At 37.9% G+C, this 106,905-nt stretch overlaps 2 protein-coding genes across 2 annotated transcripts; one reads left to right on the top strand and one right to left on the bottom strand.

The window, feature by feature from the left end:
* Positions 1-30,792: 30,792 nt before the first annotated feature.
* ZCRB1 (zinc finger CCHC-type and RNA binding motif containing 1) lies at positions 30,793-41,378 on the bottom strand. Its single transcript, XM_033058104.2, has 8 exons — positions 41,276-41,378; positions 36,337-36,424; positions 36,163-36,191; positions 33,975-34,086; positions 33,785-33,892; positions 32,968-33,077; positions 32,786-32,861; positions 30,793-31,441 (listed from the first exon to the last, which is right to left on the bottom strand). Exons 2-8 carry the CDS (start codon positions 36,418-36,420, stop codon positions 31,310-31,312), a joined length of 651 nt encoding a protein of 216 aa, XP_032913995.1. The 5' UTR covers positions 36,421-36,424; positions 41,276-41,378; the 3' UTR covers positions 30,793-31,309.
* A 93-nt stretch (positions 41,379-41,471) lies between these two features.
* Positions 41,472-104,966, top strand: PPHLN1 (periphilin 1). The gene is given in 11 exon segments (XM_033058645.1): positions 41,472-41,540; positions 48,027-48,070; positions 49,151-49,242; positions 52,333-52,503; positions 52,968-53,023; positions 68,571-68,821; positions 72,392-72,471; positions 75,496-75,615; positions 77,011-77,151; positions 102,940-103,089; positions 103,091-104,966. Coding segments are annotated over 10 exon segments (1,173 nt in total). The 5' UTR covers positions 41,472-41,540; positions 48,027-48,069; the 3' UTR covers positions 103,202-104,966.
* Positions 104,967-106,905: the final 1,939 nt, after the last annotated feature.

Here is a 106,905-nt window from a genome sequence, read left to right as displayed (position 1 = left end):
AAAAACTCTCCATAAAGATGATTATTGTTATGTTGCAGATAAATCATATTTCAACCCATATTCATGAAAAGGAATATACATTAGTATAAAACTGTTTTAGAACAAATGCACGTTATTCCACTAGAGTGTATCTGTTTTGCCTGGGTTGAACTGATATAATAAAATTCATACAATTAAATCAATTAATGGGAATTTGACTGCAAAGGGTTTTTTGACATGTTACATATAATAATCCTGTCTGAGTTTCTGTGTGATACTGGGGGGGGGGGGCGGGGGGGTGGAATTAAAAATCAGAGGTAGTGAAAAGGGAAAGCTACTTGCAGGCTCTATAATAAAGACAATAAGATTGGTGACAGCGAGCACTGCCCCTCCAGTGTATGTTTGCTCAGCCTCAGGAGCAGCCCAAGCTATCAAAAGAAATATCAATGTCTCCTGACAGCTCGTGCTCCTCTTACCAGTGTGTGGAGGCAGGAGAGTGAAATTCTGCTTTAGAAAGGGCCAGAACAGAGAGGGACCACACCTAGAATACTTCATAACATCAGAGAGGCTAAAAGCTGTTTAAAAAGTTTTTGCTTCCTTGATGTACAAGCCTGACCTAATATTGTGTATTTTTTTAGGGAGCTATAGCACTTACGAGAGCAGGTTTCACACAGAGTGGCCCTGACATCAGCAGGACCCTTGTGTAATATGGTGGTAATTAAGTCCAGGAGTCTTTCTAGGGTCATAATTTGATTGTATGTTTATGCAAATTCGACTCCAAATTCATAAGACAGAGGATTGTACACAGAGTTCTTGCAGGTTACAGAACAGCAGCAGTAGCTTCTTGTGTAAGATCAATAAAAATCTGATCATAATGGGTTTTTTTATATTTGTCCTCTGTGAAATGGAATTAAATTATCAAACAACTTACTTTCAGGTACTTGGTAATTATCAGGTAATTATTTCAGTAACTGCTTACTTGTCATTCCCTCTCCTAGTTTGAGCCCAGCCCTTATCAGATTTTGCAGTGTATTTAGTTTCTTTAAATCCTCTGCTTCATCAAAGAAAACTCTTAAAGTAGAAGTTTCCCTACTTTTTCCATTTAGCCTCTCTCTGAGGTAATCGAAGATGAGAAGGATCACTGGTACGAATGAAAGAACATTCTCCACATTCACTAAATATTTCTGGTCCTTTTGCTAGGTTTTGGTGGCACACACTTCAGTCTTCTTTTAGACAGAAGAAAAAATATTTGGGATAGGTCAGATTGTTAATAAATAATACTGATACTTAATTCTATCATACTTCATACAGAAGAGGTTTGCAAAAAACTGTCTGTGAATGCTAAATTGAAGGTCTGCCAGGTGATTGCTTCAGACCCTGAAAAGGTGTTCACACCTTTTGTCTGGACTTGAGGAACCAGTGGAAGTTTTCAAATGTTGAAAGAACGGCTCCTCCAGGGCAAGTCTTTCAAAGTGGTAAAGCCGGATTTTGCTTTGAACTATCTGTAAAGGAAGCAGAGGGAGACAAGGCTCACTAGCATCTGTGGATTTGAATCTCCAGGGTTAAAGAAACTGTGCGAAGCTGCCCTTATCAACTATTTGAATTTGGGGATGAATCCTTCTCTGTCTGCTCCCATCAATGTGAACTGAGGTAGTGTCCCATGCACCCTGTGCCAAGGGGAAACTCATTTGGGCGAAGCCAGTTTCCTGAGGAGGAATAGATATATATGGCTCAGGCTCCTTTGAACAGAAAAATCTCTGCTGCCACTTCTTGCTGACGTCAGCATAAGATCTAGCTGGTTACAGGGGTGAACACACAGATACTTCAATTAGCAAGCCAAGCTCCCTTGTGGCTACAGGAGGGGAAAAAAAATCCCACTCTCAATGCTATCAGTTCATGTCTGCTCCTTGATTTTATCGTGTGCCTTGATTTCTCCTAATCTGCTCTCCCGTTTCTTTTCTGCTATGTGACTGCTATTTATCTTCCTGGTTGTGTTTTTTCTCCTCCCCTTTATGTATCCATTCATTCCCCTTCCTGTTTTCTTTATGTCTGAGATTTGTCTTCCTATCTGGTCTTCTGTATTACTAATTCTGCCTGCTCCATCCTTCAAGTTCCTTTTCTGTCATGTCTCACTCTTCTCTTGCTTGATTTTCAGTTTCACTGATGCTCTCCCTTTTAGAAGTTGTTTTAAAGTGTTAAAATTTGACAGGAGATTGAGTTTCCTATTTTTGTGTCATGCAGGTGGCAGGCTTCCCACGGAATTAGTGCCAAAGGAAGAACAGCAGCCCAAAGGAGATTTCACAGTTTACAGCAATATTTAAAGCATTCTGAATCTAATTAGAGAATATGGCTGAAAGTCCTACATAGCATTTTTTAAAGGCTGTTAAGGAAAGAAACGAAATACTGAACTGAAGCCTGTAAGCAAGCCAGTTCCATGCTTAGTTCAGTGCTCCAATATCATTTCAAGACAGCACACAAACACCTACTGCAATGGCAGGATTCACAAGTACCATAATCTGCTTTTGGATCAAAAGTGCTGCTCAATTTTTCTCACTGTAAATCTCAGATTTTAAGTTCCATCAGATTTACTCTGAGATCAGAATTTCACTTACAGACATTATCTTTGACTAATGATGGGAAAAGGGTGAAAGTGTCTGCAACGTGGAATCAGTAGGAAAAAAAGATACTGCGGATGTACTGATCTTTTTCACATGTAATAGAACTAATGAATGAACAAAATAACCTTCTGTCAGGAAAAAACACACAAAGATGATTAGTCCTTGAGAAGAATACCTTTTCTGTGTGTAGTGAAAAGCATATTTCACTGCTTATAATTATATATATACACATTCAAATACAGAGACACGGGTATTTAAACATCCAAAGAATTGTAACTTTTTCTTGAAAGGTATTCCATAATAGCTCACTTCATTTTCATTATGAAATATTCTGAGGTAAGAGATCTCCATGAGAAACCTCATGAGTCCCTTTTTTGCCCAATTTCCACATTATTCTAGGTAAGGAAGATAATGATGAATGTTACAGAAGAGCAACATGCAGGAGTGCTGGTAAGAGATGTCACTTTTCTTTTTTGGCTTGGAATTATTTGCTTGGTCTCAGTTTGCCAAAGCTTATTCCCTTCATGACATAATCTTTATCAGTATCTTCTGCCTCCATGTCCAGTGATACATTTCCATTTTTTGTTATTTTTCCTCCTACTTTTAATTAAATTGAATACAAAATATAGAATTAAAAAAAAAACAAAAAGGAAGAAAAAAATGAACAGAGATCAGATCCAGCCAATAGAACATGCCTGTGTGGATTCAGAATCAAGGCCAGGTGGGGAAGCCTCTTCCCTGAGGAGAAGACAATTTCCTTGCCACTGTGCTAAGGCATTGCCAATATCCCTAAATAACCATGCACTGCATCTTACTGCCCTTTTGTCCCTCTTCCCATTCTTTTGCTTGGACTTGTACTGTTGCCATGTGCAGGGCTGGACTGTGTAGAGTTAATATTGTATAAAAGTGTTTTGCACAGAGCTTCTTTATCAAAAGAAATTTGAAATACTAATTTCAAAATTAGTATATAAGTGAGAGAAAGACAGAAAAGTGAAGTTCTTTAATTAATGTGAAGTGTACCCTCAGGCTTTTCCTGTAGGTTTAGAGCACTGTTTACAGTGAACCTACTGCACTGACAGGTGGTCTAGGGCTGGAAGAAGCTGAAATCTCCCAGAGGAACCTGTCAGTTGACATGGATCAGTGTTGATTCCTCCTGTTAGGTAATTGCTCAAGTAGAAAATTCTCCAAATTGTCCAGAATTCAAGAAAAACATATAAAAATAAAAGACTATTGAACCTTGCAGTGCTGCTATTTTTAAGATGACTCGAACCTGTAAAAATGCTGTAGAAAAAAATACTGCAATTATCAAGATGATCATCACAGACCACCATCACTGGAAGCTGAGCACTGAGATGAGATGACTTCTCACAACGCAGCTACTCTATGGGGCTCGACTAGGGCTGCCAAGCCAGCAAATGACTGTGAGGCTGCCCTCTGGCTATTATTTAAAAAAAAAAAAAAAAAAAAAAAAAAAAAAGACACATAATTACACAAAAAGGTTGAAAAATGACAAGTTTTGTTACAAGTTGAATATGAGTCAACAGTGTGCCCTGGCAGCCAGGAGGGCCAACCATATTCTGAGATGCAGCATCACCAGCCACAGGACAAAGGAGGGCATTGTCTCGCTCTGCTCTGCACTGGGGGGGACCTCACCTTGAGTTATGGGGGCAGTGTTGGGTGCTACAATGCAAGGAAAATGTAAAGCTATTGGAACGTGTCCAAAGGAGGGCAACAGAGATCATGAAGGCCCTTGAGGGGAAGCCATTTGAGGAGTGGCTGTGGTCACTTGGACTGTTCAGCCTGGAGAAGACAGGGGAGACCTCACTGCAGTCTGCAACTTCCTTGAGAGGGGAAGATGAGGGGCAGGCTCTGATCTCTTCTCTCTCATGAATAGTGACTGGATCTGAGGGAATGGCCTGAAGGTGATTCAGGGGAGGTTTAAGTTGGATATAGGAAAAGGTTTCTCACCCAGAGGGTGGCTGGGAATTGGAACAGGCTCCCCAGTAAAGTGGTCACAGCATCAGCCTGACAGAGTTCAAGAAGTGTTTGGGCAACATTCTCAGACATCTGGTGTGATTCTTGGGACGTCCTGTGCAGGGCCAGGAGTTGGACTCAATCATCCTGATGGGTCCCTTACAAATCCTCATATTCTATGATTCTATGATTAATTCTGCATCGGAGTTATCATCATCTGTAGTTGTTACACACACTTGACTAACCCTCAGAATGCTCTCTTACAGTCCTACAAAGAAATCTTCAAAGAAACCCTGAGATCAAGGCAGTGTAAGCACAAGCTTTAAGTCAGCTTTGACTGACAGTTTCTGATTTATGTTTTCAAACATACCGACCAGATCTCTGTCTCAGTTTTTTCATTACCACTTGCAAAATAAATAAGGACATTCATTGCCTTAATGTATCTCTTCTAGAATAAAGCCTTTATACATAATCTTTTAAATTATATATTTCAGAGAAGAACTGCTTTGTCCTGAAGACTGGATTTATGGAAAGACTATCTAGAATCTTCCATTCTTAATTAATTGCAAATTCTGTAACACTCCAGACAACTCTAATGTCCAAATTTGTTCTCACCAAATCTATATAGCTACTACCATTTTCATATAAACCTTGATAAATATTGCTAAGAATGAAGTGTTGAATGTCCTTTTTATCATACCAGTAGAATATATTGTAAAGGCCTTTCCCTTATCCTTGAGGAAGTATACTTAAGCAGATAAAGTAATTACTAATGTGAGATACTAGCTCATACATCAACAACAGAATATTTGTTAGCTGCACATGCAAGAAGATTTAAACAAATCCAGGCATTTTAGATGTACTGGAATTGTTTGAAAGAAAAAAATCCTATAATTGGATTTATTTGTTGGAAAAAAGCTATTGCACAGTTAAGAAACTCTTTAGCCAGGTCTCTCATTAATGTGCAGTAGAACGCAGTGGATACTGTGCTTGGGTTAACCATCACAACCTTTATGGAAGCCATTCAAACTGTAGATAACTCCAGGTAAGAATCTGTCCCTATGTAACTAGAAGATAACTAAATGTATAGCAGACATAGGAAAGAAACAGTTCCACAATAAAGTGTCAGGAAAAAATGGATTGACTTTGTCTTCATTTGGTAACTTCAGGAGGTCAAATAGAAGAGAAGTTGTGAAGCTTCAAAGTCTAAAAATTGTGTATATTCTAAGAGCTGTTTGTTCTGTCTTCTTAGGAGTCTGTCTGGGACACTAGCCAGAATAGCACTGCAACAGCACCTGACAGATAAAATTAAAGCATGAATCATAATCTCTCTGGTCTGCCAAACTGAGCTTTATTCAATTTGTAGCTTTAAGATGGATTACAGTTTGATGCCATGTCCTGAAGCTAACTGTCTCTTAATTTCAAACAGTGTTGTGAGAAGGTTGTGTATTGGCACTGGGGTACAAACGTGGGTTTGTGTGATGAGAACTGAGTGAAGGGAGTTCAAACTGTAATGGTTTCTGTTGTGTAAATTTAAATGAAATACCAGCTGGATATTTGCCAGGATGGGATATCATTCTGACAGAGCAGAGCACTTAAGTGTATTGAGTGAACTCTTTGAACTAAAGAATAACAGAATAAAGGTCACTGTAACAGTTGAGGCAGAGAAAAAATGTGGAATGCTCCAAAAACAAGCTTTAAAAATAGCATTGATAATAAATTATTTAAATGGAATTTGGAATATGGAATTCTTGATGTTTGGAGCCTTTTTCTTAGGCGTGAGGAAGAAGGACAGCAGACTAGACATGGAAGAAAGTCCATTATGAGGCACGAGGGTACTCTTTTCATTAATGCTAACATTATTAATAACCCAATCTTCCAAAACAAATCTACATAATCTATGATCTTTGAAGCTATAAAATTGGTTGGGGTCTACAGTAGGTATCATCCTTATGATTTTTGTTTTAGACACTGTAGCAATCACAGGGTGATATAGCTTCAAAGAGTAATATGACATAGGCTGAAGTTCAATATAGCATGCTGGTAATGGACAAAGCACTGGAATTTTTAAGTTGGCTTGACTGGACAGGAGATGTACATACACAAATCTTCAATCATCAGATTACCATGATATGCCTGACTGAATATAAGCTTAGTTAAAATAAACAGTTTGTAATTGCCAACTAACTGCCTGCTTTATTTAGACCAATAAAAAAGACAAAAGTAATCTAAGAGGTTTTCAGATTTGTATATTTTAACAATTTTTTGTAATCCATTGATCAAAGGATAGTATAGAAATGTCTTGGTTTGCAATACAGGATGTGACCAAAAGTATCTATTGTATCACCATCTGTTGAGACTGGATGGGAGATATTCTGCTAACGGGCCATCAACTGAAACCAGTACGGCATTGTTCTTTATCTTTGCACTGCCCCCATCCTTCCTCTAGGGAGTTATCTTCTGCTAATGGCCCATTGAGTCCCACTGTGTGACTGATAAAATTGCTTCATCCCATTGGAAGTTTCTCCAGCCAGGGGGAAGAGCCCAACATTTCTTACCAAGAAATGTTTGGGTTTTGGGACACTAAGGGAGCCCCTTTCTCCACCGGATTCCAGATGAAAACTGGACTTCTCCACATCATTACTGGACCTTCAGAGGAAAACTGCACCCTTCTACAGGAGCACTGCTCCAACTGAGCCACATCTGTCACTGCAGGAGGATGCAGCCACCATTTAATGGGACTGCTACCAACACCCTGCCTGATGGGGTGTCAGGTTGTACTCTGACTTTGTCAGGGTTTGGAGTTTGTTTCTTTGTAGTACTGTATTTCTATTTTAATTTCCCTAGAAAAGAACTGTTATTCCTAATTCCCGTATCTTTGCCTGTGAGCCCCTTGATTTCAAAATTATAATAATTTGGAGGGAGGGGGTTTATATTCTCCATTTCAAAGAGAGGCTCCTGCCTTTCTTACAGACACCTGTCCTCTGAACTAGGACAAGAAACAAAGCAAGCTATTCAGTTTAGAATTCAAAGCATTCTTACATTTGAGATATCAACTCACAAAAATAAATTCTCTAGCAGACTTCAGTGCAAGAATATGCATTTATTTGTAGTCTCATTGGTAGTGTTCATTAAGAACCTGACATCCAGTTCACCAGTTGCAAATATGACCAAATCTGGTAAAAAGTGGAAACTGATTTTGAGAAGAGTACCCACTGGCTGCAGTTGGTATCTTTTCCAGGATTACTTTCAGTTAAATTAGTGACACAGATTCTTAATATTGACTCCAATTTAACATTGATTGTTGTCTGAGAATTTATTTTAAAAGTTTTTACCAGAAAGCCTGTGAGGAAACCCAGTAAGACACAGTAAAGGTACCACAATACCTCACAAAATCTAAAGATATAAATGCAGGGTCTTGGCTTGACTGAAAAACACCTGAAGCTTCTAGCCAGATTCATAAGTGGGCAGTGGTTCCTTTGTGCTGCTACATAGCAAGGCAAAGGGAGTTAGGCCATGTTTACTGATCAGCTGCTTTGCATTACTGGGTGAAGTAACACCAGTGAAAGAGACTGAACATCGATTGACCAGCTGGCAGGCACAGACATGCTTACAAGAGTGGCACTGGGGACCAGGTGGTGATTGTGTGCTGTCAGGGAAAGCTATTAACAGATGAGGCCACTGTCCCCAATTGCTTTTGCCCAGCTGAGCTGATCATGCAAATCAGTGAGTGAGGAAGCATGACACTTGACTTTTATGTCCGGGTGTAGGTGTGTAGATACATCTATATAGACATGCATTTATACACTAAGGTATAGATCTGCACCTGCTTATTGCTTATAGCAGCTTCTATAGCAGTTGTTAATACCATACTATCAATGTATGTCCATATGAAGCCTACAAGTGACGTTTCAGGAAATTTAACACTAAAGAAAGTTTGAATGTCTTTACATTATTGAACAAAATAATCAACAAAAAACTCTTCTGCATGCTCTAGAAAGGGTGTAGCAACCCACACAGAGCTCCACAAAAACATGCAGCCAGGTCTTAGGCTGCAGATGTTGTCTATCCAAACCTTTAATAAAGCCTTTGACACCATTTCCCATGGCATTCTCTTGAGGAAACTGGCTTCCCATGGTGTGGATAGGTGTTGGGTTAAAAACTGTCTGGATGGCTGGGCCCAGAGAGTGGTGGTGAATGGAGTTACATCCAGTTGGCAACTGGGCACTAGTGGGGTTCCTCAGGGATCAGTACTGGGGCCAGTCCTGTTTAATATCTTCAGTGATGATCTGAACGAGGGGATCACGTGCATTTTCAGTCAGTTTGCAGATAACACCAAGCTGGTGGGAGCGTTGATCTACTGGAGGGTAAGGAGGCCCTGCCACAGGATCAGGACAGGCTGGATCAGCAGGCCAAGGCCAGCTGGATAAGAATCAACAAGGCAAAGTGCTTGGTTCTATACTTGGGTCACAGCAACCTCATGCAGTACTACAAGCTGAGGGAAGAGTGGGTAGAAATCTGCTCATAGGAAGAGGACCTGGGGCTGCTGGTTGACAGCAGCTGAACATGAGCCAGGGTGTGCCCAGGTGGCCAAGAAGGCCAATGGCACCTGACCTGTATCAGCAATGGTGTGACCAGGGCAGGGATTGTCCCTGGTGAGGCCACACCTTGTGTGCTGTGTCCAGTTCTGGGCCCCTCACTACAAGAAGGACATTGAGGGGTTGGATCGTGTCCATGGAGCTGGTGAAGAGTCTGGAACTCAACTCAAATGAGAGCAGTTGAGGGAGGTAGGGGTGTTTATCCTGGAGAAAAGGAGGCTCAGTGGAAACCTTATCACTCTCTACAGCTGCCTGAAAGGAGGCTGTGGTGATATGGGGGGCTCAGCCTCTTCTCCCCTGCAAAAAGCAACAGAACAAGAGGAAGTGGCCTCAAGTTGCAACAGGGAAAGTTTAGAAGAGCTATTTGGATAAATTTCTTCATAGAAATGGTGCTCAAGCATTGGAACAGGCTGGCCAGGAAAGTAAATCACCTGAAAATTTTCAAAAAACCCATGTGGACACAGCTTTTGAAGATATGGGTTGGTAGTGAATTCGTTGTGGTGCTATGTGATGGCTAGACTTAATGATCTTGGAGGTCTTTTCCAACCTTAATGGTTGTATGATTCTAGCAGAAATGTGGCATAAAAGACTAGCAAGTGACAAATTTCTAAAGTGACTGATTCAGGTTTTTATGCTTTCTATTTTAAGTTAAAAATTAGTTAAAACATTTAATCAGTACATTGTCAGAAAAAGTGCTGTACTTGAAGGATAGGTGATGCAGCCTATGACACATCCTTGGTGATGCATCCTACAATCCGTACAAAAGGATCTTGAACTTTGATACGTACAAAGCAAAGAAGTTTTGAATCATTCTCTCAGATCTCTATATGAAGACACATACTAGAATCACACCAGTACTCTATGTTCCTTACAGTACATTGAAAGTCTGGACCTGGAGGAAAAAAATAATTCACCCGTGGTGATGATTTTACAGATTTTATCTAAGCTTTCTCTGAAGTTCAAAAGTTGTAAGAAAGGGTTGTCATAGTAGGCATAGTTAGGATGATCTCTAACAGCATGTTGCCATTTCAGGATGAAGTTCTCAGTAAAGAGCTTGGAAGAATTATTTCTGGCCAGTTGAATCACAGTGTCTTAGATGTGCTGATGAATGGTGTTGCTATACAAAACCTCTGAGTTCAGAAGCAACCTTAAAATGTCTGTTTCCAGTGTTATCAAAGATAGGAAGTATTGTAAAGCTAGTGTTACCCATATAAAGATGAATGGCAGGAACATCAGTGATCATATGAGCATGTCACAGCTGTACCTGGACAGTGGGAAAGCCAGGGAATTAAAAGCAAGAGAAAATAAGTTCCATAAGATGGTCTAGGTGAAACGTTACTTTTACTGTGTGGTATGTTTCATTTTTAATTAGCAAGGAAGAAGGTTCAGAGAGCCCCAGAGCCTACAGCTCCAGGGACATTGGGCCTGGAAAAGGCATGCCAAGGAGAACACAGCATTACAGAAATATTCCTTCTTCCTGAAGGAATCATTCTTACCTGGGTCACCCATGGAACCTGGAGTTTTCATACTAAACTCCAAGATTTAACCTAAATTATTAGGTTTAGGGTTTAGACAACCAGCAGGTATACAGCTCCACAGACACTGGAGCTTGAAAAGGGATCCCATGGTAAGCAGGGCACTGCACCTACACTGCTCCTTCCACATTCTCCAATCTGGGCCGTTCACAGTATCTGGTACATTGGCCTCAACCCCAAGCTGCCATCAGGGTCAAGGGGCAGGTTTAGGGTTCAGAGCACCACAAAGAAAAGTCCCAGGGACTCCAGGTCTGAAAAAGGTGAGGTAAGGAGAACATGCACTGCATCACCATTGCTCTCTCCACATCTTTCTGGTCTGGGCCAGCCATGGTACCTGAGATCTCAGTCTCAACCAAAAAACACAATTAGAGTTAGGATAAGGGTTCAGAGAACCACAAAGCCTGCCACAATAAGTACACTGAGGCTTGAAAAGGCATGCCAAGGAGAGCACAGGACGGCACAGACATTGACACTTCTTACATGTTTCTTAACTCAGTCATCCATGGTACGTGGGGTCTCAGTCTATACAAAAAAAAACCTGTTAGAGTCAAGGGGTAGAGTCTGGGTTCAAAGAACCACAAAGTTTACAGGTCTATGGACACTGAGGCTGTAAAAGGCATAGCAAGGGAAGCACAGCAATGAAACAACATTGGTCTCTCCACATCTTTTTTATGTCAGCCAGCCATGGTGCTGGGACCTCAGTTTCAACCCCAAGTCTGCCTTAAGTTTAGAGTTATGGGTTCATGCTAGTTCCAGGGATAGTGGGAGTGGAAAAGGCATACCAAGGAGAGCCCAGCACTGTGACAACATTGGTTACTTCACATCCTTGTAATCTCGTCCTCCTATAGCCCTGAAGGTCTCAGTTTCAGACCTCCTACACATGTTGGTATTACATGAGTCTTCCATAATCCAAGATATTTTATATACAAAGTGTATCAGTTTAGTTTTTTATTTTCTTGGAAAAAAAACTACCAGCTTCTGTATTCCTTTAGTAGATACTTAAGAAAACCCAAAAACCAAAAAAATTCCCCCAAAAATATTATACAGAGGGTAGCAACTGTATCTTCTTTCCTGTTGCACATGAAATATTTTATACAGGCAGATGAGATTTCAGCGTCATTCTCAGTGTTTGAAATCAAATAGACGTGGAAGAATCAGAACAGCTGTTAAAGTAGTAATGCACTAGGTGGTTTAAATTTTTTGTCGGCTGTCCTTGAAACATGTAAATTCCCAGAATCATGGCAACATTCTCCTTTACTCCAGCCTTGTTTGACACTCAACTAGGAGCTGATCACTGGACCTTAGTCTGCTATATTCCTTCAGTGAGCCAGTTAAGAACCCTTCCTTTGTTAGTTGACAGGGTCAAATGTACTGCCTGAATTGATTCACAGACTGTATTTCAAGACAGCATTATATGTATACACTGAAATAAACAGTGGGCACAAGTTCACTCTTCATTAAACTTACTTTGACACATGTTCCCAACTCAGTCCTGGAATTCTCTGAGTATTTGTCTGCCTGCCACTGTAAATCTTCAGTGGCTCTGCTTAAATCCAAGCATTCACTGAGGATTTTGAAGATATTTAAATGGATGCAGACTTGTCAGTTTTATCTTATTTGGGTTTCCTTTTCCACCTGAAATAAAGTAAGCAGATGGAATTTCAAGTCTTCTGAGAATAACTGCCGGGAAGTTGTTTTCCGTGGGTGTGCAAAAACAAGCTACAGGATAATTTGGAATTTATTGCTGCTGAGTCTGGAGTAATTGTGCCACTTCTGAGAAGCTTAAGGAGGCTGTGGGAAGCACATATTAACATGAAAACTTTGCTAGAAAAAAGATCCACATCAAACTGGTCAGTTTCCACAAAAATTGCTGATGTGGAAATAATAGAAAAATTGTTATCTTTCTGGATTATGTTAAATGATCTATGGATTAAGTTGTATCAAAACCTCCCAAATTTACAGCTCCTCTCTTTAGAAACTTGTGTTAATGGATATGAATACATAAATTAAGGGAGACTTGTTTATTGACAGCCAAAATATTCTGACATAATTATAGCACTCAGCAGTTTTCCATAATGGATAGTGTTAAATTTGGAGTCTATCTGTGTTAGAAATCACTCACTGTATTAATAGATGCCAGTTGTGAGATAAGCCTCTGACAGCTTCTTAAAAATACTGTTATTCAGTCACATTGACTTCATATGTAGCTAATCACTGCATTTGTTGCTGAAAGCTAAAAAGAAAACCACCACTTCACTTTACTATTGTAAATATTTAACTGGTGAAGCATAAAATATTCTCTGGCTTGGTTTTGTTCTCTGCCAAATGAAATAATATTTTAAAATAATCATTCTTTCCTGTTAAATTTGTTTGATGAAGAAATTATGATAGAGTGTCTTACTAGCTCTGCAGCTTCATAGGCAATTTCTCATAGAATATTTTTATGTGAAAATCACCTGAAGAAAAATATTAATGCAAGTACTTCTGAAGAGCAAATGGTACCTAATCATGCCATTTCACAATCCCTTTTTGCAAGCTAACTGTAGGCTGCTGCCCAAGGTAGCGCTCCCTTTCCCTGCCCAGTGGTTTGTTCCTGTCTCCCTCATGCATTGGCTGCCTTAGGGACAGGGAAGAGCATGAGCAGCTGGATCACCTTGCCAGGCTGACTGTAACCCCTCTGCTGGGTTTGCTGCAGAGTTCATTTTCTCTGCTCTGATTAGTGAGCTAGTCCAGCTCAGCTCACAGCTGTTTGATTGGAAACAGCAGGAGCTTGCAACCAGAGGCAAGGAGGAGAGAGCTGGTCTCTTCTTCCTAGGCTGCAGCAACTCAAGCTTCATTGCACACAAGTCAGCAACATAAATATAGGTAACCTCAGCAAAAGTATAGCATTGGAGGTTGCTCTGAAAATCAGTCAAAAACCACAAATTGTTCTAACAAAAAAAATGTATGAATCTGACCTATGATCAAAAGACAGAAAAGTCTCCAAACAGGCAACTTACTGGGAAGTGAAAAGCTCTTTGTAGTTTATCACTTATTTAATAGCAGAGACATAAGTGGGATTTCACAGACACATGACTTGATTCCTGGCACTCACAAGCTCTCAGCCTGTACATTGCAAGACACAGGCGCAGAGACCAGCTTACATCATGGGGTTGCAGTCCTAAAGGATCAGATGCTGTATTAAATAATTGAACATGATAATGGGAGAGCTGACCCAGACAGTGAGTAGAAGCATCTACGTTAATTTACAAGAATGAAACTGTACTATCTCACAGCTTGGTAATGCTAGAAGCTAAGGCCCTGCTATTGCAGGGGTTTTTTTTGGCTATGTGGCCCCCACCTTTCCCCATTTTTTTTTGCCTCTGTCACTGTCTGATCCATGGGTGAGCCTGGTCAACTCTTGAGGTGGTTTTCTAGCAGCTCAGCCAGCAGATCCCAAAAATTGTGGGATCATATAAGCAGTTCGAAGAAACAGAGACTAGCAGAGTGGAAACCATCCCTCTGTGAACAGCTAGGCATCCTATTGTCTCAGTTGTAATGGGAACCCTCCCCAAAGTCCCCCAAAGCACTAATTATTTGCATTAAATTGATAGTATTAGTGACAGCTATAACCAGCTACAGCTGGTTATTTTTTATATTAAAAAAAATAAAAATCACAGGATAATTCAAGTTAGAAGGATCTCAAGAGGTCTCTGGCCCAATCCCCTGATCAAAGCAGAGAATTCAGACTGGTTTGCTAAGGTTTTTGTTCTTTTTTTCCCCTCAAAAATCACTCTCTTTATTTGAGAAGATGCATAATTTATATAAAGTTTGTTGTATTTTCCAGGGAAAGGCCTTTCCTCTGTCACAAGAACATCTAATATAGCATTAGGGAGAGAATAAAATTTCCACTGTCCTTCTGTTTGAGCTACCCAGGTGTTGGCAGAAGAGCTCTCTGGAAACACCTCTTTGCAAACAGCGCACTGGCACACACTTATCCTCCTCTCTCAGCAGGAATCAGTTCACAGGTAGCGTTTCTCACGGTCTGATGAGAGAATTATGACCCCCCTGGGAAGCTTTACTTTTCTCTAACCATTTCAACCTGAATGAAGCAGGTAAATGAAGCCTCCTGCTCTAACCTGGAACAATTTCATTCCAGCCTTGGAGGTGAACAGCAGGCTCAGCCAGTGGATACCAGGAAGCAGGAATATTTCCTGAGGAAAATGTGGGTGACCGTGAACTGCAGCGAGAATAACTCTTCACCCCAGCACAGCTGGATCTGGAAAGGACACCTGTCTCTAATATGGGATGCACATACATGGTTGTATTTCCTTTATTTTTTTTTGTTTGTTTTAAAAGAAGCAAGAAACCTACTTAGAAAGTCTGTTACATAGGTAGCAAAGTCAGCCACCCAAAAATCCTGAGATGCCAGGTGACTACACGACCTTGACTCAGTCCCCTGTGCAAAGTGCATTATGCAGTATCAGCATGTACTGTTCCTCCATGGGATCTCCATCTGCTTCAGTACAGAATACAGATGAAAAAAGACTAACAAGGGGATCTTAAACTTGCTACTTTCTAACATTCAAAAGCTTCACCTTGGCCCTTATATCCTTATTAATATTCCTGTAATGCAGAGGGTAACATGCCGTACATGCATGATGTGTGGACACTCATGTATGCTTTGGAGAAACTTCTTACCCGAAAGAAAAGTGAAAATGTCTTGAAAAAGACAGAAAAAAAAAGATGAATTTTGACTTAATCTCTTTCTCTAATTCATGACTCTAGACTTACAAGGTCATCTTAAACAATTTATACAGAAAATAGTAAATCAGCTAATCATAGCAAATATAAAACAAACATAACCAAGCTTGGGTAGGACTGTGTAAACAGTCACATGGGGAGAAAATCTGGCAGCTGCCTTCAAATAACCATTACTGTCCCAAAGGTGAAGAAGTAAGAGAATGGCCCAAGGCCACTAAGAACCAGAACCTCTGCACTTCAGAAGATGCAACACTGAATAAACTGAGATGATGTGAAAAAGATGAGAGGCAAGCTCACATACAGTAGCATCTTTTGTTACTAATTCTGCCCTTTTCCAAACACTCTTAACTCCTTCAGGGCTTTTTTTGTTGTTGTTGTTTTCTTTGTTTGCTTTTTAAATTTTCCTTTGATTTTTTTTACCTTTTTCCAATGTCTGAAGTAAATTCCAGAAGGCACCATGTACATAATATCAGCTGCATTAAAATTTTTAATTGTTTAGGACTTGGACTTATTTTCAGATAAAATTTCTTATCCTCCTGTGATTCTTGTGAAATACCAAGACACGTCTAGAATGGACTCAAAGGTGGGAAATCTCTGCCACATATTGAGCTCAGCAACACTCTTGTCTAGCCTCTGTCTCTTTACTGTTTTGTGTTGCCTTTGTGAATGAGATATAGGGACTTGATATATTGGTTTTTATTTCATCCCCTAATTCCTATTAAGAAGATGAGGGAATTGCAACTATTTGGTAGCAACAGACATTGGGCAAAGAAGTACAGTGGGAAGGTGGACAGGATGTTTTCCATTGATTTCTTGTGATCAAGATTCACACTACTGTTTCAAAAAAAATACATCATTAATTTCTAAATACCCCTACAATTAAAGGACTAAAAGGTGTCTGCATTCAATCAGAAAAACACACACAAAAGAGAAACACTGTAAAATATGAAAGACCTTCTGACATAAATAAGATGTCTTTAAAAATACTATTTTAATTCAGATCAGGTGTTTGTCAATTAAGAGCATTAACTAGGGACACAGTCATCCTAACTGGCATGCATATGCATTCATCCATAGACATAGCCTGGAGGGGTGGTGATCAATTATTCAGCATGGCATTTTATGCTGCCTCCACCTTTCATAGCACATTATCTACCAGATTGTGATCAGTAGCAAACATCTGAACAGAAGCAAATGAGAAAACAATATTTTTTTTGGTTGAACCTGAGTGAGATTTTAATTTCTTCAGTAAAAACTCTCATCAGTCACTAGATAATGGAAGATACATGAGCCTGGTTCCTTCTATTCTTCAAAAAAAGCTGAGCTGGAGGTTTCCCATTCTCCAAATACCCCATATGCTTTAGCATTCAAACCTTTCAGAATTCTGCCTCTTCCATCACATTTACTGTCACCTCCTCCTCTCCCAAATCTTTACTGATGGTCCAGCAGCATACTGATAGAGAACAACTCTCCCTGTGTGCTCTTCCAGTCTTGCAGCTGCCTAAGAGTGCAGCCAAAAATGCTGCTCGAGCTAAGCTGATGGAAGCAGTGAGGTCACCCCCACATACTCACCAGTTTCTCCCCCATCCTCCCCACCTACCTCCAGCTCAGATCTCCTGGGCAACCCCAAAGCTAACTACCCCACTAAAAATCTGTTTATTTTCTGTTGGATCAGGGAAGCTGATTCAGCCTGAAGTTGCACAATCCCTTGATGTGAGGCAAGGAAAAGAACAGGGACACACATGGGAGTAGGGATATGGAGACAGACAGGCTGCCATCTTTGGTGGCAGCCCACATTTGTACAAGATTAAGAGCAGCATGAACCACTCCTGGAGAAGAATGTGTTGACCACAATTTCTCTACTGAAAGAAAATATGTTTTTGTAAGGTAACATAAGCTACTTCCTACTCTTTTTGATTTCTTTAGTTTGCTTTTCATTTCTCAGCTGGAGGTAGTCTATGCACTTGAGAAATGTAATACATGTGTGAATTCCTTAAAATTAAATGTGAATTTGTTTTGGTGGGATTTTAAATTTTTTTTCTTATACTGTCACAAACACATTCCTGAATGAAACTATAGAGGATTATTTTTGTACTTATTCTCTCACTACGAAGTATAAATAACTTCATACCCTTGCCTTTTAGCACAAGGTAGGCTTTAAAACATTTTTTTTGGTAGCAAATGGCTTTTTTCCCCTTATGACAGGAAAAATATACCAGAGATCATTATAAAACAATCAAGATCATTAATCCTACTCTTCTCCTGGGGGACCTGCCTTGCATTTCTGTTGCTCCAGGGCATTCATCACTCAGAAGTGCATATTCAGCATTTCCCCGTTTATTTCTTGTTGTCTTGGGGAATATCAGGTATGGAGCAGGACACCTGAGTGAAATTGCAGTATGTTTTAATCTTTCTCATTCTCTCCAAGGAGGTTAGGGATAAAAGTAACATTGTTTGGGAGGTAACATATTATCCAGTCTTTTTGTGGTTAATTGTTGTTATCTGTGTTGTTGGGTGCATTTGCTATCATCTGGAAAAGGCCTGGCAGATTCAAAACCGAGTTCAACATCTGAGAAAGAAAATGTGTTCCACCGTGAAATTAAAATGAACTGGTACCTCTCTAAGGAGTTCAGTAGCTCTGCAAGAGGTAAACTGTGCAGTTCTTGCTTTTGAGTTTATGATCATGCCTAAACCCAAATAAGTAAATCTATTAGGTAACTAAACCATGTTCTGGGTCAAATTAAACACACAACTAAGTAATTCACAAGAAAACATCTTGGCCATGAAGGTGCCTCAATATGCATAGTTTCTACTCCAAAGCAGTCACCTAATTTCTGATAAAGTCAAATATAAGTGATCATTGAAAACTGGAAAAAATGAGACCCGTCAACAAGCACTTCATCCCTTTTGGGAACACTTTACCTTCTGGAGGGACTGTCCAGCCTACCAGGGTGCTGTAGTATGTAGCTGCAACATTTTGTGGAGACCAAGGCATCCAAAAGCCTGGCCCTGTGCTTTGCCCAAAGCCCTTGCAGGACCAAGCCTTTGCATCTACTAGTGCAGGGCAGGAGCCACAGCTCTGCCTCTGCCCTGTACACCGCCCTTGGGTTTTCCTCCCTGTACCTTCCCCGATAAGAGCACTGCTGTGAAAGAGGGCTATTAAATAAATAAAAGCTGGCGGTGAACAGCCTGCTTTTGAGCAGGAAACCACGTGTCATCGGGTAATTTCATGCGTATAAGGCACACCCTTTTGACTAAAATTTTGGTCTGAACCCAGAGGTGCGCCTTATACCCCAGAGCGCCTTATACACGGACAAAGTTAGGCAATTTGCCAACTCGGAAGTGCGAGCCCGCAGCAGCCCCGAGCCAAGCCCACCCAGCCCTAAGCGGGGCCGAGCCCGTGGCAGCCCCAAGTGGGGCTGAGCCCGCCCGGCTCCGAGCCCAGCCAGTAAACCCCGCAATCGCGCAATTCCGTTACTAATTAGTTACTTTGTTGCGTGCAGATCCTCACTGCAAAAAAAGAGTGCGCCTTATATGCTGGTGCACCTTATATATGGACACAGTTCAGAAATTTGCCGACACCTGGAAGTGCGCCTTATAATCCGGTGCGCCTTATACTCATGAAATTACTGTAAATAAAAGCTGGCGGTGAACAGCCTGCTTTTGAGCAGGAAACCGTGTGTCATCGAGCTTCTCGTTTGTGTCAGAGAGGAGAGGAGCGAAGGAGAGGTGATAATGACAAGCGCTGCCTCCAGGCAGGCAGGCGAGACTGCACTGAAGGGGGTGGAGAGCTCGGATTGAGGCAAAGGGACAAAAGAGATACACTACAGTAAAATGATCACTGTGAAAATAAATAAAGGTCAAGCAAAAGAGGAAGTTACTAGAAGTGAAACAAAGCACTGGTACTTTCAGAGCTATAAAAATGAGGAAATGAGAAAAAGCATGAACACATTCTCCTCCAAATTTCTAAAATAGTCACAAATTAGTGCACTTAGGGAGAAAATACAACAGGGATGCTTCGCTCTTGTCTGTCTCTTTCTCTAATCTAGCCAGCAGTGTGCCCACGTTCCCATGCAACGTGACTATAATTATAAGCTGTGATCTATCAAAGCAGGACCTGGAAATTTTAATCTTATTTCTCTGCAAACACACGTTAAAGATTCGACTCTTCTCATCTTAGCACATTGTTATTTAGCACCATGATTCTGTACATAATGAGAGTGTCTGGGTTGCCAGTGAGTAGGGCTTGATAGTATCACACAATTAGATAAGAAATGTAATGAACACGTTCAACACTTCACCCAGGTTTACTGTCTCTTAGTATCTAATGGAAATTGCTTGCAGTTGCCTCCTCTTTAAAAGATGATCCCACATAAGATTCTTTCCAACTAAAGAGAAGTTTTGAAATGTAAGCACATACTTAAAGAGCCCCCCTCTTTTTTTTTTTCCCAGTTTTGTCACTTATTTGTGCTCAAGAGTCTGTTTCTCATTTTTTCTTTCCCCCACATGCTGATAAATTTCATGTTGGCAGATTGAAGGGGCCGAACACAAGCAAGCCCTGAAAGTATGCATTTCAGCTTTGGTATTTACTACACTGGCTACAGATGTCTCCCCCAACCACTTCACCAGAGCACCAGTGGTCTGCTGTAAAGGAGTATTAACACAGGCGAAGATAAGGTTGTCCTCAACCTAAAAACACTGAAGTGTTTTATAAATGTGGTACTTATAGTGATGGCAGGTTATTGATACTTAGTGGAGCATCACAGCTAAAGCATAATGGAACTCTTTTGGGGTTATGGGAAATAGTCTATTGGCCCCAGGCTTCAAAGCCTTGAAAGACAGAGGACAGTTACAACCTTTGAAGATCTTATAACTTGCCTCCAAGGAAAAGAGTCTTGTTTTGCTAGACAGGAGCCTTGAAGAAAAAACCGAACAAACCACAAACAAAACACTCCCCCCCAAACAACAGCCCCCCTCCACAAACCAGAGCAACTCACCCCACTCAGCTTTAAAGACTCACTTTCTAAAATGTTAAAGTGTTCATGAACCAAACATCAGTCCTACCATTCTCTGGGAAAGACATACAGAATCTACTGAACACTTAGATCACACAGGAAAAAATGGTCAGGTGTGTAAAACTAGATGTAGGGGTTTCAGTCTCATTTTTATCTGGAAACCTGTATTAAAATATTCTGTCTAGCTATCAATCATCTTGCTATTGTCCCCATAGGACAAAGACACAAGCATGGAAGAAGTACGGGCTGAGGAGAAGGTACTTGCAGAGGTCATCGGAGGTAACACATTAGCTCAGGAACAATCAGGAAAGGAAGAGCTATTCTTATGCCCATTCAATATTCAGCAGTATCAGATGAAAAGCCAAGACAGCTGGCGTCCTGTGATGCTCATTATCCACAAGTTTTCACAAGCATATTTTCCATTCCACCATCCAAGGTTCTAAAGAGACGATAGAACAGTATCTCATTCATAACAGATCTCTGCAAAAACCCCCTCTCAGTACATCTCACCACTCTCTGGGAAGTAATAAAAGCAATTTTCCCCCAAAATTTTCACTTGGGTTGCATTTATATTGTTACTATGTCACAATAACACAAATCTTAATGAAGTCAAGATAAATTACACCAACCACCTCTCTTTTACATGTAATCTTATACAGAAAGATGTTAGATTAATTAGAGTCTATATTTTGCTTTGCATCTCACATCTTTGCTTGATAATTTTGTTCCCAGATTTTTTTTAAACCATGAGTCTGAAATTCCTCAGCTCCCACTTTCCAAAACCAGAATCTGAGTGTATACTTGTAAATGCAAATTCTCAAAGACAGCTCCTGAAATTGTCAAGGTTCTCTGTGTAATCTGCAAGGCCCAACCTCTTCAACAACATCTAACCAACTGAAACATTCCCTACCCCTTTCTTCCCCAGCTGTAGCTTTCACTCTGATGGGTTGTTACTAGCATTGCAGCTGGCTTTGATACTGAGGGCCCACTCTGCCAAGGATGAAACACCTCAGCCTTTCCAGCTGCTGCACTGAAGACTCCCCCCAGCTGATGGGTGGATCAGCTTGCTCCCTGGTTTTACCTCATAAACATACTCCTTGCTTTGCAATCCTTATACAATACACATAATTATTTTCTTGTTTGATTAGCTGATCTTTTGATTTCGCCTCTGTATTCTTGTGCTAGTTACACTTAGCAAACTGGTCAAGGTTCTGCCCCTCTTTTTTTAACCATCATTCAAGATTTCATAAATTGTGCTCTTAGCTCACTCCTAATTTTATTCCACTTTGAAGTAATAATTAAAGGCAATAGTGCCTTTAGCACTGCTTTTTTAAAGAACGGCCTGTTTTGTTCTTGACCACTTCCCATGAGCTCCAACTTCTCATTTCTCACTGCTTCAGTTCTGTTGTGACTATTTGAAAATTAATGGTATCGATGACAATTTTAGTGACACATGAGCTACTTTTTCTGGATGAGACAAGTAGGCTGGGAAACCAGATGAGTGAATGACCAGCTATCTGGTATTTTTCCTCAGCAAGGTGGTTTCTTTGCTTTCTTTTGCTTCTACGCTTTTTTGTTTCTTAACAAACTACTCATGCCATGTAAATTATAAGAGTCTATTAAGGCTCCTCCGAGTCTCTCAGTTCCCTCCTGTATCTGAAATTTAAGTAGAAATGTGCTAGTAGTGCTAGTAAGAAATATGGTCATTTGGGAAACAGCCTTGCTATAGATCTATAGAGACATAAATCAAAATATGGAATAGCCTTCTGCTGGTTAGCTTGTTTTTACTAAAAGGGACATTGAGCTTATTTTTGTTTCTATGTGAATTGCAGTATGATAGATGAAAGGCATAAGCTTTAGACAGTATCTTTGAAGGCATGTTCAAATATTAGAGATTCTTCACCACACTGCTATTTTAGAAATGAAGATATGATTCTAAAGTATTTTCTGCCAAACATCAGCAGATTTCCACAATGAACTCTGAAACCCTTAAAAAGGAGGAGGGAAAAAAAGAAAGAAAGAAAAAAGGAACATCTAATAAGCCTTTTAAGATAGCAACATAAAAAATACTGCCTATTATAATACTGTGGCACAAAATACATATTTTAAAACTAGTTATGAATGAATAATGCACTTATCACTTAGACTGAAGGCATGTATGAAATTCATACTTGAGGATTCTCCAAAGGAATATGCCTACACATTTGAAATACAGTTTCTTGGCCCCTCTCATCAGCTGAAGCCCAGGTATGATATGTCTGTCAACAAATGTGGCAGCAAACATTAACCTGTGTGATTCATTGCTGGTTTTGCTACAATTCATTTAATAATGGCCATGTATGTTTTAATAATCTCAGTGAATTCAATTTAACTCATTCATACTATGTGAAGGAACTATACCAAATACATTGCAGGAAGAGAAACAGATGTCAGGAAAGTTCCCAGTCAGCAAATGTTGAAATTAAATTTTTGTGCCTTATTAATTATTAATACAAGTAACTTTAGAACAAAATATGAACTTTTTTATTAGTTATTCACTTCAGCTTGCTAGGGTTGTTTCCAGTTTTCTGATTAATTAAAAAATAGATGAGCTAAGTAAGACAGAAGATAACAGAACCACTCACATTACTAGCAGCTTACTGAAGGAAAAACATGAACAAGTAAAGTCTCCTTCAGTTGGAAACCTAGGCCTTTAATATTTAAACACTAAATTTAATCAATGACAATAAAAGTAGAAAAGCAATTGGACAGAGTAAATAAATGAAGGGCATAGCTGGAAAGCAATGTTGCTTTTTTTTTTTAGCATCTTGCACGTAAAGTATAGTTACAATGAGACCTCCTGAAGCTGGTCAGCAGACTGGAGATCACACAAAAAACTACAGAACAGAAATCTATACATCTGAGACTCAGAAATCTAGGGAGGAAATGTTCATTATTGGCAGAAGAACCAATAGCATGTTACGAAAAAGGAAAAAACCTTCAGCATAAATCATATCAGTGTGAAGATAGACAGAGGATTTTGTTATCCCAACAGCTGGAAAAATTGGAGAAAGCTCTGAATAGTACAATCCCATGGGGGAAGGAGAGACAGGACATCAGTGAAGTAAGTTTAAGAGCCACCAGCTTTCAGATACATAATTAGATTTTTTAAGTTAGTTATTGACTAAAGCACTCTTGAACAATAACTAGTGACACACAAGATAGACTGAGAAGTCATTTGTGACCTTATTTTTCAAAAAAAATGCTGAGCTGCATTCATGTTTATCATATTGCTGTGAAGTCTAGCACCTGAGTTCAGAGTTGAATGTGAAAAACAAACCTTCACTGCAATATGCAAAATCACTCATTTCCCACAAAGGTCTTCTTTAGGTAGAGGGGAATTAACGCTAGGTGACTGAAATGAAGTGTGCACAGTTGTACATATTACACCTATCTGCTCCAGACAACCACATAAATTTAATCCACATAAACTCTGATCTAAAGTACAGCAAAGAGAAGAATCTGTGAAATTACTGTAATTAGAGTCCATATTTTGTTTTGCATCTCACATCTTTGCTTGATAATTTTGTTCCCAGATTTTTTTTAAACCATGAGTCTGAAATTCCTCAGCTCCCACTTTTCAAAACCAGAATCTGAGTGTATACTTGTAAATGCAAATTCTCAAAGACAGTTCCTGAAATCGTCGAGGTTCTCTATGTACTCTGCAAGGCCCAACCTCTTCAACAACATCTAACCAACTGAAATATTCCCTACCCCTTTCTTCCCCAGCTGTAGCTTTCACTCTGATGATGTGAAAGACAAACCTTCACTGCGATATGCAAAATCACTCTTTTCCCACAAAGGCCTTCTTTAAGTAGAGGGGAATTAACACTACAGGCATGTATGTTTGTGTATTTTTGTCAACCTATTTTGCTCCCTTTTGTCCCTTATTCTGATGTTGAACTGTACTACACCAAAATTCTCAGCCTCACCTGCCATTTTTCTTACTTGTTTTCTTCTCACGTCTGAAGCTCTCCTTCCTTTCCTACCCAGATCAGATTCTCTTAATTTCCACAAGTCCACTGTGCTGTCTACATTCAAGTCTCTCATGTCAGAATCTACCTATATAGAAAGTTCACAAAAAATAGTTCTTCTAAAAGACAGGAAAAGCCAGTTAAAGCATGAAGACAACATGAAGATGTAGTGAACCACATTTACATTAACATAATACATGTTCTAGGTGACTGACATGAAGTGTGCACAGTTGTACATATTACACCTATCTGCTCCAGACAACCACATAAATTTAATCCACATAAACTCTGATCTAAAGTACAGCAAAGAGAAGAATCTGTGAAATTACTGTAATTAGAGTCCATATTTTGCTTTGCATCTCACATCTTTGCTTGATAATTTTGTTCCCAGATTTTTTTTAAACCATGAGTCTGAAATTCCTCAGCTCCCACTTTTCAAAACCAGAATCTGAGTGTATACTTGTAAATGCAAATTCTCAAAGACAGCTCTTGAAATTGTCAAGGTTCTCTATGTACTCTGCAAGGCCCAACCTTTTCAACAACATCTAACCAACTGAAATATTCCCTACCCCTTTCTTCCCCAGCTGTAGCTTTCACTCTGATGATGTGAAAGACAAACCTTCACTGCGATATGCAAAATCACTCTTTTCCCACAAAGGCCTTCTTTAAGTAGAGGGGAATTAACACTACAGGCATGTATGTTTGTGTATTTTTGTCAACCTATTTTACTTCCTTTTGTCCCTTATTCTGATGCTGAACTGTTCTACACCAAAATTCTCAGCCTCACCTGCCATTTTTCTCACTTGTTTTCTTCTCACATCTGAAACTCTCCTTCCTTTCCTATCCAGATTCTCTTAATTTCCACAAATCCACTGTGCTGTCTACATTCAAGTCTCTCATGTCAGAATCGACCTATGTAGAAAGTTCACAAAAAATAGTTCTTCTAAAAGACAGGAAAAGCCAGTTAAAGCATGAAGACAACATGAAGATGTAGTGAACCACACTTACATTAACATAATACGTGTTCTAGGTGACTGAAATGAAGTGTGCACAGTTGAACATATTACACCTATCTACTCCAGACAACCACACAAATTTAATCCACATAAACTCTGATCTAAAGTACAGCAAAGAGAAGAATCTGTGGAAGGAAACCTGAAAATGTTTAGTATAACTAACATACACTTATTCTGGGTGGATACTTGGCTTACTCATCCTTTGGCCTGCTTGCCTTCTTCCCTTCTCCACTGGCTATGAGCCCTTGAAAGCAGTGAAATTGCATCCAGACAAGGATGTTAGAATAATTACTCCTTGCCCCTTCATTAAAGGTGCAAAGCAATCTGTGTGCAGTGCTCCCACCGCATTCAGATCAAGAGAACTGAGCACCTTCCTGTCAACCAGTTTGCCACTTCAAAGGTGTGCAATACAGTACAAAATCCACCATCCTAGCACAAACAACGCAAGTGTAAAAAAAGGTGAAAGTTTTTCAAGGGCTACTTTGTCCTGAACTCAAGTACTTAATCATGGGCTTGACCTAAATTTTGCAGTGAATGAAGGGAATTCTGGACATTCTCCAGCAGCTTCAGCTAAATTAGATATGAACATGAAAAAGGCCCCGAGGCCCTGCATTCTCTGGGATGCCACAGGCATGGGACTCGCAGAGAATCCACCCTTGCTACAGAACTGTGTTCCAGATTTTAATTAACCAAGTCTTCTCAGTTAAGCTTTTCCTGTGAAAGCCTCCCACAGTAACAAAACTCTTTAAAAATGTTATGCTGCAGCAGATGAAAATAAACCTAGCTAACGAATTTTCAAAAACTTTCTTGGAAAGACATAATTTCAAGGACTACAATCATTCATTGCAGATACATGGTTCATGAACTCAAAAGAAGCGCATCCAAGTACTGCATGTTCTCATCTTTCCTAGCTGCCATATGCTGCTCAGTCGTTTCATTTTATATGCACCCTCATGGCTCCAGGCTTCGTGGGCAGATGGCTCTTTGCCACCTAATCAAATTCTCATATCAGATACGTCTCGGGTGAGGTCTTTTGTAGAACTGTATCCTCCTTTAATTTCTCTTCCCTTCTTGAGCATTTGAACATCAGTACAAACTTGTACTACCAAAAAGTTCATAATTTTCAGATATAAAACACTCATTCTTCAATTAAGCAAACATGGTACAAGCAGTTCTCTCCCACTCTAAAAATACAGTTCAGTGCCTTGGAACTTCACAGTATACCCACAGAGTCCTTAATATGCCTTTTGGTTCTATTTTGCATCTCTCCTTCCATAGCCACATCTGTTCTTTGAACAGAACACATCTACATCCTCTGCCTCCACACAAGCAGTTAAAATAATGTATCTTTACTCCTGCAACCAAGTGACACTTTTTTTGCTGTATTGCACTGAGCTTGATGCAGGATCTAAATTTAGATGCCTTCTAATTCTCTTTCACTGGATATTGATAAAACTGAATTTTCATGGATCAGTTCATCTTGATATAGGCTTATAGCTGTTACCTTTCATGAACTTAAAACCTCAGAGCTGCTTTTGATTCTCTGGAGCATCCTATTCATCAGACAGGAAACTTCTTATATTAGTAACTGTGGTATTTCTTTAAGCCAACATGACCTACATTCCCTAGTTGGGTTGGTTAAATGTTTCACACACTTTTATCACATTCTCCTGCCACAATTTCTGCAACTCTTTACTTGCTGCATTACCTGTCACATCCATTAAATGCCTGCATAAGCACACATCTTGTCTGTCTGAATGCACAGCAGGGTCAGCGTTAGCCTGAGAGTGATGGAATGTTGTTTCTCAAACCTGTACAGTTCTTCAACTTAAAAAATATTGCTTTCTTTACATGGACAATCTCCTCAGCTTATTCCTTCTAGGATATGTTTTACAGATACCAGCATAAATACAAGAAATAAGGATATCTACATTAAAAGTCATTAAATCCTCCACTTTACACCTTTTTCTGTAAAGGAGCAGTGTAGCAATTTTTTAATATTGCCTCTAACAGCTATGGGAAAAAACCCTCACCCTGTTAAGATCTGTAAGATAAACAAAGCTGCTGAGGATGAGCATTTTAAGGACACTTAAAAATGGTTATGTAATATATACTAAAAAGAAGCAACCAGCTATCTAATACCAGTTATTTTAAGATAGTACATTTGGAAGAATATGATTTGAAATATTTTTATAGGAGAGCAATAATGGAAGAGCGATAGAATATATCATCATATCGACCCTCCAGATGCAAAATAGAATAGAAACACTCACAGTAGCACTTATTAAACTGCTTAGAAAAGCTAGATGTAAACTGTGATATTTTAAAATGGCATTTATTATTTTTTATCTTAGAAGACTACAGCTGAACAGCCTGCACAGCTCACCTTCCCATGCTACAGTCATCTCTGCAGATTAAAGAAGGGCTATCCCAGAAAACAGTGACCAAGAAGCCAAAGTGTTTACATTTTCTTCCAGAAATCACCTATTTAGCTACATATAGTTCTTTATATTTACAGTCCTTTCTATTGCTCTGCTGAGAGTAGTAACCTGAATGTGCCAAAAACATAGTGGGAGCCTGTTAAATATGGACTGAAATTAGTCCTGTGTCTCATAGCTGTGATAGTTTTAACAAGTGCTGCACAGGCACAGTATGAGTAACACCATTTATAATCAATTAAGCTAATCGTCCTTATCCCACTTCCATATCCCTTCTCCCCCAAGGACAGATAAAAGGCATCTCCTGGTGATTTTCCAGACACTACTGTGTTAGCCATTTCAATAGATGAGGGGTCCTATGACCCAGAACACATTTTAACAATTTTCAAGCTGTTTTGAAAATACAAAAGACAAAATCTAGTAAGTGGATATTTGCAGAAAGACAGAAATTTTTGATGTTATTTTAAAAAAAAAAGTCTCCCACTTAGTGTAATTTTCTCTTTAATCAGAGCCACATTACTGATAGTCTAAAAACCAGAATTCAGCTTGCAAGCCTAAGGGAGGGTCTCAAAGTATTAAAAGAAAACCCAAACCAACATACAACTTGAACATGAACCTCTCAGAAGAAAACTGTGGTTTTTCTAACAATAACAGGAAGGTGTTCTACAAGTCATTTTCCATTCTTCTCTCTTTTGATAACAAGGCTACACAGTCTCACCTGTCTGGCCCAGAGCCATAGAACCACCAACATAATTTCTTACTTCCAGAATTGGTGTTTTACGATACCAAACTGATGAAAGCACCTCTTGTTCTTGAGCTTTGCACACTAATTGCACCCTCTTGGCCTATTCTAAATTAGGAGCCTTGTTAATGCTCTCCCTTGCTCCTCAGCACTGATGGGATTTAGGTGGAAATCTGAAGCCATGCTGATTAGAGTAGGTGAGGGTAGGCATGAACAGGAGCAAATCCCTCCGTGCTGAAAGTCATAGAGACTTTATTGATAAATTTTGGCCTTGTTTTCTTTTTCCAGAATGAGGCAACTGCATTGGGGGTGCTGTAGAAAACAACTTTGTATTCAAGCAAGCAGAACAGATACTTATGTTATCTAATGTAATGATTGTCTAGTGCTAGTGTTCTGAATTTCTCATCTAGAAAGCTACATACACTGCTGATCAACAGAAGCTCAGAATTAAGAAAACTGCTAAAGGAAGATGATTTAAGATAAAAGAATTCTAAATGCCAATTCTGAAGAATTGGTTCATTTTCATGTTCTTTTCCAATGTCACCTACCTCAAGTGACTTTATGCTTGGAACAAAAGAGCATGGAGGAACACTAGGTCAATTGTAATAGTCTGGACTGTGCTACTGCTTCATGCTGATAAAGACAAATGCTATGGGGAAAGCAGTGATATAGAAGCAGCAAACTAGAAAGATACATCAATGTGCTTCAGCCACTGGAAGTCTGGAAAAAGTACTGTATTAGGTCAGAACACTGGTCAGTTTTGTTTTTATTTGAGGATATTTCTGAGCAGAGACTAACATTTTAAAATACTGTGTTCCACATGTGTATCTAATCCTTTTGATGCCATAACCCTGAAAAAAGTCTCATGGCAGCGAATTCCACTACTACATTACATGGTGTAATGAAATAAAAATTTGAAGCTTGCTGTCTAATCACTTCATTGAAATCTTACAAGATATCAAACGTTTCCAAACCAAAGTGACGGACAAAGTCAAACTGGTCCTCTGTCACATTTTAGTTTTCTATATTTTTAACACCAGCATTGAATATAGTATTTGAGAAGACAAACTCTGATTTTACATAGTGGTTTTTCTCTTTTTTTTTTTTTTGGACTGCCATTGAGCCCTAACCCAACATTTGAAGAAAAGTATGATGGCAACATTACTTGCTTCCTTAGTAGAGTTTAGAACTCCTCAGGCTTCATTAATGCACATATGATGCAGAGTTATTTGCATTTATTAAAAATAAATTATGTCAGTTTAGCTCTCAGCTATTCAGTATTAAGAGATTTTCCTGAAATTCAATGAAGGAAGCTTCAGATTGAACGTACAGTGCTTCAAGTAAAAAGTCAAAGTCAGTCTTAAAAACATTCCTTGGATTACTGAGTCCAAGATCTCCCTGTCCTATTCTGCTGACTTGAGGAGCTTGCAGAGAAAAACCTTGTATTACATCATTCTTGTTTCCAAATTCTTTTGTTTAAGGAGCAATGGAAGGCTCTGAGGTTCTGATTGAGGATCTGAATGTCATGTCACTGCTTTATATTAGCTTAGAGGGGGGGTGTGCATGTTTCTTTGCTTTGCACTCAGTTACATATTTGAATGTAAATTGGTATTAATTAAGAATACATAATGGTATATTTAGATTTGCATTTTCTATATTTAGAAGAAAATCAGGTCCTGATGAGCAAACAGGGAGAACTAAAAATAGAAAGAGGCCAGTTCGTCTCTTCTTCCAAGTGTGAATTTCTGAATATTTTATATTGTGCTTCCTAAAAGTGAAGCATTTCGACTACACACCAATATAAAATGGGTACCACCATCATCACGGGTCTGTGGTTTTGGGAATGATAACAGCTACAGGAGAACATGCCTAGAACCCTAGAGAGATCTGGACAGAAAAAGTCTGAAAAGCTTTATGTGCAAAATATGCAGCAACACACTTTGCTAAGACACCATGACAGTTCCAAGTACATATGAAAGCGGTTTTTTAGCATGTAGGAAATTATGCCTTTGGATTTTGCCAACAGGTTCAGATTGCTGTGATGCAGGTGAGCTCCAAGTGTATTTAAAACCATGTGCATAACCCTAATTACTGTTAGGAACTCAAACCGCAGTCAGGAGATACAGTGTTGATGTGACAATAATTTATTATAGTACTGCATGAAGAGTAAAAGGACAATGTTTAAAGCTGAAATTCCACCCTATGCAGAGGAACTAATGCAAATTTCATATTGTACTTAAGTACTACTAAAGCACGGCTTCCAAACAGACCAACACATAAAGCGTCAGTGGTGTTAACAGTCATCCTAAGAGGAACTCCTCTTAGGAAAAAAGCATTGGGAAATTTTCTCATGAAACACTTCACTGCTAGGGCTTGGGTCTAGATGCTAACTGCAAGATGTATTCTCACAGATACTTCTTGGGATTTAAGCATATAATCACATCACTTTCTTAAAAAGTTGCCTTGAAAGGTACGGTTTTGAGACACAGATATAAAAAGATGGAAGAGTCAGGGGACAGAATAAAAAAACTCATGATTTTCAACACCAAGACAAACCTGTATTACAGATCACTTTGTATCATTTTACAAAATGTACACTATATATATATCTTATATATTCATTTAGAACAGTACTATTTCAGTCGCTAAGCTCTTCCTCATCACTGAAATAAGCACTTTTCTTAATCCGTGGACGTTTTGAATCATCTGAAACTGAAGACTCCCCTGCAGTCTGTGTCCATCTTTGTTGCTCCTCCTCAATTTTGGCTTGCTATAATTAAGAAAAGAGAAGTATTAGCTGAGATTAAGAAAAATTAACGTGCACTACAAATATAAAAATATACAAATAATAATGCTAACTATTAATATGCATTGAATTATTAAAAAAAAAGATAAAGAATTACAAGGGTTTATTTCCAGGTAAACTGTGTGCTCAAAGCACACGGAAACATTTTTGAAGTTCTCACATATAAGTGTCTTCTACAACACAGCAGCTGCCTGGACCATCCTGTATTTTCAAAAAGAGGAATTGTGCCCATGGCAAACTTCTAAAAATGTAGAGATCTAAAGCAAAACATCTAAGCAGATCTCTATAGCTGAGATCTAAAGAAGAAAATGCCTAATGTTTTAAATTGATGTTATTGATTCAGCTTTGTTCCACCAATAAGTCTTCTATCCATTGTCATTTGCAGTTGTTCATTCACATAATGAGTGCCTTTGGGGATTATTACTGAAGGTTATTCAACTAATAGTTTAAGTAGGAACTTCCCATTTTTTACCAATTAAAATCTTTGGATGGTGATAGAAACGAGAATGTTTCCAGGTTTTATAGGTTTTATTTCCAATCATGGAGCTTTTGGGGAAAGGGAGGAACATTGTGAATAATTGAATCACTTTTTTGGATTATGTCATGTAAAAGTCCTGCACTTATTACAGTCATATTCAGAACACGTCATTAACTTTTGAGGATTTTTTGTTTTTTGGGGGGGAAAGGCACATAGGCAACAATGTTGACCAGAGAGCCAAGAAATTTGAATATCATGTCAGGCTTGTTCTGTTTTGTGAAGCAAAAGGGTGTAGAGATAAAGAAGTAACAAAGACGGTAATACAGATGTTAGAAAATCTAGCTACATAAAAAAGTATGCATTCAATATGTTTTGGGAGATGAGGTGTATCAGAGAATGTGATGGTCTGTATTAGGCAAAGGACGTGTCCCTGTAATAAATGTTCAAGGACATTCCAGTGAGGACATGACTGTTCTTCTGTCTTCTCAGTTAACAAAGTAAAGAGGGATTTGTGGGCAAAAACCTAGCAGAGCATCACAGCAGGGATGACACAAGCAAATAGCAAAGGAGCTTGAAGGGAAAAAAAGGGTGTAACACACAAATACAGCAACAGGGAAAGAGCAAGAAACCCAAACATAATTCCACTGAACATGCCTGCAATGTAAAGAAGCCAACTATAGTTACCAACTACTGCTAGCAAACCAAAGGCTGATAAATGCTATAGAGCAGACAGACCTATGCATGTATATCAGAACTTCTGAAAAGCAGTTAAAGAAGGGAGTTGAACTAAAAAAATATAATAATAAATATGCCATGCTTCAATATTGTACCTGAAAAGCTATGGCTTGGCTGAGGCTATCTAGTGCAGGGTCTTCTCCTTCCTCTTCACTTTCTTCTTCCTCCTCACTTTATTGTGCAAAGAGAGAGAGAAAAAATATAGATCTTTAATTTAAGTGTTTAGTATGAAAAAGCTTCCTAAAAAAAGTAGTAACATGTAACTCAATATACGTACATTTCTTCTGGTTCCACTACTTTCTTTCTCTTCTTCTTTTCTTTTTTTTTCGGTGGTTCCCGCTCCCCTAGCATATTTTTAGGACAAGCATAACTTAAGTGTCCTGCTTCCTTGGAGAAAAAGAAATATTGCTTAACAGAAGCCATTACAAACAACTATACATTAAAACGTATCCTGAGGGAAGTTCGTGGGGGAAAAAATGGAAGCAATTAGTAAGAAAAATGGAATGCTGAATTAGCAGACAGAAGACAAACTCTTCTCTAGGCTTGCCATGGAAATGAAGAGATTGGTGGTGATATGCATGCTTAACTGCAAACTGAGAACAAGCTACGAGCACAGTAGATTTTTTGTCTGCTGCAATAACTGAATACACTACACATGGTTTGTATTTGAGACAAGATTGAGGTGACATTTTTGCTGTAAGAAGTGTTATAAATATAAATCAAGTTTGTATTGGACATTAAATACTATCCAAATATCACTGTCCTACATTACTGTGTTCAGGTAAAGTCAGGAATTAATTAAAACTTAACATTCACTTTTACATAAAACAGTTGTTTCCTGTATTTATTTTACTGCCAACTAAATAATGAACTTCTAAAGATATAGCAAAAGCAGACATTTTGAAGTAAAGAGTAGAAGGTTGTCAATGCAATGCTTTTCATGTGCATTACTTCTCTTTCTTGGGTTTTATTTCTCTTTTTTACTTTCATTACAATCTATTACTACTACTATTTAGTATGATTACAATTATTGAGTTGTTCTTATCTCAACCCACAACTTTTGTCCATTTCTCCACATTTTTGGTTTTACTCACCCCACATTCGTAACACTTAGACTTATCGAAGTAGTTACGCCTCCGAATGAATTCTGCTGCTCTTCCATTATCAATAGCAATACTTGCTTTTATTACTCTTCCAAACAGCTACAGAAAATTGGAAAGAAAAGGTGAATGTTTTGGGACTGAAACCCCAATCCTCCTGCCATAAAAACTTTCCACAACTTACCTGTTTGTTATTAAGTGCCCGAGAACAGTTTTGTGCAGATTCTTTATCCAAAAACAAAATAAAAGCAACTCCTTTGCTCTTTCTGGTGTCTTTGTCTTTCATAATGGTAACTCTGGAAATATATAACCATGTTATTGATTTTAGTGAACCACACTAAAATTACTTCAGAGATATTTTTTCCTTAAAGATCTCAATGGGCTCTTACATTTGTTATACAGCAAACGGATTAAAATATACTTAACAATAAAAATACTCATTAGGCAGAAATTCAAAGGAGCAGCTAACCTGGCCATGTACTTAGAGGTAGAGTGGAGATGATTTTTAAAAAGCATGTGGGGTCTTTCTGGGACCAGTATCACTTTTAATTCCTTTGGATGACTTGAAGAACAGAGAACATAATCTTTAGATTTACAAGCAACCTAACTGGAAGGATCTATGTATACTGGAGGTGAAAGGAAAATTTGTTGCTATTATTGATGAAAAGCACAGTGTGAACTGCCTCCAAACTGAGAAATCTATGTTTGTGTAGGACTAGTCAGCTAAACAGGTTCACAATGGAAAACACTAACTATATGCAGTACTGTTCTACAAATATCTCCAACTGAAATCCAAAGTCACGGATAAGTGTTATTTCACATACAAAGTTAAATCTTCAGTCTAATGTTGAAATCAACAGCTTCAATAGCACATTGAGAAGCTCACGAAAATCTAGAAACAGTAAAAACAAAACCTGAAGATAAAAATTTACAAGACAGGGACAAGTTGTGTATATGGCCAGAACCCATACAGTCTCAATTCTTTCAATCTTAATATCACTTGTATTTAGTCCTGAAAAAGACTTAACAAAACAACAACAGTGAGAACCAGAATGTCAGGCTGCATGTACGTAAAAATCAAAGAACATGTGAAAAGGTAGGGAATACACTCCTCCCTATGTCCACCACAGGCAGAACAAGATTCAGCCATAGGGCAAGACAAAATTCTAAGAAGTAACCAAAAAAAACCCCAGCAAACATCACTTCAATACAGAAGGCCTACCATACAACCTGTATAAGTAACAGATGACCTACGTAGTAAAAAGCTTATAAAATAAAAACACTAAAGAAAGCTCAAATTTCCCCAAGTACATGCACAAAAAAGTTGAGCTTAACAGATTTACTACCAAAGCCTCTTGGACATGTCCAACTGCACGCATTAAGTTCAAGTGTCAATAAAACTGACTTTAAAACAATTCTATTAATTTTTCTGCCAAGCTACTCTTTGAAGAATTCCAACAGAAGCCTGGTATGACTGTCAGGCTTCTAATTGGGATATTGAACATACGAGTCAATAATAGAAAGAATCAAGTGTGACAAATCTTTAAAAAGCCAGGAACCTCTTGGAGCCATAGAAAGTTTGATTTCTTACTGAACAAACTCAGCTGAAGTCATAATAGTCAGGATATATTTGCTTTTCCTGCTATTTGTCACCTGAAACACTTCTGAGACTTCAAAAACTTTGAAACTGTATCTCACAGATCATTGCAACAGCTATGAAAGTAGAGAAGATACTTGTTGGTTTAGGATTAAAAACTGAAGATTTGAATCTCCTTATTCTGACAAATTTAAAAAAGTAAATCAGTCAGTTCTTTACTGCAGCACTTTTAAAAATAATTTGAACACAAAGGTAGATATTCACATATATTATTCATGAATACCCCACATGCTGAAAGCCAGTAACGAAGCCTTACTCCTCTAAAGTAAAATACTAGGCAGTCACAATAACAAGCCCCTCTAGAATCACAGAGAACTGTGCACAGTTGTGGGAACTGTGACATCTAGTTCACGTAAGAGCTCCCACTTTCACACTTACCCAACTGTGCCCCACAGCATTCAAGGAAAGGGGAGTAACACTAGAAGAACACTATTGCAACTATGTCAGAGAAAGGACTGATGCTATGTAACAACATTCTACTTGCTCTTAAGAAATGGCTAGCAAAATCTGTCCCAACACAAATATTCTTGTATTATGTATGTAACTGCAAGAACTTTCAGTTCTTAAATTTATCCTTTATTAAAAATGAACAGAACTTCAATACAGTTCCACATTATACTTTAATTACAAAAAGCTCAAGACTTTCAAGTGAAGGAAAGAGATAAAAATTTAAAATGAGAAGTACAAAAATAGAAGGCCATATCAGGTCACTTACTTGACAACTTTCCCATACTTCGAAAATATCTGAAATACAAAACAAAAAGATATAAAAGACAATTGTATTTCACTAATAATAAATTTATTATGACAAACATACATCAGTATTGATTTTACAGTCAAAATTGCTGTCAACAAGTTTAATCTAAACCATGTGTCTCTTAAAACTTACCCTGTACAGATCATTGTTGGTCAAAGCAAAGGGTAAATTGGACACATACACTGTGCTTTTGCTTGGTGCCAACCCACCACTCATTTTTCTGATGAAAGGAAAAAGAGAGAAGAGTTAAACTGTACTGAACTAAGAAATCAATTAAAAAACAGTTTCAAGACTTTTGATTTTATTTCAAACCTAGCCTAGACATTCATGATAAAATTGCAGGAGAACATAGCTTTCATTTCCCTTGCATTATTTTACATGAAAATTAGTGTTTGACTTCATGGACTACTACAGAAGACATACATTCCTTCCTCCTCTCCTGGATCCAAACATATTTTTGTTCCATGTGAGTTGATTGGTAGTCAAGAAAAAACTGGCAAGTTAGTGTACTTACAATAATCCTCTGCTGACCTATGCAATTAGAAAGGTTGGGAGCCATAAGAAACAAGCAATGTCCATTTATTAAACATTATGGCCAACGTGTCAAATCACTGACCTTTGTACCTGTACCAGCATGATCTGCTTCTTTATACAAGTATCAGTTCAGCTGCATTCAAAATACAATTGGTTAAGGGGGAAAAAAAGCGTCCCTAAAGCAGAGTCTTAATTATTGTGAGGAGGGAGATATTTTTTAATAGATTTTAAAGTCAGTGTAGTATGATGCTAAAGTGACATGCTCTCATCTCTTCTCTGAGTTGTTGCTCAGGTTTCTGCACCCCTCTAGAACTCCATGTGTCCAGAGCTGACCAAAAAGCAGCATCTCTGTAGAAGCACTCCTCTTCCTCCTTCTGATTAGGCAGATTTCTCCTGGTAGGAAGCAGGAAAACGTCCAATCTTTCTATCTTAATTTCCAATCTTTTCTATGCTCTTGAAACTGAGTATGTCTGGAAATAATTTATCAATTAAAAATACTGTTATAACCACATACACATCATCTAATACTAAATGAAGAGTAACAGAACTAACTTGAGAATGATGAGCCAATGTCCTTCTTCATATTTGGACATTTCCCAAAATTTTTAGTGGTGTAACATCTGTGAAAAATACTATCTTCGATCCATTCTGTAGCCATGGTTCAGATCAAGAGCTAAGTGAGTAAAATTTAAGATCAAAACATACTCCTTATGAAAGAAGTACACACTAAACAGTATAGCAAACCCATTCCCTACAGCAGTCCAATTTCTACCTCCTTGTCCATTTTCCTACAGCCTTAGTACTGCTTCCTGGCACCTCCAGCCAATTCCCAACTGAGGATCAAGCCACTTCTTCAGCATAACTGATTTTAAAAATTCAGACAAAAGATGATGGAGGGATAAAAAACCTAAGCATTAAAATCAGCATCTGCCATGTTACAGTTTCTTAGGGGACTTCTTGGGTAGTCTGAACAGATTGCTTGGCCAAGTGCCAACAAAGTAACTAATATCACACTCTAATCTGGCTGATACTTTCTGGCATTTCATGATTTGGTTATCTGAAGTCCTGATATTCCCAGTAGACACTGACTATCCAAGTGCTTTGCTTCTCTTTCCTGATATGCCTACTGTATCACAATTCATTTGAGTGGAAGTTTCCAAGTGATTGAATTTTGAGGTTTTCCATGTTTAGAAACTGTTTCCTGGCATTAGCAAAAATGGCAACACAAAGGTTAAGCAAATGAAAACAGAATAAATTTGCAATAAAGGCCACACATCACATCTGGTGTTACACAGACTGGGTTCATTATCGCAAATTCCTTTCTGCTTGGCATTAGTATCCTTGACAAGCCTAACCAGACTGACTTGGCAACATGCCATGTGAATAGATGGCCTGAAGTGCCGTTATCCAGATGCACAGCGGATAGAAGGATTCAGGAAGAGCAATCTCAACACTGCACAATGGAATATTGCCAGTGCTAATATATTGCACCAGTGGATGGGAAAACACTGGAGGTGAACCTCGAGTGTCTGAATACAACAAATTCACTCTGCCTAAAAGGTAAGAGAAGCTGAAGCACCTTGTAACAGCAGAGCAAGCAACCCCCTCTCTAATGGGCAGGCACCAGGGAGAACAGCATGACTGGAGAGCAGTCAGCCTGCATATTCCACAAAGCCACAGTGCCAACCTCCGCAGAGAGGGCGAGACATCATGCAGAGATTACTACTGGCCTAACAGCTCAGTTGTTAGGACATTATTAATGAAAGCAGTGTACAGAATCACCATTTTGAGCTGCACACTGCTTTTTCCAGAAGAAACTGAGTTGCACCCTGAGAGCACAGGCTGCCAGAGAGCTGAAGTTAAACATTGTTTCTACTTCCCTGGACAAATTTAAACTTAACAGTTTTGCTGCGCCAACTGCTCAAATACTCTTAGCAATTTGTATGTTTAGGACTGTTGTGCAGATACTTTTTATTTTAAATGTCTGACTCACTACACAGACACAACTTTAATATAAGAGGGAGTACAGTAACTGTATGGCTATCACCATTTGTTGTAACTATGCTTTCTAGTGGAAGGAGTAAAAAATCCAGTTCCAGCTGTAAGCTAACTCTCCAGACAAGATATGTCATCTGGAGGCTCATCATTGCAAGGCTGAGAGTCCCGCTACTTCGGGAATTTTCTAACCTCATAGAACTGTCCAATATAAGTTTAACATTTTCATCACATTCTTTCTTCATGATTACCAGTCTCTCTGCTGAGCTGACAAGAAAAAAAAAAAAAAAAAATTCCTTTCCCTTGCAAAAAACAACATCTAAGCTTTCTTCTTGCTGCAGGAGACTCATCTGAAAGTCAGGTACAGCCCAGCTTCAAGGCTAAATGCTGCTAGAACTTCAATAGATCAAAACATTCTATTTTATCCTGGATGCTTTTCTGGGGCTTTCTTGATTTTCAAGGTATTACTTTCATTACTTAACTTCAAAGCATTGGCTAAAACCCTTTACAATATCTTCACAAAATTCAACACAACTCCCATTAATGTAACGGTCTCTCTGTAATATTAATGCCTTCTTCATTTATCACTTTCACACATTAACTTTGACAATTGAGTTATGTCTCATTACAATGACCTCTTGAATTCAAGCTTTTTTGTCTTTTCTAACAACTCGAACTAAAAGAAGCCACTTTTTGACAAGAGCCATCTGTCAGCAATTATTAAGTCTCCTGAAAAGTAGATCAGGTACACAAGTATGTTTTGCTTCAGTCCAGTATCCTTAATGCAGTATCTGTCACTAGCATTGGAGATATCACAAAAAGACTGATTAATTTCAGTAATTGCTTTTCTACTCTATCCCAGAACACAAGGACACCATCAAAACAGTTCAGATGCCTCTGAATCATCAAGTGGAGCCTAAATTTACTGATACCCTCATGACTTTGGTGTTTCAACTTCAAAGCACAAACTTGTATGTTTGCTTTTAAGTGCAGTGCAGCAAGGTCAGATTTGTAACTTAATCAGCTGCAGTATATACAAATGATTAGTGAGCAATTTTCTCAAGATACTCCCATTCAGGCCAATTAACTTGAGATTTTCTATCTTGATCCTTAAAACACAGTATTTTCTTCCTGATTTAATAGTGTCAACAGAGTTTAGATCGATATTGACACACCATTAGTTGTGGCAGGAGCTTGGCTTAGTCTGTGGTAAAGGATGAAACCAAACTCATGCTCTCCTTGGTCCCTGACAAGGGTATCAACCACTCACTTCAATCCTGCCCCGCACAAGAGGCATGGAACAAGCTGTAACAATCTGTTTTATCTCATAGTCACCTAAAGAGTACCAAGCAAATATTAACAGGATGAAAGAGGAATACAAAAACGATCTGTGGTTTGAATCAAACCACTTTTATGTACTGATCTAACTACAAAAGCTTAGGGACAGTAAGACTGGGCAGCCAGGGATTAATTAACAAACAAAAAATATAATTTATATATATTCCTTTTCCAGATTACATATAGGTGTCTCACCGACCTTGGCTAAAATCAGTAGAATTTTATCCCAGACAGATACAATGATATGATTCCATTTTCATCCCCAGTACTACCCAGCATTCATTGAGACTTTATTGTGAACGAAGACAATACAGCAGGAAGTGTTTTACTCAACAACAAATGTACAATACCTACAGAATAAGGTGTAGGAGAAGAGGGATGGGGCTGCAGGCAGCCTCAGCCTTGGTGAGTTACAGCTGTGTCCTTGAACAAGACAAGGGAGAACAACCTTGAGGCAGAAGCAGCATGGAATGCAGATGTTTGTTGACATACATTTACAACAAGAAACTAATTTATGATCAATTACAAAAAGGTAAAAGGTGCATGCACATAGTTTGTTGGGCAATTATAACGCAAAAACGAGCGTGTGTTATGGGTGTGATACAGAGAAAAAACCAGAAGAAGTTGTACTGTGGGATAATGAACTGCTGATGCTTGCCACCACCTTCAACTCTTTTGCCCACCATCAGTAAGGAGTGCTCTGGAGGCCAGGGCCTTCTTTCACCTCCACTTGGAGAGACCCAGGGCCCTCAGAAGTTCATTTCTATGCTACCATTTCCCCCACGCTCTAAAGGGAAAGACCATAAAAGCTTTTTCAACAGCGTCTTTTAAAAGGGATTCTCAGCACAGCCAAGGTGGAACAAGAGTTGCTTGGTTCAATCGCATCTGATCTCACCCAGGAGGGGTAGGTGTGGGTAACTCGCTTCGTGACGGCCCTTCCTCCTTAAATCACGGGACACGCGATCTATTTCAGAGCTCACTGTGAGCAAAGCGACATTAAAGCAACAGAACCACACACTGCACATGAAATTCCACACGCTGTATCAACACTTCTGGCCACAACATCACCCTGCGCTTCCTCTACCACAGCGCGGCCCCGACCAGCCGCTTAGTTCGTCCCTTCCTGTTCCGCAAAGGCCCGAAGCGAGCGAGCGAGCTGCCACCGAGCGCTCGCCACCCCCGCGGTGCCCCCGCCCCGGCGTACCCGTCACGGCGGGGCTCAGCCCGCGCGGGAGCCCATCGTGCGGCACACACGGCACGGCACAGCCCGGCACACACGGTCCCCTCCTCTCTCTCTCGCCGCCCCGGCCCGTCGCGCTTCCGCCGACGCGCAGCTCCCGGCGCAGCTCCCGGCCAATGGCGGCGGCCCCGCCGCGGAGGGCGGGAGTTTCCGCCGACGGCTCGGGCGCGCCGGAAGCGGCGGAGTGTGGGATCGCTGCGGAGCTGCCGTGCCGCGGGAGTGGGAGGCGGTGAGTGGCGGGGCCGGGAGCGGGGCTGAGCCGGGGCTGGCCGCCTTCCTCCGCGGAACCAGCGGGGCCGGAGCCCATCCTCTGTCCCACGGCTGCGGCGGGGATGCGCTCGGCTCCTTGCGGGGCGCCCCGGGTCCGCCTTCCTGCTCCCTCTGCGAGCACGTGCTCGGGGGGCGCGGAGCGTCCGTCCTGGGAAGCGGCACCCTCGAGTGTCGGCTGGGGGAGCGCGTCCCGCCCTGCGCCGGGGGCAGCCCGAGGGGCGGCGGGGGCTCTCTGGAGCCGGGCTGCCCGGGATGGGGTGAATCGTGTGGTGGGGCAGGAGCAGCTGGGCTGGGGTGGATTGTGCGGTGGGATAGGAGCAGCCGGGCTGGGGTGAATTGTGTGTTGAGGCAGGAGCAGCCGGGCTGGGGTGAATTATGTTCTGGGACGGGAGCAGCCGGACTGGGGTGAATTGTGCGGTGGGATAGGAGCAACCCCGGGCTGGGGTGAATTGTGCGGTGGGGCAGGAGCAGCTGGGCTGGGGTGGATTTTGCGGTGGGACAGGAGCAACCCCGGGCTGGGGTGAATTGTGCGGTGGGATAGGAGCAGCCGGGCTGGGGTGAATTGTGTGTTGGGGCAGGAGCAGCCGGACTGGGGTGTGAATTGTGCGGTGGGATAGGAGCAGCCGGGCTGGGGTGAATCGTGTGCTGGGGCAGGAGCGGTGGGAAGGACGGGGCCGGCGGCTGCTGGGTTAGCACCCGAGATGCCTTGTGAGCCTTATCATTTTTTTTAAACCCACATGGGACACAAGGCTTTGATTCTCAGTTTAATTTGTGTATTTGTTTTGAAGGGAAGGATCATCCTACTCGTACATACGCGTGAGAGTAATTTTAAGCAATAATTCGTGATGAATGTTTGGAGGCTACAGAAATCCCGTTGTAAACACTTTCACTGATGTGTGTAGTACGTTGGTTCAGGATCAGTATCCTTATTGTTTCTGGAGGGATAAATAAGACATGAGTGTGCGATTCAGCTGATTTCCTAATAAGTACTAGAATAAGTCATTCAGAATAAATCTGTGTGATTAGTTTAACGATAGGGTATGCTGTAATATTTTAAGTCCTTACTAGTATTTAAGCGTTTCAAGTCTGCATTTCATGGTTCTTTATTCTGCTCATACTCCTGAAGTAGGCTCTTTCCCACCCATTAGAGTTTTCAAGGATAGTCTATAAACTCTTTATCTGGGGTATCTGTGACTTCAAGGGAACAAATGCTGTCAGAAATGAAGAATAAGATGTGGAAACCCGCAGAACCAGTGAGGACAGTGATTTGCCCTCGGTGTACTAGGGGTTGGTTGGGACTTTCAAGAGTCATATTTGAGACCATAGTGGTTTTGGCAGACTATGGCAGCAATATGGAAAACTGCCATTTTTTCTTGCCAGAGTGTTTGTGCTGCAGGATGGAAAGCCAGGGATGCACTGATGATCCATGCAGTTGTTTGCAGTGACGTTGCTGGTGGAAGATGCTTTTCATGGCACTGTCACTGATGATGGACAGGTGGTCAGGCAAAGATAAGTGCTGATATATCAGTAATTCTATTAATATGACCCCCAATGTATTGCTTCTTTTTCTCTTGTCCCAGTGGCATATTAGAATGGTGTAGTAAGGAAGTAGAACTAGTAGGATTGTAAATCCTCATCGAAATGCTGCTTACGCTTGCTATTTTAAGTCAAAATAATTTTGAATGGGTTGAGAAAGATTGGAAGAAAGCCTCTTGGTATCTAGGTGAATATCCCTAGACTAGTTGCAGTCATAATTTCTTTTGAAACTCTTATAGCCTAATATTTGCTATTAGGCAGAGACAGATTTGTCTTTAAATCTCTGTTTTTTCTTTGTGCTTCTCTCATGCTATTTATTTCCTGGATTGGGAATAAATTGGATTTTTCCCTCTGCTCTTCTGCTTTTTCATTTTACCAGTAGGACTGTGTCTGTTCAGTGTGTTCTACCTGTCCCAAGTATGAGGGGAAGATGAGAAAGTTACTTTCTCTCCCAAATCCATTTTTATCTGCCTTGCCTTCTGTATAAGTAAGAGATACTGGGATGTCTTTGAAAATTATCAAATACAATGTAATTGTTGGAAGACAAAACAATGTTTTCTGTTTGTCTTTATATCCTCACAGCAGGACTCATTGCAAGTTTTACAGTGATATTGCTATCAAGTTACATCTCTCCTACATCTTGTGCAAAAGCGTTTGAACTTTTTTTGAGAGCTTTCCAGAGCAGAGGAGAGACAGAATTGGCTCACATTTGTCAGTCTCTGCTGTTTATCAAAGTAACATTGTAAAACCAGATATATCCCAGTGGCATGGGAGACCCTTCAGCTGCCTGTCCCTGCATTTGCAGCACAGCATTGTTTTTATGCTTTGTTCACATATGGCAAGATGTAGTTATCTGGATTAGGAAACTGTATGTCTTGAAAACAAAAATGAAACTTCGGCAGAAGGATGACAGCACATGCTAGAAAATTACAAATCCTGGAAAAGTAGATACTTCTAGCCTTCATGAAAATTGATGTCTCAAGTTAGTGTTAGCAGACAAGAGCTGTGTGCTAAATGTTTCCGAGTACTGCAAGTGTATCAGGAATTTTAAACACATATTATTTAGAAAGCAAGAAAGAGAAAAAAATTAACAATTGATTGTTAGATAAAGAAAGCCCAGTGGTGCAAAAAATCTTAAGAGACCAGTGTAGTCTGCCTGATGAAAAAACCCATACTAGCATAGAGCAAACGTAGTGCTAATTGGAGTAAAGCCATTTGTCTTCGCTGGCTGCAATAGAGCAGCTTGTATTGTGTTAATAGAGTGACCTCTACACTTACAGAATGTGTTTGTTTGAGAGAAGACTTTGCTTTTGGTGAAATAGTCATCTCTGATCAAAAATAGAAAAAGATTGTTTAAATTAAAATAGCAAGTGATTATATATCATAATATTAAATATCAACTATTTTTGTTGTATGTGCTGATAGAAAATAGTTAATCAGAATTAGTTGTAATAGTAGATGTGAATCCAAACCAGATTTTTCTCATTCTTGGTTTTACAACAATTTTGTACCTACTGAGAGAACAGATGAATCTCAATACAGGATAATAAACTTGAGATTTGAGTTATTGAGTCTTTGTTAATGGAATCTTCTGATAGTGATCCTAAGAGTTTAGACTGCCCATGGTTGTTATTAGAGCTGTGTTAGATCACATCACTTAAGAAGTAGATTGTTTTCTTTTTCTACAGAAACAGATAAAAGGTGCTCAAGATGCTGGGAATTACATCTTCTTCTCTTGAAACATTTAATTTTTTTCTTTTGGTGTTTTCAAGTAAGTAATTTCATGATTATAAGCCCCAGGTTACAATACAGAGTGTGATAAAAGGTATCTATTCTATCACCATCTGTTGAAGGTGGGGGCAGTGATCCTTATCTCAACGGCAGATATTCTGCTGATGGGCCATCCATTGAAACCAGGCAGGGCATTGTTCTTTATCTTTTCACAACCCATCCTTCCTCCAGCCAGTCATTTTCTGCTAATGGCCATTGAGTCCCACTGTGTGACTGATAAAATTACTGCATCCCTTTGGAAGTTGCTTCAGCCAGGGGGAAGACCCCAACATTTCTTACCAAGATAAAACAGAGGTTTTGGGACACTAAGGAAGCCCCTTTCTCCACTGGACTCCAGAGGAAAACCGGATTTCTCCACATCACCACTGGACCTCCAGAGGGAAACTGCACCTTGTACAGGAGCACTGCTCCAACTGAACCACATCTGTCACTGCAGGAGGATGCAGCCACCATTGAATGGGACTGCTACCAACACCCTGCCTGACGGGGTGTCAGGTTGTACTCTGACTTTGTCGGGGTTTGGAGTTTGTTTCTTTGTATTACTGTATTTCTATTTTAATTTCCCTAGAAAAGAACTGTTATTCCTAATTCCCATATTTTTGCCTGAAAGCCCCTTGATTTCAAAATTATAATAATTTGGAGGGAGGGGGTTTACATTCTTCATTTCAAAGAGAATCTCCTGCCTTTCTGAGCAGACACCTGTCCTCCAAACTAAAACAGCAACTTTTTGTTCTTTGTCCATATATAAGGTGCACCTGATTATAAGCCGCACTTCGGGTTGGGACCAAAAATTTTAGTCAAAATGTTGCGGCTTATAATTGTGAAATTACTGTACATCCTTATTTTATCTCATTGGTCTCCGCTAAAATTTGTCTGTTTGTCTTCAGTATAAATTTGGTCTTCTACTTGTTTATATTACCAGTATTTTAACCAATGTATTTGATGGCTGATTCTGCCTGATTAACTTTCTTCATTTAATTCCTCTAAATGCAAATGAGATTTTTCTTCCATGTGCATAGTTGCTTGTTGCCTAGTATATATTTTTTGTCAGTCTGTTGACTTTTGTGATGGTACATCCCTACCTTTTTCTAGCTTGTGTTTTTGTGAAAATACTGGTTTTTGCTCCTTTCAGTGAGGTCCAACAGTGATAAAAAAGGGAGTGTTTTTATCAGCCTTGCTGCGTGATAGTATAACGGGATGTGTATGTGAGTGTCGGTGCCTACTGCTAGTGATGTGTGTTGGGATGTTGAAGGTGGTTTGACTGACAAAGCAGCATGAGGTGTAAGTTTGTGCTCAGCTTCAGTAGCACTTATCCGAGATGTGTTGCTTTTTGAACACTGTGTTCAGTTAACAGTTTCAATAACTTCTGCAGGCAAAAGGACAGGGGCACTACTGTATTTGTCAAAATAGAAAAAAAAGCAACCCACTTAAATCTCATCTGAATTCAGCCTCTGCTATTTTGCTATTTTTCTTAAAAACTGAGGGTTACCATCAAGTATCTAAATCTCTGTGTGAGAGGGGGTGAGCTGTGGATGAGCCGGGGGGGAATGGGTGCTGTGGGCAGTTCAGGTGTTCCCAGCTGTGGGCAAGTAGGGACAGAAGGAATGGTCTACTCTGGGGCAAGGGCTGGGCATGAAGGACCAGAACTGAAATGTTTTAAGGCAGAGCATGTGATGCCTTTTCTGCATAATGATTTTTGTCTTGCCGTAGCTAATTCTGTCCCTGCTGGTGCATAAAAACACAAAAATGTTCAAGTACTGTTCTGGGCACAAAGGAAAGAGGATGGTGGGGACAGCATAAGAGCAGATAGAGCATCCTCCTGGTAATGTGGGAAGGAGGGCATGGGGCTGGCCTAAGAGCTCTTCATGCACTTATTGCCTTGGTGTGCATTTTTAAGGCTCTAGAAAAAGTCAGTGAAGTACAAAATAAGGAACAGTTGAGGCAGTTACTGTGAAGGTGCCAGGAAGGTGCTTCTGATGGTGCACCTGACCATCCAATGCAGCAGAATGAGCAGTGGTTTCAGAATTAATAACTTACATTGAGCTTACTGGAAAGGGCAGGGCCAGTGGTGTTGGAACCCTGGAAACTGAGAATTTTAGACTTTCTGTGCTGACAGGCACTGACTCCCCAGGAAAACACTGTTTTTGACCTGAGGCCATGGAGAAGGCTTCCAAAATTGAATGATGGAACTGGGGTTATGGGTGCGTAGTTTGAATAGAAGAACGTGATGTCACATGGTGAAAAAATTAGAATTTAAGGTGTAAGAATATAACAATATATAGAAAGCAAGATGGAGATTTTAGGGTGGAGGTTTTGTCCTTCTTCTTCACCTTCTTCTTCCTGGGTCTTGATGATATTGTTTAATTAGATAGAAAAATCTGCATTGTGGGACACAGGTGGCTGGTAATTGGGTTAAAAGTAAAAATAATTTAGGTGCCCGTTCTTAATTGGACAGTTTGGCCTTAAAAGGCCTTGTGGAGAGAGATAGGTCTCAATTTTTAGCTTGTTAGCTTGAAGTGCTGTAGAACTCACGGTTTGTGAGAATGTAATATAGATAAGAATTAATAAACATCTGGGTCCGAACAAGAAATACCATCTTGAGCTTTTAATCCTGACTCTGGAAGAAAAAGAAGATAAAATGAGATAAGTGGATCCTCTTTGCTTTTATCCTTACCAAAACTAGGATCAGCTGGTTGGTTTACTCAGCTTTTGGTTTATAACCTGTAGCTACATCATACTAATTGTGTGTCTTGGTCACAGAATAAACTTAAGGTCAAGTCTGTTGTAAAATGGGACTATATTTTAAGAAGATAATCTGGTTCATTTGAACCAATGCTAGGGTCAAAATGTCTGAGTATAGATGCATCTTGTAGTTGAAGAAAGAGCTTCTTTATCAGGATGCACTCTCTTTTGCCAAAAGAAAAGCCTTTGTTAAATCAAGCTTTTCATTAACCTCTCATTACATGCAACCGAATTTTATTTTTCTTTACAAACAGGGTACAGGCAGTTAAAACATTTAGATTGTACCTGTCTGATTTACTTAACAGAAAAAAAAAATGTACTTATGGTGAATATATTTGTATTTTTTGCTAACCTCAGTTTCTTCTTTTTTTTGTAGGTAAGTGAATGGATCTTAAGAAGCCGATTTGCTAAAACTGAAAAGTAAGTATGTGTTTGTTATATTTTGCAAAAGTGTGTATCAAAATTAGTACTACCTCTGTTTACAATTAATAAACCCTTTTGTTATGTTGATTCTTAACATCTGTATTAATTTTATATAGCCTCATAAGTCTATTTGCAGTAAATGTTTTTACTTTGTTCAAGTAGGTAAAGTTAGGTATTTCTCCTTCTGAAAATGACCTGCTGTTACATTTCCACACTGACTGTTTTTAACAGCTAGAGCTACTATTGTGAAGGGAAGGTTTGAAAAATATAATTCTAGAAGTTGCATATCTACTTTCAGTGCTATGTAGTAGATAATTGTCACCTTTATAGTCAAGAGAAAGGTTTGAACTCCTCAAGTCTCTGTTGTCTGGCACAGCATGACTAGAATCTCTTAGGGTGATGGTTTATTTCCACCTGTCTTTAATGACTAACTGCTTTAAAAGTCACTTTCCTCTGGAAAGGTATTTTTTTGTTCTTCTGGCTTCCAATTTAAAACAGGAAGTATCTGCATGGGAAGAATATATTGTATCCATATAATCAAAATGTGGGGCTTTGTACTAAGAAATGATGTGCTGCATTTTGATCTCTTTCCAGATGTCTGAGTTGATGAAATAATTCAAAGTGATTATATTTTATTAAAAAGTAGAAAAGATTTTATCTAATAAATAGATGTTGAAATAAGTTTTTTAAAGTTTCAGTATTTTTAGCACAACAATATTAAAACTGCTGTAAGGTATTTGTGTATGTATTTGTATGTACATGTAGTATTTGCAATATGTGTATATTTCAACAAAGCTGTTATTAGTATCTCTAAGTCCTGTAATTTTGCTGATTTTACTGAACTAATTTCCAGTTCTATGTTTTTGCCCATACTGTGAATTATTTTTACTCCAAGTATATTGCATACCTTCCATGAGTAGGAAGACCTATTTCAAAGGGCTAATAATAAAAAGTGTACATATGGGGCTTGTGCATAATACATTATATTGGGGGAAATCTTTTATTTTTCTACTCACTGTATTTTTGTCTATTCATAATGAATCTGATTTTCACTAATTGTGTTTTTATTGTCTTTAGTGGCATATCGAAGAGATGAAATGTGGTCTGAAGGGCGATATGACTATGGAAGAGTTCCAAGAGAGCGCCTCCCTCCCAGGATTCATGGTGATGTAAGTGTATAGTAAGCATTGTATCTGTAGCATTATCACATTATACTATACCTTTGTACAGTGATATGTACCAGAGGGGCTGGATTAACATACCTGTGTAAGTTCCTAGTATACCCCAAGTTCTTTTTTTCCCCATTCTTTGAAGTCAGCAGTCCAGCACAGGAATGATAGGCTGCCTACAGAATTAAGTCTTGTTTTCTTTTTTTCAATTTTCAAATCTGTTGGAAGTGTTTTAGAACATTTGTATTTTGGTAAACTGATTTTTTTGGTGTAATTAAACTCAGGATTTTAAATGACTTCTGGCGAGCAAAACGCCATAGTATGTTATATTTTTCCATAGTCTTTTTGTGTTAATATTTCTTTTAAGTAACTTGAGGTGGTAAAGGAACTTCTTTCATGATTCTTCTTGTCACCAACACAGTTTTTTTTAAATGATGTTTAAAGTATAGGAAAAAATGTGTTTAACAAGTGTTGCAAGTACATCTTTGCTAAAGTTGTGCTTTGGAGTCCTGTAAGGGAAACATTTTACAAGAAGAATGTCAACAGAAATCTACTTTGTAGACACAGAGTCTTCTGTGGTGTGTTATGTATGGATGTGTGTTATTCCTATAAAAGCAAATGCAGAAGCTGTGCTTGCTGTGCTATAGAATAACTTCAGAATGCTTTTAGGAATTCTCTGTTGCAGAGAGTTGGGTAATTTTTTTTTCTCCCTTGTCTGAAGTCTCTAACAAAGAAATAAAATATGTTGTAGCTTTGTCTTTGGAGGTATTACACCGTAAATAGAATTTTAAGAGCACTTTTTGATATTTCTATTTACATCCTGTGTAATGTGCTTTTGGCAAAATAAAATTTGTGGTACCAATGCCTCTTATCTGACTTCCCTTTTACTTGTTTGAAATGTTGAAATAAGAGCATAGCTGATTTAGCCTATCTTCTGGGTTCCCTCTGTTACATTTTCAGCTTGTCTCTTTGGAAGCTTACTAATGGTAGTACTTGGTAACTAGTTACACAAGCTTCTCTACTCAGTAGTTTATTAGTATTTGGCTACTTTGGGACATTTTAAACTCCCTTTACAGGAAACAGCAATATTTCTGCATTTTCAGCAAGCTGGAAATCAGATTGATATTCACAGGGAGTTTAGCTACCTCCTTCTCCAAAATGCATATCAAGATAGGACAAGAAGAAAGGCAGAATTGACTAAACAAATATGCCAGTTTAACCATTGCATCATTGCCATTTCTAAATTCCTGGAGTCTTTGAGGCTTTCCAGGGAGCAATGTATGATTAGGCATTATGAAAATTTACAGTCTAAAAGATGTGATGCACTCATTTTGATGCTAGAATTAACTAGCTTTTTATTACCTGTGTTTGGAACTGGGGTTGAAGACTACAATCATCACAATTAACATTATCCTCTGTACCAAAACAACACCCACAGTAGCGGGCAAACCAAGATAAGGTGTCTCTCTGCCATACTGAGAGATGGTTATGGAGTTCCTTATCATACATTCAAGATAGTTGGAAGGTGTTTTCTGTCCTTATAAACCTGTGGCATTGTGTCCATATGTAGAAGTCTGACTTAATTTTGATTAGACAAGTTAAATGGAATTAATTTTTTCAATCTGTTAATATGCTTAGTGTTTCCTGATAGGTTAGTATGTTGGAAATGAGATGTGCCAATGAAACAGAATGAAGTATCTTTTTTTTGAAGAGAGCAAGAGATCAAGAGATGTGTCCTCATCTAAACTTGGTGCTAATTGTATATCAAGTATAGATTGTAGTAGAAACACAGATACTGGCATAGAATTGTAAGCACTTGACACAATTGTGCAAGTAGGATACTCATGGAGCTTTCATGTAACTGTTCTTCTGTGTGTCATTATAGTTATGTGGTGGGGTCTTCTGGGTGAGGTTAAAGCATGGAGCAGTTTTATTTAAGATGCACAGCACATCTTTGTAAGACACCAAACTAAAAAGAAATAATAATTACTTGTGGAGGATGTTCGATGAGGTAAGAGTAGATGAAGTGTTGTGACTGTGTATGTAGTCTCCACTTTGCACCAGCATGGCTGTAGCCTGGCTTTGGATTGCCTTCTAGTCTGTTTGTTGGCTGGTCTCTGAAATCAGAACTACCTTTTTTTTTGCATGACAATATTTAGCAGTTTGTGAATGCAACTATCAGTGCATTAGATTGTGACTTACTGTTAAAAAAATAACTTTAATGTCTTCCCCCTCCACCAAATTCCACATGCTAATTCAGGTCTTTACATTTGTAGCTTTTGTTTAATGCCCATGAAAATAATGTTTTGCTAAAGGTAGAAGATTTAAAATACCAAATCTTGCATTTATGTTTTCATTTGCTTTTTATTTGCAGTTGACTTACATAAAACTTCGTTCTAGTAAAATGTAATTTTGCAGCAGTGCAATTTGTACTTAATAAACAAAGAATTTCTTCAGTTGGCAAATGCTGTGTGACATGTTATTTGCAGGAAATAAATTAATTTTGTGTTCTAGCAAAAAACTGCCTGAAATTTGCACTTTAAAAACCTCAAGAGTGTAAAATTCTGTCACTTCTTCAGATTACCCACTGCATTATGTTCAGTGTGTGCTTATTCAGATTATGAAGCAAGGTCTATCCTGACTACAGTCTCTGCAGTGTGGAGGATATTATGAACATAAGGAAAATTGTTAGTATTTTCAAGTGGGCTTTTTTTATAGGCATTACAAGTGTAACGTTCTTTGTTGCATTCTAAAGATAATGTAAAAATCCAAGAAATACAAGTAGCTAACTGATGTTCAGAAAGTAACTGATGCTACTGCTTATAAACTTTCAAAAGACAATTAAACTATGCTTGAAATTTTTCCTCAATAACTAAACTTGTAATGCCTAAGGATTGAATATGAGTAGAGTCCAGTTAGATTTACTAAGTTATTCCACTGTCAGACTGGCATGATTTTTAGTGTTTGCTGATTCCCTGTGCAATTTCTTTTAAGTCCTACATTTTGAAATGACTTGGTTCTACTTTTGTTTATTCATTGCAGATTTTTAGCCATTAAAAGCAATATGATTTTGTTTGTTTTGTGGCTTAGGGTGATTACCACAGAATAGTAAACGTTGTGCCCAAGAAGGCACCACTGCTTGAGAGACCTGGGGACGGGAATTACAGTCGCTATGACGATTACGGTCACGCCGACTACAGAGACTATGACGAGGGTCGTAGTTTTGCCCACGACCGAAGAAATGGCCCTCCACACCGAGGTGTACGTAAGGTGATTCTTCTCAGTGTTTATGATGTTTATTTTCCCATTAAGACTTAAGTACTAGGTAATTAAAATAATGGAAAGGACATTATTGTTGCCCCCTGCTGCCCAGCTGTTTGAAATTCTGTAATTTTAAGGTGTTGATGGTAATTTATATTTCAAAGAGGAAATTCTTTTGGTCAGAGCATATATATATATATATGCTTTGGAAACTTCTGTAGATTTTGTGTTTTGTATGGCATTGCAAAGTTGCTCTTGTCAGTATTGGCAGAGAAAAAAAAAAGAAGTAAAGGGATGCAGTGAAAAAGTTGAGAATCTGCTTGCTACGGGGGTTAATTGTTTTTTTTAGCTCATTAAATGCATTGGTTTTGCAGTAATTAAGTACCATTTGGTAGCTAACTGTACTTGACATCTGATGCTGAGATACATGTCATGCAGTCATTTTGCATGTGTGTGTTTTGCAGGATGAATCAGGATACAGATGGGCAAGAGATGATCATCCTACAAGACCTGAATACAGGTATTTTTTGATTCTAGTAGTGCAATGCATAGGCTACGAATATTTAGAACATTTTACTTGGTCAGCAAAACAGTTGGTAGAGCAGACCAGTGAAATAACAGGCAAAGGACATCTGTTGAAGTAAAAGACAATAGTGGAAAAATGGGATTTACTTGTATTGTTTGAAATAAAAATTAAAGCAATTACATGACATGAAAGTTTCTATTGTAGTAGTTGTTTAGTAAGGATAGGAGGCATAATGATAACATCTTTAGGTTGGTAACTTGGAGGTATAAGTAATTGCATCTCTGATCAGTCACACTTCTTACATGACTTCAGAGCATTCTATGGTCTGTTGTTTGATTCTGTGGCTGCAGTAAATTGGGGCTAGAAGGTAATGATGCCTGTGCCATTTTAAAGGTTGGTGGGCTAGATAATGGGATTATGAAATTCACCACAGCCTTCTTCTGAGCTCCTTGTTTTCTCAGCTGGACTGATGATTATATATTTCCATCATAGGTTATATTAATTTCTATGAACCCTTCTTAGTCTGTACCTTGGGTTCCCATTTATGTAATCAAAGGACTAGAAGTAAATCCTTGGGCTGTAATATATATCTGCCTGCAATGATGTTTGATATGGATTATTTGAGTTAGCAAATGAAGTGCACAGGATTGTGTTACACTCAAAATTTATGGACAAGGATGAAAGGCACCTTAACAAGAATTGATTGTTAGTACAGGTGAAATATTAGCAGTCTGATCTAAGATTGTCATCTGATGGCTGTGCTTTTAATAACACTTCTTTTATATTCCACTTCTCAAGATGTCTTATCATACCAGACCTGTATTTGTAGCTATGGACACCTGGCCAGTTGGAAAAATTGCTGTTAAACCAGCAGCAAGTTAAAAAAAAAAGATTGCAAACAGGTCAGAAAAAGCTCAGGCAGGGCAAGCCTGACAGGCTTGCTCAAGGCCTTAGTCTTGTGGTATTGCAAACACAATATGAAGCTGTTAGTAGCAATACCCATACATGGCCACACAGTTACAGTAGGTATCTATTCCATTGAATGGGATGATTTAGACATAATGTGGATGGGTTATTCTAGAACCTCACCGTAAAGGAAATCGTTTGTAAGTCGAAAGGGTCTGTGTGCAAAAGACTTCTTTCACAGCTGCATTCTTGGGGCTAGAAGCAATAATAAAGGGTTTTAAAAAGAAGTGCTTAATAAAAACTTGTGTAAAATTTTTTCCAACTTTTCCTCTCAGTTTAGAACAATCAGAGTTGTTTAAAGCTGAGGAAAAAAACCAAAAAGTTTGAGAAAACTGAGTGAGTGTAAGGCAGCTTGTTGTACGCAGAACAAGAGTGGCACCCAGTGGTCAAAAAGATTTGTCTTGAATGCATCCTGATTTCTTCCTTTCAAAATGTAAGGTTGAAGTGCAAACTCATTTTGTTGAAGACTTTGTAAGTTTGTTGCACACTATATGATAGTCCCATCTGAGTATTTATAATATACTTCAGACTGTTACACAACTGCAATAGTGGTATGGAAGAACTTCAGAAAGATCTGTGGTGCAAATATATTTGCAATTGAATGAAATTCTACTAATTTATTATGGAAATATAGTAAATAATCTTGAAAGTAAATTCTTGTGATCAGACTGCTAAACATTTGTAGTGTTCCATGTTTGTATTAAACTTAATAATGATTTTTTGCATATTGCCCACTGCTGAGCAATGTAGTGGAGCTCAAGGAGGAAATCAAAGTACATTTCATGGTATATGTTGTCTCCTGTGGTGAAAATGCTAATTACTTTCTATTTCAAAAACTTTTACACCACAAAGCACAATATTAAAAAGATATTTTATGCAAGAATACCTTTTCTTTGGATATGCTTAAAGTTATTTTAGGTAAGTTCTTTGGAGTACATATAATTTTTTTCTTTGAGGAAATAGGAGGAGGAGGTTTAACATTATTTTAACCAGAAGGACTTTTTAAAGAAATTGCATGGAACATGGCTAAAGCATAATTAGAAGCTAGACAATCAGGAGACTTGTATGGTTGATGGGTTTTCATAGTTAATACAGTGACTATAAATTCTTAAAAATAATAGCTTGTTTATTGACAGAAATAATGGCTTTCTTGACTATTTTTAAATTGCAATTGCAAGAAGTAATGTTTCCTTTTGAGTGTTCATTATCCACATTTTCCTGTTCTGGTTTTTAAAGCATACGTGTCAAAAAGTATTTTCTGATTTCTTACTCTTTGCATTTTTGTTGTCCCTATCTTGATTTGGAGCGCTGTAAAGCATTACTTGAGATTCTCCTGAAGTCGAATGCTGCTTATCTGAAATATCAAATGTCCTTAAGTGAGTCCTGTGTGCAGTTTTGTCTACTACAATGTGATAAAAATATTAATCTACTAGAAAAGGCCTTGAGGACAAGCCTTGTGTGGAGCAGCTGAGGTCACTTGGTCTGTTCAGCCTGGAGAAGTGGAGACCTCAGTGTAGGAGGGCCAGGAGTTGGACTTGAGTGATCCTCTTCAAACTCCTCATGTGCTGTCGTTCTGTAATTCTGTTCAACGTTGCTGTTGAAGAAACCAGCAGTTACGGATTTTTTTGTATTTTTTTTTTCCTGTTGTTTCTTTGGTGATGTTTTGTTGGGGTTTTTTTAAGGTTCTTGCCTTTTTCTTAAAAATAGGACGTGCTTGCTTACTTAGCATTTGTAGAGCTGTGGCTTCAGCTGTGATATGTCTAATGACCAGCAGCAGTTCTACATGAGTCACAAGAGGGTTGCAGAGGTTCTAGCACTCAGCTTACTGTCTTTTTTTTTTTTTTTTTTTCTTTTGCCTTCCTCCTTATAGGGTTATGCTCCAGTTTCCAAGCAGCTGTCATTTGCATGGTAGACATTATCATGTCTAGCACTGACTGGAGCATTACTATTCCTTCCACATGCTTTTTGAGAGTTGTTAGCCCTGTTTTATGCTATGTGTAGTGAACAGCTGTCATCCTGACCATGACTTTTTTTAAGGTGAAGATACATATTTTATATGTAAAAATAAAGTAATTCAGAGGATGTGCAGGGCATAGATTTCAAAATGAGTTCCCAGCTTTTTCTCTCCTGTTGTCACCTAAGGAATTCTGAACTCTAGATGTGAGTTTTGTTTGATTTGAAGTACCTTTTGTTTCAAGTGTAATTGGCACATATAAAGAATTGTACATCATAATTTGGAGGAAATTTTCTGCACACATTAATGTCTTGGTTGCTGATGCTATGAGAATTGTGAGACTGAGCAATTCAAAGGTGTAGACATAATAAAGATGTGAGTTTGTATATTTATCTTATACTGATGTTGATCCTTTCTGGAGCTGTCTTAGTGCTTGTCTTCAACAATATATTAGGCTTATCTATGCAAAGCATTCATGCAGGTCAGATTTTTTTAAAAAGTTGCAGAGAACTATGGTGTTATGTGTTGAAGGATTTTAGTTCTGCAGTACTTCCGTATGGGGCTCATAGCAATGGGTTTTGCATTCAAGTTCATTTTTATAAGGTCAGATGAACTTTTCAGTGTGAAATGCTTTGGAAGATTGTTAGCTGCTGTTCACTTTAGTCATGCCAAATTTTAATCCTTTTGAGTGCACAGAGCATTACTTCATTATTTTTTTTTTCCCAACCAAACTGAGTTCACAAGATGTGAAATATACGAAACTTGGCAAGTTAAGATGGGTAAGACTCATCTTCAAAGAGAAATTACAAAATGACGCACTTGTAAATCCCAGCTACACATGCATTAAATTTGATCCTTAGAATTATCTGAGGCCCAAAATAAGGATAACCATATTTGTAGAATAAGTAAAAAGTAGACTCCTGAGAAGTGGCTTACATAGGACATTTTTAATATCCCCTCCTCAGTTGTATATATGAATAATTTTTCCTTTGTTAACGGAGGAAACCTGTTGCTACTATATATGTTGTTTTGTTTATTATGTGCCAGGTTATTCCTCCATATTCTAAGTGAAATAAGGAAGTAAACTTAGTAGTCCAGTCTTTAATACTAATGCATTTGTCCGTCAAAACCAGATCTGCTTATTTCCTGGAGTGCTTAGGAAATACTTGATAATAATTGGAAATACTGAATTAATTTTTGTGCTACAAATGAGAGAAAACCATCTGGCAATATATAGAAACTTAATTGTGAACAGATTTATGAACAATTGAGATTCATCAGTCAGTTCTATGTTTTGTTTTGGAACTATTTTAAATCAATGGCTTATTGTCCTTTCTCTGAAAAATTTATGTAGTTTTCTGAACATTAAATTTGCAATTACTGCTTTAGGGTGGTAAAGCATAGTGTATCTTAATTTTTCTAGATGCATGCACCTTCAGAGTGAGAATACATTTACTGAAGGCCATGGAGTAAATTGGTTGCAAAGTGGTGGATAGAAGCTCAGCAATCTTGGCTTTTTGATCTACTTGAACTACCCTTCTATTTAGTGATTAACCCCTTGTGAATGCACAAAGTGATGACAGGATGTTGTAGAGTTGTAGTCTGAAGATTGTACATTGAGAAGAAAATTATTCTTTGGTAAGAATGGTTATTTTAAATGAAAACCTTTGATGAGAGAGTCTCCAGATGGAAGTTAAGGGTCACTGACTCTTCTCCTAATAAAGCAGCATTTAATATTGAGAGTGCAGATGTGTCATAGGCCATGGCAGTTATTTTTATATTGTCACTATGTAATCATCTTTGAATTGCAGGGGGCAGTTGTTTCTTGGGAATTTTTCCTTCTCCCTGTATGTATTCTTTAATAAATAATATAGTGAACGTGTTTAAATAGTTTAATATTTTGAAGCAGTGTATTATGTTGTGGGAGGCCTTTAGGCTTTGGATTTAAACTTTCTTGTAATATAAACTGGTCTGTGTCTTGCTTATGGAAGATAAACTTAGCCAAAGGGATTTATGAGATGGTGTTATAAATGTACATAAGTCTGCTGTTTCATTGCAATATTTGACAGCTCTTAAGGGGCACCATACAAGAACCTCATTCTTTATTAAAAAACATGTATGGAGGGAAATAAATATGGCAGTCACCCAAAGAAAATGGTCTTGCTTTTGACAGAGATTGATAAGCAGAGTTGTAATCGTACTGATTAACACATACCTTTTTCTTTTAATAACTAAATAAAATCTCTGCCAGAATATTGAACCTCTCAGGTATTCACATGACTGAGTAGGGTAGCTTGTTTATTCATATACAAGATTACAGTATCCTTATAATAGATCATTGTGGTAGATTCGTTATACCTGTCTACAACTCCAGGCAAGGACTTGTCTGTTGAAATCTTTTGCTCAGAAAACCCATTGTGTTAAGCTGCTAGCTAAATTAGTTTATCTTGGCTTATGATGTTTTGGAGGGTGGAGGGGGAAAATTAGAGCCTTTTGGAACAAGATAACAGGTAATATACAACTTAAAAGTTGATACTGGTTTACACTAAATATTTAATGACTTCGTATTCAGTTCATGCTTTATGCAGCAGTCTTACTGATTAAGTAGTTGCCACATTTTCTTTAAGAACTGTTTTCCGCTCTGTTGGCTGTAGGTCTTTTGTGCTTGGGACAACCAATTTGTTTGCAAACTGAGATTTATGTTCCATAATTTGACTGTCATTACTTAGTCAAAGTTAAATATATCTGATTGTATGCCAACATTTTGGGTTCTGTCGGTCTATAAGTTTTTATTTAAAGTGGATTTTAAGAACTCTAATCTCCTCATGCAAATACCACCTAGCATTTTAAAAATACCCTCTACTGAAGACTGAGTATAATTAAGAACTGCTCAGAAATGTTGCAGGTCAACTGAAAATAAAAAAGTTTCAATTTGGACAAGTTTCATTTTATTGCAGTGCTGAATCTTTCTTGTATTTAACTTGGAACCCAGAGACTGTTGTGAACACTGCCTGTTTTCTTACTAGAAATTTTATGTCAAACTGAATTTCTGCTGCTTATGGGCCCTGTGTGCATATATCCAAAATTATTCTGGAAACCTCATTAAAAACAAGACTGCTGTAATTCCACTTCTGAAATGTTTGTCACTTGAGAATGGCAGCAGAAGGAGAGATTAGTAGACAGGGTTTCAACGGTAGAATTTTTTTTGCCTCCATCCTATGATGAAAAAGTGTGGGGAGGAGGAAGAAATTGCACTTATTTTCAGCTGGGATGTTTTTACATGTTTCAACTAATTGTGTGGCTAAATTGGAAGGTGTGTGTTGCTTTTAGTGGCAGCTAGTTTTAGTTGCTGAGAGATTAATATTTTAAATATTTTTCTTTGCTTAATTGACTGTGGTATTTATTGAAAGCCTTTTTCTTTTCTTTGCAAAATTTATTTATACGATACTAAAAAACAAGTTTACTTTCAGAAATTGCTTGCTCACAGTTGCTTTTAGAGGGTGTTGCAGAATTCTAATTGGTTATGCAGTTTCCATCTCAGGATGAGAGAAAGGAGTTTAAACAACCAAATTACCAATACTTCCTTCTCCCTGATTTTTTTTTTCTGCTGAGCTTGTAAATAAACAGCCTCATACAATAGAGTTGGCCTGTTACATGAAATGTGGAACAGTTCTAAATCTTGGGTTTAACATCTCTAAAAGCCCTAAGAGAAAATTGGGTAAGCTTGTTTTGGAATGCATAATTATAATAGGTATTTCAGTCTGATTCTGTGTGTATGGTATTTCTTAAACTTTGGTTCTTTTTAATGTATCAGTTACATTTAAATACAGCTTCTCTGCTGTGACTCTGAGGCCTTGAGAAAAGATAAAGACAGTTATTTATACATTTTGCAAAGAACATTTTTATATTCTTATAAATTGTTGTTGAATAAGGAATGGCAGGTAGTAAATTGACTTGTAAGTATTTATTTGACAAAGTTACAGCATGTACACCAAATTTGGTTAAATAAACCCCAGAAGTTCTCATCATGTCAATTCTCAACTGCTGTCATGTTTATTTGACTTGCTGTTGATCCAGAACTGTGTTGTGTTTAAGGATTTATAGCTTTTTGTGTGTACAACTGTTTCCCACTGTAGTTTTTGTAGGGTTTTAAATTGCCTTATCAAATTGATGTAATCATTATATTTTTTAACAGGGACTATTGCATGAGAACTGTTTACTACAGGTGTTGATGTGTAATGATACACCTGTAAGGAAAAATTCAGTAGTCTGTGCAAACACAGTTGAATTTTGTAATAACATTGATTCATTGTTTAAAACTAGGTCACATCTTGGGAAAATCATGATTTCCTTCTAATAAATGTTGTTTACATATATGCTGTAAGGAACTCCTCTGTTTGCAGTCTATGATAGGGTAATGTGCCTAAAGATAAGATTATGTACCTTTACACTGTAAGGTCTTGGTTAATATATCTCTTAAAAGAAGTCTTTGAAAAGTGAGCTTGCTTGGTCCAGTCTTATAGCTACCACTATAGAAGGTATCAAACTAACAGGTTAGTGCTGGGTTGGGAAATAGTGAGACAAACTCCCATAGGTAGCACTTGATTATTCAAAAAAAGTTTCCTAACTACTTTGTTGAAAAACAGCTAGCTACTGAAAGACAGTGGGAGGGGGAAAGAGAAGGGAGTCTCCCTTTGAGTCCAGACAACTTCTGGCATCTAAATAAATAATCTCAACAAAAGCCAGTGATTGGACTGATGAGTGTAGTCATGGCTTTCTCATGCTGAGGTGTACTGTCACAGAAGACTTTGACATAATTTTCCTTAGGAAGGTAAATTCTTCATCATCTAGGTTAGATTCCAAGGACTTGTTTGTTATACTTTGAATATACTAAACATTTTAGATTCAATTTCCATTGAGAGAGGGTGGGAATATTAGGATACAGGACAGGAGAGGAAAAGGTTTAGTGTTACTGATAGTTTAGGCATCCTTTTGTTAAACATTTTGCTTTAAAGAAAAAATTTTTGTATGTGCTATTTCCATCTACTTTTGTGTTTAGGATGTTTGTGTTTAGGGTGTTATGCTCTACGTCTGAGGAAATGTTCATCAATAAAACAATTCCATAATCCCATGCTATTATTATTCTTTTTAAAAGATGATACTATTTTTGCATGGTAACAAGTTATTCTCAATGTTAGTCTTGACATTGGTTCGTGATATATATTTGCATAACCTTAAAGGTTCTTTCCTTTTACAGAGCTATGAAGCTCTGTAGAACTGTTTATGAACTGACAATAAGTGTTTTTGTCTACGTGAAACTGAATATTGATGTCATTACACACAACAGGGTTGGGTCAGCCAGCTGTGGGAATGTCTTTCTCTTCTGAAGTCTGACTTTTAACACTTGCATGTGTTAAATTAAGTCATATCTTATCTAGCCTAGTATGCCTAATTATTTTTGAAAATGATGCTTGAGAGCATGATTATGGAATTTGAAAGTAAAATGGAAAAAATGTCCTAATATGTTGACTTAAAGAATAATAGAATAGTTTGAGTTGGAAGGTACCTTCAAAGGGCATCTAGCCAACCCCCTGCAGTAAGCAGGGACATCTTCAGGCAGACCAGGTTGCTCAGAGCCCCATCCAGCCTGACCCTAAATGTTTATCCAGAGATAGGTTATTTACCACCTCCTCTGGGCAGCCTGTCCCGGTGTTTCAGCATCCTCATCATAAACATTTTCTGGCAGAGCCTTTTCTTCTCCAAGCTGAACACCACCAATTCTCACAACCTTTCCTCATAGATGTGTTCCATCCCACTTGATAATTTTTGTTGCTGTCCTTTGTACCTGGTCCAACTGTCCATCCATGTCTTTCCAGGACTTTGGAGTTGGGTGCTGTGTACCAAGTGGGATCTCATCAGAGTAGAGTAGATGGGCAAACTAATTCAGGTTTGATGAGTTACTAGACTCAGTATGCATTCTACAATTTATATCTTGTTAGATGCAGTTTTTGAAGCATTTAATACAAGGATTATCTAAGTAAAGGTGAAAGATTGTTAACAGAGTAGACTGAAGTATAAAGCAATGAATTACCTTCTTTAAAACCTCTTTTCAGCTACTGTTAATTTGTTAATACTTACTAAAACGTGTGTCTGCTAAACAACATTGTGCTTTAAAATTTATCTTTGAATTTATATTTGTTACAACCAGTCAGTGTTGTTAGATATGTATGTCTGTTATTTTTAGGGAAAAAGAGTATTACTTCTTTGAGGATTATTGATTCTAACTTCAACTGCTCCAGAATTCTGTCAAGGAACCTGTTTTATTGATTATAATTAATTAAAATTAAATTAATTAAAAACCCACTAATGCAGTAAAGAGACTGATTTTTTTTACAGTAAAATATATTTCCATAGCAGTTTTAACTATATAGGCAGATGCCACTACAGTCCTTTCCCTCTCCCTGGTTCTGTTTGAGGTGTTTGTGCGTTTCATGCAGTTGGTTCTGTGTGCTAACCTACCACAATGAATTAAATATTTATCTGCCAGTTTTGTTGTCTGAGAGAAAATATCAGTGCCAGCTTAGGCACAGAATCGAAATAAGGATCCAAGGAAGCTTGCAGAGTTCAGGATTGCAGCAGCACCAGTTTCAATCAGTATGAGCTGTTATGGAGCTCCAAAGTTAACTGTTATTAAATCACTGAAATAACTGAAGGCATACAAGAGTTGCAAAAGGATTTTTAATAAGGAATTTACCCAAGCAGCATAGCTTGCTGCCTATGTGTTAAATGTGTTCAAACAAGTGGTATTTATAATATGTAAGAAATGGCCCACAAAAAGATGCAAGAGATATTAATGTTTATTATAGAGACTGTAAATTATAATGAAAGTGAAGGGGAAAAGCAAACTGGAAAATAAAAAAGATACAGCTACATAGCTGAAAAATTTATAAAAGGAAATCTGTCTCTTAACTTTCTGATTTTGAACAAATGATATACCTGACAGGAAGGAATGAGATCATATAGAGAAAAATTCCATTATGTGCAATGGATATTTTTCTTCATGTATGTATAATGTCTTTTATATTGAGAAATCCAGCAGCAGAAGTAGCAGTGTGCTAACTTTACTGAAATGTGCTATGCAGAAGTCCATACCACTATTACAATGCTTTAAGATGTATAAACAAGTGAAACCTATTTGACCTAATTGCTTCAAATCTCACTTTTATTTTAAGAATAGAAACATAGAGATCTGTGAAGCATTTTTCTCTGTATGGGAAAAATGGAGTGTTTTTCTGATTTATATATCTCATTAAGGGATTTGGAAATAGAAAAAAAGTTAATATAGTAAGGGTATTGTCTGTCAGTATTACTGACATAAGGTGTTACTGCTAACAAACCTGTTCCACAACTTGCTCTTTCCTTTTACAGCTTTTTATTGATAGTGTTAGAAAGTCAACCCCAAGAGTTGATCAAATCAGCATATCCTAGCACTACTTGTTACATTCTTTTGTCAGTGAGCTAATGGCATTCTGCAGCACACTGATGAAAAGTTTAAATGCTCTTCTAGCAGCTGTTTCATGGTTTCTGGATTCTTCTATGGAAGGATTGTAAAGATTAGCTTTTGGGGAAAGAGCAGTAGCTTACTGAACATAAAATTCACTTTTGTCCATAAAATAAAGTGAAAATATATTTCTTTCTGGGACTTAGTGTGTATATAAGACAAGTTCTTGTCTACATGAAGTGATGTGGTGTGTACTAAGTGTACAGTAAAAGACAAAGTAAATTCAAAGTCCTCATTTTTGAGGGGTACCAATCTAATGGAAATGTTTTACAACTCTTTCCTCTGTGCGGTCTCTGCCTGAAGCAGGACAACAGTGAAAGTGCAGGCACCTACTTAGGAATCTCTGTGCATTAGAACTTTGTCTAGAAGCTAAAATGGTGACCAGTTTCTCTGGCCTGTTAGGGCATTAGGGAAAAAAATATGTAAAGTACCATATTGTGTTTCCTGGCTTTTTTTCCAATTTTAAGCTTATACTGAGATGGAGATTTCCATTTTGAAATAAGTCTGTTTAGCAATTGATTTACCTTCTATTGTGTAGAGTCATAAAATGGGAGAGCTAGTTGTCTGAACTGCTTTACTCTTCTGGGTTGGTAGACTGCTCAGAGTGCAGATGTAAATGCTGTAGTTGTTTATAGGAACTGTGATTTGGTCCATCACTTTAAGCAAATACTCCCTCTGAAACTTAACACCTATTTTAGAGAAATTGGAGGGTCTTACTAAGCCCTTTTTTTTAAAAAGGATACAAACTAAGATCACGTGCATTTGAATGCATTTTGTCTAATTTGATCTTAATTTGTCTAAATAATATATTTTGTCTTGATTCTGCAAGGAGTTTTTAAAGCTGTTTGCTCTTAATTATTTGGTACTTAAATCTGTGTTTTTCTGGACTCTTTGTTACTTTTTTTCTCTGTCCTTACCTGTGATTGACCATAATTTTTCCCTGACAGACAATAGAGAGTTTTAGTTTAAATATACTTTTATTATGTAGGCTTATCTTGCAGCAAGTCTAATGGTGCATTATCAATGACAGTGAAAAGGAGGAGGGTACTAAGGAGAAAGAACAATGTAGTGGGATTTCCAGTGCCATTGAAGTGCACAGCTTTACTATTCAATTCAAGGTCATAGAAGAATTTCTCTCTAATGTTGCTATAATATTTAGATTGTCCTGTTTTTTATTCTCTTACCTGTTGTGGCATCCCAAAGTGGTGACAGGGAGAGAGAAACTGAGTAGCTTTCATACTGTGTGAGGTGGACAGATGGCATCAGTGTGAAGATTTGGTGTCTGCTTATGATAACTTCAGAAGTACTGCATGCAGCATAAAAATCATGAAACGTTTCTATTTTTTCACTTTTTTTTGTACATTTGGTATTTTTGGGTATCCTTTCCTGCTTGAAACGGTGTTTCATAATGCCTGTTTCCTCTTGCCTTCATGCAAAAACCTGTTGATAAGATTATGCTGACTGGTCCTAATTATATGGATTTCATTTAGAGCAAAATGCAGAAATCACAGTGCTCCCATTACTTGCTTAGTCATAAAATGTTGAAAACCAGTTGTCAATAAGAAATTATGTCATCATTTCAAATGTTCAAATGAAATCCATTGGAACCAGATGCAATTTCTTCTATCTATGATGCTGTAATTCACTGTATTATTTTAGCTTAGGATAAACCTTCATAAGGTTCTTTAGGCAATAACAAGAGATTATAGGAGATCTCCAAAGCAGAACCTGAGGAAGTTGTTGGTTTGTTGCACAACTGTGTATTGTGTACTTCGGAAAGAAATGGATTGAGTTCTGGGAGAGGGTGGCTGAAGTCTTGCACCACCTACATTTACTTTGAAGATGTTAAAAGTGGAGGTGTTCCTGCCTCTTCTTTTAGAGGCTGAGGATGTTGTGTATTTTATTAAATATTTTCTGCATGGTCTGGTTCGTATTGGTAGCTCTTGCAATGTCCTGAAAAGGCAGGGAAAAGGAATTTTAGTTCAACTTTTCCTCCACCCCCTTGCATCTGTGTTATGAGACAGAAAAAGTATATTCAGCTAAGGATTCAGTTCAGATCTTGACTGTTTTATCTCTTTGCACTGAAGTCTGGTGTTGCAGGAGCTAGTTATAGCTGCTTCAATTTATTTATAAAAGTGTGAGTTATTTCTAGGCAAGGTTACTAATTAAGCACAAGCCTATAAATGGAGTATTTAATGCCTTTGGCAGTAGCAGTAATCTTTCTCAGATGGAAGGGATCACGAAAGCATCTCTGACTTTTTTATCTAGGTTATAGACAGCACTCACCTGTGAATTACTGGAAGACCCTCCTATTTCTGTTCCATAGCAATATGCTGTTTTGTTGCCAGACTTCAGCTCAGTGTCAAAAATGAAAGTTATGTTCACTATGGCTGGACCGTAGCGTAGATTAATGTCCTAGTTGAAAAGTGAAAGGACTAGTGAGCATGAAGTATTGTAGGCTGTTGCCCAGTAGCACAAATTCAATGAGAATGAGCTAAGAGTCCTCTTATAGTAAAGCTTTTTCCTTTATTGAATGTGATGGGCTTCATGTACCCAAGTTCCTCTCTATTCCTGGGCATTTCACATCCAGGAAGTGATTTAATTTTACCTTTAAGTACTCTTAAGAGATAAACCTGACACACTGGTTTGTGTTAATCTTTGTTTCACAGAATTTAAGGTATACCATCGTGTTGTTTCTGATCTGTAGGCAACTGAAAATCTCCCCAGTGTTGTATTCCCTCCGTTTTCTGCTGTACAGAAACTCGTACCTTCATCTGTTCTGTAGTTGTGTTTTATCCTTGAGGAAGCTGGAACTGATGGTGAACTGAAGTAGTGTCAGGCTGGAGCTCTTCCCCCAGCTGCCCTTGGTGAATGGTGTGTCACAGTATGGCTGTTTCTGTAACATTTCAGGAGCTCCTCCAAGACTGTCAGCTTTAGTGAGAACTTAATGGTCAAGTTTCCTCGAGGTAAACAGTGATACTGCTTCCTGTTGCAACACTGCTGAGAGAACAAAATTGTACTTTCAGGATTAAGTGTGCATTGTAGGCACAAAACACAAAGATTTGAGGGATGCTGTATAAAAGGGATTAATTCTCTATTTGTTGTTAAGGGCAGTAGCTCTATTTTAATGTCTGTTTTGTATCTCTACTAAATATTGTCCGTGCTCAATAAACCTTTTGAGTATGTGTTGGAATCTGAAGCATGTGCTTAACTGCTTTGCTGAATTGGGGCCTTCATTACCAAATTGCAGGTGTATGTTAGCTTAAGTATTTAAGGGAAAAAATAACTGTAAAACAATACTTACTTTGTTCTGTTCAGTGTGTTGCATTAATGGAAAACATCAGAAGTGCTGTTCTGTTGCTGTGCTGTCCCAAACAGATTTAATATAGGTAATAGCTTGAATGTTCTGTATGAGATATGATCCAGTTAAGAATTAACACAGAGTGATGAAATAAAAATTCAGAAATTGAAAATGGGAGTCTATTTTAGGGTGCGTAATATTATTGCAGAATGTGGCTTTCAAATGTTTTCCTGTTTAAAAGTGCATTTCGATTATATTTTAAAAAATTCTTAGGTAGATATTAGAGCATTTATTATACATGTGCAATAGCTGGGACTCTGTAAACATTACCATAATAAACTGCTCTGTATATGAAGGTTTAATAACATGGTCATAAAAGTGTGTTTTACACATAAAAGTGTTGTACTGCTCTGCCAGAAAGCTTGTGCTTTAAAAATAACTAACATTATATAGAGAGATTAAGAAGGAAATGGAAGAGAAAGTGGTCTGTGCTTAACTTATTCCTGATAAATATTTGCTACCTGTGACGTTTCCGTAGCCCAAGACACCTTTGGCACATGGAAATCCTTTGTTACCTGTCACAAATATGGGCCTGTGCCATGCTGTAGGAATTGTACATCTTAGCTTCTTCTCCACCAACACAGAATTAACTATTAGCTATATTGTGCTAAATGGGACACCCTCATGCTAAATGAGACTTTTGTGAGACATTCCCCTGTTTAAAATGCTGGATTCTGATGCGAAATACGAGAGAAGACACATTCTGATTTACTAGAAATGCTATGAAATATTGGAGATTTCTTTGGAGAAGCTGAGAAGAGCTTGCAACTCTTACCAGTGTGTCTTCTGACCAAGGCAAAAGTGACAAGTCTGGATTCAGTTGGCTCATATGTCTTTCAGCTCTGAGATTCTTTAGGACAAGTTCAAAGTAATACTAGGGATTTTTTTTTCACCTATGCACTTATATGTACATTATATGATTTACAAATAACCAACACATTGGTGCTGTGGTCTGGAGTAAGAATATTTAAATTTAGCAGAAGGTTTTGGTGCTTATTCAATTATGGTTTTAAATCAGTTGGGTTTGTGACATTTTACATTAAAGTGCAAAATTAAATTTGTGTGTTGTGAGAAACATATTTAGGAGATACCAGTCTTCATATTTTCATTCAAGAGTTGACCTTGGGTGGATTCATAGGGGAGAGGATAGATTTTCTGCAGCTTTCTTGTTGTCTTTGCTGGATATAAACTGAAATCTCAGTGGTATTTTGTCTAGCAAGGTGTGTGAAATCAAATGAGGAATATAGTCCCTTGAAAATAAGAGAAAAACATAGCTGAAAAATGCCAAATAGTGTAAGCAATATTTGCATATGCATTTTTAGCTATTGTAAATTAAAACTTAATTTCCACAGTAAGTGTACTGAATCTGAAAAAAATTGTGAGAGTTCTCATTTCATCAGTGTATTTTTCTTACATTTTTGATGTATTATCAAGAAAGGGATACATATATATAGATGTACATATATAGAAAGGAATTGGCTTCTAGCAACCCCAAAGAAATCTGAAAAAAAGATCTCTGTTTTTTTACTTTCTTTACTTGTTTTTAATTCTTTGCCTACTACTCTTAAAAACACTGAAGATTTTGGATGTGTTAACCTGTTTGTGTTTGCCAAGCATGAACTGCTGCCATTGTATATGTGCTGTTCCATAAACATTGAACGATTACCAAGGTAGTTGTATGTTTTTGTTGTTTTCCAAGGGACGTTAGAGATGGCTTCAGAAGAAAAAGCTTCTATTCTTCTCATTACGTGAGAGATCGATCCCCTCACAAGAGGGACTCTCCTTTCTTCAGGGAATCGCCAGGGAGCCGGAGGGATTCTCCACACAGCAGATCCGGCTCTAGTATCAGCAGCAGGAGCTACTCTCCTGAAAGAAGCAAAGCCTACCCTTTCCACCAGCATAGCAGAAGTATGTCATCTTTACATAAAAGAAATATTTCTTCTCAGCAAGGTAATGCTGGATTAATGATGTGGACTGGTTAGTGAGGTGAAACTGCAGCTCACTGTATAAGCCTTTTTTTCTTACGTGCTCTTCTTGAAATGGGAACAGCTGACATTTTGTACTGTCTGTGCTGTCTGCTCTGGTTGTTTCATTGTACTCTCTGTTCCCTTATGTATTTCATGTGGGAGATGGTAGATGTTATTTTGGTATCAGGTCTAGACTGACTGTAGGAGTTTCAGCTGCACAGCTGAAACTAGTATTTTATATTCTTTTTAGCATCAGTTCCTGTTATTTCTTTATGTGCTTCATTGGATTCCCTGACAAGAAAGTTTGCTTCATCTACAGCAGATGAAGACATTTTTTTTCCTGCAACCAGAATAAAATAGGGATTTAAAAAATGGAGAAATAGAAGTACATACTTCTACTTGTTGCATTTCCTCCAAATTTTACTAGACTTTTGAAACTTACTGTTTTTTAGCAATTACATTTCAATGTCAAAACCTCTCAGATCTTGCTCTCCTCAAAGAAACGTGAAGCATATCTCAAAATGTGAAGCATATCTCAGTTTAGTCTATTCTCTTAAAAACTTGGCTTTTAATGTTTGCCAGAAGTCTAATGAATCATCTGTTTTGAAAATATTTAAGGTTTTCGTATTTAAATGATTTTGGGGAAAAAAAAATTGCTTTTTTTAGTGTACTACAGTCTTAGCCACTCTGTTTGTACAGCTTATGTAAATTAATCCAATTTGATTTCCCTTTCTGCAAATGCTTTCTAGTGAACTATGCAAGCCTACTGTTCATTTTGGCAGCTTTTTAAAAATGAATGAGATTTTTTTTTTAACTCACTGAGAAGGCACATTGTGTTTCCAGAGAGACACTGAGCCATTATGTAGCACTTCTTGTCAAAAAAGATCTTCGTAGTTGGTTAACATTGTCTAAATATTGAGGAATAATTTCACTCCTTGCAGAGTAGAGATGGTCTGTCTATTTGGGCATTACAGTGCTTTTAGTATTTTGTAGCAATACTTGGTGAACATAAATTCCTCTAAGTGTATGAGAGGAAGAAAAAAAATAGGATAGTTAATTAATTTTCTAGAAGCTTGTAATTACTAGGGACAGGAAAACAGTGTTGTGAGAAACCATACAAAATTTTGGAATGTTTCATGTTTTTTTTTAAATTTTGAGCTGACTTTAATCATATATATATACATGTATTGTTGGAATTAGTCAGACAATAGTGGAGGTAGTGATGTGGAAGCAGATGTGTTCACAAACCAGAAAAGATGCTGATCAAGAGAGGAGCTTACATCTAGGCCTATGGTTTTTGATATTTTCTCCCATTTTCATGGTGAAATACCTTTCCCAATCACCTTTAGATAATTTTTAAGAGACCAGATGAGTTGTACACTGGACTGTTTCTTTATTTCTTTCCCTGGAAAGGAGGACTACTAAAATGTCCCTCTAGATGACTGAATTAAAATACCTATTTGCAAGGTATAAATGGCTTAAATAATACTTTTAGAATAATTTTTGAATGTATTTTACCTTAGGTAAGCTCATATATTGCTTATTTAAAAGGAACATCAAGTGAGACATCTCATATATGTCAGCATTACATTTAAATGGATTTACAACATGCAAAATATATGCTATTTCATGTGGAATTTGGCATCTTTCTGAAATATTATAATGCTGTATAAAATCGTGCTGTCTGAATTGGTTTGACCACATGACTTCCACTGAAGAAGGAATAGCCCATGCTCTACAGCCATTCATACATTAGGGTACACACAGAATTCAAACAAAGAAAACTGCAGGGACACGAAGAAGCTTGGTAAAGAGAGGGCAAGGGTAATGGAAAAGGCAATAATTTATCTGTGATGGGAGAGCAGAGAGAGAAGCAGGTTGGTATTCCTTCATGGGCCAAGGCAGTAAGGGGTCAGGAGAGTGGTGTGCTGAGGAAATGCAAGAAGGCAAATACTGGTGCTTGGAGAGTGTCACGTTTAATTTTACAGGTAGAGCTTTGGGGCTCAAAATAGCTACACACATTCTGAAAATAATGGCCTAATAATATCTTCTAATTAAATGGTGTTTTTTCACTTTGCTTAACTTTGAATAATTTTTTGCCATTTGTATTAATTAATTTCATCTGTTCAGGTACAAGCATATAATCCATTCAACTGAGATAATCTTTAAAGAATCCAGTCTGACAAAGGGGGCATGTGAGAGGCAGAGTTAGAGTAGTCCATGAATTTAAAAGGAGGTGGCTTGTCTATGGGGCTGAAAAGCAGATATCACAGGAGCAAAACTTATGTTACATAGTATTTGACAAGATGTTCTGTGCTTTGTTGCTTCAACTCATTAAATTTAATCCATATTTAAAGCTGTAATGAACAATCAAATTTATAGTTCTATGAAAATAATTTCTATCCCAGTTTTTATAACTCTGATAGATTTTTTTTAAATGAATCCCTTAAATTTTATTTATAAAAATTTAATGGAAGCCAAGGTAAGTTTACATTACCTGGGCTTCTTTGTGATCAGTCAACTGTTTCCCAGTGAGAGTGAGTAATCTAATTAATTTAGGCTTATTAAAAACTACATGTTTGCTTTTTGTACTTGCCTTTTGCAGATCTCTTTGATGCAATCTGTGGACCACAATTTGGTTTACACTGCAACCAGTTCTGTTGCTGTGGGCTGCCTGTAACTGGTCTGTGGCAAAACTATGCACAGATTGTGATTAGCACTGTGAATCCAATTTGACATTTTACCAATTTTAACTTTTTTGAGAAGGACAATGATTTTACAGGAAGCATCTACTCTGTGGCTGATACAACACAGGACTGTTTCCCATGGCAGGCCTTTTCAACATACTGTGGCCTGCTAAACTAGTTCATACACTACCTGATTACCTTGAGTGATTGACTGGTGTCTGGTATTTCAACTGTTTATATTATTGCAGGAATATTAAAAAGTGTAATCACATAATCTTGCAGAACCATACTTATACACCCTTTCAGTTGATGGAAAAAGGACAGTGGGTTTTCTTAAATGGGTGAAATGACACAACTGTATCTTTTCTCTCCTTGGGAAGAGAAAAAAGCATTACTAATATTTATCAGATGGTGGAGTATGTAGATTTTATATTATCATAGAATCATTAAGGTTGGAGAAGACCTCCAAGATCAAGTCCAACCCTTGACCAAACACCACCCTGTCAACTGGACAGTGGCACTAAATGCCATGTGCTATCATTTCCTGAGCACCTCTGGTACAGTAGCTCCACCACCTCCCTGAGCAGTTGTTCCGAAGCTTTAACCACTCTACCAGTGGAAAGATTCTCCCTGATGTCCAGCCTGAGCCTTCCCTGGCACAGCTCAAGGCCATTTTCTCTTGTCAGTAGTTGCCTGGAACAAGACTGCAACTCCCATCTTGCCACAACCTCCTGTCAGGTAGCTGTTGAGGGTGATAAGGTTCATGTCTGACATGAGAAAATTTCACTGCAATTCTTCTAAGGCAATAAGCATCTTTGCAATATATATCTTTAATTTCTCAGTGATTTTTTTTTTCTTAATTCTAGGTAAAGAGAGGGCAGTTCAGTCGCTGAAAACATCAAGAGATGCATCACCTTCAGGGTCCACAACAGTACCTTCATCTAAGGTGAATTTTCTTTTTGAGTGCTTCCCACCATGGTTTTAGATTGGTCATTGCTGGATTTTTTTCCCCATTTGGAAGGAGACACTGCATACACCTGTTACAATGCATATTCTTTATGATACCATTTCCTATTCCTTACAATAGGAATAGGAGTTGGTTTTAGAATTCTGTGTCCTTGTGAGTATGTTAGTATTACCACTCATTTTGACACAGACACACCTGCCATGTTATTCAATGGGGAAAAAAACCAGGCTTTGTTTGTGCTGTGTCATTCTGAATACTTATCTTTTACTTTATCTTTTACTGTGCCAACTGATTGCCATTTTCCATAAGGGGGGAGGCAAGTGATGAATTTTCAGTGATGTAAATAGGGAAAATAAGGTAAAAACTATTATGCACAAGTTATGCTGATTTGAATAATAAAATATACTTTATAATTAGTTCACTTATTTTGTTTATAGACTTAGCACACTGCAGCTTAATATCAAATCCTTACTTAATACACACCTTTGATAACAAGGAGGCATTGCAAAATCTCTTGCTCTTGTGTTGATGTGTAGTGTGAACTTGAAGTGTGTATTCTGTAAGTGTTCTGCTTTCTTCTTCAGTCAGGTCTGATCTATGCTGTATTGTTTTTTTGCCATCAGTTTGCAAGTATCTGCTGGCAGTGGCTATCCACTTGATAAAGGCTACACAAAATGAAACTTTGATTGATGGAAGTCATTTCCCCAGACAGCATAAATATTTATTGGGTCTGCATCAGCTGCAGAAATGGAAATACTTCCATGACTGTTTATTGATTTTTTCTCTTGAGTCCCCAAATATGCTTATAATGTAACTGCACTGTGTGAGTGGAGCCTTTTGGAATCAGCCTCTTGGCTGGAAGTGCTCTGAGGAGCTAAGCTACCTAAGTGCTTCACTGACTCAGAAGTAGTGACAGAAATAGTCTTGGCCAGACACGAACCATAGAGCCATAATCTTACATTTTATCAAGGCTTGAGAAATTAGTTATATGCTATATATTAGTTAGACATTAAAGGAGATGATTTTCAATGCTCTTAAGTTATAATTTAGCTTTGAAATCCTTACAAAGGTGTATGTTTCCATAGCAATATCTCTTTTCACTGTAGTATCTATTTGCAAATCTTAAAAGGTATTTTTGTCTCTATTTTTTGCATATTCATGCATGTGAATTAATAATGTTGATGTTACCTGATCTTAGCCACCTGTTTGACTACGGCATGAAATCTTTTGTGTTTTTCTTTATTAGCTGTATGGACTGTAAGCCTTGGAGGCTGTATCCAACATAGAGCAAAAGGCAGATTTGTGAGACAGGACAGCTGCTGAGCAAAATGACAGGCTTTTGCTTTTCTGTTATTGATGAGATAAAAAAATAAAAAATAATAAGAGACTTGTGTTTTGGGAGGGAGGCGGGCGTCAGTTAATTTTTTCATGAGACGTATTAGATTGGTTGTTTCTTGCAAGTTTTCAACCTAAATAGCTGCTGCTATTTTCAACTGGGCAATATGTTCCTGTTCTGTCTCTTCAGCTGAAGTGTTCCCATGCAAATGCTATTCCTTTATTCCATAAAATTCACTCAGGATTTGATATGTATTTATCAATATTCAACCTTTAGAATTAAGTTTAGTGATAGTAAATTAAACAGATTTTTTTTTCTGTGTTCCAGTAGATATTAGTTAATTTCTTTTATGGCTTGTGGAAATATAGCAGATCATGTGAATTTGTCTATGAATTATATTACCCCTTTCTTTAAGAGCCCTCTTCATATCCCTGCATATTGAACTTTGTCACCTCCTTACTTCGCTGGTTGTAATTCTGTAATTTGCAGTTACAGAAAGCAGGGATTCCTATTGGAACATTGTGTTTTACTACTGGATTCATATAAAAGTGGTGTCTTTATGACACAGAATCCTAGAAGGGTTCTGTGAATTGCACGTATATACCATACTACAGTGTAGAGGTATTTGGATAATACTTTGCTTGACGTACACACAAAAGATGTGAAGACAAAGGAGTTTTGATACTGGTCATTTATGTAACTTGCAATGAAGTTATGGTGAGAGGTGGAGTGTTGGTTTCTTTCATTTAGGTTTTTGTTTGCTTGCTTTTTTTTGTCTGCCTTTTGCTAAGATGGAACAGGCCTTGGGTAGAAATTGTTATGGCCTTTTTCAGGCAGAAGTTTTGCCTCTCTTTTTCAGATACCCACCTTAGTTGCAATTTTTAATACTAGAGTGATAGAGATTCTTTGGGTGCTTCTATGCATACAGTTGATTTAAGTTAAATATCTGCATAGTGGTAACAAGCTAGCTATTCCTAAAGTGGTATTTGTCATTGTCTGTTTGCTTCTCTGATAGTAAAAGCCAAGTAATATTCCTAGAGAGAAATCAATTTTTAAACATTATTTATGTGAGAATTTCTATTTGAAAAGGTAGATTTACAAGAACATAAAACCATGACTGACTCAATTACAAATTATTAGTATTCGCCCAAATAAAAAATCATGTATTTTAATGGAACCACCTGTGATCACTTAGATTTTGGATAAAATATTTTTTCCCTAATTATCTCAGGTTTTATATCCTTCCTATTATTTAACAGTTTATTTAAAGATTTTTGCAACCTTTTATGCCTAAAAATCACATTGAATTATTAGTTCACTCCACTCTTGTATCTGACTTCTTTCAGTGCCCAACAGGTCTTAAATATTTTTTCTGCCATTACTGACCTGTGAATTTAATAAACCTTATTCAGAAGGTATAGTGATTCTCTAGTAGTCTACTGACCTTCATTGATTTATCTTTTTTTCTCCTCTCTTGTTTCTTAATTATCTGCTCTCTCCCCACCCACTTTTCTTTTTAAAGAAATTGGACAGCAAATAAAATAATTTCAACTTTTTATTTCCTATTTTAAAATATTTTAAGGATCAGATTAACTGTTTATTTTCATTTTGAATATTTTTGCCAAGTGTATTTCATGTTAAACCTTGACTACAATGTTTTTGTACAGGCCTTGGAGAAGAGCAACAGACTCTCAGAAAAGGAGCTCGCAGAAGCTGCAAGCAAGTGGGCAGCTGAAAAGTCAGAGAAGGCTGAGGAAAGCAATTTACCTGAAATAACAGAATATGATGTAAGATAGGATTATTAATCCACTTATTTCAAACTGTTACAGCAACAGGTTCTTCTTCTTCTGTGCTCTTCATAAAGGCACATTTTGTAACTTAATCCTGAACTTTTCTGCCTATGCTATTAAATATTTGTTGAAAGGGAGTGAGAGGGAGACTAAAACCTTGCGATTTATTTATTTTGAAAAAATACACAAAACCACAGCGTGTTTTCTTAGTATAATTTGAATTGATGTTGAGCTACAACTGACACAATACAGTTCTCCCAAGCATTCTCCAAGGAGCTCTTGTAGTAATGTAAATCTGTATCCTGCCTACTGAACTCCTTAAAATTAGGAGGGAACTTGGGAGTCAAAACATGAGTGTACATGTAGGGTTTAAGGAGAGAAACTCTGGTTTGTTGAGTTCTGTTTCAAGCCGTGCCAGCCTACCGTGTCATGTATTCTTTTTAGAAAGCAGCCCTCCATTATATTAAAAATAAAGCTTACCTTGTTACTGCAGTGGGTATATTTTTTATTTTCCCCAGAATCCTTATTTCATTATTAATCAACGTTAATTATTTGCCAGTTTATTTCCTTTTGTTTTCACCCCTCCTTGTCTTCTGCTCCTGGCTGTACTGAAGTGTGATTGTAGCCCTTCTCAGTCATTTGTTGTACTGCTCTTGGATAGAATGTTTGGGTTCTGTTATGTTAGTAGCAAATGTATTTGTAACTTAAAACAACCCAAATATATGTAATCTAAAAATAATTTGGTTTAGTTCTGTGATAATTTTCTCTTTAACTCTCAGCTTTAGAGGCATTCTTTAAAAAAACAAAATAGTATCTACTTCACAAAGTCATGTTTTAACCTTTCAAATTAATGGATTTTGTTGGTTTTTAAAAAATTTGTTTGTAAATAATTTTAGGGAAAATGAATGTATTTTGGAAAGCATTGCATTTCCACTTGTAGAATGTAAGGGCTAGGTTAGAGAAATAAACTCACTGAATCCATAGGTATCTGAACTTTCAAGTCCTGTCAATTGATGTAATGGGGAATGCATGAGCAGCTCCTCAGTAGTGGTCAGGAAGATACAGTTAGATACAAAACCTGTTTCATACAAAAACCTGTTAGATACAGTTAGATACAAAACCTGTTGGATACAGTTAGATACAAAAACTGTTTCATACAAAACACATTAGATACAGTTAGATACAAATATTCAACCTCATGCCATATTTTCTGTGTGTTTAAAATCTATATTTCTGTATCTGTTAGAATTGTAGCAATAATACTTCACTAATAGTCTTGGTGAGCAAACTCATCTCTCTTATGACTGTATTTGGGGTTTTGGGTTTTTTTCCTCACACTGCAGTTTTTATTTTTCTCTGAAAACTGAATTTATTGTTTGGTTTTTTTTTAAGGCTGGATCTTCAGCTCCAGTATACATTGAGCAAACAGAGGAAACAGAAGTAAATCTATTGGATAGTGCAGAATTATATGAGGACAGCCAGCTTCTTAGTCGTTCAAAAGCAATTGCAGCTAAGACAAAGGAGATTGAACAGGTGAGTCTTCTTGGCGTTTTGTTACTAATGCAGTAATGGTTTGCGCTGCTAAAATTACCTTGATTTATTTTTTCCTCCTCCTTGGAGTGTAATATGAATGTAATTTGATTTTTCAAGATGATGTGGTAACATCTCCAGCTGTTTAATTCTGAAGAACCATGGCATTTATCTGCACATGGAAATTAGTGGTAGTGTTCTTCTGCTTACATGCAACAACTGCTGTTTTGCAAGCTAAGACCATGCCTGCCTCCTAATTCTAGTGGCCTTTGTTCAGTTACCTGTGAGGCCATTTCCTGAACTGCAACACTGTTCCTTTTTACTGACACTTGAAAACCAGTTTTCTACTCAATTATTTTTGGGTTTTTTTAAATTCTGTTAATATTTGTGGGAACCCAAGACATCCCTCTGGCTTCCCTGGACAGCTCGAGACCCAGGCAGGGGCTCAGGAGCCTTGGCACAGAGCCCAGAACCCCTGTGCCTTTGGTTTCTCTCCCTGGGGGAAAATTACTGCCCTTACATGAAGAATTACAAGTCACAAGAAATAAGTAGAGTATAAGATAGATTATTTATTATAAGGTGAAAAGGTAGGTTTTTAAGATTGTTTATAGTAAGGGTCTGGGGTCAAGATGGAGGAACTTGGGCGTGTTCTGTCCTTCTTTCTCCTTCTTCCTAGCATCCATCTTTTGGGTGATGTTGGCACTTTTAGATTGGTGTAGAGTAGAACCAGACTGTACAATATAAGTGATAGGCATTGGAAGAGAATTGTAAATATTGTTCATATAGTTTTTAGTATAAAAAGATAATGCCATCCCAGGGGCAGACTGTGTGCCTGGGGCTGACGAGCTGGAGGGACTGTGACTAGTCAGGGAAAGAACTTTTAGATTAGATAAAATAAACACCTCTGGACACAACAGAAGTCTCCTGACTCTCTGGTGCTCGGACTGGGACACAGAGACTCCAAAACATACACAGGTGGTCGGCTCAGGTTCCAGAGACACCACCAGCCACAAATACTGACTTTACATAGTCATGTTCCTGGTGGGCACAGCTTTCCATGTATGCAGGTTTGGCTGGGTTGGAGTTTATCAGAGTGTGCTCTAACTGTGAGAGCCATGATGCAGTTGGTTTATCCCTGTGTCTGATTGCAGGGTCACAAATGGCCTAAAAGACCTAGGACCAAATGCATAAACTTGGGACTTTTAAGAAATGACAAGCTGAAAAAATACACAGGCTAGGAACAGATTTTTAAAGAAATAGCTGTTGTGATAAGTTAGCTTCATGCTGGTGAATCTATGGTTAAATAAGGCCCTAAGGACAGGGTTATAGTGAAAACAGATTAAAATTTGGTCATAAGACCCATATGATCTAATGCTACTTTGCTTGGTAGAGTTTGCACTTAATTCTAGGGAAATCTAGATTATGTTCTATAAAATTTGAATACTTTTTAGCTCAGAAAAGCCTGAGGATTAACTTAGATTTGGATTTCGCACAACCAGTTTCTCCTGTTGTTGATTTGAATATTGAAGCTGTCAACTTCGACAGAATTTGGATAAGATTCTAGAGTGATGCTAGAAGTATTTTACTGAACTGAACAAGATAATTATTTTCTTATAAACCAGGTACTATGAATTTGTTAAGAATTAGACAAGATATTTATTTGGTCGTTAAAAATTAAGACTGGAAAATGATCTACATATTTTTTACATAATAATTTAAAATTGACTTCTGTATCTGCAATTAGATTTTCTGCCTTTTTAAAAAATTGTTGTGATTGACCTGATGATTTTCATAATCATCATAAATATCATAATGTGTCATCATATAAAATACTGTGAATCTTTCTAGTATATATGTACAAAATTCTGTAGAATTTTGTACACTATTCTGTTTACTTTAGTTCTCAGCATCTAAAAGTAAATTTAGCTTAACATTTAAATTTATAAAGTGAACTGTAAGCTGGTACATTTATAAGAAAGCTTTTTCATAATTTATTTCTGATTATTTGTCTTGAAGACTCAAGTACTAGCAGAAAAATTATTTGGTTCTATGGACTTTTCAGTTAAGTTTCATTCAAGTATTTAGTGTAGTATTTCTGGAATGTAATTTTATGGGAGGATTATTAAAATAACATGCTTATTGCAAAGAATACTGCAAGAATGGTGAAGCTGTAGTCCTTCTGCAAAGCAAGATTTTCAAGGGGTTGTTTTTCAGTATGGACTGGACAGCTATTAAGGTATTTTAAACAAGTAAGAAATGAAGTCAGACGGGGCATGTGGCACTGGGTATGTGTTAAAGAATCGGTGAGGGCCCAGCTAATCTCTGAGGAAGTGAAGTTTGACCCATTGAACCTCTTCTACTTCCGTCTCCTAAACTTTTCTTTCTCTTGCAGCATATCTAATGATGTTTGCTTTCTGGTTCACATTTATTGTCAACCTGATTGCCAAGTATTTCTTGGCTGTTCTAGACTCCATTGCCTTGCCCTCTCCATATCCATTTGTCTCCAAAGCTCTGACCTGGTAAAGGTGGAAAATTTTCCAAATATGTACTTTTACCTGATAGGATGATACTATTTCAAGAAAAGCCAGAGGCAAAAAACTGTGCTGACAGAACACGCACGGTGTCGCAATGAACAAATCCATTGCTGTGCAGCAGAGAAAGAGGCAGTCTGATGCCCTGGGCAGGAGGGAGGTGGCAGCTTGTGATGTAGTCTGCTTTTTCTCTTAAGAAAAACAAGCAAAAATATCCCTTGAGCAATTGAATGAAATATTCATACAGGTGTTCTGTTTTAAATTAGTCCATCTCAGTATCTTGTGTATCACTCACATCACTCTTTTGTAAAGTTGCCTCTGCCTTTTCTCTAAGCTACAATAATAGAGTTGGCAATTTCAGAATTTTAAATGAAGCGTGATTGTAAGTAATCACCCTGGCTCATCAAGAAAATAGTTGTGTATTATTTATTTGATGGGGGACTTACTGCAAACATTCGTGTAAAATCATGTCGTTTTTACATGTCATTTGAAGAAAAACTAAGTTCTTTGTGTGCTGATGACGACAGGACAAAATGTGCCAGACCAAAGGCTAGTTGCTGTTTGCTATATAGTGACTATCCTTTAGGAGTCTGCAGTTGCTTTGAAAATACTAACTGAAGCTGACACAAAGAGTGGAAACTAGAAGTTCTGCTTATGGATAAAGGCTTGGAAAAATCCAGACACTGTTTAAACAGCGCCAAGAATTATCTGTGTCACTCCCAAACTAGAAAAACTTTGAAGTATATATTTCATTTGAAGTGTACCAATATTACTTGGAAAGGAAGGATATGGTTGCAGATGCACAGTTGCTTGAAAACATTTCTGAGCTGGGACTGCAGATCCTGGACATTTTTGGTCTCATCTTTGAAACAGCAGACATAGTGACATTATTGTGGGAACACCTAGGCTGCACAGGACTTAGCCAAGCCAACCTCCTCGAAACAGAGCCTTAGATCAGGTCGTTCAGGGCGCTGTCAAATGTGGAGTGGAAATTATGCAGCATTAGTGTGTGTCTCATATTTTAATATATCCCATGATGTGTTTTTTAATGTTCTGTCTGTAATAAAAAGCTTTGGAGAGTTTCTTTGTTTGTTTGTTTGTTTTTTTAATAGAATACAGAGATAATTAGCTCTCTGGGTTGAGATGTTTTTTAATTGTTTGGTTGGGGCTTTTTTTGAAGTTAGGTGTTTCCTTAGATCTTTAAACATGCATTTCCCTCTTTGCTTTTCCAGTTTTGAAATAAGGTGTTAAACGTCTGAGCATTTGTCTGAGCATGGTGAGGTAGAATCCCATTAAACAGATGCTTAAAAGATTGGTCTGGTTACTTGAAAACAGCATAGAAGTGTATTTTGCATCTTCATGTCAGGATCAATTAATGTCTATAGTTTGCTAATGTAACCATTTCATGCACTTTGTAAATATCTTTGCATTTAATAGCATGCATTATGCATTAAGGTAGTATTTTGGAGTTGTTTAGTTTCTGGTTTTATGTAGTTAAGGATCAGCTTATGCTTTTAGCATGTAATGTGCTGAAGTGTGGTTTTCTTTCGGAAGTGATGACAAATATGTCCCTGGTGTTAAGTTCATAATTGGAGCTATTCAGCATCAGTTGCAGGAAAGGCTATCTCTTTGTTCTTCCTTCATGAGCACGGGTAGCAGGGATTCTTGAAATGTCTTATCTTGTCTAGACATCAAGTCTGTAACACTGTGTTAATTAATGCATTACTATGTGTCCACTTTTCTTACGTGTTGCATATTCAAGTTGATGTGACATGTATTACCTCTGAAAGTCTATTCTTTTCTGAAGACAAATTTTACCAAATTACAGTTTTACCAAGTACCCATTTTGATTCTGGCAAAAAAAATCAAACCTATGAGTTTCTGTCTCAATTTGTCTACTACCATGGAGTTCTGGCATCTAAGGAATTAATTAAGTACAGGAGTTAATGCATTCATGAATGCTTTTTTAGTCTTAATGGAATCACTGGCTGACTGTATGCGTGCAGTTCACCATTGTTTTTAAATGTTCAGCAGAACAATATTCTTTAATGTTTAAGATTTAGTTTAATTGCTTCTTTAGTTGGCATTCTACATTAATATTGCTTGTTAGGAGTCCTCAATAGTATTAACGAACTGTTACCCTATTAGGACAACCTTCTTGCTGGAAGGTGCTGAAAATCAGGGATAATTCTAAAGCTTGTGTTTGAAACTTCATAGCCATGGTGCACAGAATGAAGGAAGAACATGGGTGTGGCTAGATCCAGGCTGTTCAAATTCTGTTTCCAGATCTGCTGTCTAATTCCTTTTCTTTTTGAGGTAAATTACTGAGATCTCTGACCTAGAAGTTACAATTAAGTAAGAAAACCAAGTTTTGGCAGTTACAGTGTGTGTGTATAGTTTGATAACTGTTCCTTGTTCCCCTTCTTTGTCATAGCTCTTGCTCTGGTGAGATCTGTACAGCAATAGCTGAATTGTCTTTGTGCGTATTTAACACTTGTTAATGGGACTTTGCTCTCTGGAGATGCTACTCTGAGAGAAGACTGACCTCTCAGAAAGTGATACTTTACATTGAAAGGACTTTGTCAGAAAATTTTGGTTTTAATATCAACAAAACATGAAGAAAATTATACAGGCATTATTCTGTCCTAATAGAATAGTGACATTTTGAGTGGTGTATGAGAGTTTACTGTACGCCTTCTTCCCTGCCCCCAACCCCTCCTGTGTCTTTGCTAGTTTTGTTTTGTTTCAAGCAAAACTATTTTACAGTTCTTCAACCGTATAAAGGTGAAAGAGGATGTAAACATGAAGTAGCTTCTGCATTTTGGCTAGAGATGAGCTCATGGTAAATTGCTTGGAAAAGTTTTGTAAGGCTTGGATGTGACACATTAAGTGTCTTAAGTTCTAGCAGTTTTAGTAAAATAAGTAAATTAATAAATTGGAGTAATGGGAAACCAGGAAACATTGAAGGAGGATGTCAGGGCTGGCCTTGGGTGTACCTTTTTTCCTTTAAAAAGCTCACTTCAGCGGAGCCAGGGAAACTGGTTGCTGTTTCCTCAGATTAGCTTGTTGGTCTGCTTGTGCTGTTACTAATTTCAGGCAAAACTATCTAGGTTAGAAAAAATCCCCTAATTAAAATATAAGTTAAGAATTAAGAAACTGAAGGAACTGGAACAGTAGCTAAAAACACATTAAAGGATTATTTCTGGTTGTGGATGAGGTCAGACATGCTTTGTTTCTGATGGAAGTGGACCAGACAAGAGTAACAGGACCAGATAAAAAATGGGGAGGCTGTAGATTTTCACTTTCTTCCTAGCTTTGCTGTTGTCCTTCAAACCTTCTGTAGTTAATACACAGTGACAAGGCCTTAATGGTGGACTCATCATCATCAGTCTAATTTGGTTGGTAGCATAGTATGTATCATGCCTCCTCTAAGGTTATGTTTATTTTCCTTAATTACAACTTACATTTAAGTGTGTTAATTTATTTTTTCCTAATCAGGGAAACATTTGTCAGGTTTTGTTATTTTGCCTTAAGCTTCTCAGAAAAAAATGATAACTCTTTTACTTAATTATATCATCTGCCTATGTGGTTTATTAGTTTACTTGTATCACTATCCTTCTCCTTATGTATAAATGTCAAGTGATTTATTTCTTTCTACATATTCTTAGACACCTTTTCTTTCATATTAATGCTGATCTGCTAATTTTTCTACTATCTTTTAGTATTTGTTCTAGACTTCCTTTTTACCATTACAAAATCAAATCAGTCACATTGTAATGCTTATTCTATCTCTATATTTCACCCTTACCATAAGGTATTTTTTGTTGTTTTTTGGTTTTCTTGTGGGGGTTTTTTTGGGGTTTTTTTCTTTCTTTTTCTTTTTTTTTTTTTGTACTGGGGTCTTTTAATTTTACAGATATGACTTATTTGTTAGAAATTCATGTGTGAAAGTACAAGATGGAGAATATAAAAGCTTTTGGTCAGTTTCTTCATTTTATCTGTTATTCTTACAAATACATTTATTTAAAGCAGGATACTTGTAAAAGGACATGAAAACTTCTTGTGTTTGGGCCACCATGCTTTAGCAGTTGTAATTCTGCATGTTCCATTTGTCCAACTGTATTCTATTCCCTCTGTGGACATTAATGGGTTATTTGGTGTGCACTGCTGTGTTCGGAATTACAAACTGCTGCATATGCAAAAGCAGTGCAACTCATTTGATTCACCACCTGAAGGTATGGTTTAATAAGGAAATATATTACCACGGTTCAGATTTTTGCCAGCAGCTTTTTTCATTGGAAAGCTGATAAAAAGTGATCGTTATTTAATATGGAGTGCTCATAGGGAAATACTTTTAGGAGAATTTATTACCAGTAATTTATGCATTTATCCAGTAACAGTGGGGTATTTTTTAGAGAGGTTTGAATTAAATGTAACTCACCTTTAGCTTTCACCACCATTTACTGAAGATCTTGTTTGCCTTATGTTTTTTCATGTAAACAGTTTTAGGCCTGTGCTGATCACATTATTTTGAAGCTGCCAAATGCTGGCTGTTCAAATGCAGAGTTTTTGATGTAGTGACACTTCATTATGTGACCAAGCAGCACTGCAGACTGCAAGATCTCAGAGCATTGTTTGTTTACAGACATTCTTAAAGGGCATTGTTTGCAGGTATTACAATTTGGTGGCAGATCTCTGAAAGACTTAAATGGGAGAGGGCTAGTAATTAGGTACTTGCTGAAAATGCTGGACCTAGTTGAAACCAAAAGACATATGAAAAAAGGTTGTTCAAATTTGAAAGATTTGAAATCAACTTCTTGGTAGGCTAAAGTAAAAACCTAAGGAGTTATTAAATAGAATTTTTTCAATCAAAAGCTGGTAGTGATTGTTTGACTTAAAAAGTTTTGGTTCTCTTGTGAGAAACCCGAAGAGCAAAAGCAGGATGAAAGACTTGGAAACTATAATAGTGAGTGGGCTGGAGAGAAGAAAGATTAGTTTCAAGAGATGATGAGTGTCAGCAGGATCAGAAAAGGTGTTAGGAAGAGAAGAAACTCACTAAAAATGTGTGGGCCTTGATATATAATTAGGAATTAATTTTGAGAAATTGCCTACTGAAAAAACTGTCGAAAGTTGAGATGCTTGGAAGGATAAGCAGAATTGACATTGGCAAACCCCCTGGGAATGATGAAGGATAAAACCAGAAAGGAATTGTCTGAACCTTAATAAAGGCAGTAGTTTCTGTGGAAGTGAGGGTTATGGGTTTTGTAGGTTGGGATTTTTTGTTTGTTTGGGTTAGTTTCTTGGGGTTTTTTTGATGGTGGAATTTTGTTGTTGGTTTTAATAACTTGGATTTAATTCAGAGGATAGATCCTTCTCTCCAGCTTGGTCTCCGTCTTATTCTTCCTTTAACAGGAGGGCATTGGTGGATTTAAGAAGTAGGTTAGCAGTGGTGTTTTTTGTTTTTAACTGTTTTTAGGATTAAAGATAAATTTATCTCTTAGTAGGCTCAATACATTGAGGATTGAAGCTTTAAGTATTTTTTATTCTTACAAGCTACTGTCTCTTCAGCATTGTATCTAGGGAAACTTGCTGCTTCTTGGATTGAAACAGATTAAGAATGGAATTGTTCCTGTGTACCTAGCAATTAGATCCAGAAATTTGAATTCCCCCAGAAATAGCCCAACCTTAAAGAACTACTGTTTAGCATCTCTAACCCCCAAACAGTGATGATGTATTAGTCCTTTGAGTATTCCTGATACAGTCTGAGCATTGATCTTTTGAAAGATTTAGGATACAGGAGTCCAAGTGGTACTTAAAACAATGTATATATATATATATTTAGGGCAAACAGAGCAGTGTCATGAGGACAATTTTCATAAATCCGTGTGCAATGATGGGATGATGGTAACTGAGCAAACATGTAAAAACCCATAGAAAGTGGCAAATGAAAGGTAGGGAAAATCTGCTGAAATATGAATCTGTAGTTCTGTGGGGTTTTGTGTGTCTTTTACAGACTGCTATTTATACAACAGAAGCTTATTTTGTAGATGACATCTTTCCTGGTGCTTGTAGTTTAATCCTCTAATCCAGTTGTAATCTGATTTGTGTACAACACTGACTCTTGGATAAATATAGGATCATCTGTGACCCAAGACACTTCAGTGACAGGTTTTGTTTGTCACCTAGTTCTTAAATTTATGTGCTGTATTTCACTGTCTCACCTAATCTGTTGTCTTCTTTCTTTTGGCAGTGGTTCAATTGAATAGGTTAAACTCAATATGTTTTAAATATGGGTAAATTATGCCTGTTCATTTTATCTGACCTTTAAAATACAAGGTAATATTATAGTTCTAAAAGGCATCACAATTGGGAACTTTTCTAAAGGTTAATTTTCTAAATTATGTGGGGAAGAAATCTATGGTTGCACAAGTTCCTTATGCATGTGCTGCTTCTTTGAGTTAAGATTATGAAAACATTAGATTTTTATCTTGGGGTATAAATGACTAATGCACATCACCATTCATTGCTGATCCACAGAAGATCACTTTCCTGTTTTGTTTGACTCTTATTTGCATTGATGTGGTGACTTGAGTCTTCAGTGGTTGTCTGGACATTCACTTGTATGGATATCCCAACTGCATGCTTCACAAAATACGGCACAAAAACAAGGGCCAAGATTCCCCACAGGACAGAGTTTATGGCATGCCTGTTTTACCTGACTGCTTTGGCTTGGAAAGGCTGATAGTCAACCTGACTTGAAAAAAACACAGAAAGTGAATACTGACAAAATTGCATGGGTCATGGGTTGTTCCTGGTTCTTTACCTTCTCACACTTCTTGAGAAGAAGTGTTCATGCATTAATTTTCTGAGCTATTGAACTTCAGATTCTGCTCTGAATGACACTAATAACCTGTAATAGATATGTTTGTTATTGTTTGTCCAAGGTTTAATTTATTTGTTAGCAATCTTTCCCCTTCTCCTTACTGCAGATAGCTTAAATACTTGGTTTTATTACAACATGAAATGTTCTACTTACATGGCTACTATATGTGCTTACTTGACCATAATTACATACCTCATAAGCAGTTCACCACCTTAGTATAGGAAATAATTTATATATTAACTTTTTTGGTCACATGCTACCTAAATTAAAAAAAAAATCCACATAAGCATTTTTGAACACAAAATCATAAATAGATTAGGATATGCTGACACAAGCTTTTCAGTGATCATCTCCAGCTGGAAATTTGCCCATTTTGTTATGTTTCTTCTTCACTTGGCTTCCTGGAGAAACTATCTTGTGCAATCTCAGTATCTGTGCTGTGTATCTTTCTACTCTATTGTCTGATTTCAACTAAATTCAATTTAGGCATAAACCAAGATGATTAGTTGTTACAAGCTTTATGAAAATAGGCAGTAACAGAAACTGTATGAGTTCCAGTGGAGACTGTATTATGATTGCCTGCCATTATACATCAAGAAATCCCCTTAAGCAAATGCTGCAGTCAAAACCAACCGGTAGCACCGCAGACCTGAGCTGTACATGACAAAGAGTTTGGTGGCAACCATAGTTTGAGGAATTTCATCCCTATATTGTACTGTTCCCTGTGCTGGCACAGTAGTCTTTGTGGGGCCTGACCATGAATTAGATCAAGAAAAAGAAAGATTTTTGCAAATTTTTCTATGGAAAGCTGTAGTATTTGATGGTATTTGCATAGTAGCTCTTTATTCTTATCACATGGAAGATAAAACTTTTAAGTTTTTGTTCAGTTTCTAAAGCTACCATGACCAGAAGTGTAATCTTCCTTTAAGACAACTCACCATCTTCAAACATTGACAGGATTGGTTCTAATATTTTTGAGAATTAACTCACTTGAAAGCCCTAGTGCATCACTAGACACCTTCAGAACAACCCCTTCCACCTGGCCTCTTGGAGCCAGGCTTTGATTTATTGTGAAACAAGCTGGCCCCTAAGTTCTTGGAACTATTTCTAGCTGAGGAATGAGGTGACCTTGGAATTGGAGGGTGGAGGATAACTGGAAGAGATGAAAGGATTTATGGTGATGGGAGAGGTAGGGTTAGAGTGTGGGAAGCAGTGAACAAGGGTGGGACTGGACTTACAGTTGAAAAAAAAAAAAGAGATTTTTGCCAAGATCAAGAACTGCAGCCAAGAGGGTGGGGGAAGGAATGAGATGGGGAACATGGGTGGAGATGGGAATTAATTCCACAGAAGCTCTAAAGCCTATGGGCAAATGCAGTGGAGTTTCTCCCTGGCTGGAGGGCGGAGACGCTACATCATGCAAGAAAACCCGCTGCTCTTTCTGGTGCCAGGAACAAGTGGGGAGCATTCAGGTGCTTCCAGCTTGGTGTCTTCCTCTCTGGATGCCCTCGAGGCATCTGCAGGAAGCTACAATTGTAAGGCAGGAAATGCAGCGTTCCTGCATCAAGTACCTGAAATTGCTTACTAAAAAATTGGATAAACATACCATTCACTGCTGTGGTTCTGTTGTCTGTTTGGTTCAGTTTACTGTATTAGTCATCAACTAGGATGTAAATGTAATGTAACTTTGATGTAAAAACAAGTTTTTAATGAAATCATTAATCTGCTTACCCAAGTGTAGGTCTAGCCATAATTCAAAGTTGCCTTGACAAATTTTTTTTAATGCTTTTCATAATTTTGTCAAATTTATTCTTAGGCATAACTAAGAGCTCACTGTAGAGTTTTTCTTATGTTGATATGGACAGTGATTTCTTGCAACTATGTTTTTGCTGAAATCAGAAGCAGAGATAAGCAAGCAATTATCTGGTGTCTCATGACCCAGCTAAGTTACTAAAAACCCTGTACATTAGGAATGTTCTTTCTGCTTTAAGACAGATGGACTTTTTGCTTCCCAGAAAAGCATGTATCATTATATTGAGCTGGCTCTGGAGCTTTTTAATGTGTGTAGGTGTTGCTCATGTCACGGTAAGCAGCCAGAACAGTGATCCCAAAGAGAAGTATGTCATCCACTGTAAAGGTTGTTCTAAGTATTCCTAACAAAACATATGTGCATATTTCTGAGGAGTTATATTGAGATATGCAGAGGTCTGTTGGGGATAAGGTGCTGAACTTGGTTTTATCTGTTGTGGTTCAACTAAGATTTTAAAAGAGGCAAGGACATTTAGCACATTACCTGAGTATGAATACTCAGTGTGAAGTGTCAGGTAAGGTTTTACAGGTTTAAGGATAGAAACTTCCACTGCTATGTTTGCAATTGATTTCACTATGTATCAATAGCAGCTAATAAGCAAGCATTTTTTTACTGTATTCCTTAAAGCTGCTGCATTACATATTACATTAAAGCTCTGAAAGAACATGTGTGCATATGTACATAATACATACAGTGTGCAGTGTGTGTCCATTCTTTAGATAATATTTCCATGCAGTTATGGAATGTGGCTTTTGTTTCTATCTCCTGTTTGGTAGAAATGCAGGAAATGTAAATGCATTTCTGTTACAAGGTGATACAAAGAAGTTCATGTAATTCAATTGACTTAAAATATTTTTCAATTAATTTTTGATTTTTCAGGATGCTAGAGTTATATGGGAGCTTGAGTAAATACTTGCTAAGGGGTCAGGGAGGACTCAGATAAAATTGTGGGAGAAGTGAAGGTAGTCAGAGATAGTAGTGCTTCCTTTGTTAGGTATTAATTGACCAACTGCAGGCTCTTTGGAGCAGGAAGATTTGGCTTTGTCCACAGTGCAGTTTGCTGAGCATTGATGAACTAAGGAGAACAAAGAAAAGAGGTAAACAAGTGTAAAAGGTTAATGCTAAGTTAAAGTAATATAAACAGGGTAACTTCATTATGCTAAAACTGAGCAATAGTACTAAAATCAGGTGTAGGTGCAATGCAGCCAATAAATAGAAAGTGTTACTTGCATTTTCGTCATCAAGAGTGTAACCTGTTGACTTACCCTAGAGAAGGCAACTTTTTTTTCCCCTTGAACAGTTGCTGTTACTATTTGACACAGTCCATGGTACTCTTAAATGCATAAATGAAATAAGGAATTCTTTGTTTAGTATGTAAATCAGTTCTTTGTGTACTCTTATCTTTGAAATAGCAAAATTCCTTACCAACTGATTTGAAATTTGTGATGTTTATACCTTTATGTGATTTGAAGGAACAGCAAGCCCACTGGAGTTTCTAATTTAAATGAGAAAATGTCATTCATTTTCATCGTTGTATTTTTTATTTAATTTGGCTTGCTCTGTTCAAAATAATTAAATATATTTTCCTAATTTAATTCTGATTCCAGACAGTATAGTGCAGTCTTTATTAGCATGAGCTGTTTAGGACTTTTGGTCTTGGTGTTTTTGTTTGGTTGCTTGTGTTTAGTTGGGGTTTTTTTAGTTGTTTGTGGGTTTTTTGGTGCTATTGGGGGTGTTTGTGTTTTGTTGTTTTGTGGTTTTTTTTGTTAGATATGGTTGGGGGGTGTTTTTGAGTTCTGGAAGGCTGTGTGAAGGAAGGAATGCCTTATTTTTCAGGATATGTTTATATGAATAACCTCTGTGTATTCTGTATCTTTGAGAATATGCGGTAATTTTGTATGAAGTAGGGTTAAAAGGTAAATGGTATGGCACTGTTTCTTTTGGCTATTGCATTAAAGTGTTTGACCTTTAGCAACCTGTCTTTATCTTAGGCAGTAAACTGTTTAGTTCTGCTTATCAAAAGAGACTTCACTGCTCTCTTTCCCATGCTGTTCTCATCCAAAACACACTGTATCAATCCAGCATCAGTAGACTTTATCAGGAGCAGCTATTACTCTGTTTAGAGATTAGACATAAAAAGTTTGTTGTAACAGTACATTTTATTCAGTAAATATTTTCATTTATAGTTCAGTGGTTTCCAGTTTCATTATCTAGATTAGATCTTTTGTATTACCTCCTTATTACCTTACTCTTTCCCCCAATTTTAGCTGTTTAACTTGAAATAACTTGGTGTCACTTTAAAGTGAGTTATTTTAAACTATTCACACTATATCCTATGTCTGTCTAAAGGTAAGGTTAAAATGGCAAAGTAAGTATCTTTGCAGATTTTTGCCAGATTTTCTAATTATTTGGGGATCCCTTCAAATGATGAACATGGTGATGGTAATTTGAAATTTGATGAAGTGTTTAGTTAAACAAGTCCCCCATACCTTCAGTTGTCTGTGTGAGTTACCAAAGTGAAGTTCTACACATTCGAGTATTGACCAGAGGCAGAATTTGCTGTATCTCCAAAGTGACCATAATTCACAATGCTGCTGGTGATGCTCAAATCTGTAACCTGCAGGAAGCTGGCAGACTTTGAGGGCAGCCACTAGTTTGTTCTAGCTATTTTTTTTTCATTTACTTGTTGATTTACATGATGCTTTACTGTTGTTACTAGTAAACAAATACTGTTACCATGATCAGCCTCCTTGTTTATAGTTGGAGTAAATAGGATATTTCATGAAGTAAATCCAAGAAGACTGAGGCTAGACTGCTTGTATCCGTGTGTCAGCATTAGAGTGTCTGGCAGGACCAGGGCAGTGATTGTCCCCCTGTACTGGGCACTTGTGAGGTGAATCCTCTGTCCAGTTCTGGGCTCCTCACTTTGAGAAGGACATTGAGGTGCTGGAGCTTGTCTGGAGAAGGGCAACAGAGCTGGTGAAGGGGTGGGAACTCAGTTCTTATGAGGAGCAGCTGAGGGAGCTGGGGGTGTTTCTCCTGGCAAAAAGGAGGCTCTGGGGTGACCGTACCACTGTCTAGAACTGCCTGAAAGGAGGTTGTAGCCAGGTGGGGATCAGCCTCTTCTCACAGGTAGCAAGTGACAGGACAAGAGGAAATGGCCCCAGGTTGCACCAGAGGAGGTTTGGATTTGATGCTAGGAAAAATTCACCAAAACAGTTGTCAAACATTGGAACAGGATGCCCAGCAGAATGGTGGAATTGCTATCTGTGGCAATGTATGAAAGATGTGTAGATGTGGCACACAGGAACAAGGTTTATTGGTGTACTTAACAGTACTATGTTTACAGCTGGACTTAATCTTGAAGGTCTTATAGGTCAACCTTAATGATTCTGTGATTCTTGAGTACTGGAAATATCTCTTGTTACTTTTTGACTTGGTGGATTTGTTGCATCATGCTGCTACCAAAATTTGTACCTGTCAGGGATCATAGAAAGCTGCTCTAAGCTGTCCGAAGAATACAGATCTAAAGCTCTCAAAAAGAAACCCCAGCACAGAATGGTATTTGATGATCCCAGTTTTTTCTCTCTTTTTATAAGACAGACTGAGGCCAGACTCAAAAAGAATCAAAGCTTTTCAGTGTATGCCAGAATCTGAAGACAAGCAAACACTTGAAAAAGTCATGAGTGTGTTCACTCATGCCAAGTTTGCTCCCAATCAGTCCTCTGTCAATTCACCAACCCACCCCATCAGACAACTTCTGGAAAATGTCCAGTGACACCGGATTGAATAGGGCAGACATTCCTTTAATGAGTTTGATAGGTAACAGTTCTTGTGCTGAAGTGCTTGCAGCCTTGCACAACTATCTCATTAAGAAAAGCTTGAAAAGAGACTGTAGAAGGAAAGTGTTCTTAGAAGACGTTTTGAAGTGCAAAATGGGCTTGTTTTTCACAATGAAAAAGACCAGTGATTTCCAAGCTCTTTGGAACCAGCTAATCACTGTGATTCTTCAGTATTACTTATGACTGTAACCCAAACTTATCAAATAATTAATTCCAAGTACCGTGGGATACAGTCAGTGATACATCCACTTAGTAAATGCAGGACTTGTACTACATTCCCTTGGAACCACAGTTGGTAATTGCTGCCCTAAGACCTATGATTTACTAACCATAAAAGACAGTCTCTACTCCTTGTGGCTTTCTCTTTAGGGAGAGACATGCTTTCTGTTTTTACCAATTTTTTGGATCAGATTTCTGCTTCCAAATTGATGTGGAAATAACTAGAATTGTGGGAACAGGTTTTGAAGGAAAGATAGTTTGTGTTGAATGCTAAGGACACAGAAGGAATGAACGTATTTGTAATAAGAAATTAGGCTTCATCACACAGTTTCTTTGGCCTGCTCCAACCCCAGCCATTGTGCCAGCTTCATGTTCTGTTTCTATATCTATTTTGTATTTGACTGAAGTTACATACTAAGATATACAAACATTTGAACACAGATCCTGTGTGCTTTGTCTGGGTTAGTTGGACGTTCTGTGAGTGTTTCCAGGTTAGCTCAAGGTGGACACACTAGTGTAAAGTTATAGATAAATCACTCAGGATATGTGATTCCTCCCTGCAGCCCAACTGATCTTGGGCATGTGACCTAGACAGACCGGTTTTGCCTAAGAATTCATTTTAGGGGAGTCCTTTTTGTTGCTGGCTCACAGAAACAAGTGGGTGATGGTTTCTGGCGTAGGGATGCTGACAGCTGGGAAGGGGGAATAGCCTTTTTAGCCCTCACAGCTGCATGTGGAAAAATACATCTATCCACAAGCTAAGGAAAGATTGGAGAAGTCTTCCAAAATAATTTACTTTTTCATTTATTTGGTTTTAGATTTGAAATGAGTACTTAATGATGAGTGACTATTTCAAGGGTAAAGGCAGGACAGTGGACTTGAAAAAGATTTGATTCATTATTGAGGCACTAATAAAACTGACTTGTGAGGCTAATATAACGTGTGAAGTAATTCTAAACCTTCAGAAGCAGTAAGGTTTAACATAAACTAAGCCATAAAATGTTGGTAATCGAAGTAATTGTTTTTCTTCTTGCAGCTGTTGCTTTTCTTTTCTGAAAAGCTGTCCATTACATACAGTAGTTTACTTACTTGGTGTAGTATTTTCTTTATGCTGCATATGTGATTAAAAAATCTATCCTTTGGCATGCAATTTCAAACTTGCTTTAGCATGTTTTTAACCATTAAAGAAAAAAAAAGTTTCTCTTTATATAGTTGGAGAGGAAATCTTCTCTTGTAAGGACTGGTTCTTAAATTCATTGATCCACGAGCTTTGAATTTGCATTAGCAATGCTGCTGGCAGTTAATTGTGCTACTAAACTGCTCAGAATTGCTCTTAATTGTAAAGAAATGGGTTTTTTTGTTGTTTTTTTCTATTACTGCTTGTTTTCATTGTGCAATTAGAGAAAATACAGGCAATCCCCACCTCAGGATGAAATGCTGTCTTCCCATTAACAAAAATGAACTTGCTTAATGCAGAATGTTGTTGAATCTGAGAATATTTGTAGCTGAGGATATTTGCTGAAATTCAAAGTGGGATGATTTTTATTGAGGGAAAACTAAGTCATCACAAGTCAGTTTTTGGTAAAATCAAACACATCATTTTTGATCTTGACTTCAACAGTCAATCTGTGTGGATTTTGAACTACTGTACATTTAATACAAAATATTTCCCTGGTTTTATGACAAGAAAGATTGGTTTGTCATTTTATTGTTGCTGTTAATATACAGCCCATTTTACTGAAGTGTAAATGAACATCACTTTTCTTTATGGTCAGTGGAAGTATCTGAAAATTATTTAAAGCATTTTTAACAAGACAATTAGCATAGAGTCTTTTGTAGACAAACTTCACCCTTCCTGTTTTGGATGGAGCAATAACTTTGCTGTGGATCAGATTTAGGAAGTGGCTTTCCATCAATTCAGTATTTTATAAATAAAAAGTTGTAGGGTGAGGCCCTTCCTTTGGCATAAAGCTGATTATTTCCTGTTTAATCCTGGACTGGTGTATTTCAACCAATGGGAGTTTTCTAGCATCTGTTGGAGAGTTTTTAGGATTTTGTTTTCATTTATGCTTCTACAAAAATACAGTTTCTATGTTTGCATATTATTATGGTACAAAGAGAAATTATTAGATATCCAAATAGTTGCTCTTTCACAACTTTTGGACTCGACTGCACAGTTGTTTGTATCTTGGCATTCTTAAACATACAGCTGCATATTCTTACACGTGAGCTGGAAAGATGTCATTGTCACATCTTCAGGAGAACATCAGTACTTCCAGTGAGATTTGGAAACTGATCAGTTGTGATTGAAATGGGTGTTTTGATTTCATATTTATCATCTCCTTGCACAAGGCACACACTTTCTATAAGAAGAATATGTCGGAGGCAGAATTTAAACTCGTACTGCTGTTTTACCTAAGGAACGCACAAGTTAATGAAGTAACTCTACCCTCATCCAACACATCTGTTGTAAAGAAGCCTATGAAATCTAGGCCACACACAAACTGGTCTCCAAGGGCCTGTAGTTGGTGTTAAAATGCTGTTATTATGTGGTCTGATTGGTTTAGTAAAGAATTATCTCCAGTAAAACCATGTAATATAATAGTCCTTGCTCTCCCACATGGGAGCTACTTCTGCTTGACTGAGCAAGACATTTCTTGAAGAAGTAATAATACACTTGTTCTTGCCAAAATGTTGCATTAAATGAAGTGTATCGTCATGTGCATTTCTGTTGTGTACCAGTTCTTGTTCATTTAAACATGTGTTTAAAGTTTGTTTCAAGTCTTCCACTGTAGTATTAAAATATCTGTAAGTAAACACATGGATTTCCTAACAATATATTTAAAATCAATTCTTGCATCTTGGTGAAAACTTCTGTGTAGTAGTTTTAAAGCAATGAGTAACTATTTGGAATTTGTAAGTTCTCATAAATGAAAACTCTATTTTCTAAATAGTACCAACTTTTGCTGCAATTGTTCTGAATTATACAGCCTTGGTCTACAGATCTGTCCTTGGGTAACCACATTTGCACTTGCTAAGGGACTTCACTTTTTATTGCTTTTTAATTATAGTATTATTTAGGTCTCCTTGACAATGTCATGCAAAAGCTGTATGTTCAATTCTTATATTGCTCTGTAAACACTGAGCAAATGCACAAAAACTTTGTGTAACTTTGGATGGTGAAGGGAAGAGGGGAGTTGAGGCTCTCTGCAGAGATGATTAGAGGTATGATTTGCTATGGGGCTGAGCCCTGCACAGCAGAAGCTGTGGGCAGAGGGTGCTGGCGTGGGCAGCCATGGAGTGCTGGAGCTGGCCATGGGCTTTGCTGAGCAGTGGTGGGCTCCACTCCATGCTGGAATTGCGCAGGTGTCAGGAGGGGCATGGTATGAAGCAGGGCAGTATCTAGGTGATGTCTTGAGCTTAAACTAGAGGTGATGGATTCACACAGGTGGATAATTCTGCCCTCATGTTTTCTGCCCAGAGTTGTGTCTCGGGACCCAAGCCAACTCTTCAGGCTTTTCAGCCTTGAAAGTATATTTGTAAACTCCGCACAGTTTACTGTTGACATGGACACCCACCCCTCAGTTTTGCAGAGCACTTTCTATCTCTCTTTAAACTAGAATTCTGCTTTTAAATGAAGCAGGGGAAGCCTTGTGGTGGCATTGTTTTAGACTGCATGTCCTCTCTCAGCTTAGTTTAGTCAAAGGGATGAATGATGCTATGAGCTAGAAGCAAAGTGCTGCAAACCAGCTGAACAGAAACACTGTGGCTCCCAGCACCTACCCCTGCTGCACTTTGCTCACCTGCTGCCCCCACATTGCCAACCCTGGTCCTTGAGGACAAAGTGGAGTTCAAATCTGAATTCCTATCTCTTCTAAAGTGAAGGCTCTATCAACATCTCTTCCACAGAAGGGGCTTCCAGGAGCCTTTTCAGTCAGATATTTAGATGCCAAAAATGGTGAGTGTTCGTTCTGAAAGATGATTAAAGCTATTGAAGTTCCTAAAAAGGAACTTGAAAGTTTCATTGGAAAAGGAGGCAGAATTGCATTTAAGTGCAAATAACTTTTAATGTTTTGCATATCTTCAGTAAGAAGCAAATTAACATGAAATAGTTCATTATTACATAATAGATTAAACAACTTGTTTCCCCCATTTGCATTTCAATGAGTATCTAATTGGTCTATAAACACATTGATGAATGGGTGCAGAAAATATTACATAGATACAGGGCAAAATTGTTAGTGTTTTTAAGAAAGGAATTGAGTATACTTCTTGATATTTTACAATTAAAAATTGTACACCATTGTAAACTGTATACTATTGTAATGAAGCATTGAATTTGTTCTATGTTTTTTGTACCTATAAAAAATAGTTCATCTTGGTTGAAAATCAATTTTAAATGTCTTGATCATGAAAATTGTCTGCAAGTGGTTTAATAACAGTTCTGAGCATTCTTTGCGCTATGGAACTATAAACTTACATTTTGTACTCATAAACATAACAGTACAATTTCATTGCCCCTGCAGAGATGAAAATTTCTGTATACTCTTTTTGTAGAGGATTAACTTATTCTAGTTTAGAATGGTAAATTTTGGGTAAGTTAATAAAATCTAATTTACACAGTTGAAAAAAATTCCAAGATAGCATAAAACTAAATTAAAAAGAAGAGATTTGGGGAGAGGTAATAATTCCTTTTAAAAGAAGATGCCATTAACAAAGAAAAAACTGTGATAGTGGCAATTCAGTGTTTAGTAGTTTCCCAATTTACTTAAGCTTGCATGCGCAATTAAAATGCAAATTTGACTGCATATGCAATCAGCCTGAAGTTAGGTTTGCATTTCAGAAAAAATCAGTATTGTTTGTAGTTAGGAGTAGAAGAAAAAATACACCTCATAGTCTGTCTCACCCATGCTGGGAAAACCTGGCATAGACGTGGCTTGGTTAATAGAAGAGCGGTTTGTCAGACTTATTTTAGATCTGCTGAGGAGGGGAAATAAGCTGGTTTATACCACCAGAGGGCTATACCAAACCAGCTATCATAGTTTGGGTGAGGGAACAAAAACTGTTATCTCTGTCCAGTGTAGGGGGGCCCTGGGGCATCACTGAAGTGAGGGAAATTTCCAGCAGTTTGTTCATGGAGTATCTGGAATGGACACTATGGCTTTCAAACTGGTGCTGTACTTGTGCTCTGCACGTTGAAGCTCTGCCTTTCAGTGAGAAATCAAACACCTACCAGTGAGCATATTGCTTCTTTCCTCCTTGCATGGAGTATTTGATATTTATGGGAAATATGCCCTTAGTAACTGAAAAGCTTCTGTCTTCTGAAAGATAATATATGAAATGAGTACTTGAGTGAATCACAGATGCCAGATTGTGATTGCTGGGCATGTTGGGTCTTCTCAAAGTGAGTTAGTATCTAAAGGTTGCAGGCTATTTAACGTGGTTTGTGAGGCACAACCCTAGCTCCTTCCCCTGTGTTAACTGAGCCTTGGGGGTCTTTGGCCTTTGGATGAGGAGCTGAGAAGAGGCATCTCTGAAGATGAGTGCTGACTCACAGGCACTGATTGTGGGCTGTGGTGCAGAGCGGCTCAGAGAGTCCAGACTTGTGTCGTGTTGCTCTGAAGGAGTTCTGGTGGAGGCAAGAGAGTGTTGGATGAATCTTGAAATGTATGGAATGCTAAAAATACTCCCCAAAATCCAGGAAAGGTTGTGAGGAAAAAGAGCAAGGTGTTGGAAATTACAGATTAAATAATGGGCATCAATTTCACTTGCTAAATCATCATATCCACCTAATGGATGTGGTCTTTATCATGTTTACTGGTCGTGCTTGTCTTTGTGAGCAGAAGTACCCCCTTCTGCACTGGAGTTTGCCCATCTGCATATAGCTGCTCAAGCCTGGCATATGCAACTCTCTGGATGAATTCTATTGAAGAGGCTTTCATGTGTACATGAAGCCAAGAGCATTCAAAACAACTGCCACAGTATCATATTCAGTCAAAACTGTATTTGGAGAGGAGAGTTTTAATGCCTGCATATAAAACAAAGCACATCCATTAGAACAGTTCTCCCAGAAATGAGAAGTGGCAATTCATTTGAGTCCTTTCTGAGTCAGGAGAAATTTGTATCTCCCGTTTACCACTCAGTTCTACTTTCTACAAGCTGTGGACATGAGGCTAACTTTTGTATCCTGGTGGGACCAGTCTTCCAGAGAGTCATTCTAACTATCAGAAGACCTCTCGTTTCCCTTTTCCTTAAAGCCTGTTTAGAATATATACTGTGGTTTTAGCTGTTTTGACTTTACCTTTGAGAAGTTAAAAAACTTTCATTGGACCGACTGTAGAGCTAAGCTGGGGAAACCTGGTGCATGGGTTGAAATAAGGTTTGTCCTCATCCCCTTGAATATTGGTATTTGCTATTGCTGTTGAAATAAAGCTGGCCAGGTATGCAAGATTACTCTTACGATTCTTCTGCAGCCTGTACTTATTCGCAGGGGAGGACATCCTAAGTTCTAGTTTGCATTGTCATTACTGTTTATATTGTCCAACAGCTCTTTTGCACAAAGTGTATGTGTGAATTTGGAACAGTTTTGAAGAAAAGTATGGTGCTGGGCTAATCAGAAAATTACATGGACTTTGTCAGTGAGTAGTAGGCATGTTGTCAAGGTATTCCCTAGCCATATGTAATTTCACCCATCAACAAAGCGATTCGATATGTTTTTCTTTGGTTTAAGCCAAGACCATTTTTAGATTATCATTAAAAGAGGGATATAGCAGTCGAAGACATGAGCAGTCCTCAAGTACTTGCTTCTGCCCCTCTTTCTCCCTGTTCAGAGGTTAACATTCCACAGCGGAGCTGGAAGAAGAGAGTGTGTGGTATCCATAATTTTTTCCATGTCAGTGTCATACATTGTAATTCACGACAGTGTTGATGGCACTTTGAAGTTCACTGTGAAAACTTGGCATAGATGTAGATGAGGGAGTTCTCAAAAGTTTAATTCTGCTGGGGAGTTCTAGGGCTTGATTGCCTCCAGCCTGGGTGACTGATATTTCCATTTCTCTAACTAGGTCTGGAAGTAAATGTCTTTTAGCTATATTTAAACTGTTGTAAGTGCAAATTTTGGTATAGCTTTCTCAAATAAATGAGGTGTGTTCACTAACATATTGCATGCAGATGCATCACAACTTTAGATTTGCATCAAGTACTTACATGGAGAATGGAATGGCATGGCAAAGGGCTGATCTCAGCCAGAGCCTCTATGCCCTTATCATGTAACATTCCAAAATTCCATGAGAATAATATAAAAGTATGCATATTTGTGATCCTGTGACCTCACAGATGCCAGATGTGCTGATTTTGGAAAACACTTCAAAGAACTTGAATTCAGCTCAAATACTTGCTATGCATAGGAGAAGCAAGAGTGCATATATCTGTATCTACATCATCTATATCTATAGTGTGTGTATATAAAATTGTATTTATGTATTTGGAAGTAGAACAGCTGTTTCTACTTCATCTGCTTACTAAAGTTTTACATGCTCTTTCCATTATGCTGATGCTGTAGCTTAGGTCAGAGAATGAAAGTATGCTAGGGCCTTGGTAAATGATCACCCTGTGGCTCTAGCTGTTTTCAGGATTATCTGATTTATATGTCAGAATAATCAAGTCATTGGTATCATTCCCTTTCTTGTTTTTCATTTTAAAAATGTTATTTCTTCTTTCTCCACACATGGAATCATTTTCAGGTTTTAGTTCCAGATGTTTACGGATGAGCTTTCCATGGTCTGAGCTTAAAATCAGTATCAGCTGGAATTTTGAATATAGGGTTATTTTCATATGTTGTTGGGTCACAAGTTCTTCAAGTATTTTTCTCCAACAGAGAGCTCTTTTTGCATGGTTGGAATATTTTCTGCAGTTTTCTTTCTTCCTCAAGCATCACATTCTCATTTTTCAGAAATAACCCCCTTTTATTTTGTCTAAAGATAGATATTAATGCCATGCCACCATTCCCCTTCTTTCAAGAGCTTTCAGTGCTTTCACAAATTTTTCAGATAGTTGATTCTACCATTAAACTGTAATTAGCATATTCTGTAGTGATATTCTTGTAATTGATAATCTTCATTTCCTTCTGTAAAGCATAGTAACATATCTCTGAAAGTTGGTAGTTGTACCATATAAACTGGTTTGTGAAGTTTTCACTTTAAGACTATGGCTTACAGTTCTTTCAGTTGTGCTGATGCATCTGGTTTTAGAATTGAATCACTGAATCACATTAATTGGGGGGGAGTAATTTTAAAAGGGAGCACCTCAGTGATGCAATTTACATTGCAGCTATACAAATAGATTTATCAGCACAATTGTGAAGAGGACAGATTGAACCAGGAGGATCAGAATTAGCAGCTGGGGCAGAAAGCTTGTTGAGAGAAAATTGCTCAATTATTGTTAGAGGAGCTGAGCTGTTTCCTTTGTTTTCTGTTGTTAAAAGTGCCTTCCTGCTCCACCTTTGCCCTCTTCCCCTAATTTAGGTAAATTCTATTTTTTAAAAGTCTTTTGTCACAAAGTATTGAAAATGTTCATCTCTTGGATGAAGATGCTTAGTTTCCAGATTGTTGTGACAGCAAAGTCAGATTCAGCAATGACACGAGCTCTCTTGATTCTCTTACAAGTCTTTTGTGAGAGTTTGGAAGGAAAATGTGCTTAGATCAAGCTAGTATGTATATGCTAAGAGTCAGGGAATTTCATCTGGGGTTAGTTCTTTGTGGTGTGTGGGAGAAGTAGCAGGTAGCATTAGTTTGCCTAATGGCATTAGGTCTGTCATTAGTTTGCAGACCCATGAAAAGTAGAGTATTTCCTTCAGTTGTAGCCTTGGGTGCCTCCCCATGCAGCTCTTTCTGAGCTTTTTCTTTGGGAAGAGAGACAAAAGTAATGTAGATTTTTCTGTTTGAAATTCTTTTACCATGTTTTACTTGCTGTGGAGCATGAGCTCAGAGTCTGGGGTTTGTGCTGTTATTTTACTACCAAAGAACTACAAAGCAGGAAAAATGCCATGTGCATTTCCACACTTAAAAGTGTTTAGCTCGAGTTTGGTTTGGGCTACACTCTTCTTTTTGACTTGTTACTTTCCACTGAAGATTAGTTCCTTCCAAAAGGTTCTCTTTTATTTGCCAACCAGTGTTTGAAAAGTGGGTCTGATCTTAAACTGTTTTTCTCGACTATGCTATTAAGCATTTGAGAATTGCCTGCATTAAAGGTATCATGATAATCATTGTGTTTCTAAGAATAGTTTAGTTTTGTACAGAATGTTGGGGTTTTCTGCGGGTTTTTCTAACATGAAGATGCTTGAGCTGACCTCAAACTGGCTCTTATGAATGGGTTCTTAGGGTGGGTTTTCAGTGGGGGAGGGATAGGTGTGTTTGGTTTGGTTTTTTCCTTTCATTTTTAGTAAAGGGGAGTTGCTTACATACAGTTGTATCGTTTCTGTCCACAATACAGATAAATGTGGAAGGAAGGGGTTGCGCATCTCTGTGAAAAACAAGTTCTAAGACAAGCAGACAATACCAAAAGATGATCATACTTGGAAGAGTATCAGCATTTTAGCTTTCTTTCCTCAAAAAAAAAGATGTATGGAGATAGAAAACTTACTTATGTTTAGTCAAAAAGTTAATGTATTTTCTAAATGGAAATTGGCCTAAGAGCTTTGAAAATGAGCTGCATCTGGCAGACTTTGAGAAGTTCCTTTTTTGCTGGGTGTTCAGACTAATAAACTTATTTGGAATCTAGAAATAAACTTTAAATGTCACTGACTTGCTTTGGAAACTGTATAAGAACATGGTCATATGTTTGTTGCTGAAAAACAGTTGCAGTGATAATGAAAAGTTACTTCACCTCAAATGTGGTGCATGACTGACTTGCAAACTCTTCATTCTTTGTGGGAGAAGGTCAGATGGGTTCAGGTAAACCACTGCCAGGACTTCTTTAATCCTTAGTGATTGAACCACCAATGCATCCAAACTAATTAAGTAATCCTTTTCAAGGACTTCCACAAGAAACAGATTTCCAGCAAACAAACAATATTTAATGAAATTATTTAAACACAACTTGTATTTAAAGTATTAGGAAATACTGCAAACTAAATTATTGGTGCTTTGTATGAAGATTGAGATTGCTAGACATTTCACAGTTTAAATATATTGAAATGAAAAGAAAATCTGGTTTAGCATTTGTACTTTGCTCTACTGTTACTTACTAAATATTGCTGCAAGGGGAACTTAATTTCTCTATTATGGTATTTCATCCCATAAAAGTTTTTTTTGGTATCCAGATAGTGCTGAGCTAGTTAGGTTTTTATTAGCACAGGTCAGAAGAGAGGAAATGGCCAGTAAGTTTTACAGCTGAAACTCATGTTAAATCCAATATCCTTTGTTGCATTTGGGTCTAACTCAGTAAGAGCTGTTGGTGTGCTAATGTAAAGAGTTTTGCATTCAATAATTTTCTAAAATATGTTGTTTCTAGGTCTACAGACAAGACTGTGAAACCTTTGGCATGGTGGTGAAGATGCTAATTGATAAAGATCCATCATTAGAGAAGTCCATTCAGTTTGCCCTGCGGCAGAATTTGCATGAAATAGGTGAGCGATGCATTGAAGAACTCAAACATTTCATTGCTCAGTACGATGCTGCCAACCAAGATGTATCAGAGCCCTTCAAAGAGGGCTCATACTAAGGACAAAAATACGCTTTTAGATCCCCTGCATTGTGTCTGGCATAGTACATAAATCTGCTTTTTGCGGGGAAAGAGGAGCTCTTGTTGAAGGTTTGAACCTGAGGCCTGTGCTTCTTTGTAAAATAGCTCAGGTGGCTGTTCCCTTGTCCACTCTGGTCTCCACAATTGTATTCATCCTGCCTGTTCTGGTTGACATACATTCCTTTGGAAGGATGTTCTTTTCAAAAATGCTGTAAAGCAGTGAACTGTTTTTGAAACCTTGCACAGTTACTTTGGAAAAAGTGGTCAGTTTGATGTCTGTACCCTTACATTTTGATGCTTGTAACTTGAAACATTGTATTTTTTATTAAAATTACATGAAGCCACTCTCATTCCTCAAGTTATGCACAAATATGTCTTGTTATCATACATACTATAGGGAGAAAAAAATGCAAAATTGCTCACAATTATGATTTGAATTATGTATTCTGGTTCAATTTAAAAATTCCGATGAATTTGTAAAATTAGATCAGGGGTTATCTCTAGTCTCTGACTGCCAGACCAATTAACCACTTGATGTAAGAAGTGCTGTATGTTTGTTCTAATTGCAGGTTTTATAAATGCCTTTAAAATTTTGGTATTTTCCATATCATGACTCATTACTAGTAAGCAGTATTATGTGGGATGGATTCAATTTTTTGTTACTGTTTCCTCTGTTTTTGATTACACTCTACAGAATGTAGCTGTAGGCAGCCACTGAGCAGGGAAAGGTTGCTTTTCCTACTGTCACTCTCCCCACTTACAACTTCTCAAGCATTTTCATCCAGAGTTTTAACAATAAGGAGGCTGTGTGTAATCTTTATTTCCAGTTTCAAGAAGGAGCAGGAATTGGGGTGTCAAGGATGGGCAAGGAAAGTGAGCAAGACCATCTCTCCAGTAAACCCAGATTGCTTTGGATTAGGTGTAATACAAAGTTTATCCCTAAGTCCTCAAATTCACTATCATTTCAAACCTAAGTGATTCTGGTTAGTTCTGGCACCACTTTTGACCTGATAGATCAACTTGGGAACAAGTGGTTGAGGAAAGCCAAGAGGTTCCCAGTGAAAAATATTTAGCACTCGTTGGAATCCTGATAAATATATTCTTTGAGGTACTGTTTTATATGAACATTTTAGGAAAGGGATAATTTGAGTCATAATCATAAAGAGATAAGTATGTTTTGTATACATTTGCATTTAAAATATGGGAAACTCTGTAAAAAGACTAATAATTAAACTCACTATTTCCAGATTTCATCAGAATGGTGTGCAGAAACACAAATGAAGTAGCAATGATTTTGCATGTACAAGGTACTGTATGTGTCACAGCATCTTACACATGCAAATCTTGATATGGTATATTAAATATGTATTGCATCAGATTCCTGAGATGCCTGGTTAGTTCTCATCTCAGTAAGGGGAGGTTTTGGAGTTAGTTTTTCTTATTTTCCAAGAGTTCACATTGCTCCAAGTAGATGACCTACAACTACCCTTGTTAGCACCTAGGATTGTGTGGCCTGCACAGTGAGTAAGAATCAGCTCATGGATCCTACAAGATACTAATTTGGGAGGGAGAGAGGGGAAGAGAGGCGAGCTGTTGTGACAAACCTGGTTTTCTGACATCAGTCAAAGTCTTCCCAGATGCAGAAGCACAACTGCAACATTTCACTACTTGCCTACAGGACTGAGAGCCTTCAGGATGTTACATTGGAGTCTCTACTTTGGGCTAGAAATGCTAATGGAAAAATAATAGAATTGTGTGTAATATATTTTTTATTAAAAATCTCCATTGTTACTGTACAGTTTGTTAGAAGTTTCCTTTGTTAGAAGCCTGATTAAGTTTACTATTATAAAAGTATCCAAGTTTTCAAGTGCTTTTCTGTAAGACCTAAGAATCATAGAATATCTCAAGTTGGAAGGGACCTGCAGTGTTGCTTGAGTCCAACTCCCTGCTCCTAGTGGAACCACTAGAAGCATTGTCCAGATGCTCTTCTTGCAGGCTTGGGGCTGTGCCACTTCCCTAGGGAACCTGTTCCAGTGACTAACCACCCTCTCATGTCCAATCTGAACTTCTCCTGATGCAGCTTCATTCAATTTCCCTGAGTCCTGGTCACTGGAGAGAATTCATTGCCTGCCCCTCTGCTGCCCACCTCGAGGAACCTGTGGAATGCAATGAGGTTGCCCCTCAGTTTCATGCAGGCTCCTCCTTGCACCACCTTGATCACCCTGCTCTGGGCACACAGATTTTTATCCTTATATTGTGGTGCCCAAAACTGCTCCCAGCACTCGAGGTGAGGCTCCCCAGTGCAGAGCAAAACATGACAGTCCCCTCCTTTGCCTGGCTGGTGATGCTGTGCCTGATTCCCCACAGGACAGGAGTGACCCTCCTGGCTGCCAGGGCACTGCTGATTCCTGTATAATTTGCCATCAGCCGGAACTCTCAAATCTCTTTTTGCAACTCCTCATTCCCCAAGTTTTACAGATAATCAGGACTATCTGGGCATTGCCCCCCAGCTCCTTAGTCTGTTCAGATCTCTCTGCAGGACCTCTCTACTCTTGAGGGACCCCACACCTCGGTTCAATTTAGTATCATCAGCAAACTCAATGTGCTTTTGACTCATCTATCTCCATTAAAGAGCACTGGCCCTAAAATTGAGCCCTGTGGAGTCCCACTGGTGACCAGCTGCCAGCCTGAGGTAACCCCATTCACTGTGCCTAATTATTTGCTTAATCTGACTTTTTTTTTAATGGATTAAACTTTAGTTGTAAAGTAGGGAGTCTTTTGAGTTTTTTATAAGTGCTATTTCTGTGAAAGGTTTAATTCACATTTCTAAGTGATTAAGCAACTGGTTTTCCATCTAATACTTGGCATTGTGTTGAATGTTTGCATTTAACCTTTTATGATTTATGCTTTCAGTTGATATAAGTAAAATATACTATGGCAGTCCCTTAACTTAAGGAAGAAACATGGCTTTTAGTCTTGCTTGCTTTACAGGTATGTATTTTGGATCAGTTTCATGTAAGTAAAAAAAAAATTGTCCCTGGCCTAGTGGTCAGCCTCAATGGAGCTCTGGAAGAGCACTGGGGAAAGGAAACACACTGTTATGGAGGAATTTAATTTGTCCCCTTCAGAGCTCCTGAAAACAGAAATTACTCCTAGCACTTGTTGATGTTGCAGATACCCTTAAAAATTAAAAAGGAGGTGGAAAGTGAAGGAATATGGAAATTCAGTGCTGTCTGCCAAGACTGAAGTGCTTACCTCTGTAACTTCACTTGGGCGAGTTGGCAGCTTTGAGTGATAATGTAAGCAGTAAAAATGAAAATCATCAACAAAACCACTATGTATGGATATGAAAGGAAGTAATGCCAAGTATCAGAGAAGGACCAAATCCTTGCCACCCTCTTGTCTGTAAGATTCTCAGTTTTGATGAGGATAAAATTTTGCCTTAGTACTTTAGTATGAAGGTTGTACTGGGTGTGGCTGGGATGGAGTTAAATGTTCTTCATAGTGGCTGGTGCAGTGGTGCTTGTACTTCAGGTTTTTCCTGGAAACCTGGTGATAACACTGGGATGCTTTAGCTATTGCTGAGCAGAGCTTACCCAGAGTCAAGGCCTTTTTTGCCTCTCAGCCCACCACACCAGTGAGGAGGCTGGCAGTGCACACGATGTTGGGAGGGAACAGAGCCAGGACTGCTGACCACAGGTGATACAGCATCTAAAACTAGGGCTGGGGACAGGG

This window comes from Catharus ustulatus, chromosome 4, assembly GCF_009819885.2.
Source record: "Catharus ustulatus isolate bCatUst1 chromosome 4, bCatUst1.pri.v2, whole genome shotgun sequence".
Classification (NCBI taxonomy): Eukaryota; Metazoa; Chordata; class Aves; order Passeriformes; family Turdidae; genus Catharus; species Catharus ustulatus.
Note: the sequence above shows the minus strand (reverse complement) of the source record. Positions and strands in the feature narration are given on the sequence as shown.

Coding starts and splice junctions, on each gene's coding strand:
- ZCRB1 (XM_033058104.2), bottom strand. CDS start 36,420: ATGAGTGGTGGGTTGGCACCAAGCAAAAGCACAGTGTATGTGTCCAAT. Junction 36,192..36,336: donor CCAACAATGATCTGTACAGG/GTAAGTTTTAAG, acceptor TTTGTATTTCAG/ATATTTTCGAAGTATGGGAA. Junction 33,893..33,974: donor GGGCACTTAATAACAAACAG/GTAAGTTGTGGA, acceptor AATTTTCTGTAG/CTGTTTGGAAGAGTAATAAA.